This window comes from Callithrix jacchus, chromosome 21, assembly GCF_049354715.1.
Source record: "Callithrix jacchus isolate 240 chromosome 21, calJac240_pri, whole genome shotgun sequence".
NCBI lineage: Eukaryota > Metazoa > Chordata > Mammalia > Primates > Cebidae > Callithrix > Callithrix jacchus.
In genome coordinates, this window is record NC_133522.1 from 35,311,150 (window position 1) to 35,455,328 (window position 144,179).

Genomic DNA, 144,179 nt, shown 5'->3' on the forward strand with positions numbered 1-144,179 from the left:
GTATTACATTTTCTTTCTCCAGTAATCCCTTGATGGACATATAGGTTGATTTCATATCCCCCATATTGTGACTAGTGCTTCAATAAACATAAAAGTGCAAGTATCTTTTTGATATAATGATTTCAGGTTTTCTGATCATAACCATTTACTGGTTTCAGAACACCCTAGGTTCTCTTCTAAAGGAAAAATTTCTCCATCTGGCAGCTTTGCAAAATGTATTCAGGGAAATTAATTTGAGGTTGGCCACTCCCAAGGCTGTGCTTCTGCATAGAAAAGAAGTTGGATGTGCTTCTGGGAGACGTTTTTTCCCATCAAGAAATAACAGAGGCAATTATAGTAACACATTTTGCATTTAAAATTCATATTTTCCATTGATTATACGAGGTGAAGATGGGCAATGTTTCTTCACTTGTCTTAATAATGTCCACATGAAGATTTCTCATACTTTAAAATTTTTATGATAAAGGTGAGGAAAGGTAGCTAGTAAGCTTTGGTTTGACCTCTGGTAACAATGCATGTTTTACCATTTTCCAAACTGGGAAACTGGCTTATGTCGTACATTTCAATTTCTTATAACTCTACATTTCTTGAGTTAATTGAAAATAAAAATTGTCCAATGTTATTTCATGCAATATTCAATTACTATTTCCTAATGGCTGTATAATGATTTTTGTTTACATGTAGTAAATAGCAAAAAGTGGGATACATATTGTTGCATAATTTTTTTTCTAATACAACTTTTGTCTTTTGGTTACATGAACTTCTATTTTGAGTTTTCAGATAATTTAGTTTTATTTATCTTAATTTTAAATTTTTACCTATTATTTTAGTAACAGACATTAAGCTCTCAATTGAACGTCTCCTATTTTCAGTCTATTCACTATTAGGTACAGTGGCACTGAATCTTTATTCATAAGAGGAAGGGCTTATTTCCTCATTTTGATCATAGTTCCCAAAGTGCTTTTTTTGGATGATTGCATTTCTTCTTCCAAGAAAAATTGGCTAAACTTCCTTTAAAAGTTATATGATACGTCAAGTGTTCTGATGTTTCATTGAGTCATAAATGAGAAACAGAATTTATTTTAACATAGCTTTCCTTCTCTTTGGAGAGCTGTGTGGGTGGGAGTCAACATTATTTATTTATTTATATTTTAAAGCACAAATACTCCTTTGTCCTCCTGTTCCAGATTCTAGAAATCTGAAGTCCCATCTGAGCTCCTGAAATCATGTAATTTATATCCATTTCTGCTTTCCTGATAAGGCTATATGCAGAGATTTTTAGAATAAGAATTGTTCAGCTTGAGCTGAAACTAAAATTTTTATTTATTTTCACATTTTAGTAAACCTTTCCAACCTTCAAATTTTTTTTCCTATAATCTGATTCTTTGGTGAAGAATAAAAATAAGAAGCCAGAATTTTGTTTTTAAAAAGTATTAAGTATGAGTATGTACTTTTCAAAAAATATTCAGTAATGATTGATAAAATTAATTTTGCCATAGTGACATTGAAGAGGTTTTAATATCTTACTGTATTAGATATTCTAAACCTTCAAAATTCATTCAGAAACTATTATGTCTTCTTTATGATTAGGATTTTGTATAAGAATTCATTTGAAAGAGATTCCCACTTCTTTAAAAATTTGAAAACTGGCTGGGCCTGGTGGCTCACGCCTATAATCACAGCACTTTGGGAGGCCGAGGCAGGTGGATCACGAGGTCAAGAGATTGAGACCATTCTGGTCAACGTCTCTACTAAAAATACGAAAATTAGCTGGGCATGGTGGCGCATGCCTGTAGTCCCAGCTACTCGGGAGGCTGAGGCAGGAGAATTGCTTGAACCCAGGAGGCGGAGGTTGCGGTGAGCCAAGATCGCGCCATTGCACTCCAGCCTGGGTAACAAGAGCAAAACTCCGTCTCAAAAAAAAAAAAAAAAAAAAAAAATTTGAAAACTTTCTTTTTCCATTATAAAAGCATCACATTTTTATTAAATGTCACTTTGAAAACTTTCTTTTTCCATGATAAAAGTACCACGTTTATTAAAAATATTTAAAACATACAAAAGAGTTAAAACATTCCAATAATCCCAGCTGTACAAAACCACCGTTGATGTGTGGTATTTCTTTTTTTTTTTTTTTAAGTTTTCTCCCCTCTATATGTTTTTATTTATTGATTGGTTAAATTTTAACTTTTATTTTAGATACAGGAGGTACATGTGCAGGTTTGTTACATGGCTATATTTCATCCAGGTGATAAGTGCAGCACCTAATAGGTAGTTTTTCAATACACACTCCCTCCTCATGTCTAGTAGTCCACAGTGTCTTTTTTTCCCATGTTTATGTCCATGTGTGCTCAATATTTAGCTCCCACTTATAAGTGAAAGCATGTGGTATTTGGTTTTCTGTTCCTGCATTAGTTTGCTTAGGATTATGGTCTCCAGCTCCACGTTCCTGTGAAAAACATAACGTCATTCTTTTTTGTGGCTGCATAGTATTCCATGGTGTGTAGATATTGCATTTTCTTTATCTAATCCACCACTGATGGGCGTCTAGGTTGATTCCATGTCTTTGCTATTGCAAATAGTGTGGTGATGAACATATGTGTGCATGTGTCTTTTGAGTATAATGATTTTATTTTCCTTTAGGTATATACCCAGTAATAAGATTGCTGGGTTGAATGGTAGCTCTGTTTTAAGTTCCTTGAGAAATTTCTGAACTGCTTTCCGCAGTAGCTTAACTAATTTTCAGTCCCACCAACAGTGTATGTGTTCTTTTTTCTTTGCAGACTTCCAGAACTTGCTGCGTTTTTGACTTTTTAGCAATAGGCATTCTGACTAGTGTGTGATGATATTTCACGGTGGCTTTGATTTGCATTTATCTGATGATCTGTGATGATGAGTATTTTTTCATAGTTTGTTGGCTGCTTGTATATCTTCTTTTGAGAAATATCTGTTCATCTCCTTCGCCAGTTTTTTAATGGATTTTTTTTCTTGTTGATTTAAGTTCCTAATAGATTTTGGATATTAGACTTTTGTTGGATGCACAGTTTGCCAATATTTTCTCCCATTCCGTAGGGTGTCTGTTTGCTTTATTGGTAGTTTCTTTTGTTTCCTTGTATGTATTTTTAAAACCTTTGATAATTATACTATATATATTTTTTTCTATACCTTAATTTTATATGTATTTTCTGTAGAATTATAACATCAGTATTACTATAGCTCTGGGAAAGAGCTAGGTGCCCAGATGATTTTTTAAAGATGCCTAGCTAATTATTTGAAAGTATGATTTGGACATAATTTGATTTGGCAATGGCATGATAATTCATAAGGCTTGCCATCATTAATCTAGAATGCTATCTCTATTATATACTAGATTCTCAGAGGAGTTTGGGTCTCTTTCTATACTCTGTTATCTTCTATTGGTTTATTTCTCTAGTGGTGGTAAGCAGAGTTGTATGATGATCCCTGCTTCCTGGTACTTATACCTGTGTGTAATCCCCTCCCCTCGAATGTAGGCTGGATCCAGTGACTTGCTTCTAATGAACTGAAGACTGAAAAAGTGGTGGGATGTCACTTCTGCATGTAGATTACAAAAACTGGGACCTCTGTCTTACTGGTACTCTGCTACTTTCTCTCGCATCCTCTCATGTATTTGCTCTGCTAAAGCCACCTGCCATGTTATGAGTTGCCCTGTGGAGAAACCCATGTGGGAAGAGAATGAGCAAGATGGCTAGCCCATAGCTGAGGAGGAACCAAGGCCATCAGTTCAACAGCCTGCAAGGAACTGAATCCTTCCAACAACCAATGAGTGAGCTTGGAAGTAGGTCTTACCCTAGTTGAGCCTTGAGATGACTGTGGTCCTAGTAGATACGTTGATTGCAGCCTGTGAGACACCCACAGTCAGAGAACTCGGCTAAACCATGTCCTGATTCCTAACCCACAAAACTATGAGATAGTGAGTGTGTGTTGTTTTAAGCCAATATGTTTTGGGGAAATTTGTTATGTGACAATAATTAACAAATACGAATCCTCCGACAAAATGCTTTAGTTCCTGTAGTCTTATATGCTTTAATATTTGATAAAAACAGTTCTGCCCCATCTTATTTTTTCCAGATTTTTTCCTGTTTAATCTTTCAGGCAAAATTATTATAATTTTTTCAAATACCTCCCAAATTCCTGTTGCTTTTTAAATTAAATTTTTGAAGGTTGAATTGGTAATTTTAGAGTTTTGAGTTTTTCTGTATAGGGACATTTACTCACATCTCCTATGTCTCTTCAGTAAAGTTGTAATATTTTCTTTTTGTTTGTCCTGTATGTTAACGTCTAAGATGATTTCTAATTATTTGTTTTTGTCTTGTTATTATGAGGTTTTGTTTAATCCTTTTTTTCTTACCATGATTTGTATATAGGAAAACTACTCATTTTTGTAAATAACATTTTTAACCAGCCACATTATTTAATCCTTTTATGCAGTCCTGTAATCTCCAAATTATGACAATTATGCATCTTCTTTTATAGTACATATAGACTCCTTATTTATTTTTCTTATTTGCTTGCATTAAATTTACTTCCAGAACAATGGACAATAATTGTGATAGCACTATTGTTTTGTTTGTAAAATTTGAATGGCAAATTGAAAGTTTATTGCTAAATTTGTTGCTTGCTTTTGATGTGATTAAGTACAAGAATTGATCTATTTTGCTTTGTGTCAGAAATGGGTGTTATATTTCATGTCATTTCTGCATTTGCTGAGATATTTACCTGATTTTTTAATGTGAACTAATACTACAAATTATATAATAGATTCTCTAATGTTCATCAATGTAGCAACTATATAATATTTCATCAGGTGAAAGCATTGTGGTTTGTGTCTCTATGCAAGCCAGTTTTTGCTTTTTAAAATACCTATTCAGTAAACATATTTATGTAGATAACTTTCTCCTTTGTTAAAAATAATAATGGGTAACACATGGAAACATCTGTATCTTAGGTACCTTAAAATCTTTCTATTTACTAACTCATTTTTTAACAATTACAATAACCTTATGAAATAGGTATTATTATGATATCCATTTTACAGATGAGGTAACTGAGGCACACAGAGTGAAATAACTTGCCCAAATGTATTATTCCATTTTCACACTGCTGATAAAGACATACCTGAGACTGGGAAGAAAAAGAGACAGTTCCACATGGCTAAGGAGGCCTTAGAACCATGGCAGGAGGTGAAAGACACTTCTTACATGGTAGAGGCAAGAGAAAAATGAGGAAGATACAAAAGCAGAGACCCCTGATAAAACCATCAGATCTCGTAAGACTTTTCACAACCACGAGAACAGTATGGGGGAATCACCCACATGGTTCAGATTAAGTCCCACCAGGTCCCTCTCACAATATGTGAGAGTTATGGGAGTACAATTCAAGATGAGATTTGGGTGGGGACACAGAGCCAAACAATATCACCAAGTAAGTGTCAGAACCAAGATACAAACCAGGCAGACGGGGCCTAGTTACAAACTAGAGAATGGCCACTACCACAGTCAAAATACAGAAAATTTCCTTCACACTGAAAACTCTTTCAGCCTTGATGCATTCGGGTCCCTATCCTGCCTGGCTCCAGGCAATCATCGATGTTTGCTTATCTCTATAGATTGGTTTTCTTGGACTTTCGTATAAATACAATCATATTGTAAGTCTTCTTTTATATCTAACTTGTTTTGCTCAGTATAGTGTTTTTCAGATTCACTCATGTTGTTGCATATATCATTAGTTTGTTCCTTTTCCTTATTAAATAGCATGCCATTGTATGGATTTAACCACAATGTGTTTATCTATTCACCTATAAATGGACATATTTTGGTTTTTCATTTTTAGCTATTATAAATATAGCTGCTGCAAACATTTGTATACTCATTTTGTGGATGTGTTATTATTTCTCTTGGGTAGATAAGTCAGTGTACAACATGTCTTTGCTTATATCACTACTGCAATGTCTTGACTTCTAAATTCTCATAACCACTGTTCTATTAAATTTTGCTTGTAAAAATGCATAAAATACTATTAAAACTTTAAAGTAACTCTCTTCAGACTCTGTCCTCTCAGTGCTGTAATCTATTGATTGCATTTTTCATTCAGCTCAAGGCTTTCTTGTTTTTTTGTGTGACTAGTACTTTTTTATTATAGCCTGGATACTAAAAACACTTTCATCAAACAACAAACATTTCACGGCGGCCTATTTATAGTCCTTTCCCTCTCCTGCTCTTAGCCCCAGGTAACCACTGATCTGCTTTCTGTTTCTGTAACTTTGCCTGTACTAGAGATTCCATATAAATCTACGATACATACTCATTTGTGCCTAGCTTATTTTACTTAGCATGTTAGTTCTGAAGGTCATTCATGAGCTGTTGTGAATCAGTAGTCCATCCCTTTTATTGCTGAAAAGTATTTCATTGTATAAATGCACCAAATTTTGTTTACTCATTTACCATTTGGAGGACATTTAGGTTGTTTCCAATTTTGGACTATTCTTAGTAATTCTGCTATGAACATTCACATTCTTTTCTCTTGAGTAAATACTTAGAGTGAAATTGCTAGGCCTACTATACATATATGTTTAACTTTAAAAAAAAACTGCAAAATTGTTTTCTAAAGTGCCTGAACCATTTTACATTCTTACTGGCATGTGTGGGTTTCTGTTTTCCTTACATCCTCTAGAAGTTGTTCAAGCTATGTGTGTTGTATCCAATGAGCAATGATTCCTCCTCCTTCTCCTCTCCCCAACTCTTGTCCTCAACCTACTGTGTGCATATGCTGCATGGCATGTAGTCAAAATTGCCTACTTTATCCTGCATTGGGTTTGGTGTTTAGGGCGAGGTCACATCCACCTGCATATGGGTTGTAGATCTTCCCACCCACTTGGCTGAAATTGGTTTGGCCTATTAGCTCTTTGATTCAGAGTTTTTTCATGTTTCTCCTTTTTTGTGCTACACTCTTTTCTGCTACCACAGTGTTTCAAAATCTGACTATGCCATTTGTCATGTTTACTTTTCTGAAAGAAAGGTTGGCCACTTACTTCCTAGATAATATGCAACTATAAAAACTTGGCACAGTTTATGACACTGAAACTGGCTACCGTTTTCTAGTGTGTGACTGAACCATTTTACATTCTGACTGGCGTGTGAGTTTCCATTTTCCTTACACCCTCCAGAAGTCGTTTAAGCTATGTGTGCTTGGACTTGAAGTCCAAGAACTGTTGTCCTCCTTTAAATGTATATCTTATGCTGTCCTAAGTTGGCGGTAACATTTGTGATCTGCTGGTACTTGAATTAGCCATTGGGCTTATGTAAGAAAGTAGCCTACTACTCACCTGTGGCAGATAGAAAACAGGGGTGCTGCCACCAAAAAGCCCATCTGCTCCCATTGTCTGTGGACTATTTTCAAAGTAAGAGCTCATATGATTCACAGTCATTATCCCTCTAGGAAAAGAAAAAGTGCAGCAGATTGGAGCTACCAGCTGTAGGGAAGGACATCCAATCACTTAGTTTCCCTATCCATTCTAGTGACAAAGGATGATTTGAAATAATTTTTAACACGATATATTATTTTAGGAAGTTACCATTACCCCCAGGCAACATTTGCCTTAGGAGCCTTGGCCATATGCTAAAATAAGAGGCTTGCATAAGTTCATTTTGTGATTTTCAGTGAGATACATATTTTCCTAACTCTCCTTGTCAAAAATTTGTGAAATGTAGTAAATTATGCTAACATATCATGGCATATTTGTAGGATTAGGTACTAACAAGATTTGTAAAGAGATTAGGCAATAAAAATCCCATATATATATATGTCTTTTATTTAGAAAAGATACCAAATTCAAAATACTTCTACTTATTACATGTTCAAAAGAAATTAGAATCTTAAGCAAAGAGGCAAGCATGTGACCAACAGGTCATTTTTGAATGATATATATTTTTCTGTTTTGGCTTTCACGTAAGTGCAAAGACTCTGGCTTCTTCTTGCGTATGGTAAATTGTTGTAAATGGTTTATTGAGATTTCTCAACATGATATGGTATAAACAGAAAACTTTTCTTTCAATGACTTCTTTCTCCCCAACTGCACTATATTTACCATCTCCTTTCTTGCTGGATATATTCACGCTCACCAACATCTTGATCTGATTTTCTGATGTCCTATCGCTCTAGATAGTAGCTTGGACTTATTTAGGTACTTGCAAATTATCTGAGACTCTTACCATTGAGAGGTAGTTTAGGTTTTCTCTCCTTGAATCTGGGTGAATTTGGGCTTGCTCTGATCATCAGAGAACCACAGAAGTGATACTATGTGACTTCTAAGGCGAGCTCACAAAATACTAGGAGACATTTGTTCTTGGAGTCCTGGACTCTGTAATAAGTTTGACTAGCTGGAGGAGGCCATGCTGTAAGTAAGCTCCAGTGATACAGAAAGGCTATGTGTAAGCACTCTGGTTGAAAGTTGAGCCATTAAATCATCTCAGCCCAGGTAGCAGATATGTCAATGAGAAAAATCTCCAGATATTCCAGCCAGCCTCCTCTTCTCCAGCTTTTCCAACTGAGACCTTAGACATTGTAGAGTAGAGAATCATCCCTGCCGTGCTTTCTTAATTCTTGACGCACAGAGGCAAACATAACATATTATTTTATGCCATTACGTTTTGGAGTGTTATGTTACACAGCAACGGATATCAGAATACTATATAAAACTCAGTCCTACTAGTTTTAAAATTTCAGTTTTAATGCAAAGATTATCTCATCCCTTTTCCCTGGCTCTGGCTAAATCTTTGATTTCTGTATGGCATGAAGGAAGAAATGGGGACATGTTCATCTCTCCATAAATTTTTCCATTCCTGCTACCCTGTACTACTCTCTGGTATTGGCCAGCAAAGATTGAGGGGTCTCTTTACACCTCTCAGTGTTGGGGCAGCTGCAGATCTCCCCTTGTTTGATTATAGTTACTTGGCCAACACTGACCAGTTAGCAGTGCCTCCTGTGTGACAGATATCCACTTGCTGCCTCCCCGTGAGTTGCTCAGGCTGTTAGGAAGACTGGGGCAGAGACTTCACGCCTTCCCCTGACACCATGACTGGTGTTCCAGCCCAGAGATCCTTAACTTTGCAGAACAATTACATCAGAATTTCTGATGGAGAGGGGTGCCCCAGGCATCAGTATTTTTTAAAACCACTGAGCATGGCTACCACGTTTTAAACTTGGCTACTGTGATGGTTAATACTGAGTGTCAACTTGATTGGATTGAAGGATACGAAGTATTGATTCTGGGTGTATCTATGAGGGTATAGCCAAAAGAGATAACATTTGAGTCTGTGGGCTGGGGAAGACAGATCCACCCTTAATCTGGTGGGCACAATCTAATCAGTTGCCAGCAAATATAAAGCAGACAGAAAAATGTGAAAAGGTGTAATCCCAGCACTTTGGGAGGCCGAGGCGGGTGGATCACGAGGTCAAGAGATCGAGACCATCCTGGTCAACACGGTGAAACCCCGTCTCTACTAAAAAAAACACAAAAAATTAGCTGGGTATGGTGGTACGTGCCTGTAATCCCAGCTACTCAGGAGGCTGAGGCAGGAGAATTGCCTGAACCCAGGAGGTGGAGGTTGCGGTGAGCCGAGATCGCGCCATTGCACTCCAGCCTGGGTAACAAGAGCGAAACTCCGTCTCAAAAAAAAAACAAAAAACCAAAACCCAGTAATTTAACTTATGCCTATATTTTAGGAACACCTATAATGTCCTGGCTGCTATGGTAGACCTTTTATCTTTATTATTTAATCTTCATAACATTTATATAAAGCATGTTCTATTACCTGTCTCTTTCAGAGCAGGACACTGATAGTCTGGGAGGTTGCATACCTTGCCTGACTGGTGAAGTCAGGACCGCAGGATTTCCGTCTGACCATGGAACCCATTGTCATTTCTCTGGACCACGTGCCTTTTTGTTCAAGAATGTTAACATGTAATTCTCAAGACAAGCTTTTAAAAATACCTTGTTACTTAAATTGTAAAGTGGAAAAAAGTCAGAGTTGCTCGAATTTTCCAATGAAGTTACCATGATAAAATGTTTCCTATTCTGTCACTTTTCTTGGGGTCAATTTATTTTAATGCCTCTTTAATCCTTACAATGTCCTTATGAAGTATGAAGGAGGAAACATCATTCTTTTTTCCCAAGGATTTTAAAGAGCTTTAGAATATGGCACAGTAGATTGTCAAGCTCTAATCTTGACAGATGCTAAAAATCTGAGTACTTTCAGGAAACTTTCTAAGTAGTGCTCTTTGGCTGGTGCAGTGGCTCATGCCTTTGATCCCAACACTTTGGGAGGCCAAGGTAGGCAGATCACTTGAGATTAGGGGTTCAAAGTCAGCCTGGCCAACATGTTGAAACTTCCTTTTTACTAAAAAAACAAAAATTAGCCAGGCGTGGCAGCATGTGCCTGTAGTCCCAGCTACTTGGGAGGCGGAGGCAGGAGATTGGATTGAACTCCAGAGGCGGAGGTTGCAGTGAGCTGAGATTGTGCCATTGCACTCCAGCCTTGGCAACAGAGTGAGACTCTACCTCAAAGAAACCAAACCAAACCAAACAAAAAACAAAAAACAGTGCACTTAACTGTAAAATGAAAGTAATACTACCTCCTTTATGGGATATGAGACTTAAGACAATATGATAAAACATGATAAGCATCTGTCTTGGAGCCTAGTTCACAAGAGAAGTCCAGTAAATGTTAGCCCTTCTTCTTTGCCTATTGCAGCCACAATTATTTTACCAACCCTGAGACATTCAAGTGAGATTCAGTATGGATCACACAGGAAAAATGCTAAGAGCTAGTCCGGTTTTGAAGTAATGTGATCAGTTACACATAAAGTGATGCTGTGCAGCTGTACTTACAAATGTGGGACATCCCAAATCGATATGTTTACTGAGTGCTTAAAATACAATTTCAAAAGTCTAGGAGAGAAGGGGCAAGAAGTTACACAGATGATAGAGAATGGAACAAACCTAAGACTCATGATCGATTGCAGGAATTCTGATTTATTTCTTCTGGATGAGCCAAGGGAAGGGGGAAGAAACTTCATGGAACAGGAGACTGGAATTTGGGTGCAGCCTCCTGGCACGTGCTTATCCTGTTCTTCCCATTTCTGGAGGCTGTGCCTACGTGATTTTTGCCTGCTGCATACCTCGCATCAGTCATCTCTCCCATTTTTTTTTATTATAGAAAATTGTGCAATCCTCTCTGGTTTATTTTTGTTAGGATTTCCTTCCCTTTATCGCTGGCAGAAAAATGTTATCTCTTGAGATTTCCTCTGGGACATGATTATTTACAATAAACTACAATTTAATGAATTCTTGAGGATTTCTTTCTGATGTATCCTCTTTTTTTATTTTCCATTCTTAAATGCCTTTTGTCTTTGGCTGATTCTCTCTTGGGTGTTTTGTATAATTTTTGAAAAATACTTAATAGCAGCTTGTATATCTTCTTTCCAGAATCTCCCTGAAGTACTTTATTTAAGAAGATATATTCCATATATATCTTTCATATATGCAAATGTAGATAATTATTTACATATAATATATACTTCATCATACAGTATTTGGGCATCATTATTTTTGTGCATCACAGCTTTATATCCTAAGACAAGAATCTGCATCATCTCACTAGCCCCACTGCTCAGGAGATGGTCAGCTCAGTTCAGATCAGTGTAATCTCTTGCTCCAGTTACCAGATCGGCCTCCTGTCTAGTCCTCCTGGTCCTGGATTTGCTCAGCTTCCCATCTTCCACACACTGAAGACAGATAAGTCTTCTTCTGAAGAGAAAACTGATCATATCTGCTTAGTATCTTTCAATAGTATCATCAGATTCAGAGAAGTGTGATCTGGCCCGTACCTGTCTCTCCAACTTATCTCATGTGTTCCCACCCCACTCTATGCCTGGCCATAATGCTGACCTAACAGTTGCCTGAAGAATGTTTTCCTCTTTCTCCCCTCCTACTCTCTGCAATTGTTATTCTCTCTGCCTTGGGAAGCTCATCTTTACCCTGTAGCTGCTTTTGGCCTGTTTAATTCCCACTCATTGTTTAGGACTTGCCTTTGTTTCGTGCTGCTCTAACAGAATGCCACAGACGGGATAATGTTTAATGAACAGAAATTTATTTCTCACAGATCTGGAGGCTGGGAAGTCCAAGATCAAATGCTGGCATCTGATTGAAGGTCTTCTTGCTATGTCTTCACAATAGTGAGGCCAAGACATTGCGCGCGCATGTGCGCGTGAGAAAAAGAGAGAGAGAGAGAGCGAGAGAGAGAGAGAGAGAGACAGAAACAGAGAGTCAGAGGCCTGAACTCACACTCTTATAATGCTCACACTCCAGCAATAGTGGCACTCATTAATCCATTCATAAGGATAGAGCTCTCATGCCTAATCACCTCTTAATAGTCCCACCTCTTAATACTGCTAAAATGGCAATTAAATTTCAACACGAGTTATGGAGGGGGTAAATATTCCCACCATAGCAAGCCCCAACTTAGGCATGACTTCTTTCTGGGAGCCTTCTCTAATGTCCCTAGACTGATTTTGTGCTCTTTTGTTACTCCTATTTTCCATGCGTATCATGACACCATACTCTTTAAATTATTTGACTGCTGCATTAGGGCAGGGCCCCTGCCTGATGAGGTACGAACTCAATAAATATTTGTTAACTGAGTGAGTGAATGAATAAAGACACTGCCTTGAGGCAGTGCTGCTCAAAGGTTAAGGAAGCTGGAGTGAGGTGGTCTTGGTCTGGATCCTGGCTCTACGCCTAACTGTGTGACTTCTGGCAAGTTATTGCATCTCAGTTTCTTAACCAGTAACGTGGAGATTATAACGGGAAACATCTCATTGAATTATTTTGATTAAATGATAGTAGATATAAACAGAGTGGTGATTGCACAGAATACAGTTTTAGGTGTTAGCTATTATTATTGCCTAAATATTCATCGGGCAACTTAATAGCCAAAGAGGCCCAGCACCTGGCACGGTTTATGAGGAACTATCCACTCTTAGCATTTTGACTCACAAGAATTGATTTTTTAAAATGCTGGATTTCTACAACAATGTTGTAAATGATTTTAAAAAGGTATACTTTATTATAATTTACTATTATAGTTATGGAGAAGACAACTCATATCATTTCTTGAAGGCTTTTAGTATGTGGTGGATAAATATGTTTTAAGGAATTAAGATCTATTATAGGCTGATTTTTCAGTTAACTCAGTCTTGATGACAGACAGAAATCCATGTTAAACAATGTTCTCTAAAAACTATATTTAAGATATTGATCAGAAATTGGGTAGAGGAAGCTGTAGAATTTTTTGAATAGAAAATACTGATTAAGACTTAGAAGAAAACTGTCAGAAAGGTCATAAAGTAGAGAAAAATCATGTTTCGCTTGAGTCAACAGTGATGGTGTGATTAACACTTTTTTTTTTTACTGGGTTCAGAAATGAAGGAGGAGGGAAGGAGAGAGGGAGGGAGAGAGAGAGAGAAAGAGAGAGAAACTTGGAAGGAATATTTCCCATCACAAATTGTAGGGAGTAGCTATCAATCACACTTTTTAAGGAAATCAAAGTTGGGATAAAAGTGCTTGCAGATTCTTTGGATACAAAGATGCTGAGAAGCCAGGTAAGCTTTGGGAAGCCCAATCTTCAAATTACAAGATTCAGCATGAATTAGAGTTACTTGAACCAGGGGAAAAACCAAGATTAGGTTAAGCAGTGATTCAGAAATGTTCGCAGTTAATAACTGAGACAACGCTCTGTAGATACTAACAAAATGATACTGAATGTTTGAGTGTCATCTTCTTTAGAATTTACATTTTTGTTATTTTGGAAAAAGAGCATTAACTAAATGAAAATCCTACTATATTTTATTTTCTTTGTTTTAGTTATTTCTGCCCATAGGAAACAGCTTTTGGATTGAGAGGCAGTGTTCAATGTAACATCAGCTATGGGAATAAACAAGAAAGAGTCCTGCCCTTGCCTTGAGGCAGTGTAGGTTGAGTCAGATGGCCCAGGTCTGGGTGCTACTGCAAGTCAATACAGGCGTACCTCAAAGATACTGCGGGTTTGGTTCCGGACCACTGTAATAAAGCAAATATCGCAATCAAGCAAGTCACATGAATTTTCCCATTTCCCAGAGCATATAAAAGTGATGCTTACAATATATCACAGTCTATTAGGTGGCAGTAGCATTGTCTAAAAATGTACATAATTATTTTAAAAGCATTTCATTGCCTAACAATGCTGACAATCACCTGAGCCTTCAGCGAGTTATAATCTTTTTGCTGGTGGAATGTTGATGGCTGCTGACTGATCAGGGTGGTGGTTGCTGATTCTTAAAATAAGACAATGAAGTTTGCCAGTTGACTCTTCCATTGATAAGAGATTTCTCTGTAGAAAATGCTGTTTGATAGCATCTTACCCACAGTAGAACTTCTTTCAAAATTAAAGTCAATCCTCTCGAACTTTGCCACTGCTTTATCAACTACATTGATGTAATACTCTAAGTCATTTGTTGCCATTTCAATAATGTTCACAGCATTCTCACCAGGAGTAGATTCCCCCTGCAGAAACCCCTTGGCTCATCCATAAGAAGCTACTCCTTATCCATTAGGTTTTCTCATGAGATTGCAGCAATTCGGTCACATCTTTAGCCTCCACCTCTTAATTCTAGTTATCTTATTTTCCACCACATATGCAGTAAATTCTTCCTCTGAAGTCTTGAACCCCTCAAAGTCATCCATGAGGATTGGAATCAACTTCCAAACTCCTGTTAATGTTGATATGTTGACCTTCTCCCATGAATCATGAATGTTCTTAATGACACTTAAATATTTTTTTTCCAGAAGATAGTCAATTTACTTTGCCCAGATCTATCAGAGGAATCGCTACCTATGGCTGCCATACCTTTATGAAATGTATTTTTGAAATAATAAGACTTGAAGATTGCAATTATTCCTTGATCCAAGGGCTGCAGAATGGATGTGGTGTCAGCAGAGCCAGCATTTAAGCCGTATTGGTCCAATTTTGAAATACTTCCACTCCTCAGTGATTATTTCTGTACTGCCAGAGAAGACCAAGCAGAGATTAGTATGGTGGGGAGGGGAAGGGTGTGTGCATAGAAAGATATTCTCCAGTTACCAGGTTGTGGATTTAATAATGTAATTAATATACTGGAATTCATATTGTATATAGTTACCTATATAATACATATTACATATTTATATGTATACATCCTTTCCCAATGAAAGAAAAGCATTCATTTTACTTAAATTTTCACATATATTTTTCCTATAATCTCATTATAAATGTGTTCATTAAATATTCTTTGATCACAAGATTTGATACATCACATTTAAATAGTGTTGGAAATAGACACTCGGTGCCACAAAGAAAAACTCAGCACTGAGACAAAGGATCTTTTAGCAACACAAGTTTTACTTCCTGAACTGCAGGCAGGGTACCCTCATTAGCCATCATGCCACAAGAGTACAATGAACAAAGGAAAACAGACACATTTATTCCTTACACATTTGGGGTCATCCTTACAAGTCAGACCTCACAATCTATACTAAAACCCCATTGGCTAACAACTTAAAACGTTTCTAAACAAGTAAAAGCAATGGAGAGCTGGGGCATGCCTGTGAGCACATCCAGCACAGATATCCTGGTTAAATTACGAGGACATAGAATGTACTACATACCTGTAAGCATGGCATGTTTAACAGTGACATAGGATAGGGCCTAACAAAGTTATTAGCACACTTATTCTTTAACAAGAAAGGAAACTTTATAAATAAACTCCTCTACTTCCCACAAATAGCAATAAATCTGTAAACAAGAACAATTTCAGAGGTACATTTAGGCTGGGTGCAGTGGCTTGTGCCTGTAATCCCAATACTTTGGGAGGCCAAGGTGGTTAGATCACTTGAGGTCAGGAGTTCAAGACCAGCCTGGCCAACATGGTGAAACTCCATCTCTACTAAAAATATGAAAATTAGCCAGGCATCTTGGCAGGTGCCTGTAATCCCAGCTACTCAGGAGGTTGAGGCAGAAGAATCACTTAAACCCAGGAGGCAGAGGTTGCAGTGAGCCTAGACCCTGTCAGCCTGGGTGACAGAGACAGACTCTGCCTCAAACAAAACAAATAAACAAAAAGAAGTAAATTTAATACTTTTTGATTAACGTGATATGGTTTGGTTGTGTCCTCATCCAAATCTCTCCTTGAATTGTAATAATCCCCACGTACCAAGGCCTTGGGCCAGGTGAAGATAATTGAATCATGGCGGTGGTTCCCCCATGCTGTTCTTGTGGTAGGGAGTAAATCTCACTAGATCTGATGGTTTTATAAAGGGCAGTTCCCCTGGACATGCCCTCTTTTCTGCTGCCATGTAAGATGTGACTCTGCTACTCCTCCACCCTTCTGCCGTGATTGCGAGGCTTTCCCAGCAATATGGAACTGTGAGTCAGTTAAACCTCTTTCCTTTACAAATACCGTCTCAGGTATGTCTTTATCAGCAGCATGAGAACAGACTAATGCAACATATTAAAAGCTCACTGATGTAAATCCTAGACATTCTGATTTGAAATGAAACTTCCATTTTTAAACTAGACTGCATGTTAGATTTGCCTGGCAGCTCTGGGACTATGGGGACAACAACCGTCACCACCACCCCATGCCTGGGACTCAGCCCCAAAGATGGTGAAAGTTCTAACGGATGGGGGAGTTGATACGATTTGAAACCTTCCCAGGTGATTCCAATGGGTGTTCAGGGCTGGGAATCACTGGTCTATAAAAGTAGAAGCACCTAATTGAACGGGACAATAAACACTTGCTGAAATGAATTAAATACTCAGTACTTTAAAATCAATGCCATTACTGTAGCCTTGTAGTATAGTTTGAAGTCCGGTTGTGTAATGCCTCCCGCTGTGTTCTTTCTCCTTAGAATTGACTTGGCTATGCGGGCTCTCTTTTGGTTCAATATGAAGTTTAAGGTGTTTTTTTCTTAGTTCTGTGAAGAAGGTCATTGGTAGCTTAATGGGGATAGCGTTGAGTCTGTAAATTACTTTGGGCAGCATGGCCATTTTCACGATATTGATTCTTCATAACCATGAGCATGGAGTGTTTCTCCAATTGTTTGTTTCCTCTCTTATTTCATTGAGCAGTGGTTTGTAGTTCTCCTTGAAGAGGTTTTTACATCCTTCGTTAGTTGTATTCCTGGGTATTTTATTCTCCCTGTAGCAATTGTGAATGGCAGTTCGTTCTTGATTTGGCTCTCTTTAAGTCTGTTATTGGTGTACAGGAATGCTTTTGATTTCTGCACATTGATTTTTGATCCCAGACTTTGCTGAAGTTGCTTATCAGTTTCAGGAGATTTTGGGCAGCAGGGGGTGGGGAGTTGGGGAAGGATAACTTGGGGAGAAATGCCAGATATAGGTGATGCGGAGGAAGGGAGCAAACCACATTGCCATGTATGTACCTATGCAACAATCTTGCATGTTCTTCACATGTACGCCAAAACCTAAAATGCAATACAATATATGTGTTAAAAATAAAAATCAATGCCCTTAGTCGGGCATGGTGGCTCACATCTGTAATCCCAGCACTTTAGGAGGTGGAGGCAGGTGGATCACTTGAGATCAGGAGTTTGAGATCAGTATGGCCAACATGGTGGAACCTTGTCTCTACTAAAAATACAAAAATTAGCTGGGCGTAGTGGCGGATGCCTGTGGTCCCAGCTTCTCAGGAGGCTGAGGCAGGAGAGTCACTTTAACTCAGGAGGCAGAGGTTGCAGTGAGCTGAGATCATGCCACTGTGCCTCAGCTGGGGTGACGAGCCAGACTGCGATAAAAACAATATAAAAAACAAAAACCAATCCCCTCGTCTGCACACCATCTGTAAAAGAATTTTCCTTTGGTTTTTAACCTTCCTCAGATGCTATTCCCTTCTCCAGACCTACTTGTCTTTGAGGAGACAATGTTTCTATTTCCTCCACTTCTTAATCCATCTCAACCAAGGGTCATGATCTCCATCTTCCTGAAACTAACCTTACCAAGCCTCAATCAGTAATTCATTTAATATTTTAATATATAATTTATAACTAATACATAACATTAATGTATGTTGGAGACCTACCTGAAGGCTACAGTAGGTCATAAGAAGGGCTACTGAATGCCTGAGTCTCTAGGAATTGATAAGACTATAGAGTTGAACGAAGATTTTAAAATTACCTTGTCTTGTGCTTCTCAAGTTAGTTTCACTTAGAGTGACACATCCCTTTATTTGGGAAGCTTATTTGAAATGTCAGCAGGTAATAAATGAGGGAGCGAGGCTACTTTGTGCAATGTTGTTGGTGGAAACAGAGCCCTGATTGCTGGGTTCTGTCCACTGTCCCCTCAGAGATAGCCCTTAGAGATTTCCACAGACCCTTTGCATCTCTGCAAAGCACAGTTTGGAAACGACCCATCTAGCCTTGATCCCTTTCAGATATGGCACAGGATATGCCTGTTACCTTAAGAAGCTTCTAGGTTTCATAAATAAAACACCTGTCAGTGTTAAAAACATTATAACTTATGAGCTGACATTTACACTGTGTTTATTATGTGCCAGTCACCCTTCTATGCCACATGTAGTGAATTACTCCATCTCACAACAGTACTGTGAGTCCAATTATTATTATTCCCATTTTATGGATGAGAACACAGAAGCACGAGGCTTTAATTTGCCTGCCCGTCACAGCTGGGGAATGCATCTATGAGCCCATGCTCTTAACTGGTAGCACTTTCCCTATATTAATATATACAGGGATTCTATCTGGTAGCCTGCACCACACATACACCATGTCTTTGTGCATACACATTATTTAACCAATAGATCTTTAGTACTAGTGGCTCATTATTCATTAATGGCCTGGAGATACAGGAGTTAATGCCATGCTAGAAAGACAGACAACACACCTGTAAACAAATAAAGAAATCAGATGACGCAGATAGGGAAGTGCAATACGAAGGGGTGAAGCCACAGGAGTTACCAGGGGGATGGTGCATCTTGCTTCCTACAGGCTTACTAGAACTTTGCTGCTCAAAGGGTGGCCAGCAGCGGGGGAGGGTCAGTGTCATTTGAAAGTCTGTTAAAAACAAAGAATCTTGGGAACCACCTGAGACCTACCCCAGAATCAGAATCTGCATTTTAAGAAGCTTCCCAAGTGATTCACGTGTACATTAAATTGTGACGGGCATTGTACAACAGAGGGCAAGTTTCTGTTGCTAGCAGCCAAGATTCCTTCTTTCTCTCCCCTGCCCATGCAGACACACACACAAACACATACAAAATAGGTGTACATAAATAAAAAATACGGACTTTGCATTTTGAAATGCTATATTGTAATATAAGAACATTCCTAATTTTATTTGCAGTGTTTTCTCAGAAACTTCATCATTTAAAAACAGTATGTTGTCATCAGACTAATGATATAATTGAGGGTTATGTTGCTGATTCAACATGAAATAATTCATAGTGCTGACTAAGAAGATCACAAAAGAAAAGCTAAGTAAAATTTCTATATATCCTTTTAAAATACAAAATTTAATTCTTCAACTCCAGTGTAAGTAAAAAATACACTGTATATAAAAAACTTAAATTTGCTGTAAAAAGACATATAGTATATAAATGTGATGCCAGCGTCAATTTACTTTAAATTAGGATGTCAATTATAAGCATTATTTAAACATTTAATTAAATGACTGTATTTGCATTTTGATGAGAAAATTCATAATTTTCTAGGCTTTTATTTATTAATTTATTAATTTTTAATATTAGATGTTTATATTTATGGGGTACATGAGGTGTTTTCTTACAGGCATGCAATGTGAAATCACATCATGGAGAACGGGGGATCTAACCCCTCAAACATTTATCCTTTCAGTTACAAACAATGCACTTAAATTCTTTTAGTTATTTTAAAATGTACAACCAAGTTATTATTGACTATAGTCATCCTGTTGTGATATCGAATAGCAGGATTTATTCCTATGGCTTTTTTTGTACCCATTAACCATCTCCACCTTCCCCACCCGCCATTACCCTTCCCAGCCTCTGGTAACTATCCTTCTACTCTTTATGTCCATGAGTACAATTGTTCTTAGTTTCAGATTCCACAAGTAAGTGAGAACATGCAACATTTGTCTGTCTGTTGCCCAGGCCACATTTAAAAACCATCTAGTTTTATTAATCACATACAACCTTTTTCTCTGAGGACAAGTAACACTCGGAATCATCCTGATTATCTTAGAGTTTTCGGAAACTGCGACTCAGAGTACTGAAGTGTTATTTCAGCAAAGGTTGGTGGCCCTTTTCATACTAAAAACATTTAGAAAACTAGAAACCACCCAATATATCCCTGCTTCTTGGCATTTCCCAGCCTCTTCATTTTCCTCAGAGATTTTGTATTAGAAAAGGTCAAGCAAAAGCCACTGGCGGGGGGCGGTGTGGGGGTGGCTGCGGAAGAACTACCTAGGGACTCAAGTCCTTTGAAAGTCAGCTGAACAATCATCATCCTAAACAATAATCCCGGTTTGTCTAGTACTTTCCCAGTATTAGCACTGAAAGTCCCAATTCCCAACAACCCTCTTGGTTCCCAGAAAACTGGAATGGTTGGTTGCTCTAGGTCACTGGTATGGTTAGGCTTTCTATCCCAACCCAAATCTCATCTTGAATTTTATCCCCATCATGCCCATGTGTCAAGGGAGAGACCTGGTGGAAGTAATTGAATCACGGGGGTGGTCTCCTCCATGCTATTCTCGTGATAGTGAGTTCTCACAAGATCTGATGGTTTTATAAGGGGCTCTTTCCCCTTCACTCAGCGTGCCTTGCTTCCCCTTTGATTTCTGCCATAATTGTAAGTCTCCTGAGGCTTCCCCAGCCATCCTGAACTACGAGTCAATTAAACCTCTTTCCTTTATAAATTACCCAATATCAGGCAGTTCTTCACAGCAGTATGAAAACAGACTAATATAGTCACTAAAGATTAATTTTTAAAAATGAGTTTTGCAGAATTGTGACACAATCTTGGGTTTTATTTTGCTACTTTCGAAGAAAACCCTCCAAAAATAGTTAAAACTCAACAACATCAAAGAGTATCAAATGTTAATTTAATAGTATCAAATGAATAGAACATGTATTTGGTAAAAAGAAAAGCAGAAATTGCCATAGCATTTTTCTTCCCTTTCTTAATATTATGTTATAGCCTATTTGGGGGAAAGCAGAAATATAGACACTGCCTTTATGATTCACTAGACCACTGAGCTCCAAAATGAAGGTAAATGAAGCAAATATTAACAATTCTATTTCTATTGATGTAATTTTCCTAAAACTGAATAATAGAAATTGTGCTTTACTGATGTGTACTATACAGATTGATACTAATGTCTTCAGTGGACCAGTAAGTCAGAATGCATACTTATGGAGGGAGGATGGAGTGACAGCAGTTCCTGCTGCCGTTGGTTTATTTCTGAGAATCTTAGTATGTATTACCAGTGACATACTATAGGAGGATTTCTTTGTGTTCATTTATAAAAATGAGACCTTTGAATATGTAATACTTTTTGAGAGAAGTATATTAATCAGCTTTCACTGTTTAACAAGTCACTTGAAAAGTTAGTGGCTTGAAACAACAACTTTTATTCTTTCTTGTGATTCTGCATGAAGGCTGCACAAAAGCTGAGTGGTTCCTCTGGTGTTCTTCTTTGAGGTGGGTTAATCTAGGATGACTTTATTACTTTATTAGTAAGTATGGCAGACTGGGGGTGTGGGGACAGTCCATCCCTGAGCCACATGGTCTCTCATCCTCTACCAGACCAGTCTAGATTTCTCTCTCTCTCTCTCGCCCTCTCTCTTTTAAAAAATCTTTTTGAGACTGAGTCTTGCTCTGTCACCTGGGCTGGAGTACGGTGGTGCGATCTCAGCTCACTGCAACCTCCGCCTCCCAGGCTCAAGCAATTCTTCTGCCATAGCCTCCCAAGTAGCTGGAATCACAGGGGTGCACCACCACATCCAGCTAATTTTTGCATTGTTTTTTAGTAGAGACTGGGTTTCATCATGTCGGCCAGGCTGCTCTCGATTTCCTGACCTCAGGTGATCTGCCTTCCTTGGCCTCCCAAAGGGCTGGGATTACAGGCATGAGCCACCACTCCTGGCCTAATCTGGATTTCTTCACTTGGTGATTAATGAAGAGCAAACAGCGGAAAGAGAGGAAGCACAGGCACTTTTCAAGCCTCACTTTGGCTAATGTCCCATTGGCTAAGGCAAGTCATATGGCCAACCCTAGGTTTAAAGGTTAGAGAAAAATACTCTGCCTTTTTCTTGTAGGGTCTACAAAATCACAACCATTAAAATATTTTGTAACACAGAAGTTCCTGGGTCAATTTCTGGCAAAGCATTTAAAAGATGTAATAAAAGATAGCATGCATAGCATAAACAATCGAAATGTGTTGGCTTTTTCTGTAAAGATAAATGGCTGTTAGAATCATATTAGAGAGCAAATATTTTGACCAAATAAACACAATCTGTCCCTTCAAAATAAATATGACGTTTCAACAATGAGTAAGAAAGCACTAATTTTTCAAAAAGAAAACTGTGGTATAAAAAAAGCCTTTCAAAATAGTTTGAAAATATTTCCAATGTGAACTTATTTTGTTTTAAAAATGGTTGTTAATTACTCCTCTAATGCCAGCACTTTAGAAGGCTTAGGTAGGAGGATTCCTTAAGGCCAGAAGTTTCAGATTAGCCTAGGCAACATAGACAGGACCCCATCTCTAGTAAAAATTTCAAAAACTCACCAGGCATGTGGTACATGCCTATAGTCCCAGCAATTCACGAGGCTGAGGTGAAAGGATGGCTTGATCTTAGGAGTTTGAGGCTGCAGTGAGGCATGATTGAGCCACTGCACTACAACCTAGGCAACAAAGTGGGACCCTTTCTCTGTAATTTTGTTTAAAGGATATTGAGATAGGCAAGAAAATCCAAGACATTCCCACTACTTATAGTTGTACCTTTTAAGTTGATGTATACATTCTCGTGAGTATGCCAGGAACAGTAGTTTTGTTTTATTTTGTTTTTGAGACAGAGTCGTCCTCTGCTGCCCAGGCTGCAGTACAGTGGCACAATCTTAGCTCACTGAAATCTCCACTGACTAAGCGATTCTTGTGCCTCAGCTTCCTGAGTAGCTGGGACTACATGCACATGCCACCACACCTGACTGATTTTTGGATTTTTTAGTAGAGACAGTGTTTTGCCATGTTGGCCAGGCTGGTCTGAAACTCTTGACCTAGAGTGATCTGTACCTTGGCCTCCCAAAGTGCTGGGATTACAGGCATGAGCCACAGTGCCTGGAACAGTAGATTAACATGAGATAAACATGCCACATATGTTGAGGTTATGAATTATACTCAAAGATTCATAATAAAATACTTTATATTGACACAAAATAGTTACATATTAGAGTAACAGGCAAAAATGAAAAAAACATTTGCAATGAAATATGAAACTTCAGATGAATTTTGACATTTTTACAATAACTTCTGACTTGGTGAGGAGAGGAAGGAATAAGTGTAAGCTGAGACAAATTGCATGTTCGTGTTTCTCTATCACTAGGGATACCTTCCCAGAAATGTTTGTTTGAGATGCACTATCACCCTATATCCTTACATATGTAGTATCTTGGAATTGTCCGTTTGCCTATTTGTTTCAGATACAATTTTTCTTTTAATTTAGAGTATGTTCTGTAGAACAGGGTTATATTTCTTAGTTACTTTTTAGGATAACATAAGGTCATCATAGTTTTTAATTAAAAAAATTAAAAGTCTTGGAATCTGTTGAAGTTTTAGTGGGAAGGTTAACAGGTGCAGTAACTTTGGAAAACAGATGGGCATTTCTCCTAAAGCTGAATATTCATATACCAGGGGAGTTAGCAATTTTATTCTTAGGAATATATTAGAGAGAAACTCTTGCACATGTCTAAGGCTGTTCACACTGACACAGTTTGTAAAAGTGAAAACCTGGAAAGAACCTAAATGTGCATCAACAGGAGTGTGGATTCAAGAATTGTTGTGTAATCACACAATGAAATAGTACACGGCATTCTTAACTAATAAGATAAAACACCCACAATTGGATCAATCCTACAAATATTAGGTTGGTGCAAAGTAATTGTGTTTTTTTTTCTATTCATTATTTCTATTAAAATAATGACAAAAATTGTAATTACTTTTGTACCAACTTAATTTAATATCCATTGGAAAAAAGCTGTCAGGACATTATCCAGAGCACACTACCTTTAAAAAATAAACTTAAGAATAAATAAATACAAGTATATATGTTTATGATTATATACAGGTAAAAATTCAAGAGTAAAACAACTTTTTTGTTGAATTGAACTTAATATACTTTAAAAACTGATACTCTCCTGATGCAGACTTAAGCATTAGATTCCAGTTACGGTTCACAGTAGCCAGCCTCCAAGATGGTGCTGAGTGATCCTGAACTCCTCATGTTCATGCTCTTTTGCAGTCCCCTCCTACTTGGATTAAGATGGAGTTTTGTAACAATAGGATATTGTGGAAATAACCATGTCTGACTTCTGAAGCTAGATCTTGAAAAGACAATGCAGCTTCTGTCTTGCTCTGTCTTGGATCTTTCACTTTTAGTGGGGAGCCAGTCACTATATCATGAGGGTTCTTGTGGCGAGTGTCTCCTCACACTGGCTCTCCTCACACTGGTTCTCCTCACACTGGCTGTCCTCACTCGGGGCACCACCTGTGACCTCAGTCATGTGGGGGCCACCACCCACATCAATTACCACCTGCAGAGATCTGTCCTGCAGACCCTGACTCAATGACAGGTGAATAAATGCACTCTCACACCTGGTTCAGTGATTCAAGTGGCCTAGAGATGGTCGTCGAGTGCTTTTTGAGGGTGACCACAGCCAATTGACCTAGATTCCCTCTCCATCCTCTCATTTGTTCAGTAACAATTTCATAACAGAGGTTCTAAGTCAACATGCTTGTGGATAATTAACATGGTTAAAAGAGTGGTTTTACAAATGATAAAAGCTTTAGGTTGGGGGGGCAGACTAAACACCATTAACAGGTAATTCCCTTTTGACCTCCCTCTGAGAGGACCAACCAGCACAAAGTTTACATGAGTAAACAGAGTAGAGACAAAGGGATGTGGGCTAAACAGACTTAAACTGGTAAAGCCTTTTATCTTCCCTATCTTTTCTCTAGTAATGGACTGGCTGCCTTTGGCCTGTCCCAATAAACCCTTTCGGCCTTCCAAAAGGTTTGAGACTATAATCTATAACTTTCCCTAATATATCCCTAATATTTTGCCAGCCACCCTGAGTGAATTCCAACAGGTTCTCAAGCAGCCCCTGGGAGAGCCCAGAAGAGGAGGATTTGAAGCCTCCTGCCAGCAACAGTATCAGGTGAGTGAGCTTTCTTGAGAAGAAGCCTAAGCTTCATCCAACCCTTTAGGTGACTGTACTCCTGGACAGCATCTTGACTACAACCTCCCGAGAGACTCTGAGCCTGAACTGCTCAGCTAACTGTCCCCAAATTCCTGACCTACAGAAACTGGGAGTTAATACATATTTATTGCTACTTTGAGCCATAGACTAACTAATACAAAATTAGCTAGTTATTGTTCTTTTATACTCATGATTCCAGTGGCTATTTTTTTCATACCAGGCACCTTGCATTCAATATATTAATAATAAATTCAAAATAACTCCTTCTCTGTTATGTGTCCCTTTACATAAGATAAACATTGGTCCATATATCTCCATGTGTCAGTGAGTTTTGCAGTTTTGGTAGGCCACATAATAGAAATGAAAGGGTTAATTTCATTTAACTTGTAACACAAGCAGCTTTTATTAGGGATATTAAAATTTTACTGAAAAGAAGGAAACATTTAAACATGGTATTAGAATAGATATAGCAAATTATGGATTTTATATTTTTAGTGAGTTTTCATATGGATTTTTCTAGTTTTCCATTCCCCCCCATTGATTAATTACAACCTCTATATTATCCATGAATGCCTTCCCAGAGGTCCTGGTGCCTAGAAATTATTTATATAATAAATAATAGCTGCCATTTTTGAGTACTTATCAGGGGTAGCGATTGTGCTAAGGCCTTTATATTCATTTCCTCAGGTAATTGGAAGAATTAGAAGAGCTACACGCACAGAAAAGAAGGCAACCACCAAGAAGAAGTGTTATTCGGAAAGTAGGACTGAGAAAGGGAACAATAAAATGAAGTTATTTTTTTCCTTATGTTTTTGACTTTTTTTAAAGAGCAGTTTTATGTTCACTGCAAAATTGAGAGGAAGGTATAGAGATTCCCATCTATCCCCATCCCACACATGCGTAGCCTCCACCATTACTGACATTCCCCACCAGAGTGGAATATTTCTTGCAGTCAATAAGCCTAATTGACCCATCATTATTACCCAAAGTCTATAGTTTACATTCAGGTTCACTCTTGGTACTGTTTATTCTATGAGTTGGTCAGATGTATAATAACATGTTTTCCTTATTTTTGATGGTTCTTTGAAGAGCATTCACACTGCTCCATTAAAATATATTTTTTATATTGCATTTTTCTTAATCAAAATACTTATAAACATTTTGTCATTTAGCTGCAAGTCCATTTAATTTAAAATGCATTTCATCTTCATAAGAATTTATAGTTTAAATTTAAAATATCTTTTAAAAAGATAATAATATTTAATATACAGTGAAAGCTTAAGTTTTTAGCATAGTAGATAGTATAACTAGAGCTTGGTGATTAATGCTAAGCTAGTGAGTGAACTACTTTATTATGGAAATAAATAAGAAGTATATAATATTAACTTAGCTCTTAGAGTTCAAAGTACTAAGTTTTATTCCTCATAATTACTTGTATTTTTCTCAATTGAACACTTCTACATTTTAAAGACAGATATAGCTCTATGTTGAATAATTCACTGGCAGTCAAACTTTCTAAAGACTGAGCCTGTTAAGATTTTAATAAAAATCAAGAGAGTGAAAATTTAAACTAAAAATATATTCTAGCTTTCTCTCACATCTTTATCACTCTCCTTTTGGGCAGTGTTAAATTTTTCTTATTCTCTCTTCTAAATTTTTCTTATTCCTTATTGAGTTTGAAGTAATGACAAATAGCAAATCTTAAATGTGTCTTAAGTGTATATTAAGTGTTCCCTATTGACCGACTCCTATTCATTTATTACTTATGTTGGCTATTTTCAGAAGCACATAGCACAAACCTGTTAGGAAGGTTGGAGAAAGTTCCAATCAGGAGATGAATTTTGAGCTTGTGTTGAAAGCAAGTAATGAGTGAAAAAGAGGTGAGGTAGATGAATTTCGGTACAATTCCATTCTGGATGAGATGATAGCAGGTGAAAAAGTACAGAGCTAATTTTCTCTATAAAGCAACAGACAACTGATAAAATAAAATTTCAAAACAATACCAGTTATAATACCATCAACTGTCATACCATATTAAGAATAAATTTAGCAAAATGTGTGCTGGGCAGTTTTTGCATATCAGCTTTATATTCTCTGGCCTCATTAAATTCACATTAATTTTAGTAAGTTAAAAAATGTTTTCTTATGATTTTTATACATAAAAGAACATTTCAACTATTAATATAATGCGTTACCTCTGTCTACTTTTTATTTATTTACTTATTTCTGCCTTATTGAACTGGCTATTACCTCCAAAATAGCACAAATTACAAAAACATTGTAGAGAATAAGTAAAATACACCTAAATAAATAATGAAATATGCCATGTTCATACATTGGCAGATTCAAGACCGTTGGGACATTAGTTCTCTCAAAATTATAAACTGAACACTATTTCTAATAAAATCTCAGATGCTTTAAAAAAATAAAAGAAATCTAGAAGCCAGTTCTAAAATGTTTATGGATTGCTGAGGATCGAGGCTACCCAAAACATTCTGAAAAAAAAAAATTACTAGAGAATTCACATACCTGATTTCAAGGTATACTTTAAAGCTTCCATAATTGAGACAATATGGCATTAGTGTAAGGAAAGACAACTAGACCCAAGGAAAAAATAGCATCTAGGAGTTGTTCCATAGTTACATGGTAATAAAGTTTTGGCAAAGTGTCAATCAATGGGAAAAGAATAATTTCAACAAATGATGTCAAAAATCTGTATATTCACATGGGAAAATAAATTAACCCTGACCTCTGCCTCACACCATCATCAGAATTTTTTAAGATGGGAAGTAGACCTCAGTGTAAAAGCTAAAATGGTAAAACTTCCAGAAGCATAGGAATGTCTTTGTGCTCTTGCTACTGCCATCAATTTTTAGGCTAGGACACAAACACTACCTATAAAAAGAAAAACTGATAAGTGAGACTTCGGAACAATACATCATTAAAATAATTAAAAGGCAGAGTAAACAAGAATAAAATAGCTCTCTGGCTCTCTGTGTGTGTGCACACATGTATATGTGCAAGCAAGTGCACCTTGAATCCAGAATACATAAAGAGCTCTTAAAAATCAGTAATAAAAGTATGAATAAGCAGTATTACATAGGCAAAGACTTGAATAGATACTGCACAAAAGAAAATATAGAAATGTCCAATAAGTACATGAAAAGGTAACAAAGTGTTCAACATCATTGGTTGTCAGTGAAATGGAAATACATCTTCATGAGACAACATTTCTTTCTTTTTTGAGACAGGGTCTCATTCTGTCACACAGGCTGGAGTGCAATGGTATGATCATGGCTCAGTGCAACCTAGACCTCCAGGGCTCAGTGAATCCTTTTGCATCAGCCTCCTAAGTAGCTGAAACTATAGATGTGCACCACCATGCCCAGCTACTTTTTGTAATTTTTGTAGAGATAGGTTTTTGCCATGTTGCCCAGGATGGTCTTGAACTTCTGAGAATAAGCAATCCTCCTACCTTGGACTCCCAATATGCTGGAACTATAGGCGTGAGCCACCACACCTGGCTGAGAACATGTCATACCCACTAGACTGACCAGTGTTTAAAAGATGGACAATGTAAATGTTGTAGAGAATGTGGAGCACGCACATTGCTGAAGGGAGTGTAAAATGGTACAAAACTTTAGAAAACAGTTGGTTGTTTCTCATAAAGTTATAAATATACCTATTGGCCCAGGGTGGTGGCTCATGCCTTTAATCCCAGCACTTTTTCGAGGCAGGCCAATCACTTGAGGTCAAGAGTTCGAGACCAGCCTGGCCAGTTGGTGAAACCCCATCTCTACTAAAAATACAAAACTTAGCCAGGCGTGGTGGTGTGCGCCTGTATTTCAGCTACTTGGGAGGCTAAGGCGCAAGAATCACTTGAACCTGGGAGGCGGAGGTTGCAGTGAGCTGAGATCGTGCCACTTCACTCTAGCCTGGACAACAGTTAGACTCCATCTCAAAAAAAAAAAAAAAAGGGCGGGAGAAACACCTATCTTATGTCTAGCAATCCTAGTGCTAGAGAAATGAGGGAAATAAAAACAAATATCCTTAAAAAATATTGTATAAGAATATTTATAACAGTTTTATCCATAATAGTCTAAACCCAAAACAACCCACATGCCCTTCAACAGGTGAATGGATAAACAAATTATGGTACAGTCAAACGAATGAGTATTTCTCAGCAATAAAATGAATGAACTGTTGATATACACAATAATGTGGGTGATTCCATACTTTCCAATTCTTTTGCTTAAGGAATGAGAACAGCCAAAACTAAGCCAGGGTCAAAGAAACCAGATCAGGTGTTGCTTGGAGGAGGGAGGGGATAAATCATGGTACAGGGCGTGAGAGAATTTTCTGACATGATGGAAATGCTCTATATCATGATTGGGGTTGCACACACATTTACTTTTGTCAAAACTCACAGAACTATACACTTAAAATCTGTGCAGTTAATAAATTTCACACTGATTAATCCAATTAGGAGATTGAAAATGAAAGTCACAGAATGAGAACAAACCTAAAAGACATATAAGTTATACGTTTTCAAAATATTCCTATAACTCATTAAGAAAAATACAGACAGTCCAATACAAAAAGTCAAAAGACTTGAGGAGGACCTCACACATCAGGGTTTTCAAATGACCAATACATTTATGAAATGTGGTTTAACATTGTGAAAAGGCAAATTAAAACCACAATGAGTATCATTACACAACAACCAGAATGGGTAAAACTTAAAAATGGACAATGTCAGGTGTATTAGTGGATGTGAAATATTTGGAACTCTCATATACCACTCATTGGAATGTTGAATAAAGAACCATTTAGTAAAGTTGTTGGGCCGTATCTGTGAATGCTGATCCTCTACATACCCTTTGATTTAGTAATCCCATTCCTAGTTTTATATCCAATACAAATGTGAATATAAATTTACAGGAAACATTTGCAAGTACGTTTGTGGCAACATTATTCATAATGACCCCAAACATGTCTACCAACTGTACAGTGGATACATTCACTGTGGTACATTCATACACAGCAATGAAATGTGGACATCATTGTTACTCTTAATAACAGGGATAAATTTTGCAAAAAAAAATATACAGCCAAAGAAGCCAGACACAAGATTATATCCTATATAATTCTACTTTAAAATTAATTTAGACTTATATGAAGTTCAAAACATTAACAAAATTAATTTGTGGCGTTTGGTTGCAGAATAATGGTTATCTTTTGGGGACACAGATAATTAGTGGCAAGTGACACTAGGGAGTCATTTGGGTTAATGAAAAATTCTATATATTGATTAGGTGGTGGTTCCATAGGTGTATTCACTTTGTAAATTTTTTTAAGTTTTATACTTATGATTTATGCATCTTTCTATATGCATGCTTCATTTTAATAAAAAACATGTTAAATTAAAATGAAAGAAAGAAGGCCTGAAGTAATGTCACTAGAGAGAAAGGGAGAAAAATGACTGATTTTAAGGATATTTCAGAGGTAAATTCCACAAGATTTAGTGATTGATTGGTTTTGAGGAATCCAGTTGAATCATAGATGACAACGAGGTAGCCTGGTGGAAGGTGGCAGTATCATCAATGGAGACTGAAAATATAAGCAATGAAGGAGTTTGAGGTGAGGAACAAGATGGCGTGATGGAGGAAGTTGGATCATAAAATGGATATACAGAATTAAGAAACTTTGGGACTATGGTTATGCCTGGGGCAACTGAAAGTAAAGATCTGCTGGGCATGTGGCTCATGCCTATAATTCCAGTACTTTGGGAGGCTGAGGGAGTGCAGATCAGTTCAGCCCAGGAGTTTGAGACCAGCCTGGGCAATGTGGTAAAACCCTGTCTCTACAAAATACAAAATCAGCTGGGCATGGTGGTGCATGCCTGTAGTCCATCTACTTGGGAGGCTGAGGCAGGAGAATCACTTGAGTCAGAGAGGTCAAAGTTGCAGTAAGTGAGCTTTCGCCACTGCACTCCAGGGTGGGTGACATTAAAAGAAGAAAAAAAGTAAAGATCTGAAAGCTTAGAAATAGGTTAGGGAGGGGGATATTGTCTTCCCATCATTATTATATGAGGTAGTTTGTCATAACTATCATATGAGGTAGTTAGGTCATCCTTTCTAGCTGATTTCATCTTGGCTTTATTCTACACTTTGGTCTAGTATGTAAGTTAGCTTTTTTTTTTTTTAATCTCTTTGACCTCCTGATTACTTCTTCCTTATGTATAAATTCATCTGCTTTTAAAATAGATTGGATGAAGAGTTCCCACCTCACCTGTCTTCCTGCATTAAAACTCTTGATTGTTTGTTTGGAATATAATTTGAGGGTGTTATCTCCTTATCTAAACAATGTTTATGGTTGTGCAATCATTCCATTCTAAATTTGTTTGCATTGTACTGTAAGATGCCTTTTTCTCTGCTTGGGGTTTGTATTAGTCCATTCTCACACTGCTAACAAAGACATACCCAAGACTGGGTAATTTGAAAGAAAAGAGGTTTAATTAGCTTACAGTTCCTTATGGCTGGGAGGTCTCACAATCGTGGTGAAAAGTGAAGGAGGAGCAAAGGCACATCTTACATGGCACAGGCAGAAGGGCATGTGCAGGATCAGATCTCATAAGACTTATTCACTGACACAAAAACAGCAAGGAAAAGAACCCACCCCCATGATTAAATTACCTTCCACTGGGTCCCTCCCATGACACAGAGGGATTATTACAATTCAAGGTGAGATTTGGGTGGGGACTTTGCCAAACCATATCAAGGTTTCTTGAGTTTCTTGGCTATAGTTTATGGTTTTCATCACATTTGGAAAAATTCTTCAGCCACTATTGCTTTAAATTTTTTTTTATGTCATCTTCCATCCTTTGGGAACTCCAATTACATGTATATTAGGCTGCCCAAGATTGTCTCATAGTTAAGTCATGTTCTGTTCATTCTTTTTCCAGTTGTTTATTCAATTTAATTTTAGAGAGTTTCTATTGCTATGTCTTCACATTAGTCCTTTCTTTTGTGGCAGTCACACAAATGGATACTTCTCAGCAATAAAATGAATGAACTATTGATACACACAACAATGTAGGTGAATCCATACTTTCAAATCCATACTTTTGAATCCGTACATTGTCTAATGTGCTGTTAATCTCATAGAACAGATGGAATTTTTATTTAAGGCATTGTACTTTTTATTTCTAGAAGTTGGATTTGGGTCATTTTAATATATCTAAATCTCTACTAAAAATGTTTCTTCTTTCTTTTGCCTTGTACATATGGAATATAGTTATAATGGAAATAGAGTTACAACATAGTTTAATGTTCTTGTCTACTAATTCTATCAGTTGTAGATCCATCATTTCTAGATCAATTTCTATCGATTAACTTCTTTCATTATGTGTTGTCGTATTTTCTGCTTTTTTGTGTACTTGGTAATATTTGGATGTTGTTCATTATAAATTTTATCTTGTTGGGGTTACTGATATTTTTTTATTCCTGTAAATGTTTCTGAGTTTTATTGGGATGCAGTTATGAAAATAGTTTGCACCTTTCAAACTTTTAAGCTTTGTTATTTGGGACAAGAGTAGCCTTTAGTTTAGGGCTAATTTTGCCCCACTACTGAAACAGTACTTTTCTGAGTACTCTCTATCCAATGCTTCATGAATGAGGTTTTCCATTCTGGCTGGGAGATACCTGAACTATTTTCTATCTTGTGTGAGCTCCAGTATTTGCTTCCTCTGTTCCTTTTAGGTGGTTCTTTGCCTATCCATGAACATTTGCTTCACAGGCATGCAGTGAATATTATTAATCTGGAGACATTATGGGGACTCACTGAAGATCACTGGAGTTCTCTATGTAGCTCCCTTTCTTCAGCATTCTTCTCTACAAATTCCACCTGCCTTGGTTTTTCCAGATGACTAGCTCCAGCTTCTTAACTTTGGTTGACCACCAGCCTCCACTTGGGTTTCCTCTCTTCAGACAGTAATCTGGGGCACCCATAGGACTCATCCTGTTTATTTCCCCACTCTGAGGGAACACTGTTCTGTGTTGCCAGAATCCAATGTTGAAAAACCATTGTTTCATTTTGTTTTACTGATTTTTTAGTTGTTTCTGGTGGGAGGGTATATTAGTCTGTTCTTGCACTGCTATAAAGAAATATATTAAACTGTAATTTACAAAGAAGAGGTTTAATTAGCTCGTGGTTCCACAGGCTGTACAGGAAGCATGGCTGGGGAGGCCTCAGGAAACTTACAATCATGGCAGAAGGTAAGGTGAAGCAGACATGTCTTCATATGCTCACAGCAGGAAGAAGGGAAAAAGGGGGAGTTGCTAGGCATTCTAAACAACCAGATCTCTTAAGAACTCACTATTACAAAAAGAGCAAGGGAGAAATCCACCCTATGATCCAGTCACCTCCCATCAGGCCCCTCTTCCAGCATTGGGGATTACAATTTGACATGAGATTTGGACAGAGCTGCAGATCCAAACCATATCAGAGGGTGAACCTTGTTTCTGTTACTCTATCTTGGTCATAAGCAGAAATCCAGACGCCTTCTGTTTTCTCCCATTGGCACTTAGTCTCATAAATCTGACAGATTTCTATTTATGGAGAGGTAGTAAATGGGCCACACCTGTGTGACTTTCTTCCTCGGGGAATCAAAGGAAGTCATACCTTATGTTTCTGTTATCTCCTATCACTGAATTCTATCTGTGTGACTGAAACTAATTCTTGAAAAAATTGTTTAGTTCCAGTCCTCCTATTTCTTTTTAAATGCCTTTACAAGCTATTCCTAATACTATCTGATGGAAACACTGAGGTTATACTGATGGCTGTTCAGCATCAGTGGCCAAGAGCACAGATATTGGCATCAATCAGAGCTGCATCTGCATCTTGGCTCAACTAATGAATAATCATAACATTCCTTGAGTTCTTACTACCTGGCCAGGCAAGGTATGATGGGCTTTTACATGAACGATTTAAATGAGTGTTCACAACAATCCTATCTAGTAGCACAGTTGGTGTTATTATGATGAGTTACAACGTGGAGATCTGCAACAGGAATCAGTGTGTCTGAGTTGAATCCTTACTAACTTTGCATTATTGAGGAAGTTCTTTAACCTCTTCAGGCTTTGGATTCTTCATTTGTGAAGTGGGAATAATATCTCCCTCACTGTGCTGTGAGGACTCTAAAAGAAAAAGTATATAAAGTGCTTAGCACAGTGATTGCTGCAAATGAGTGCTCAATCAAAGGTGATTAGATGCATTATTTTTCTATGAAACACTGATGATAAAAGGGATGTTGCCTTGTAGCCTTCAAAGACTTTTTGGGAACTTAATAAAGAGGTCATGAGAATGCACCTTCCAGACCTTCTACCACAGGGCATAGTAGAAGGCCATTTGTAACTGGCCTATGGCACCAGCTACGAAGCTTTGAAATGCATAGGTACCTTTGCTTGAGGCTGTACCCACCATGGGCTGCTCCCTGCCGGTGATGCAATGTAGTGGCGGATGCAAAGGCAGACTCCTTCATAGAACCATGGAACTCCTACCAGTGTCCACTTAGGCTCAAGGACTTTCTGCTAACTTTGTTGAACCTTCCTTAGACTCACTGCATTTCTAAGATGTTTCCATGCAACCTTCTCTCCTCTCTTCTTTGCTTGAGGTTAGGCTTGCAATGGAGTCTTGTGGCTTTACCTGCTGTTTCCTTTCACACAGGTATTCCTTCTAATCAATTCCTTGCATGTTTAATTCTGTTCTGGTGTTGTTTTGTTAGAGGGCCTGGACTAACACCCTTGAGTTCCTGTTCAGTATATCCTGGCAATCATGCTAATTGCAACTTGCAAAGGGTTTTTCCTGGCCCCTACCCACAGGAAAATGATGTTCACCATTATTTTCCTTAGAAGTCTCCATTCCTCCAATGGTTCCTTGACTTCATTCATTTGATTTCTCACCATATTTTAACAGTGAGAGTCACCTCCTATCACCCTTCTTTGATTTTCCTTCCTGTCACCTATATTTAGTAATTCATTCTTCATCTGCTCCCTTTTTTCTCTCTCTTCCTTGCAATCTTGAATTGTAGGATGTTTAGTGAGACATCATATATCTCTCATATATCTTTGCATTTCCTCAATGTTTAATTGCAGTCAACTTTGCAAATTTGCCTAGAGATTTTATTTATATAATCAAGTTACAGATAATGGAATTTTAACCTTTTTTACGATTCTTTCTTATAATTCTGTATTCTATATAAGCTTCCCTGCAATTAAATACTTCTCTGATCCCCAAACTCCTCATTGTGAAACAGGGATGGGCATACATGCCGCTTCTGTAGTGAAGATTAGACAATCACATGTCAATGGAACCTAGTTCTGTGCCCAACGTTCGGCAAATGTTGGTTTGTTCTCCTACCTAGGTAACTTAAAATCTAAGACAATTCTTGGTTGTATTAAGAAGAAATAAAATACTACTTAAACTGAAAACATTCACAGATAAGAATCAGGCTCATAGGAGTTGGCACAACTAAGATTTGCATTCAGATTTCCTGATCCCAGAGTGTACTTTAATTACTAAGAGTTTATTATAAAATAAGACAAAGAGTATCTTCACTTCCATGTTGTCACTGTATTAGTCTGTTTGGTCTGCTATAACAAACTACCATAAAGCGGGAGGCTACAAAAACAGAATTTTATTTTTCATAGTTCTGGAGGCTAAGAAGTCAGAGATCCAGAAATGGACAGATTCCGTGTCTAGAGAGGGCCCACTTCCTGGTTCACAGATGGTGCCTTCTTGCCATGTTCTCTCATAGTAGGAGCTAGTTAGCTCTCTGGGGTCTCTTTTATAAGTATACTAACTAATAAAGTGCACTAATCACTTCCTAAAAGCTTCATCTTCTAAAACCATCACCTTGGGGATAGGATTTTCACATATGAATCTTGGGAGGACACAAACATTCAGATCATAGCAGCTGGGTTCCCCAGAAGCAGACTGAGACAAGGATTCATGTCCAAGTGATTTCTTATTTATTATTTTCCTTTCAAGGGAAATCAGTAAGGAAATGAAGGAAGAATAGGGAAGGAGAGGAAGCCAAACAAGGTGCAATATTGGACATAAATCCTGTGGAAGATAGGTGTGGCCTGATCCCATAGGGGACAATAAAGTGAGGTAGGGGAGCTTGGCTTCCTTACTCTTGTGCCCAGCAGCTAAGCAACATCCAGAGAGAGGTAAATTTGCAGGCATTTTTGAATCAACACATGCAGGGGACAGGGGTGGGAAGCAGTTTCATTAGCATGAGGCAAGTCTTCTAAAGAAGGGCTGGCCATCAAGAGCAAGAGCAGAGAGGTGCACAAAAATGGTAAAAGGGATCTGAAGGGTCTGGGTGGATCACCGACACTGTGCACTTCAACTCCAGCCTACTCCTTGGAAGGCTGTTTTCACTGTTTTGTTTTCACTTTCTCAAAGAAGATGCTTTCAAAGAAGATGCGCGCGTGTGTGTGTGCATGCGTGCATGCATACACACACACACACACACACAACCTTCCAAAGGCTTGACCCCCTAATACCATTACAATGGGGGTTAGGATTTCAACATACAAATTTCAATGAGACACAAACATTCAGTTTATTGCATATATATATATATATATATATTCCAAAGGCCATCATCAAACTAGTTTATAACTGGAATTTAAATTAGGGTAATATCTTTTGGATAGTTTCACAGTAAGGAATGATTAGTATTCCTCTTACATAACTTCAAAGCTAAAAAATCCTCAGTACCATCGTCTTTATATTTCTTGATGCTACCTAGTCCCTTCTCAGAGTTGGCAAATTAGGCTTTGGCAGGACCTGATTTCTGCTTCACCCTTGTTTTTTTCTAAAATATTCTTGGCTTCTATATAATAAGTCTAATACTTATAAGTATGTGCTATTCGAAATGCTCTTTTGTATGTTAACTCATTTAATATTTGCAACAACTCTGTTGTAATAAGTACCAGCATAATCCCTATTTATGGTTGAAGAAACAGGCACACATGGGTAAGCAGTAAAAGTGGGTTTCAGTCTGGCTCGAAAGTCCAAGTTTGTAATCACTATGCTGAAATGCCTATCCATGAGGACAAAAGTCCCTCCAAAAGCAGCCTACCTTGATTTCTGTTTCATCTACTTTCTCATCAATGACTTCCTGCTAGCCTGAATTGAACAATAGGTACTTACGACTAGTAAATACTTAGTTCCTGAACTTGGTGATTCAGATAGCAGGACGCCTAATGCAGCTTCCTTCCAGTTTCTATTCTAGGCCATCTTTGGCTTGCTTCATATTCCCTCCCAGCAGGATTCCACAGAGGCCAGAATTTTGCCACTTTGGAACATTATAAATAAAATTGATCAAAGTACCTCCTACAAATCATATGACATAATAGAGAATTAACAGACCTTTTATTAAAATGATTACAAATCATATTTAAAAAGAAAATAACTGCACACTCTAGAATATAAAGCTTTAAAACATGCATATAAATTGATATAAGAAGACACTACTGATATCCATAGAGTCAAGTTTATTTACCTGTATTTATTTACAGGATCTTCAGGGAATGTTTCAGGTGGAGGAAGGGGCTCCTGGTCAATGAGCCTGAAAACCTTTGCCAGCTTTTGGCCTGAAAAGTCAACTTCTTCATTTGAAATAATTCCTGTTTTATGTACTTTCATTTGAGATATTCCTGGCATATTAAATGAAACAAAATCTGTGAAATAGCAGACTCACAAAAATACATTTTGAAGATTGAATGTGGATAGATGTATTTAAATCTTTCCTGATTTTTGCACTTTCATAATATATGCCATTTATTTTTCTACTAATGAATCTACAATATCTCAGGGCCTTATTTTCGATATCTTAAAGATGGACTTTTTTTTTTTTTTTTGCCAATCAGTTTGAGCTTCTGAGGTTAGCCTTGAACTGATGACCTCGCCTTCGCGAGCGCCATGACCTCCGGCGGGAGCCACTTTGGACCCCAAAGATGGACTTTTTAATAAAAATCTTATTGAATAGGTAACACTTGTTTCCAAAAGCTATGCTCACCTGTCAAAATTCAGATTTGTCTCGTCATCCTCCTGCTACTTAGCATTCAGTGCCCTCTACTGCCCTCCCTGGCGCCACCAAACTTCTCTCAGGCTCTGAAGGTGGCATGCATTCTGCTCTCGATGCTTTCTTCCACTTTCCTGTTAAAATGCATTTAAATCCCATTCACCATGAGTATTTTTATGAGCTTCTTCTCACTAGAGTGATTATGACTTTCCTTGAATGTGGCTCAATGTTTGCCCTTTGAAAGAATTTGTATTTCAACAGACAATTTCTGAATATGCAAAACCTTCACCCCAAATAACCAATCTTTAAGGGATTTCAGGCATCAACTAGAAAAGTAATAAGGGGACAGAGGGATCTGTTTGTGTCTGCTAATAGAAACATGGATTTTCATCTATTAAAAAGTGATAAAAATGTCTATGATTAATGTTTTCTTTCCTATGCCACATCATGTGGTGTTTGCACATGGTTTTTCGCTTGACTTCCCATTGCTAAGGATGAAGAATCAAATTATATTAGAGCCTGTTTTTGGAAACCCAAGGGGTACATGTAGTTAATTCAAGATATGCCCTCTATTTATTTTCCCTGTTTTTCCTAAGGGATGTAAAAAACGTTTCCAATGGTATTCCTTCTGGACATCTTATTTAGCCAGTGGGCAATTTTCCAGTGTTCTAATCAATTTAAATTGATGCTTTTAGAACTCTAAGCTTAATATTCATTCTAGAGCCTCTTTTTACTTAGCTGAAATTCTCAAATTGCTAGTATAAAAAGATATTTCCTTTTATTAAATGGGGTTCAACATATCCTCACGCCATAGTTTCAGTTCAGAGATATGAATTGAAAATACATTTAGTTTATTTTGACCACATTAAGTGGATCTGCGTTTTAAGATTTACGTAATTATGACAGATGTTTTATTGGTTATTTCTTCATAAAATGCACATAAAAGAGGCTGAATATCAGAATAATTCCATATAACGTCTTATGTTTTCCCAGTGGTTTTGTAGAGCTTAAATCCATAAAATTGTTTTGAAGGATTTTAATTTCCTTTTTCGTCTTTTTGTTTGGCAGCTGTCCCATGTTTCAAAAGAGCCATTTCCTGGAACTTTGTCAGACTATTTTTACTAGCTTATCTGCATCTGTGTTTTCTTATGTGTCACCTGATTATATCCAAGAAGATGTAGCAATACTGAAGTCAATAATATTCTTCATAATTTCATAAAATACGTTTCTTTATTATGGTCAACACTGTTATACTGTCATTCAGTGCTACTAATTTGCTAGCTTCCAGGATCATAGGGGCAGGTTGGGTGTCTTGATCGATTTGTGCTGCTTTAACAGAGTAAGTGGCTTGTACAACAAGCACTTATTTCTTACAGTTCTAGAGGCTGGAAGTCCAAGATCATGATTCAGCTTGGTCAGATTCTGCTGAAGGCTCTCTTCTGGGTTGTAAATGGTTCCATCTTGCTGTGTTTTCACATGGTGGTATGAATGTGGGAGGGAGCTTTTTGGGGTTCCTTTTATAAGGGCACTAATTCTATTTATGAAGATTCCATCCTCCTGAACTAATCACCTTCCAGAGGACTGACCCCCAATACCATTACAATGGGGGTTAGGATTTAAATATATGAGTTTTGGTGAAACATTCAGTTTATTGCACTGAATATTTTCATAACAGTTCACTTCCATACAACAGAGGATGCATGACTTCCGGGTTCTTACCATGTATGTTTATGCAGAATGACATGAGGGACTTGGATTAAGAAAGGATATCAGTTAAGATTGCATTTGGCTTCTTGTCATAGAAACTCCTCTAGAAAGTTAACTGAATAGGGTTTTCTTTCCCTGCTTTTAAAAGAGGAGTAAACTCGGCCGGGCCCAGTGGCTCAAGCCTGTAATCCCAGCACTTTGGGAGGCCAAGGCGGGTGGATCACAAGGTCAACAGATCGAGACCATCCCGGTCAACATGGTGAAACCCCATCTCTACTAAAAATAAAAAAAATTAGCTGGGCGTGGTGGCGCGTGCCTGTAATCCCGGCTACTCGGGAGGCTGAGGCAGGAGAATTGCCTGAACCCAGGAGGCGGAGGTTGCAGTGAGCCGAGATCGCGACATTGCACTCCAGCCTGGGTAACAAGAGCGAAACTCCGTCTCAAAAAAAAAAAAGGAGTAAACTCAATAACCAGGGATAATCAGCTGCTCAAAAAAGTCATCAAGGACCTGAGCTTCTTCCTGACTTCCTGCTCTGCTATCCTTAGCCTGTAGTTTTCTTTCTCATGATTGAAAGAAAAGAGCTCCTCCTTCAATCATTTAAGGGAAGAAGGGCAGAGGTCAAAAGCTCATCTGATTTAGTTTTTTGTTATCAGGAAAATAAAAACTTTTCTGGAAATACTATCTAGTGTATATTTGCTTACATGTGGTTGAGAGACTAGGTCACATAGCTAAGGCAATCTGGGAAGGCATGTTTTAAGTTGGTACACTGCACATTTAATCAGGATTATGTTAGGAAGGGATACTGGGTAGGCAAAGCAGTGTCTGTCACAAAGGGATATAGGGCAAGGTAAATGTATGGAAAATAGAGCATCCCTGATCTAAAGGTCAGTCCTGAAGCTACTAATGATGAATATGGAAGGAGTTTCCATGAAGTAGGAACCACTTGAACCAGGTCACTGAAGGCTTTACCTTGTCATCTCACCATGATTTTGAACTTGCTGATGCAGAAACCTGAACTATAGACACAACAGTGATGATACCAGCTTTAGGATGCACATTCACTTGAAGCTGCAGAGGCAAGGGGAACACTAGAAAGATAATTTCTTAATTTACAGTAAGAATATAGCTAACAAGTGTTTCAAATTCTGATGCTTACTAACCAACCCATCTCTTCCAGTAGGTAAATGTACATGTGAAGCCAAATAATTATTAGAAAGAAATCAAAGAGGAATCAAAGTTGGAAGACCTTAATAGCTAATCTAGTAGAACCAAGCCATGGTAGCCTGTGCTTCCATCCTTCTCCTACCCTGCAGTAACAAGGCCCAGGAGTAAAATACTGAGTCCTAGGCTGGGAAGGGCATATGATGCTCCTATTTGTACCTCTGGCTTTTCATTTATTGGCTTTAGGAGTTGACAAACTTCTCATTACTACATTGACATTCTTTCCTTTGATGTGTGATATAGTCACTCTCACTCTCAATTATTAATCTGGTGAATCAATCAGGGAAATGACTGGAAACAAATGGAACCACTTACAAGGATGAGGGTAGGGAACCCACCAAAGGGTTGATGCCCCTTAGGGTTAACCAAAGTAGGGAGATATCACCACTCCCAGAGTGATGTTGCTTTGGCTTAGCCCTAGGTGAGGGTGGCCTGGCAGGAGCTGGGGACTTTGGTATAGGAATATAGCCACAGCCAACCCATGGCCTGGCAGGCAGACAGCTGAATTCCTGTAGACATCTGTCATTATCCCTATCAACTGGAAGTGAGGGAGCAGGGGGAATCCATGAATACCATCCCAAGAGGCCTGCTTCCTAGGGTACAGAGAAGTGTGGAGGAGCCTGGAGAGGGAATCTGGAGTGATCAAGGCTAAAAACCCAGCACCCCTAATCAATTGACTGTTCTGTCCCTTCATGCTAATATCCGTATCTCTTCTGACCCAGTAGTTCTTATTCAAAGATTAATCATTTTCCTCCCTTTCCAAAGTGTTTCCTGTGTATGGCACCTCAGTCCAGGGAATAGGCTGTTGTGATGACAACCTGTGCCCACAGTCTCTCATCTCGGAGTTCAGTACTTGTCCCAGTGGCCACTCAGCCCTCAGCTCATGATTACTCAACTGGTTTATCTTTTTACCTGGCTGCCAGGAAGCTACAGATGAATCTGTGGCTCATCCTTATCAAAGATACATGTTTTACAATATGTATTTTTTTTTTGAGATGAGTTTCACTCTTGTTACCCAGGCTGGAGTGCAATGGCGCGATCTCAGCTCACCGCAACCTCTGCCTCCTGAGTTCAGGCAATTCTCCTGCCTCAGCCTCCTGAGTAGCTGGGATTACAGGCACGAGCCACCATGACCAGCTAATTTTTTGTATTTTTAGTAGAGACGGGGTTTCACCATGTTGACCAGGATGGTCTCGATCTCTTGACCTCGTGATCCACCCGCCTTGGCCTCCCAAAGTGCTGGGATTACAGGCTTGAGCCACCGCACCCGGCTACAATATGTATTTTTTAGCTTCTTTCATGGCTCCATTTTCTCTTTCCACTTAGTTCCCTTATTCCTTTACACTTTCTTTTAATTTATACACACATTTCTCATATTAAAGCATGAATATCTCTAGGTCATGGTTTCTCAACCATGGCTCTGTGGAAATGTGGGCCAGATAATTCTTTGTTCTTAATGGTGAATGACATATCTTTATTCATAAAGTATTTTATCCATGGGCACTGTCCTGTGCATTGTAGAACATTTTGCAGCATCTCCAGACTCTACCTACTAGATGCTAGTACCACCCAGCCCCTAACAATATCTCCTGCAACAGCAAAATTGTCCTCTATTGAGAACCTGAATGAGAACCTGATGGTGCTCACTAAATGAAGTGGTATATGAAGAGGTGAAGTAAAAACGTGAGTCAAAATACGGCACCTCTCCTGGTTGTGCCACTTTTGCATTAAAAAATACAGAATGCCAAACATGGGTGAAGGGGAAAAGGAAAGCAAAGCACACTGCCATGTGTGTACCTACGCAACTGTCTTGCATGCTCCGCTCATGTACCCCAAAACCTAAAATCCAATAAAAACTTAAAAAAAAATTCAGAATACCTTTATTAAAACAAGTATGTTATAGAGTAACCTTTACTCCTCCTGTAACTTTTCAAAATAAAAGATCAAGAGCCAGGCTACAATCCTTGGTGTAAACACCAACAAATACATGGAACAAAGCTATCAGGCTGGATTTTTCTGTCTTTTGCAGATGTGTGACTATGGCTGAAGGCACTGGAGGTGCTGTCTCTGATTCAGTACCAAGCATAAGCATCACTGACTATGTAGGAAGGCATTGGCACCAAACATTTAGTAAATATTCCGCAGGCTTGAGGGACTGGTTACATGAAACTTTGGGCAGTCTCTGTTACCTTTCTGGCTGCAACTCTACTTTCTTCTACCTCACTCCTCCCCAGTTGCATACAGAGCAGTCAGGCTACATCCAAGATTCTGACGGTCCCACTTTCTATCCCCAAGCATTTATGTGTGTGTGTGTGTGTGTGTGTGTGTGTGTATGCATGAGTATATATATATATGGTGATAAATGTATAAATGTGTAAAACACTTAAACATTTAAATATATATAAAATATATTTATATATATGTTAACATATAAAATATATTTACATAATACATATATATATAAACACTTTGTGGCATTAGCTTATGAGAGAATAGCAATTTCTCTACTTCATTATATAAGTATATGTTAAGAGAATGAGAGAAAATTTGTAGCACAATGAATTTCTAATGGAGGAAAATGTCAAGTGTCATTTTAAGTGTGGGAGCTTGACACAGGTTTAAAAAGAAACAGCCTTTTCCACATATTTTATTTACCTGAAGTTTCCTCTAAGTCCTGATCACTGGGGTTGTGGTTCTTCTTACAAACTTAACTCCGTTTTCATGCTCCATTTTAGTCATCAGATATTTTATTTAATCTTGATTTTCTTTATCAATTGCTATATAAAAAAATACCACTGCAAAAGTTCATGACTTTAAACAGTAATCATTTTATTATTTCATAATTCTAGGAAGGTTCTTTTGTATAGACTTGACTAGTGACTATATCTTTGATGTTTGGATATAGTGCAGTAAGCTGTAATGGATATCACATAGCAGTAAGCTGTGATGTCCAGAGAATATCCAAGATGGCTCACTCACATGACTGGCACTTGATGCTCAGTACTGGGTGGCTGCTCTGCTGGGGTTCCCGAGTGAAGAGGCTACACATGTCCCATGCATAGTGGCTTGGTTCTGAGAGAGGGTGTCCCAAGAGAGCTCATTTGAAGAAAGAGGAAGTGGAGGCTGACAGTCTTCAAAAAGACTAGATCCAGAACTGGAAGAACATCACTTCTGCAGCGTCTTCTTGGATATGCAGTCACAGAACCAGATTCAAGATGATGAAAAACTTCCATTCTTGACAGGGAAAATGATAAGAATTTGTGGCCATCTTTAGTCCACTGAAACTTCCTACCGGTTTTCAGAAGCACAATATATGTTTTTCATATTTGGGCCACTTTGGTCGTCATTAAATCTGGTATCTGAGCAGCACCTCTTTCATGATTTGGCCCATCCTGCTGAGTTCTGCTTCAAAATTGGCTTTTTCCTTTTCGTTTTTCTGCCTGTATCTTGATCTTAGACTTTGTAACATTTCAAGCTAAAGGCTACACCTTATCTTTGATTTCAGTTATCAAGTAAACACAAGGGTGTGTTTACTCATCTGCTCTAGGAAGTTCTGTCTTCTAATAAAATATGTTCATTTTCCATAAAACCTTCCAACCTGGGGGCAGAGGTGCTATGATTTCAATCCATAATCACATCTTGGGATACAGGTGTCAAATAGCAGGTTTTCAAGTGGGGAGACTTGTGTTTGTTTTATCTTGGTAATCCCCCACAAGTTTAAAGCCTAGTTTTTTTTGACCCCCAATATTTTGTTGATTGACTTAGTGAATGAATACTTAAAGACAAAAGGAGCTACGGCAATGAAGATGGAGGGAATGAAGTTTTGGGGAGGCTGTAGAGGTTCTACAGATTTGTAGGAGTTATAGATGTCATGTTGCATTTGTGGAAATGAGGATTCAAAACTGAAAGTGGGTGGGGAATAAATGTGGATGTGTGGATCTTTCCTGAGGTTAGGGAGGAGGACAGAGGGGACAAGGGTTATACTGATTACACATCAAAGTTTTTCCAGGATATGTATTATGTCTCGTTGTCCAAATATTATGCTATTGTGTTCCTTATAGCCATGAATACATCACCTATCTGTATGATTTAGCTCCCTCATTTCTGAGAGCCAGGCAAGGCAACCTGCTATTAGAGGAGAAAATGATGGTGTATATATCTAGCTTTTACTAAAAATCATTCCTTAACTGTGGTTTATAGTTATTTAAATTGTTTTCAGTGTTAATTTAACGATAAGATTTTATTTTGGTAATAAAATCAGTATGATGGTCAGAAAGAGGATACGTATGTTTGGAAAAATTGGAAATATCATTTTTGAAAGAAATGTGACTATGCACATATATAATAACATCTTGTGAATAGTATTGTATATCGACAAACCTGCTCACAGCAGAAAAACTGGCCGTCACTTGTCACAGTCAATGAGAAGTACAAATCAAGGACACAGCAGTAAGCTGTGATGTCCAAGCTTCATGGATAAATTTTCCTAAAGAATAATGCACTAAAAACAAAACTACATGACAAAACAAGCACTGACTGCAAATCACTGTGAAACGGTAGCACAGCATCTTTATGTTGCGCTCCTAGTGATAGCATCAGGAGGCAGTCAAACGCCTACACAGTTAGGGGTGGGTCCCCGGTGAAACCCCACCTCCAAGCTGAAGACAGTTTAAAGCCTGCAAGTCAAGCTGCAAGTTAAATCCTCAGACCTGACTGAGAACTTGTCTTCCTGTTTGGCATGCTTTTTCCTGATTGATTCCCACCCTTCACCTATTTCACATATATCTACCCTTTCTAATTGGCTTTCAACACTGTTTTGTCCACCTTTGAGTGGTGTCTTTGCTTTAACCTGTTTTTGTGTGCTCACAAACCAATCATCATGCACTTCCCATTCTGAGTGCATAAAAGCCCCAGGTTCAGCCACATGAGAGGGGATTTTCCCACTTTTGGGTAGGGGAACCACTCCCCACATTTCCTCTTTGCTAAGAGCTTTCTTTGCACTTAATCAGTTCCATTCTACTCACTCTCTAGTGTATGTGACCCTTATTTTTCCCGGTTGTGAGACAAGAACTTGGACCCAGCTGAGGTAAGGAACAGAAAGACCACAACACTAGTCTACTCATCCCAGTTTCAAACTATTATCAATACCAATTGAAAGAAATCGGCTGGGCATGGTGGTTCATGTCTGCAATCCCAGCATTTTGGGAGGCCAAGGCAGGTGGATCATTTGAGGTTGGGAGTTGGAGATCATCCTGGCCAATGTGGTGAAACCCCGTTTCTACTAAAAATATGAAACCTAGCTGGGCCTGGTGGTGGGCACCTGTAATTCCAGCTATTCAAGAGGCTGAGGCAAGAGAATCACTTGAATCTGGGAGGCAGAGGTTCAGTGAACCAAAATCACTTGCCACTGCACTCCAGCCTGGGTGACAGAGTGAGAGACTGTTTCCAAAAAAGCAAAAGCAAAAAAAAAAAAAGCAATCACAATTTTTCTTAGTCCCCAAATCTAAATATTTTTTCTTCAATAGGAATTGAGCAGAATCACGTCTCATTATAACCCCAAGATAATTTTTAAAAATCTGTTATAGTAACATATTTTAATAAATGTATGAGTTAATGTAAAAGATCTTGAGGCTGATGTTCTTAAAAGTTGACCAGTGATGTAGCCTTTTTTCTTGAGTCTGTGTACAGTAGGATTACTCAAGGTTTGTTGGCCTGGTAGCTAATAATGTTAATGCTAACTCTGGAAGTCCAGAAGGCATAGGTCAGGACACACAGTTGTTTGTGAATATTTACACTGATATTCAGGTTTTAAAAGAAATATATTATAAGTGGTTTTGGTTCAAATCAAGAGAATACTGAAAACAAAAAGTGCCACATCTTTTACTGAGCATCATCATTCATTCATTCCTTCATTCAGCCTACAATCTGTTTCCACTCCCTTCACTCCCATTCCTTCTCAATACCAGAATTAGCTTTTTTTTTTCTTTTTCTTTCTCATTTTTCTTTTTTTTGAAATGGAGTTTCACTCTTGTTACCCAGGCTGGAGTGCAATGGCGCGATCTCGGCTCACCGCAACCTCCCCCTCCTGAGTTCAAGCAATTCTCCTGCCTCAGCCTCCCAAGTAGCTGGGACTACAGGCGTGCACCTCGACGCCCAGCTAATTTTTGTATTTTTAGTAGAGACGGGGTTTCACCTTGTTTACCAGGATGGTCTTGATCTCTTGACCTCGTGATCCACCCGCCTTGGCCTCCCAAAGTGCTGGGATTATAGGCGTGAGCCACCGCGCCCCGCCAGAATTAGCTTTTAAAAACAACCACATGACTTAAAAACCCCAACTCACTTCTTGCAGCCCATGGGATAAAGTCCAAACTCCAGGTGCAACACATGAGGCCCTTCTCATACAGACTCAGTTTCATTTCATTCTCCAATTTCATTTTTTGTCCTGTCCCTACTACGTGCCATAATCTCTAACTTAGTACTTAAGTGAAATGTGAAGACCATCTGCTTCAGTATTAAAAATGCAGATCTGTAGGCCTACTCGGATCTACAAAATTAGAATCTTTGGGGGGTGGGATCCAGGAATCTGCATTTTAACAAGGCCCCCAGATATTCTTACCCATACTGAAGCTTGAGAGTCACTCACCTGTGTTGATACTCTCAGCACATTGGTATACCTTTGTGATAACTTCTCAAATAATTAAACGTATCAGGGCATACATCATAATTTTCAGGCTAGAAAATATCACTGCTATTATCTAAAGCAAGAGTTCTTCCCAAAGTGGAGGGTTTGATCTTCCCCTAGAAGAAACTGCATAGGTGTAGGAAAAAAAAAGACTGTAATTCCACTGACTCAGGGTGGAAGCAGAATAAAGCCTCGGACACTCCCATGTGTCTGTAAGAACTCCAATCCTTCTTTCATGGTGTGTTTCCAAGTGTCCTTTCCTCGTGTTTCACTAAGTATCTGCACTTCCACCATGAACTCAGGCAGCCTGGGATGTGAAGTACCTCTTACCTCTGGACTGCTGGGTTCCTCTTCCCAATTAAGACCCAATGCAAATGTCACCTCCTCCAGGACCGCCCCCCCCCCCCCGTAATTCTAGGTCATAATGTATCACTTCACCCCTTGCACTCCCATCCAACTTCACGTATGTGATTTTTCTCATGTATTTTGGAGGTAACTCAAACGTCCCCAAGTCCCACAGCCTGTGGGTGCAAATGCGGTCGTGTTAGTGCTAATACCTGATTATTTATCTTGGTATCCTTTTTGCCCCAGGAACTCCAGGGCTGTCTTCTTGTTGCTGTCTCCAAAGCTAACAACAAAATCCCTTCACACAAATCGTCCTTTGGCTACAGGCCTCAAGGTCCGTGCCATCTCGCTGTAACCCTTGTGGGGTTGGCGTGCCCAGACCCCTCCACTGCGCGTGCACCCCTCTCTGCTGACGGCCCGTGCTTTGAACCCCAGAGGTGTTAAATGGCTTGGGAACATAATTTTAAAACTGACAGTTGGATAAACACCAGAAAAAGCACCAAAAGATGACAGTGGAACCCAGGCTCGAGATGGGCCGGCTGACACTACTGGGCGCTGAACCTGGCTGGAAGCTTCCTGGCAGCGACACTGAAAAGGGAACACCTGTCTTGGGCGCCCTTGTTTCACTGACAGTCAGAAGTAGAGCAACTGTTAGACGCTCTCCACAAAAACCTGGACGCACTTCACATGTGCCCACCAGCAAGCTCAAGTACCCTGTGAAGCTGGGCGTCCGCCACCCCCAGGGCAGGCAGCCGAGGGGCTTTCAAGGGGGTAAAGCGAGCCTTGTGGGGCCAGCGCCCGTTCTCCCTCCTGCTGTCCGCGGGCACCCTGGCAAGCTGCGCCTCTGCTGCATTAGGGCGTCCTGCAGTTCCTGGGACAAGGGGGCGCTCGGCTTTCCGTCCTGCCCTCAGAAGGGAGAGGAGAGTCGGTCCTCGAGTGGAAGTCAGCTCAGGCTGCGGGCTGTGCAGCGCGCGGAGGTCCAGGAACCTCACCGCCCCCTCCCCGAGGCCCGCCCCGTCCTGGCCCTTACAACCCCTCCCTGCAACCCCCCGCGTGGGCTTCCGGCCACTGCGACCCCGGCCGGCGCTACCGCGCTCGCTCGTTCGCTGACAGCCGCCTCGAGGGCAGCGGGGCGGGGCATCGGCCCCGGGGGCGGGGCCTCCAGCTGGCGGGCGGGGTTTTGGCGCCGCGAGGTGGCGGCGGCAGAGCGGCGCAGAAGGGTGGGGGCGGCTGGCCGCGCGGAAGGAGTGAGTCACCTGACCGCTGCCCTCGCCGCCCGCCGGGTTCGCTCGCTGCAGTCAGTCGGGCAGCGCCGCGCCTCAGCTCTGGTGAGTGGCTCGGCCGTCCTGCCGGCCTTCTCCGGGAGGGTTAGCGCGGTCGGGGACGCGGGCCTGTGAGGGGAGGCCCGCGGGCAGGTCCGGGGGAGGCGCGGGCGGGCCGGGGGCGGCTCTTTCTGGGCTGGGCGGGGCGCGGGGGGGGGGTGCCTGCCGTCCGAGTCCTGGAAGTGGCCGTGACGCCGGAAGGGGCGTCCCGTCGGCGCTCGAACCTCCTTCCGCGGCCGGAGCTGTTGTTTACCCGCGCGCGCCGTACTTTACTCGGGGCGGGCGGGGGCCGGTGGCCTTGGGGTCCCTGCCTCACCCCCTCTCCCCGCCCTCGGGCGCCAGCCCGGCCCCTCGCCCGCGGCCCGCTCGGGCAGTGACACATCAGCACCGCCCTCGAGGCTGGGGCCCCGTATTGTCCTCCGTCACCTCCCACCGCTTGCCCAGCCTCGCGTTTCCCCAGCCTGGTGCCTGTCGCGCGTGCAGTCGCGTGAGAAAGGCCGAGTTTGGGGCAGGGGAGAGAAGGCCACCGTGTTGAGCTAGATTTACCGAAGACTGGCTTTGGGGACCGGAGATCCCAGGACTCCCTTTGTTGGAGTTTTGCCCACGCTTTGTAATTAAGCCTCGCACAATATGGTGAGAGTGGGCGTTGATTCTGGAGACACCAGCTTTGTGCTCGGGTAATGTAACACGAGTGCCGTTGCTCTCTCATTCTACACGGCTGTTGCATGTCATTGAGTAGAATTGTGCGGAATGCTTTTATGGAGTGAGGCTTCTGCGTAAAATGTGTGCTGATTCCAGGTAAAGTGTAGTAGTAATTGTGAAAGAACGTGTATGGGAAGAACAAGCTACAATGTCATGCTTGGAGGAACAAAGACTGTTTTTGTTTTTGTAGGGTGCTGTGCTTTTTGAAGAATTATCTAGGTGTAGGGACTGTTGCCCATGGAGGATGCTATGGGAATTTGTTCATATATTTGAACCCTCTTTACATCCCAGAGGGTTTGCATTGAAGGCAATTCAGAAGGATAAAGGGTGGAAATCCCAGTGTGTTAGTGGCACAGCGCTTGAGCGCTTCACGTAGTCAAGCAGAGAAATGGGAAGAGGCCGGCTTCCTTCCTGGTCTTTGGGTAGTGGTGCAAGGGCTGGGCTGGGCTAGAAGGCACTTGCCACTTCTGCCTTTGGACATCTTAAAGTAGCCCAGGGAAAAAAAGGTTCCTGGTGAGTCAGCTTGGAGTAGAGTAGCTTTGGTGTACTGATTCTTGTATTGTTTTTTAACCCATGGTTCTGTCAAGTGGTTTACTATTGTTGAGTATGTTGGTTGGTTAACAAGGTAGGATGACTCTAAAAAAGTTGGGTTGCTGAGTCATTCGCCCCAGCTTGAGAGGTAATTGGAAACAGCTGGTGCAGATTCTCTAATCACATGCCTCCACTATAACAGGCCAAGAAGCGCTCTAGAGGGGTTGCTTCAGAAGGCTGAAGGGGACCCAGCTGGGTTGTTTTGATACAGGTATTCAGTGAAGTGGAAGAGCACTCTTAGGCAGTGGCCAGTAGCACTGAGGTGGTGTTTAAACACAGAGCCTTGTTAGCTGAAGTCTGAGAATAAATTTGCACTGGAGAGAGCCAAAACTTGGGAAGAAATTGGCAGCTAGGAGTAATCCAATAAACAGTATTGTAACAAAAATATTTACTACTCTTACTGGACTGAATTTCCTTTTTGTGGTTTTGTTATGTGGTCTATAAGTTTCAAGCAGTGAGCCTAATTTGTGCTTCACTACACAGAGCGGAGTTGCTCTGTTTTTCATGGCCCTTGGCTTTTTATGCATACACAAAAAATTTCAGGAGTCAGAGGAGGGTAAGCGCAATATGGGTGGAATTAACAGGTTGTATCGGGTCAAGTCTGGAAAGAGCTGTTTAATGAATGGCCAACCATATATACCTGTCTCATTGTCTTGATTGTATGACACTACTGTCTTTACACCTTGTGTCATTGCTTCTTGCTTTAAAAAGGAGCACACAACCCACACACAGTTTAGGAATGGGAAATGTAGAGCTGGGAATTTGGCCCTTACCTTTGGTGAAAAAAATGATTTCTACTAATGGTAGTTCATTTAAAACATTTTGTATTGGGAAAAACTATTTATTTTGTTACTTTAAGTCTGGGACTAGAGGAGATTAGAAATCATGAATTTTTTAAGTATTAGTGCCTCTAAGGTGGGGTGCAGGGGAGGTTCACTTGGAAATAATATATTAAAACTTTTAAAATGTCTTTTAAGAAAGACATTAAGCTTGAAGATACATTATGTGCATATTATATAATGTGTGTACATGAGCCCACTTCTTTTTTATTGGGGAGCATAGTCCATTCATCACCGTCAGTAACATTTTTTCAACAACTAGAATGCTTTTTCTTTTATGGTTTCCTCCTAAGAGTTCTTTCAAAATGTTCTTAATTATTCCATTTAAGTTTTATAGGTCTATTCTCTGTGCATTTTACTTTAAAGATTAGAAGCTTGAGTATAAACTTCTTGTTACATTGTGGATATTGGGGATGGAAATACAAAAAATACAAAATTTCATTTGATAACCTCTATATTGAATTTGGAGACAAGCTCACAGTTGGTTTGTTTAAATGTACTTGATCTGAAGTGCAGTGATATGTAAAAAGGTGCAATGGAACACTTGAAGATAATCTACACATTGGAGTGTAATATGTATATCGCAAATTTTGTGAAAATTACTTTGTACTGTTACTCCTTGAAGTCTTCTTTTTTTTTTCCCCCAAGCTTACACCCACTTCATGAAGATGGTAAGTGGCATTTATTCAGAATATCAATTTCCTACTAGTGGTGGTGGTGGGGGGATGAGGGTGGTTAGTATTTATCATTCAGTTGAATCTCATGTGCCATGTGCCTTCTACACACCTGTACTGTGAGAGATGATGTTCAGAATAATAATTGCAAAGCCCTTTAAAATTACCGCTTGTCAGAGCCTCTCTTTATAGTGCTGATCTCTCCATAACTTATGTTTTAGGAATCACCACTTCCCTCCTAATTTTCTGACTAATGTTCTGTTAATGAGAGAATTGTCTTACCCCTAAAACCTGCATTTCCTGAGCATTCTAAACAGAGGGTTTATTTTATGTGGTGGAGTGCTGATTTTTGAGATTGTTTTGATTTAAAGTATATGTCAAATGGGGTGATGTACTGATGTCCAAAGTATGGGCAATATGAACGCAATTCGCCAGAATCCAGGCCCGTTGGAGAGAGTAAAAATTTCAGGACTGCAGATAAAATATTGACTTACACTACCCCGAAGCCCGGGCATCTGGCTTGTGCAGTGCACTAACAACTGAAGTCGTGGGTTTGATCGCTGTTTAGTTGACAAAGAAGCAGTAAGCAGAATGGTTAAAAGTAGATTCGGAGCCAGACTGCTTAAGGTCAGGTTCTGGTTGTGTCACCCACTTTGAAGCCTTGGGCAAGCTCTTCTTCCTGGTAACTAGTGCCTCATTGTTTCCTCTGTAAAACAGGGATGGTGATAGTAATATCTGTATCAGAGAGATTGTTGTGAGGATTAAATGCGTTAATACAGGTTAAGTGGTTAGAACAGTGCCAGCTTTATAAGAAACATCAATAAATGTGAGATGTTATTATCTGTTGTTCAGAATCAGGGAAGTACTTAGTTACACAGCAATGTTTTATAGCTGCTGAGGGCTGAATTGCAGTCATTAATCACAAATGAGACTGAGGAGTGCAGCAGGTTGCTGCTACTGGAAAAACAACTTTGGGAACACTCTTATGTTAAGGCAGTAGCACCACATCTCAAACATACACCCAACTTCTGAGGACAAGGAACACAGGACATAGCTTTTTACTTAAAGAAATCTAGCAGTTTCAGCGGAATGCTTGAGATGGTCACTAACCAGTTAATTGAAACACTTGCCGTCCTTTGCCTAGTTTGTTCCACGTTGTAGTTGAAGACATTGTGGCCTGGCAGCTTTGGTAACCTGTCCACCCCTCCCTGCTTAATACCAGGACAGAACTAGTTTCTCAGTACATATTCCTGGGTACATATTCAATGTTTGTTGGAAACATTTGGAATGTAAATTTGTTTGCCAGTTAGTTGCTTCTAATTATTTTGTTTTCTTTAGATGATATGTCTATAATAATATAGAAAAATTATCCATGAAATGGATATGAATACAGTGGATATGTTTCTCATATAGCTTCTGGTACCTGTTAGTAATTCAGAACGGTCGTGTTATTTTGACCATTCTCTCAACCACAGTGTAAGTTTCCTGATGGTGAGAATCTGTGTCTTTCTGTTTGGCTGTGTTTCTTTAATAAACTGTTGGTTGCTGGACTAGGTGGTATGATATGGGTTCATTCTAGTTCTGTGGTTTTGAAACTTGGGAATGTTTAACAGATTAGAGGAGAGAACATTGTGTGTTGTACCTTGTAAGTCTGCACTGAGTTGAAATTCTTTTGATTATTTAGCTTTCTACTTTCTGTTTTTATCATTGGTATAAGTATTGAGGAAGCAGCTGGAATTAAGTCATTCTAGTTCATCTCCTAAGATAGACATAAAACTTGTGACTTATTTTTACTCATAATTGGCTTAGAATTGAGTTGAACAAAATATAATTTGGTTTTCTAGATAAAAATGTCTTATATGTCTAATACTTTGAATGTCATCACTCCTCTAGAACAGATTCTTTGTTTAGGATCAGGGACAGGTTAGAAAAGTGCCCCAAAGCAAACATGAGGAAGAAGAAATAGTGGTAGCCAGAACCTTGGTTGTTGATGACCATTGTATGAGCATATGCAGTGAAATTGTCTGGCAGCTGGTTCCTTTCTCAGTACCTACACAATTTAGAAAATGTTACGTTAATGTAGCTGAAATTGTTTGCAGGTCATGTTACTTGGAAGATAAATGTAAATGCTTTTCTAAATGCCTTAGGAAAGTCGTTAGTTCAAACTAACATTTTTGTAATAAACTATTCCCAGTTTCTTTCTTTTTTTTTGAGATGGAGTCTCACTGTGTTGCTCAGTGCAGGGGGCATGATCTCAAGTTCACTGCAGTGTCTGTCTCTTGGTTAAGCAAGTCTCTTGCCCCAGCTTCCCTAGTGGCTGGGATTACAGGCCCCCCCACCCCACGCCCAGCGAATTTTTGTATTTTAGTAGAGACAGGTTTCACCATGTTGGCCAGCCTGGTCTTGAACTCTTGACCTTAAGCAGCCTCCCAGAGTGCTGGGATTACAGGTGTGAGGTTCTGCACCTGGCCCCTAATTATTCCCAGTTTCTATCAGGTAAAGTTATTTTCACTTTTTAAATTTATGGTTTTTTAGATCAGATCAGTCATAGTGGATAGTTGCACTCCACTTCCCCATCCCTCATTAAAGTGGAATTAGACTAAAAAATTATTTCAATTCCTTTGTAGCCTGGACATTAGTAATAGCCTACCTCCAGGGCTATAGATTAATATAGTAAGGGTAATGTCCCTCCCTCCCCCTACACACCTTTTTTCCAGTTATCTCTTCTTATTATTGACTTGTCTGCCTCCAGGACCTTAGGGAGGTGTTTTTGTTTCAAGGAGGTGAACTTCTCAGGTTCCTATTGAAGAAATAGGGAGACCTATCCACCCAACTTCCTGTTTACTGATATCTTCATATGCTTAATGCCTTATGTTTTCTAAAGTGGACCAGTGTCTTTTGGAAGTCAGCTAAATTAGTGCAGTTGCTTGTCCAACAGACAGTTTGTTATAAAATGTGTGGCTATAAAAGATTGAATAAATTTATTAGGTTGTAATTTCATTAACATATATTTTATATTTAAACGTTATTTTAAAAAACGTACAGTGGTTATCTAATCTTGGCCCAGCCTGCTTTAATTTCCAATGTACCTTATGTCTCTCTCTCTTTTTTCCTCAACACTTTATTATGTAATTTATATATATATATATATATGTATGTGTGTGTGTGTGTGTGTATTTTTATTGCATTTTAGGTAATGGGGTACATGTAAAGAACATGCAGGATTGTTGCATAGGTACATACATGGCAATGTGGTTTGCTGCCTCCATCGCCATCACCTGTACCTGGCATTTCTCCTCATGTTATCCCTCCCCAACTCCCTACTGCCCACTGTCCCTACCGTAGTCCCCCCCAACAGACCTCAGTGTGTGATGCTCCCCTCCTTGTGACCATCTGTTCTCATTGTTCAACACATGCCCATGAGTGAGTTTGATTTTCCGTTCCCGTGCCAGTTTGCTGAGAATGATGGTTTCCAGGTTCATCCATGTCCCTACAAAGGACACAAACTCATTATTTTTTATGGCTGCATAGCGTTCCATGGTGTATATATGCCACATTTTCCCTGTACAGTCTATCATCGATGGGCATTTGGGTTGGTTTCAAGTCTTTGCTGTTGTAAACAGTGCTGCCAGAACATAGGTGTGCATGTGTCCTTATAATAGAATGATTTACAATCTTTTGGATATATACCCAGTAATGGGATTGCTGGGTCAATGGAATTTTGCCAAACTAAGCTTCAAAAGGGAAGGTGGCGATTCCTGATGTCTCTTTAACGACTGTTTTTCTTAGGTATATTCTCAGCATGGCTCTGGGTACTCCCCTAGATCGGAGTCATCATTCAGGTTAAAAGAGGTAAGAAAACAAAAGCTTTTGACTCTTGTAATCTTTCTTTTTTCTTCACATTAGCAAAAGACTGACGTAGAAAGCATTTTGCCCAGCTGACTCAGTTCTTTGTTGGCATGCATTCAGTTTCAGTTGTCATCCAGAGAAGTCGAAGGAAATGCTACTTGGGGATGAACGTGTAATTACGATTAAATTTACCTATTTGTTTTCTTTTTCTGGTAAAGGGCTATCACAAGTGCTAATCAAGCTGTAAGTGTATTTCTTTAGATTTCTAAAAAAAATGTATTTTATCTCCGAGGGCCTCCTATCTTTGGACTAGTTTGTCTGTTCTAGAACCCAGAAAGGCTGGGCCACCTTCTCTGACCAGGTTGGCAGCAGTGGTCACAAGCAGCAGAGGAACTCAGATTCTGGAGAGCTATCCTATCACTGCTTTTCAGATGCCAGTGTGGAAACAGCCTCTCCTTTTTTGTTGAATTAGCTTGGAATAGCTCTCTAATCTCTGAAGAGTGAGGAAAGAACTGTGCTTTTAAGTTTCAAGGCACTTTGTTCTCTTTTCTCCCTATCCCTGCTGCTGTTCTCCCTAGACTCACCCAAACACTTATTTAATTTTTGGTGTTTGCAGACAGTAGGGTTGCTAAATTCGTTTCAATATTTTTGACATTCCTGCATGTTAAGTATTTGGTTTACATTTAACTTATGAAACAATTATTTAGGGCTCTATAAGCCAGGAACTTTTCAAGATATTGGCAATAATGAACTTTTCAGAAGTTACAGTCTAGTAGACAGGTAAACCATTCCCATAGTATGTGTTGATTGCTATGGTAGTAACATGTAAAATGTGCCGTGGAACCATAGACTATTAGAAGCCTAAGTTTTGGGAAATCAGGAAAGCTTTAGGGATGTTTAATGATAAACATAGGTTAGTGGAGGAAACAACTTGTATCAACTCAATTTGAGAAGCTTAGCTGTAAGACTAGAGAGAAATAGATTTTAGTAGGGGAAAGTTGGGTCAGGAAGAGAGGGTGTGTGTGTGTGTGCGTGTGCATGTGTGTGTGTATTTAAAAATCTGGTCAATGGAAAAAGGTTGAAGATGCAGGCAACGATATCCTTGTTTTATCCTTAGCAAGTTCCTCTTAACAGTTACAAGATAGCTGCCACAAGTTCAAGTGTCACAAGAAAATATGACTTAGTTTCCTGGAAGAAGAGACACTTTTTTTTTCTAGGTTGTTTTTATCAGTGAGAAAAACTTTTCCCTAAAGCCTCATAATAGATGCTACCCTATCCCTCTCTCTTCTCTTCATAGGCCAGCATTGGGCACAAGCCCAGTCAGTCGAGGTCAAGGGGAACGGCACTGCTGTGATGGCATAAATGGATCGTGATTCGTCTTAGGTTGTGACTGGGTTCTGCTTCCTCGGAAATTGATGGCCTGAGGTTGAGAGTAGATACGTGATCACAATCAGGGTTTGATTAGAAAGTGAGGGAGCGAATGGTGTGAAGTTAACAATGACATCCTTGTCTAGTAGTTCTGCCACCACTACACGTAGATACAAACTTCTGAGGAGAAACAGAAAGTGTGCTTGTCTTTGGATTTGGAATTTTAGGTGCCTTTTTTTTTTTCCTTTTTTGTGCCGTTTTCTTCTATGATCAAGTAGCACTTTTACAATCGAATCAATGTTTTATTTAAAAATTACTTAAAAATTGAAAATGTCTAATTTGCCAATAAATTTATATATAGAAGAAATAAATTTCTCTCAGTACTCTAAACATTTCAAAAGTTTCCTGCCATTGTCTTATTCCTTTCAGGGAGAGGAGAACATATAATTATATCTTGTAGTTTCTGATTATGTGTATACCAAGAGGACCACTTTGTCTCTCAGTCCATAGTGCACAGCCACCTGTGATCTGTATGGCTTGTACTGAGTACTGAGGCCAGCCTGGCTCAGATAGAATGGTGATTTCATTGGCTAGTTGGGTTAGGATTCTTTAGAACCCAAATTCTTGAATCAGGAGTACAAACAGGAACATCTCCCCTTCTCTGTGCGCTCATTCCTTTTGTCGAAGGGAAAGCTGTTCTGTGGTTAGTTTATTCGTCATTCTTTTCAGACTTCAAAATTAATGCCACCTTAAGTTTATACAGTATTCTTGTCATAGTCCTAACTTTTCAAAGCACTTTAAAATTTATTTAATTGACAAATAATAATTGTATATATTTATGGGCTACAATGTGATGTTTTGGTGTACATGTACATTGTAGAAAGATTAAATCAAGCTAATTAACATGTCCATTACCTCACTTACCTTTTTGTCTGTGTGTATAGTGAGAACCTTTAAATCTACTCTTAGCAATTTTGAAATACAGTGGGCTTCCCACTCACTGTTTCACTTTCAGCCGTTTATTATCCATGGTCAAATGAAGTCCAAAAATATTAAATACAGTAGATATTTTGAGAAAGAGACAAATATCACATTCATGTAACTTTTCTTACTGTATATAGTTATAATTGTTCTATTTTGTTATTACTGTTAATCTCTGACTGTGCTTAATAAAAAAGCTGGTATATATAGGGTCGTTACTTTCTGTAGTTTTAGGTATCCACTGGGGTCTTGGATTGCATCCCCTGTAGATAAGGGGGATACCTGTGTGGTCACTGTGTAAAAGCACTCTTTATGTTTCATTCTTTCTTCTTCTCAATCCCAGGTTTTGGTGCTTCCTGTGCTGCGAAAGGCAGACAAATAATGTAAATCCATAAACACTTGAGTGTTGTACATTTACAAAATGAAAACTAATTGCTAATGGTTGTTTCTTTTTGAGAGTAACAAATAGACTGTGATAAATGGCCAGAGTGGGCTTCTGAACTGGTATTTTTTTGGATAGTATTTAGAAAGACTTACACTGCTAGTATAATTTTTGTCTCAGGTAAATGCAATAGTAGTTACCTACTCAGTAGTTCCTCAAATGCTATTTAAACTGAGATATATTTCAGCTTTATACCTTCCAAATTAGTACTTATTTGGCTGAATCTTGTGGTTATAATACAATAAAAAGTAGTTATTGGGACCACTGGTGGAAAATCTGTAGCTTAGAAATCCTCATTTTAGAAATGATTATTTTGACTCTCAAGTTAACATAATAAAAAATAGACTTACATTTTTAGTTTTAGCTATGTATATTGAGAAACTGTGGCCTTATGGTGGTTCTTAGGGATTAATGGATTAGGTTGTTTTTAAATAAGGCATTTCAGTGTAGTATATCTACTTGAATAAAACAGTTTCAAATCTGTAATTTATGTGATATACTGATTGCTGTATGGTAACTTCTGCTTTATTTAATTAAAATCGTTAACATTCTTTTTATACTCTTAAGCACCTCTCCCACCCCTACCCCCTTTTTGACTCAATTTTATTGTGGGTTGGTGTATAGTTAGGAATTTGAAGAGCACTTTTTCTTGTTTATTTTGTCTTTTCAGTTACTATGCATACTATGTGTGCCAACTCTTAAACCTACAGAGGGTCATTTTGGCCTTCAACTAGTTTTAGGGCTTTCGCCTCCTCTGTGCAGTTGGAAATAAAGAATACGAATCATGGGTATAATTTTTTTTTAAAGTTTAAAAACAAGATGACATATGAAGAATCTTTAATATTTCGTTATGGACGTAGGACATGGATACTTAATCCTCTATATTGAAAGTAACTTGTAGTGAAATACTTTCTAGCATTCTTCTAGTTTTCCATATGTAATATGTATAACTATAGACCTTGATGATTTAAGTTGAGCATAGTTTAGTGTCAGGTTCCTTTCAATGATGTACGAGATTGGTTATATAATCCAATGAGTGTCATTTAGAAATTAATTCACCAGAGCTGGGTGCAGTGGCTCATGCCTGTAATCCCAGCACTTTGGGAAGCCGAGGCAGGTGGATCACCTGCGGTCAGGAGTTTGAGACCAGCCTGGCCAATATGGTGAAATCCTGTCTCTAAAATATAAAAATTGTCTGGGTGTGGTGGTGCACGCCTATAATCCCAGCTACTTGGGAGCTTGAGGCATGAGAATTGCTTGAACCTAGGAGACAGGCGTTGCAGTGAGCCAAGATTGTGCCACTGCATTCCAGCCTGGGCAACACAGTGAGACTCCCTCAAAAAAAAAAAAAAAAAAAATGGAAGAAAGAAAAAAATTCACCAGATATTGATTAATAAGGAGAAATTTGTTGTTCCACAAATGCCCATTTAATCTGTTTGTCTTGTCTAATAGCGTTTATTCTCATAATACACAGGATACTTGAGGTATTTCTTGTACTTTTGTTCTTCCATACCTCCTCAGTTTGACCTGTTCCTCCCCACATACCACTTGAGTCATGTAACATGACTTGAAATGTAATACTTGGACTTCGCAGCAGAGACCTTTTCAATCTTTAAGTTATTGGCTTTCTCAAGACTGCAGTTTCCTTATCTGTGACAGAAGTGGGTCATTCTGAATGAATGTGTTCTTTTAATTGGAAATTCTTTCGGTCTGTGAAATTAGCAGTTATTTTGGGCATACTTGTGCAATTTTAACATTTTCATTTTATCTTGAGATCCTTAACAAGCTTAACTGAATGTTTATTATAGGAAGTGTTAAGCCAGGTAATTTACGGAAGATCACACAGTTGATGTTATCAGTAGAGTGTTAATCTACTGATTATCTAGGGCTGCTGGTAGCCTTAAAATAACCTAAAACTTGATTTCCTCTTGTTTTTAATAATCCTGTGTGTTTAACATTTCATGCTTTTCAAAGGGCTTTGTGAGACAAATAGGGTGGGAGCTACCTACTTAGGCTGTCTATTCAGTTTCACAAATGCACATTTGCCCTTGTTCACATGGTTAGACTTGACTTGATGGGTCTTTTTCCTTATTTTCCTATAGCAGGGTTGTCTTTATTTTTTTATTTTAGATTTCTATAAAATTTAATTTATTCTTTAGTAATTATTGTGAAGAAGCTGCTAAGTTTTAGGGCCCATTAACTTACCATGTAGTGATAAACCAATTATCTGCTGAAAACTCTAGGAAATACCTACTTTAAAGAGGGGAAACATAATTGGCGTTCTTTGGGAGATTCCACAACAACCAAAAATTTTTTTTTAAAAAAGTAAAGAGACCAGCGTTATCTGCTGCACCTCACCCCTAATTCTGCTTTAGAGATATGTTCAGTGTTTACTGATTTCTGCTGTTTAATTTTTTTGGTGGATACCTCTGTCTTTCTGTTTATACCTCAGTTTAGTTATCAACCTAAGACATTATCTATTTACTTACTGTTACTGCGGATGATGATTTTATTTATCTCTACTATTCTCTCACCTGTCTTTGTAATCATATTATTAATTTCACTTCTACTCTTGATCACCTCTGCAACTCCAACTCTAAACATTTTTTTTCTATTTCTTTTTCTTGGCTCATTAAGACAGTGTTTTTGACTCAGCACATTGTAAGTTGTGTGGAAATACTATTCCCATTCTTTCTGATTCTGTCTCTCAGCTTGTTTTATTTTGTCAGAGTTAATGTTATTTACATTATGTGCTATAGCCATAATTAAGCCTCCTGTTATTTGTCTATTCTAAAAGTTGAAAACCAGTTAACCAGTTTCGTTTATGTTATCATAGCCATGTCATTACTGGGCACTGAGCTGAGTAGTGTACTCTTGTATTTCTTTCTTTACAGTTTCAGTGTTGCCCCGTGCTACTCAAAAAACATTTCTAGCATCAAATTCAAATAATAGCTAATGATTATTGAGCAGTCATTATGTGCCAGACATTGTCCTAAGAAGATGAAATATATTATTTCATTTGAATCTGCACCAGAAGTACTATTCTTGTTCCTAGTTTGCCAAAAGAAAAAAAAAAAATTGTCACAGAAATGAAAAGTGACATGCTCAACTGACAGTGGGGCCCTCAAGTTATAAAGTGCTATTAATATTTTGTGCTGTCCACCTGTAGGTATCCCTGGAGCAGTTAGCTGCTGTTTGAGAGTTTCTGGAAAAGTCTTTATGGCCTTACTTGTGCTCGCTGATAAGAACTCTTTGTCCTTCTCATCTTCAGTCCATGATTGCGGGATTTTAGGGGTATCTGAGGTGTAAGTATTTAGAAAGTGGTGTAGACCATACTTTGGAGGAGGCTGAGTTGGGAAATTTTTTACGCTTTGGGGGAATTTTCATTTTTTGCTTTTTTCCCCCTCCCCTCTCAGTTTCTTGTGGGAGCCTTAAGTTAGTTGGGATAGTAACAGCTGCACCCGTCTCTCTGCCCATTAGTTGCTCATCTTAGAAAACCTACAGTTAACATCGTATTTAGTGGTAAAATATTGAACACTTTCCTTATATGGAAATGAGATGGGGATACCCACTGTCACCACTCTCACTGTTCAGTCATTGCAGTAAGGGAAGTAAAAGAAATAAGCATAAAGATGGGAAAGAAGTAAAACTGTTTACAGATGACGTGATTGTGTGTATAGGAAATCCTCTGGAATCTACAAAACAGCTATCTAAACTAGTAAGCAAATTAAGTAGGTAAGGTTGCAGAATTCATGGTTGATAGTTAAAAGGATAATTTTGTTTTTACACAAGAGCAGCCAAAAAAAACGGAAAACGAATTTAAAAAACCAACTTGATTTGCGGAAACTATAAACATTAAATGCTGAGAAATAAATTTAGCAAAAGTTTCACAAGACCTCTTTACTAAAAAGATAATTATGCTGACATAGAGAACACCTAAGTAAATGGAGAGAGATGTCGTACTGGAGGACCCAGTTTTTTAGATGTTGGTTCTCCCCAAATTGATCTATAGTTTTATTGCAATCCTAATCAGAATTCAGCTAGCCTCTTAGAGTAGAATTTAATAAGAATTAAAAAGCCCAAAAGAATCAGACATTTACAAAAGAATATATACAAATGGCTAATAAGCACATGTAAAGAGGCTCATTACTTACCGTTACTTATCAAGAAGTACAAAGTAAAACCACAGTGATTTACCACCATACATATTAGGATAGGCAGGATTAAAAAGACGACAGTACCAAGGGTTAATGAGAATGTAGAGCACAGGTCTCCAACCTTTTGGCTTCCTTGGGCCACTTTGGAAGAATTGTCTTGGGGCACAAATAAAATCCACTAACACTAATGATAGCTGATGAGCTAAAAAATAAAAAACAGAAAGGTCCATGCATGCTTTTCATGACATTACAATAATCTCCAACTGAGAACAATGCAAGGGTACATCTTTATTATAGTAGTCCATCAGAGTCAAATGGATAAACAAATTGTGGCATTTTCATGTAATGGAGTGTTATTCAGTAATATAAAGGAACATCTGATGCATGCAACAATGAAAACTACAGAATCATTAAGTTGAGTGGAAGAAACCTGAAATAAGAGTATGTAATGTGTGATTCCATTTGCGCGTTAATCCATAGTGACATAAAGCAAGTTGGTTACCTGGAATTGGGCACAGGGAAGGGCACATGTCATGCCCATGAAGGGGTACGTGAAATTTTGAGGACTGATGGAAATTTCTATATCTTGATTGCGGTGGTGGTGGTTTTATGCACACATACAGTGTTAAAGCTCATTGAATTGTGTGCTTTAAGTAGATACTGTTTACTCTATATAAAGCATACCTCAGAGTTGCTTAAAAAGTAGTGACTGACAAATGCATGACAAAAAATATGTGTTCAGTAAATAAGCTTTATGGATGTAGACCAGTTCTAGTTAGTAGTTCATATTTTCATAGCAGAGGTAAAAATTCTATTCAGAATCAAATAGCTGCCAAATATGTTAAGGAAATAAAAGATTTCATTGTTTCTTAAATTCTTTGTAGTAAGAAGATATAACAGTGGAATCTGTTAGTCTTGTTTTGGTTCCGGAGCTTGGATTTCCCGTGTTCTTTCTCATCTTTGTTCTGTATTTTCTTCCAAGCTCTTCTAAACTTATGAGATGGAATTATCAAAGTTGGATTTGTTGATTTGAGAAGTAAAACATCTTTTTTGTTTATTTGTTTGAGACAGAGTCTCACTTTGTCATCTAGTCTAGGGTACAGTGGTGTGATCTCAGCTCACTGCAACCTCCGCCTCCTGGGTTCAAGTGATTCTCCTGCCTCAGGCTCCTTAGTAGCTGGGATTACAGGTGTGCACCACTACACCCAGCTAATTTTTGTATTTTTAGTAGAGATGGGGTTTCATTATGTTAGCCAGGCTGGTCTTGAACTGCCGACCTCGTGATCCACCCACCTCAGCCTGCCAAAGTGCTGGGATTATATTCATGAGCCACCGTGCCCAGCTATACCTTTTATTTTTGACCTCCAAGTAGGTGAGTCTATAAATAACTTCTTTGAAGTTATCTAACATTTCAGACTCTTCTCGTCTAAGCTTAACCTTAGTTTCATAATTTCAAATGTGGATTTAGGTCCAGCAACTATAACAAAAGGTCCATGACTTAACTATATACTTTTTAATGTTAGGAAAAGTAAATGAAAAATTTTGCTTGTATGGGACCTCACGTGCTGTGATAATCATGAGCTGCAAAAATGGTGTTGATTACCCCTTCCCCAGTTTTAAAAAAGCAATAGCATCTTTAGTTATATAATAGTTCTAATGTAAATTACCAGGTTATTTACTCATCATTTTTGGTGTTGCTGTAAGCTCCTCTGCTACTTACCAAAAAAAAGTTCAAACTTTTTTTTGTTTGCCATTTTTGTTCAGCCTTTTCAAAATGTTTGTGTACCTTATCCAGTCATACTCAAGGCTTTTCTTAAGGCTGAGAGAAATAACTTTAGAAAATGTGATTATCAAATACAGATGTTCAAACAGTTATATTTAAGCCTGTAAAAGGTTAAAGAAAATAACTTGGTCACGGAGTTTCTCTTCCTGGTTACTGTACTGAATTAAGTTTCAACAGCCATTTTGATGTTAAGTTTCTTTTAGAAATACAGAATGATAGAAAAGCCATGGCTTTAGAAAAACTTTTTTTCCTAGGGAATCTCCACCTTAAATTTAAAATTATTTTTAAAATAAAGACCTTTAAAGGAAAGTCAAAGATGCAGACACATGATACTGTTGGATCTTTGCCATCCTCTTGAAAAATTGAATGTAAGGTTCACCTAATTTCAGAAGAACACTCAAACTCTGGGTATCTTAGGTATATTGTGACAGGAACTGATGGCTTAGGGGATTTTGAAGCTTGGTCTTAGGGAGCTTAGCTTTCTTAGCTTAGGGAATTAAGAAAGCTGTTATGGTAAGAGGAATTTGCCTGTCTTCTGAGCCATTGAAGACCCTGCCTTGAAATTGAGTGAGGTGAAAGTAATTGACAGGTCTGTGAAGGTGATGTTAGGCAGAAACAGTGAGGAGGCAAAGGTGGAAATTCCACATAGCCACTGAAAAAGGGAGAAGGCAGGTGTTGAGGAATGGACTGGGCTGCAGATCAGGGCACTGCTTTCATTAAAAGGCTGACAGTTGCCCATATGCACCATTCCTGGTGTCCACTGGCCACCACTTGTGGCCAACCACATACACACCCTTGACTAACAGAACTATTAGTGAAATAATTGTTCTGATGAATTAAATATTATGGTTAATTGACCAGGAAAGTAGTTTTTGTTTGAAGACTTACTTCAAATAAATACCTTTTTTTCTTTAAATCAGTTATCTTTAAAGTTACATAATTTGATAAAGCCACAGCATCTTGTTTTATTTTCGGTATGATTTTGAAAATAAAAATGTCAAGTAGTAACTGTATCAAAACTTAAATTATGTACATTCATCAGAGAGCAGAAGTTATTTCCAAATTGAGGTGTAGGAAGCTTTAAAATGCTTATTCTTTATCAGCACTAGTGAGTGAATTGGCAATTTCAAACTTTTATTTTGAATGATAACAATAGTATTTCTAAGAATATAGGAAAATTCAGGTGTAATACTAAATTCAGAAATCTAAATTTAGTATTAATAAATTAATAGATTTTAGATTCTGGAAGGCTGGAGTGTTTTACTTTTTAGGTTTGCGAAATGTTAGAACACATGGATGTTAGATGACACGTGTGCTGTTCTTGTCTGGTAAAGTTGTTACATAGTTAAGTTACCGGGTAAAAAGGGATTGCTGACCACTTAGATGGTTTCCAGGATTAGGAGAAATGATTTTCAAAACACTAGAACACTCTTCTGTAGTGCCTAATGAGAGCACAGGGCAAGGTCTTTTCATTACTGTAGGTCAGCTGTATTGGCCATGGTTATAGTTGCCATTCCTTGCTCTTTTTTGGCCTGTTGTCTTGCAGGTATGTTTTTGACTTCCAGAGGGATGAGTTGGCCTCTTTATTGCCCCTCAAGGCTCTGGAAAAGTTGTCCAAGAACTTTTCTCTAAATGCTTGGCTCAGTGACATTGTCCCACATATGTTGAAATAGGTAACTGGGCTGTGTTTGGAAGAAGATCTAGGTCTCTAGGTCAGGGTCCCCAACTCCTGGGTCACACAGCAGGAGGTAAGTGGCTGCGGAGTGAGCAATTACTGCCTGAGCTCTGCCTCCTGTCAGCTCAGCAGTAGCATTAGATTCTTTTTTTTTTTTTGAGACGGAGTTTCGCTTTTGTTACCCAGGCTGGAGTGCAATGACAGGATCTCAGCTCACCGCAACCTCCGCCTCCTGGGTTCAGGCAATTCTCCTGCCTCAGCCTCCTGAGTAGCTGGGATTACAGGCACGTGCCACCATGCCCAGCTAATTTTTTGTATTTTTAGTAGAGACGGGGTTTCACCATGTTGACCAGGATGGTCTCAATCTCTTGACCTCGTGATCCACCCACCTTGACCTCCCAAAGTGCCGGGATTACAGGCTTGAGCCACCGCGCCCGGCCTAGATTCCTGTAGGAGTGCGAACTCTATGGTGAACTACACATGCGAGGGAGGGGTCTAGGTTGTGCAGTCCTTATGAGACTCTTAATGCCTGATGGTTGAAACAGTTTCATCCTAAAACCATTGTGCCTGTGGAAAAAATTGTCTTCCATGAAACCCATCCCTGGTGCCAAAAAGGTTGCGGAGTGCTGATCTAGATGATCTCTGATGTGTTTTTGTATTAAAAATAAGAAATTGTTCATTCAGCAGCGTGTACTTGGACCAGCTACTCTGTTATATCCGGTCTAACAGGCATGCTTGGGTTATGGCAGAGAACAAATCAGGCAAAGTTGAGACATTTAAGCAGAGACCTAAAAGGTAAGGTGTTAGTCGGCTAAAGAGTAGAAGTCCAGATAGTGGGCACAGTGTATGTGGAGGCCCTGAAATCGGTAGGAGCTTGGTGTCTGTGGAGCACAAAAGAAGATGCAGTGAGGCTAGAGAATAGCAAGAGAGGGGCAGTGGCTTGAGATAAGTCTGGATTAATGGATGGAGAACCCAACTACGTAGGACTTGAGGACATATTAAGGATTTTGAAGTGATCATAAGTCATTTATTTGGAAGACAACATAGGGTTTTTCTTATGAAGAGACCACATTGGAAGGGATAAAGAGGGGCTTTAGGGGTTTAAGGCTTTTGTTAATATTATCACCATTAGTAACAGCTAACACTATTTCCTTACTGTAGACCCAGGAGTGTGCTGTAAACCCTTTTCCCTTATCATCTCATACACACTTCAGAACATCTCAGTGAGGTGGTGTTCTATTTTATAGATGAGGGAACTGAGACAGTGAGGTTAAGCAACTTGGCTAAGGTCGTATAGCTAAGTAAGTGGCAGAGCTGGGATTTGAACCCGGATAATGTAAGATTCTAAATTCTGAGACTCCAAATCCTGAGTTGTTTGCCATGGGACCTGTTTTTCTCAGTGTGTAGGTGATAGGCCATTAGGGGACTTGAAATTGAATGGATTACAATGGGGATTTAAAAAAAATTGAATAGAAAATATCAGACTACATGCATGTAATAAGCATAAATATTGACATATGAAACTTTGTTTTTCTTTTTATTTTGTATAACTATACTTGTACATTTGTGAGCTTGTGAGCTGTTACAGAAGGTTAAACAGGATTTGTCAGGCAGGTGCTGATGATGGCTTGGATTAGAATTGTGCTGGTGCAGATGGAGAGAGGTGGACCTCAGTGTTAAGAGGCAGAGGCAGCAGGACTCAGGAAGTAATTAGATAGAGGTGCCCAGCTGGAGAAGAAATGAGGAATGAGTCCCAGATTTCTTGGGTGAAGAGCATCAATCATGGTGCATGCTGCAGTCAGTCCACTTTAAGGGAGACTGATCCTTCTTAGAGGGGTCCTCTTGGATGGCTGTTTTGCTACCTGAATCTCTAGTTTCTCTCACCTGCAGCTGATAGGACTTGGGGTTGGCATCTCACCTAGGGGCAGCAAATCTGTAAGCTGGCCGTGAACCCATGAGATGATGTGTTACCGAAAACTGCCTAAATAGATGTTGAGCAGAGAGTAAATTCTCTCTCTGGAATTTGAGGTGAATAGTCAGCCGGTGGCGGGATGAGAAAGCTACAGGCCACAGATGTATGTAGTTGGACTACTAGCAGCTCTAGAGTAAAGATGTAGGAATTATTTGTGTGGAGTCACCTTGGGATCCAAAGAAGCTTTAGGTTTCAGTGTCTAAGGCCCAGAGTCATTCTCTTTCTGAAGCTCAGGTTCAGTTTTTTTTTTTCTTGCTTTCTGTGTGGGTCCATTTCCTTATTCTCAAGCATAACCTTTTAGTAATACCTGGTTCTCCGCATAACTGCAGTGAGTCTTCATACTGTGCCTTCAGCTAGTACTAACTGAAGACAGAATGATGGAATAGTTAAAAAATGTCTGGTGGCAATTCCCCTTCTTTGTCTTATTGGTCTTTTGATGTTGGCCAAGATCTTCTCACTGAGCTTGGTTTCCACATCTGTAAAATTGGGATGATAGAGGAGCATCATAGGGTTGTTGTGAGGCATTAATGAGAGAGACTGTCTAGCACTTAGCTCAGTGCCTGGTGAAGAAATAGAGCTTAATGATTTGCCATTAATAGTTGACATCTTTAGGACAGTCTCTGGAGAGACTTAAATGTGTTTGTTAAACTATGGGAAGGAGCCAGCATAGAGGGAGACATATATATGAGACAGGGTGTTAAGACAAGGTATTGGGTCCCAGAGGAGTAGGAATGGCATGGGATTAAGACAGTACATTACGGATTATTTTCAACAGAAGAGAGAACCTGGTGGAGGTGGTAGGAGGAGTATTTTTTTCTGATGTTGAGTCCCAGTTATGGTGATTTACCAGGAGAGTTGCTGATATCAGGCGGAGAAAGGTGGCAAGTTGGAAAGCTGTTACAGAGAACAGGAGACAGGGACATAGCAAAAAATTGGTAAACAGTACTGAGAGCCTGAGACTGCACATTGTGAATTTATACTGACACCAGTCTGTGTGTTTCTATAGTGTTTTCTGGCAGTGCTGTGTTCAAAAGAATGATGAGCTACAAAAGTAAGGTTAGTATAATTTAAAGGGTGGTGTGCATCCCAGATACCAGGAAAGAGTAAGGAGCCTGGGAGCTCGGGTACAGGGACATAGTCGGGCAGGAGGTCAGCCATGGAGTCTGGCTTGGTTGGGAGGGCATTGTGGTCTGGGCAGGGTGTATAGTCTTAAAAAAGAGGGCAGTTGTCTTTGTGTGGTGCCATCCCCCAAAAATACATAACTCTTTTGATTGATGGTTTTTCCTATTATTCTTAACACTAATTCCTTATGTTGATGACTGAGGTATTAAGAGTAACTGCTAAAAATAAATTTATATGCTTTTATGGGCCAAAACTGGAGTTAGAGCTAGTGTTTAATTTTGAGGTTACCAGAGATTTCATGTGGTATGCTGAATCAGTAAATAAGTTGTGATCCTTAACCTTAAGTTAATGATTAACTGCCTAATGGGGGTTTTAATTTTCATTGACTACTTCCGAGGAACTTAATATTTCAGATATACTGAGGACTTTAAAAAGAAACACTAGGTGGAAGAGAATTTTTAAATGCTTATTTATTTTTTATTTTTTTGTGACTAAAACAGCCTGTCTTTGAGGTGAAATTCACTTATAATGTGGGTCTGGTCCATCTGAGCTTCAGTAGTCCTTACTTCTTCTTTCATTTTTGCTTGGAGAGTGTGGCAAATCTGAAAGCAGTACCATTTACTCACTCACTGACCATTTGAGGGCTTCCCATATTTCAGGCAGAAAGGCGTCAGAAGACTAGAAGTGAATGATGCAGGGATGATACCGTGAGGCATTACACAGATAAAGGCCAATAAGCTCCTTACAGTATCATCTTTTCTGACCATAAGATACTGGAAGAAAATATTAGAACTTCTCTTTTAATCTCTTACTTTGAACGTCTCTGTTTCTCAGAACATGCATGTTAGGATAGTAGCACATGTCTGAAAAATATAGATAAGCATACATGTATTGGGGGTACTCTTCTTTTTGCCAATAGTGTGTATGTGATCAAAAATCATTTAGAAACTATTACATGTTAATATGTATTTAAAAATAAAATTATTATAACTTTTACTTGTTTTTAGCATCTTGAGAAAAGCAAGTTTCTGAATGTGTTAAACCATGTTATTAATGAGGTAGTTTACTTGGCTATATTTCTAGTGTGAAGTAAATCTTACCATATAAAAAGACTTATTACCAAGATCTGGCTTGACATGTTTCAGTCATTTTTTTCTTTGTATTGGAGGAACTTTACCTTTTGTAGAACAGTGTCACTTGTTATAAAGCACTGAATTCACTTGCCATCTGTCAGATGTTGAGGAATGGGACATGGAGAATGTGGAACAGCACATGCCTGTTTTACTATCAGTTTTATCTCAAAGCGTGACCTCTGGGGACCTCCCTTCTCACCTCTCTGGCTGTCTTTCCTTCCTTCTCTCTCTCACCTGTCTCAAAAACAATAGAATTGGAATGCCCCCAGAAATTCCCTGCTCCCATCTGTTTGCTCATAGTAGGTGGTTTCTCCATGTGAAATGTCTCACTTTCAGAGAGCCATGAAATTCTTGGTTCAAAAAGGTCGTCCTTTCCTCGCCTCAACATTTTCCCTAAAATTAGTTAGAAAAACTGCTATCAAGAGTCTATTTTAAATGAAGTATATTGAATAAATGCTTCTAGGTTGTTCCTCTGGAGGTTTTTATTTTCATTTTTGTTTCAGTGAGTATGTATCTTATTCTGTATTTGACAGTCATTTATTAACAAGATGTTTTTTAAGTGAAATCTTTCATGTGTGTTTGCAGGTTGATAACAATTAGAAGCATGCTTTCCACTGAACTTCCTGACGCCATCTGTTATACAGAATGTCTCTGAGTGAGAACTCGGTTTTTGCCTATGAATCTTCTGTGCATAGCACCAATGTTTTGCTCAGCCTTAATGACCAGCGGAAGAAAGATGTGCTGTGCGATGTCACCATCTTTGTGGAGGGTCAGCGGTTCCGTGCTCACCGGTCCGTGCTGGCAGCATGCAGCAGTTACTTCCACTCAAGAATCGTAGGCCAGGCTGATGCAGAGCTGAGCATTACTCTTCCAGAAGAGGTGAGAGATCCATGTTTCTGGTTATTTTAATCTACTTCTACTTAAGGTTTTTTATGGTTCATAATGTTAAAAATGAAGCACAGTCTCTTTGTCAGGTGGCTATACAACATTTCCCAGGTTCTGTAGCAACCCATTTTTTTAAATAGTTTTTTTCATGTAAAATCATTAATTTTGAATGTTGGTTAACAGTATTTATTGATCAGTTTGATATAACATAACACCCACTGTTATGTTATTTTTGATGAAATGACCAAATCAGGGCATACCCAGTGGATTATAGGTAATTGGAAAGGTCATGATTTTGAGAGTCCATGCTGTGTGACATTCTCTTCCTAGGTGCCCTTTCCTGTGATCAGCAGCCGTAGCTAGGTGTATTAGCCTGTTCTCACGGTGCTAATAAAGACATACCTGAGACTGGGTAATTTTTAAAGGAAAGAGGTTTAATTGACTGACAGTTCCACATAGCTGGGCGGCCTCACAGTCATGGTGGAAGACAAAGGAAAAGTAAAGGGACTTCTTGAGAGAACTTGTACAGAGAAGCTTCCTCTTGTAAAACCATCAGATCTCCTGAGACTTATTCATTATCATGAGACTAGCATGGGAAAGACGCGCCCCCATGCTTCAGTGACCTCCCACTGGGTCCCTCCCATGTGGGAATTGTGGGAGCTACAGTTCAAGATAAGATTTGGGTGAGGACACAGCCAAACCATATCACTAGGTATAGGGTTCTCTAAAAGGTCCATTTTCCCAAGACATCTCCCATGAAAAGTAGTCACTTCCTAAGTGTTCTCTCTGTCTCCCCTTCTTTCTTGACTTTGTCTTTACATATTGAATAGAAAAAATAAACAGTGTTGCGTCATTTTTATAGAGCCTTGTTTTTACATACATCTTTTTCCCTGGCCTGTTGTGGAGCTCAGGCTAATAAATATGTGGGTCCTTGTTAATGTACTGCCTTTCAAAGGAGCACTTGTTTGGGTGGGGATGTGCTGACTCTGTTGACTCTCAGCAGCGTCCCTTGCTTTATTTAGTTAGTAACTGCTACTAGCAGAGTGTCAAGGCTGTGGGACTGGGACACAAATAGAAGTTAGGAGGAACATGGAGAAAGAATGTAGAAATTCTTTGTGTAGATAAGTCTGTGTGGGATGTTTCAGTTGGATACAGTTGTATAAACTAAGTCTACAGTTTAACTCATTGCTGTCCATTCATACTTCTGTGAAACTATAGCTACAGTTTTGGGAACAGATAGGTTGTCTGTCAGATTTGTGGCAGAGGTCAGGGTCAATGGTACAATACCAAGAAAATGGTTTAAAAAAAAAGGCCATTGTTTTAAAAAAGGAAAAACACATTTTATAATGGAGATAAATTAATTATGGTTCATATTTTCAGAGACTTTCCAAGTAAAGCAGAGTTTGATTCATGGATTTAGGAGGAAAGGTATGTGCATACATTCAGGTGTGTATGCATCCATTCATTCTTTCTCACTTAATGTATAAATCAAAAGTTTTCAAATATTTCAAGTGTTCCATTATAGTGACAGAGTCAAAATACTGTATAACTCACTGTCCTAAAGACCTTTTTAGATTATTTTAACTTATTTAAAAATTTTAATTAAAATTTTTATTGAGTGTGTTAGGGTTCTTGAGAGGAACAGAACTTATAGGATATATGTGTATATGAAGGGGGTGTTTATTAAGGAGTATTGGCTTACTTGTTCACAAGGTGAAGTCCCACAATAGGCCACCTGCAAGCTGAGGAGGAAGAAAGCTAGTAGTGGCTCAATCCAAGGCCAAAAGCCTCAAAAGTAGGGAAGCCAACATTGTAGCCTTCATTCTGTGGCCAAAGGCCCGAGAGCCCCGGGCAAACCACTGTTGTAAGTCTAAGTGTCCAAAGGCCAAGAAACTGGCATCTGATGTTAAGGGCAGGAGGCATCCAGCAGGGAAGAAAGATGAAAGCCAGACGACTCAACAAGTCACCTGTCCCACCTTCTTCCTCCTTTTTTGTTCTAACCTCACTGGCAGCCGATTGGATGGTGCCCATCCATATTGAGGGTGGGTATCCCTCTCCCAGTCCACTGACTCAAATGTTAATCTTCTCTAGCAATGTGCTCACAGGCACACCTGGAAACAAGACTTTACAACCTTCAATCCCATCAAGTTGACACTTAATATTAACCGTCACATTGATGTTTTCATGTACAGATGTAAGAAATTATGCAGAGTTCCTTTTCACATTGTCTAGTGTCCCCCATTGATAACATTTTGGAAAATTATAGTATTGAAACCAGGATATTGATTCAATCTCCCATAGTGTTCAGATTGCCACAATTTTGCTTCTACTAATGTGTGTGTGTGTGTGTGTGTGTTTGTGTGTGTATGTGCGCGCACGTGCACGTGAGCATTAAGTTCTATATAATTTTATCTCCCGTAAAGGTTTGCGTGTCTACTGCCATAGTTAAGATACTCAGCCAGGTGTGGGGGCTCACTCTTATAATCCCAACACTTTGGGAGGCTGAGGCAGGTGGATCACTTGAGGTCAGGAGCTCAAGACCAGCCTGGCCAGCATGGCAAAACCCTGTCTCTGCTAAAAATACAAAAATTAGCCAGATGTGGTGGCAGGCACCTGTAATCCCAGTTACTTGGGAGATTGAGGCAGGAGGATCCTTTGAACCTGGGAGGCGGAGGTTGCAGTGAGCGGAGATCGCACCACTGCACTCCAGCCTGGGCGAGAGAGTGAGACTTTACCTCAAAAACAAAAACAAAAAACGGAACTTGCCAACACATGAAGATTCCTTGTGTTGTCCTTTTAAAACCACAGATATCTGCCTACACTTCATACCCTCATTGCCTTGCTCCCTTCCTCCATTCCTAATTTGTGGCAACCACCAATCTTTCTTCCTTTTCTAAAGTTTGGTCATTCCAAACATGTTATATAAATGGAATCATGCAAGATATTACCTCTCAGGATTGATGTTGTTTGACTTAGCTGAGATTATCCAGGTTGTGTGGTATCAGCAATTTATTCCTTTTTATTGCTGAGTAATATTACATAGTAAGGATGTACCCCGTGTGTGTGTGTGTGTGTGTGTGTGTGTGTGTGTGTGGCTTTTTATCTATTGAAGGAAATCAGGCTAATTCCAGTTTTTGGCTATCACAAATAAAGTTGTTGTAAACAGTTGTGAACTGTTTTTTGTGTCAACACAAGTTTTCATTTCTGTGGTATAAAAGACCAGGAGGGCAGTTGCTGGGTCATATGGTAGTTTCATGTTTAGTTTTATAAGAAACTACCAAAGTTGTTTTTCTTTTTTTTTTTTTTCAAAGTGCCCGTACCATTTTATATTCCCATTAGGTATGTGTGAGTGATTTAGTTTCTCTGCATTCTCATCAGCATTTGATGGCATCATTGCTTTTTATTTGAGCATTTAAAAAGCCTAAACATAATTTAGCATGTTTTTAACAAGATCACAAATATTAATAGTATTTTGACCACTCTTAGAAGAACTCAGTGGTTTCAAATTAATTTTGTACTTTTAACCCAGGATGAGGCTTTCTGTGTACTTCAGCTGGTTCCATTTGCTTCTTATTTTGCAGAGGCAGGTTTAATGTACATGTACAAGTTTTTACTTAAAAGTTTTGTTGGCCTGACGCAGTGGCTCATGCATGTAATTCCAGCACTTTGGGAGGCTGAGGCAGGTGAATCACCTGAGGTCAAAAGTTCAAGACCAGCCTGGCCAACATGGTGAAATCCCATCTCACCTAAAACAAAAAAATTGCGGGGTGTGGTGGCAGGCACCTACAATCCCAGGTACTTCAGGAGGCTGAGGCAGGAGAATTGCTTGAACCTGGGAGGTGGAGGTTGCAGTGAGCCAAGATTACAATTACCATTGTGCTCCAGCCTAGGTGACAAGAGCGAAAATCTGTCTCAAAAAAAAAAAAAAGTTTTGTTACCTCGAGTCCATGAATTTTTTCTGAAACAGTACTGAGACATGATTTTTATAACTTCTCTTGGATCACTTTAAAAAATCTGAATCTTTAAAACTTTTATTGTTAAGAATTTTTGACAGAAAGTTAATATTTACCAGTTACTATGCATTTGCCATGGGTCAGGACTTCTTTGTGACTGCTTTACAGATACTGTTATATATCCTTAAAAATTCTGCTTTTGTAGCATGTAGCAGTTGGAATACAGTGGCCACATGGAGCTGGGCTAGCAGTAGACTCACTATGTATGTGTAGCAGGTAGAATAGAATTTGAAGAATATTTTTTCCTCAAATTAAAGTACCTATTTTATAATTATCACAAACAAGTTATACATCTCTCTGTTCCTCTTCCACTTATCTTGTTTTTATGTACTAGACAGTTTTCAAATGATATGTTTTTATTTTGTGTATCAACAGGTGACAGTTAAAGGATTTGAACCTTTAATTCAGTTTGCCTACACCGCTAAACTGATTTTAAGTAAAGAGAATGTGGATGAAGTGTGCAAATGTGTGGAGTTTTTAAGTGTACACAATATTGAGGAATCCTGCTTTCAGTTTCTTAAATTTAAGTTTTTGGACTCCACTACAGACCAGAAAGAGGGCCCAAGAAACAAATGCTTTCCATCACACTGTCAGAAAACAGAGCTTAAATTTTCACTTTTGGACCAGAGGGATCTAGAAACTGATGAAGCAGAGGAATTTCTGGAAAATAAAAATGTTCAGACTCCTCAATGTAAACTTCGCAGGTATCAAGGAAATGCAAAAGTCTCACCTCCTCTACAAGACAGTGCCAGTCAGACTTATGAGTCCATGTGCTTAGAGAAGGATGCTCCTCTGGCCTTACCTTCTTTATGCCCCAAATACAGAAAATTCCAAAAAGCATTTGGAACTGACAGAGTCCGTACTGGGGAATCTGGTGTCAAAGACATTCATGCTTCTGTTCAGCCAAATGAAACGTCTGACAACGAATGCCTGGGAGGAGTCCCGGAGTGTGGAGATTTGCAGGTGATGTTAAAATGTGATGAAAGTAAATTAGCAGTGGAACCTGAAGAAACGAAGAAAGAGCCCGCTTCTCAGTGCCCAACTGAAAAATCAGAAGTGACTCCTTTCCCCCACAATTCTTCCATAGACCCTCATGGACTTTATTCTCTGTCTGTTTTACACACATATGACCAATATGGTGACTTGAGTATTGCTGGTATGCAGAACACAGCAGTGTTAACAGAAAAGCCTTTGTCAGGTACAGACGTTCAAGAAAAAACATTTGGCGAAAGTCAGGACTTACCTTTGAAATCTGACTCAGGCCCCAGGGAAGATAGTAGTCTTGCATCTAGTGACAGGAGTAGTGTGGAGCGAGAAGTGGCAGAACACCTAGCAAAAGGCTTCTGGAGTGACATATGCAGCACCGACTCTCCTTGCCAAATGCAGTTATCACCTGCTGTGGCCAAAGATGGCTCAGAACAGATCTCACAGAAACGGTCTGAATGTCCCTGGTTAGGTATCAGAATTAGCGATAGTCCAGAACCAGGTCAGAGGACTTTTACAACATTAAGTTCTGTCAACTGCCCTTTTATAAGTACACTGAGTACTGAAGGCTGTTCAAGCAATTTGGAAATTGGAAATGATGATTATGTTTCAGAACCCCAGCAAGAACCTTGCCCATATGCTTGTGTCATTAGCCTGGGAGACGACTCTGAGACAGACACGGAAGGAGACAGTGAATCCTGTTCAGCCAGAGAACAAGAATGTGAGGTGAGCAGGACTGTATGTTTTTAATTCATTATTTTAACAATGATTACTTGGGATTGACTCTGGATCAGCTCCCTTTGTGTCCTTAGGGTTATAATCAGGTTCAGGGAGTAGAGAGGAAACTCATACAAAGTTAATTATAAAACTGTGTGATAGGGCTGGGCGTGGTGGCTCATGACTGTAATCCCGGCACTTTGGGAGGCCGAGGCAGGTGGATCACTTGAAGTCAGGAGTTTGAGACCAGCCTGGCCAACATAGTGAAACCCCATCTCTACAAAAATTAGCTGCGTGTGGTGGCAGGTGCTTGTAATCCCACTACTAGGGAGGCTGAGGCAGGAGAATTGCTTGAATTCAAGAGGCAGAGTTCACGACACTGTACTCTAGTCTGGGAGAAAGAACAAGACTCCATCTCAAAAAAAAAAAAAAAAAAAAAAAAGACTGTGTGATGAATACCAATGAAGTCCAAAGGACTTCTGTGTTTTTCTAGTAGGTATATTTATATTAACCATAAAGTAGGTTCACACATTGGTCATTTAATTGTTTAAAGCAAATGCTGTGTCCCAAGAGGACAAAGAATAATGATTCTGTGGTCATTACATGATAAGTCTCGAAAAAATGCAGCATATATTTAGTCTTGCTCATTGGCGATAAGGACCTCTAAACCTGGGACATGTCACTGAGCAGTGGTTTAACAGTGACTAGTTGTAGGAATGTGTCTTCTAGTGGAGTAAAGTTTCCTTGGATCTAGTTTTTCATGGCCATTGATTTTTTGTTTTTTAATTTTCCTTTGGCCATTTCAACTATTGATAAATGTCTTAATTTAGTATGAGTTGCATGTAGCTAGTATGATATTTAAAGCAAGCTTGATTTGTGTATTCTGTACATAAAAGTTTGTATTTGATAGCTCCTTTCTGTAAAATATTACTTGTAAGTCCAGTAATGATATGGGCCTGTTCGTTCCTTCCAAAAATACATTATTTAAGTGATTTTTAGAATATTTTATATGATTTTGCTTGCCTTTCTCTTTATAATCACAATTTACATTCTTTTTAAAAATTATTTTTCTATTTTATCCATTGCATTTTTTCCATTTGTTGGGCTTTATTTGTTTTATTGTGGTAAGAATACTTAACATGGCATCTACCCTTACAACAAATTTTTAAGTGCATAATGCGGTATTGTTAAGTATAAGCACAATATTATACAGCAGATCTCTATAACTTATTCTTTTATAACTGCAACTTAACCCATCCAATTGCAGTTCCCCTTTTTTTCCTTCTCCCCAGCCTCTGCCAACCACCATTCTACTCTCTGTTTCTATGAGTTTGACTGTTTTATCTACTTTGGGTGAGATCATGTTGGATTTACTCACCTCTGTGTCTGGCATATTTCACTTAGCATACATACTGCCCTCCAAGTTCTATATATTGTAGCAAATGGCAGGATTTCCTTCTTTTTATCAGGCTGAGTAGTATTCCTTCGTATATGTACACCACATTTTCTTTATTCATTCATCCATCCATGGACATTTAGGTTGTTTTCATATTATGGCTGTTGTGAATAATGCTGTAACAAGTACAAGAGTGCAGGCTGGGCACAGTGGCTCATGCCTGTATTACAGCACCTTGGGAGGCTGAGGAGGGTGGATTGCCTGAGTCCAGGAGTTTGAGACCAGCTTGGGCAACATGGAGAAACCCCGTCTCTACAAAAAGTACAAAAATTAGGCCAGCATGGTGGCATATTCCTATAGTCCCAGCTACTTAGGAAGCTGAGGTGAGAGGATCACTTGAACTCAAGAGGTTGAGACTACAGTGAGCCATGATTGCACCAGTGTACTCCTGCATGACAGACTCTGTCACCAAAAAACAAGAATATGTGTAGATGAGTGCAGATATTTCTTTGAGATGCTGGTTACAGTTCATTTGGATAAATACCCAGGAGTGAGATTGCTGAGACCTATGGTGCTGTGATTTTTAATTGTTTGGGGAACCTTCATACTGTTTTCCATGACACCTGCACTATTTTCCCACAGGTGTACAAAGATTCCTATTTCTCCACATCCCATTCTTTGGCATTTTCTTTGGTTTTGTAGCTATTAGATGACATGGCTTTGAAAGAGGCTTTCTTTTTTAAAAATAGTCTTTGCTTTGGAAGGAGATGGATTGGTGATTAAGAAGTAGTATGTATGCATGGGTTTTATATAGATTTTTATGACATTATAGATGGAGTGTTTGGAATTACCATGAAAATAACATTAAAAATAAAACATTTTATGTAACTAATTATCTGTAAGCTTAAAAGGTAAACTAAGTAGGTTGCCAGACTAACTGACCAGTATTTCATTTTTGATAATTAATTAAACTCATACAACTTTGTTTTAAAAAAAAGTTTTCTTTTTCCAAAATTAAGTATGTTGAAATGACTTTAAAATATTCATAAGACTTTACCAACTTTGTTTATATTGATGATTGAAATGTGTATCTTAAGTGATTTTTGTGAGATTACCATTTTCTTGATAGAAAAATAAATCTTCTAAAATGCTGTAGAAATTACTAACATATAATATCAAAGCAATGCTACATAGTCATTTCATCCAAAAAATAAAATAGATTTTATTTTTGGGTTGAGTAAAAATGTCTGTGTATTAACATACAGTGGTAAAATAAATTCTGTCTTTACATTTTACATATATCAGTATTTGTGTTAATATGTTTGATTTGCCGAAAAAATCTGCTTAATGTATTTATCTCTTGAAATAGACTCTAAGTATAAATCAGATGATCAGTTTTTATTATAATGGATTATATAGGAATTGGGAATAGAGGTCTGTGTTTTCTTTAATGTAAAATAAGTTCTCTGAAAAACCTAGACGTATACCTTTATCTTCTTAGGTTTGAGTATAATTATAAAATACAGCAATAATTAGTAATATTTATTTCATATTCTAGGTAAAACTGCCATTCAATGCACAACGGATAATTTCACTCTCTCGAAATGATTTTCAGTCCTTGTTGAAAATGCACAAGCTTACTCCAGAACAACTGGATTGTATCCATGATATTCGAAGAAGAAGTAAAAACAGAATTGCTGCACAGCGCTGTCGCAAGAGAAAACTTGACTGTATACAGAATCTTGAATCAGAAATTGAGAAGCTGGTACGTGTACAAGTTTCTTGTTACTATTTAAGTTTCACGACTTTATTTTTTGTCGAGGAAATAGTTTTTAAATTTCTAGGTCAGATATAATTACATGTTAATTTTAATATGTATCAATGACCATTTTATCATTTTTACTGTGATAAGCTATGATATGTAAAGCGCTTTTTTAAAAAACAAGGTTTTCAAATTAAGAATGACTTTACCGTCTACCTAATCATTAGGGGTTGAATAAAGAAATTATAAAGCACTTTAATTTCTCTGTTCTGTTTTGTGTGTATAAAAGCTAAAATTCTAGGTGTTAATTTAAATGAACTGTGGACCCGAATAATTTGTTTTGGTTGATACCAAAACCAGACCAACTAGGATCTTTCATCTGAAGAAAAAAATTCTCAGAAGATCTGGTGATATGAAATGAAAATTTTCATCTCTAATGAGATCCTAAGTGAGAACAGTGCTTGGTTTTGAATCTTATTTTCTATTCCAGCATCAAGACACAAATTAACTGAAAAATTGATTAGTTTACTCCCTCTGTTTCTTTTTTCAGTTGGCGGTTGGTGGAAGGAAGTTGGCATTCTATGAAAGAGGACAACTGTGATAATGCAGGCCAGCTAAGGCTAAGATATGAGGAAAGATAGCAAGGAAACAGCTTAGAAGTAGGAAAAACATTCCTTGACTATTCAGTTTTCTGTCTTTGTTAAGTGGTGAAAGCTTGAGGTTGGGATTGTGGCAAGTTTTCAAGCATGAATATTCTAGCTATGAATGGCAATTAAACAGCAACAATTGTAGGGAAGAAACTTGTGCCTTCAAGAGAAGTTGAAAAATAAAAGTTTATTATTTCTATATTGTACATATACTTTAATTATATAAAAGGATAAAAAGTCATACCTTTTTACAACCAGATGAAGTATAACTAAATGAAAAAGGAGGAACCAGATGTTTTACAAATACAGGCATGAGAGATGTAAAAAAAAAAAAAAAAAAAAAAACACAAAAAACAAAACTCAGACACCTATATGAAATTCTGAATAGTTAAAATTGTTTAAACCAAAGAGGAAAAGTTTTGAATTCTGTAGTACTTGGTACTTTTGGAGTATATGTCAGTAATACCTTTAATAAACATTGGTGGTGTTTCTTCCTCAGTTTTGAATTAAACCCTTACCTGCCTTCAGACAGAGTACAGCATTTTGGGCTTCAATTATTGTTCTGTGGTATAATACAGAGATACTTTTTACACTGTTAGGTTATGTGATGCTCTCTGAATGAAATCTACATAAAATTGTACTACTGGAGTTCTTAGTTCTGCTTCTTATAGTTCTTGATCTTTCCCGTCTCCCAGTTACAATTTATAGCAGTTCATAGAGTTTTTCCAGTTTTCTTACTCCTCTAAAAATAAAAGTGAAACAAGAATGTTCTAGTTTATTTCATCAGTAACTTTATTTTACAAATGGATACTAAGCAAATATGTTCGAGAATAGCTATTATCCTTTAGAACTATTTCTTGGCTCAAAGGTTTTATTTTTTTGATACAAATCAGACATTGGTTTGCTAGTTACTGACATTTTTACTAAATTTCAGATATCTAGGATGAAGAAGCTTGCTGTCTGTGGCCTTTCTGCTCCCTCTGCCTTTCCTTCTTAGGAGAGAGGTAGCAGATACTGTGGTTAAAATTGTGGGCTCTGAATCAGCTGCTTAGTAGCTTTGGGCAGGTTATTTACTTTCTCTGAGACTTGGGTTTCTCATTGGAAAAAATAGGATAATACTAGTTTCTGCTTTATAGATCAGGTGCTTATTTTGGGGAATTAAGTGAGTTAATACATCTGAAGAACTTAGAACAATGCCTGGCACATAGTAACTACTCAATAAATATATATATTTATTATTATATTATTTATGGATTTTTAAATTTTCTCTTTCTTAATTGACCCTCTTCCTAATGTCTCTACCTAAACTGTAAACTCTGTGTGTGGTATATTGCTTCTGTCATCATAGTAAGTTTCCTTTCATATGGTCAGTGGAGTAAAAGTGGTCAGTATCCTGTTTACCTATTACGTTAACTTGAACTCTTTGGCTTCAAGGAATGGAGTCTTGAATGAAGAATGAATGAATGAATGAATGAATGAATGAATGAATTTGTTGTAAGGAGATAGGCACCTCTCGTTTAGAAGCTAGAGAATGGAGCCAAGCCTCATAAATAACAGGGAGCAAGAAAGGAACCCAGCAACTTCTCTCTGCACCCACTTAGCTTTCTACCCAGAGAGTGGCTTTGTGTGCTTCTAAGTGCACATGGGAAGGGTGGCTGTGATACAGCGCCTGAATAGTTTCCCTTTCCTCCAGGGACTAAGCCAGAGACTACTGTTTTAGTCAGTTCTGAATTCTCAAAGAGAGTATCTACTGTCCTAATTGACTCAGCTATCCTTTTCTGTGACTAGAGAGCAAGAACGAAATAGAGGAGCCAAGAGCCTCCTTTCTCGACAGGCACAGCAGACAGCTGATAGCGTCTGCTGCACCTAGGTAGGTGCCAGGCTGACTTCTGAAATAGCCCCAGAGAAGTCGTATTGGAGTTTCTGTATCAGAGTGACTCATTTGTGTTTCATCTTCCTTCAACTCCCTACTCAGTCCTTCATACTACTCCCAGTTCTAGATGTCTGTCTTGGATAAACAGAAAATGTGCTACTTATTATCTGGTAAGAATAACAAAGCTGGCCCTTCTAGAAGTAAAAGAATTTGACGTTTAAGATATTTATTATGGTAAGAAGTTTACTTGGACCCTGGTTGTTGGGTGATGTTATGGATCTTGTCTTTTGTAAACAGAGAAAACTAGGGGAGTTACAACCAGAGATTTATACTTAGTGGCATGGAGAGTTGGGAATACAGAGGAAGGAATGTGAACAGATATTTGTGTATATTTTAATCTCATTGAGATGTTACTTTTTGAAAGTGACTTGGCTAATAGCAGTGTTCTTAATCTTTATAGTCTAAAGATTATAGCAAACATACTTCACGGAAATGGCTTGTTTAATAATTAAACAGCCATTTGTACATAGTGAATGACTGTTTGACTTTAACATAAATAGATTCAGTGTATATTGCCCTGGTCTGAAAATATTCAGGCAGAGGGCCCTATATTTTAGTCAGTTTGGTCTTTGGTTATTGGCTGTTTTCCTAGAGAGAAATCTTGGAACTTTTTGCAGTTGGTCCTGTGGATAATAGCACAGTAGACTCCGGATGGATCAGCACATGCTAAAAAGGTTTGATTATAGTGGAATAATTTTTCTAAAATGTTTGCAAAGTGGGTTAGTGTTATAATCATATATAAAGGACACTTTATAGTCTCAGAGTGTTGGGGAAGTCAAAGGGAGATGTAAGTTTGCATTGAGTAAATATTTCTCAGCAAGAAGTTCCATCAGTCTGATAGAACATTTGAAGAAAAGGTACGTATTTATTTGGTGGAAAAATTAGTGGCATTGACTTTAACATTTATTTTGAATTTTATAGTATGCTAGAAGTTAAGCATTAATTTAGCATTTCTTTTACTATAAGGACTGAATGTGCAAAATGTATAAGCCAGTAACATGACTTTTAAAATATTAATTATGAAGTCTTTGGATTCAACTTCTGTTCATGTGTTTGGCTTATGAAGCTCTTGTCTATGTAGCTTTCTTTACAAGGTCAAAGTTCCTTTTTTTCTGGAAGATTAATTCAGTAGTTAGAAAGTATACATATCTCTGATAACCATTTTAACCTCAGAGTTAACCCTGAAATGAAGGGAACCTCGCTCTTTGTAGAAAAAAAATTTACCAAAATGTATTTCTCTTAGAAAGTTTCAAATATTGTTTTTGATATCAACTTGTAAGTGATCAGCAACCAGAATATTCACAGACACTTGCGCTCAGGGTTGAGGTGTTCAGACACCATTTTATTTCATTACTTTTGTCCATTATGATGGCACAAAAGTAAAACGACCTCATCTGTCCTTAGTGATTTGCATTTTGTGGTGAAGATTATATTTTTTTAAAAATAAACCTGTTCTGTTCACAACTAGTCACATTTTACTGGCTGCTCTACCAAAGCACACCCCAGTGGCCCTTCTGGAACCTGTTCTGTGTTCATTCTGTGTTGTCCTTGAGCAGCATTTCTTGAAATGTGGTGTGTGTCCCATTGGGATCATAGTTATCTTGGGCCCCTTAAAGGGGGACATTTCTTAGTCTATCCCAGACCTGTTGTCAAAGCCCTGGACCCTGCATTTTATACAAGTCCAAGATAAATGTTACATACATTTAAAATTCTTAGAACTCACTGCACACGATAGCACTGAGATCAGATGGAGGCTTTGGTGGCAAATGACTGGAAAGCCTGCCTGGCCACTGAGTAGCTTTGTGGCCTGGGGCAATTGCTTACCCCTCCAGTGCTCACATTCCCCCATTACTAATATGGGATAAGAGTAATAGCCACCACGGGGTTGATGCAAGGATCTAATGAGGACAGGGATGGAAAGCTATACGCCCAGTATGTGTTCATGGCTCAATATGTATTGTTGTACTTTAAATAAAAGTTTCTCTATTCTTTCTATAAGTATTTGCTGGTTACCCTACATGTTAAATGCTGTGCTTGGTACGAGGATGTCAGAAATGAGTAAGACATAGCCCTCGTTTATGGTCTCATAGGGAGCCAAGTTCAAGTATGTTCATTTTTTCTTGAGCTTCATGTCACCCCTCTCCACCTCATTCTAAAAATTTCAAGCCTTCAGAAAAGTTAAATGAATGGTACAATAAACAACCATCTACTCTCCATGTAGATTCACTGGTTTTTGACATTTTGCCACATTTACTTTATTTATCTTGATCTTTCTGCTTCTGTCTCTCAGGATATCTGTCTGTACCTGTTAGTTTGTCAGTCTTTGCATCTCTGTCACCATCTCTCAGTCTTGGTCTTTTTTTAATCCCACTTGGTTGGTCTTGGTCTCTCACTCCTTGGTGTCACTGTCATTACTGTCCTGCTGTCTTGCTGGCATTCTCACTCTAGCTCTCTTCCTCTGCTTTATTTTCTGAATTGTGTGAAAGCTACCATATTATGACACTTCATCCTTAAATGTTTAAACATGCATCTTCTAAAGAGAGACATTTTTAGATATGACTAATATCTTTATTATGCCTGAGAATATCAACATGTCCTAAATATTGTATCTAGTTCTTATTCAAATTACCCTGATTTTCCTGTTTTTCATAGATTCTTTTTTTTTCCAAATGAGGATACAGTCATCACGTATTTGATTCAACCTATTTAGTCTCAGTCTGGAACAAGTCCTCTTACTGTTTTAATGACAATAACTTTTGAAGCATCCAGGCTAGATCTCATAAATATCTTACTTGAAGTATTTGTCTGATTGCTTCCCCATGGCTTTATTTTAGCCATTTCTCCATCTCTTTATTTCCTGTAAACTGGAAATGTTTGAGTTGATATGACTGAGTTTAAACATTCGCTAGTGTTGGCCTTTATATTAGGTCACCTAGGGAGGAGGAAGTGCTGTGTCAAGATTGTCCCTCCTAGGTGGGTGGGAAGTGCCAGATTGCTCCATTTTCAGAGTACTTTTTTGCACCCTTGTGTTGCTTAGTTATCTGTGACATGTTACTTGGGCAGTTTATAATTATTTACCCTGTTCCCCAGTACTCCTAGATCCTTTAGAAAAGGTCGATGACCTTTACCATGATTACGAAATCATGATTTTTCTAATTCATTCTATTTACATTTTTTTTTTTAGTTGTTATTTCTCTTTAAAAAGGATTGTTCTTCCTTTCTCTCCCTCCCCTCCTTTTTTTTTTTTTTTGGAAACAGAATCTCACTCTGTTGCCCAGGCTGGAGTGTGGAGTGCAGTGGTGCCATCTCGGCTCACTGCACCCTCCTCCTCCTGGGTTCATGCAGTTCTCCTGCCTCATCCTCCCCAGTAGCTGGGATTGCAGGTGCCTGCACCACACATAGCTAATTTTTATATTTTTAGTAAAGATAAGTTTGACTGTGTTGGCCAGCCTGGTCTCAAACTCCTGACCTCAAGTGATCCTCCTGCCTCTGTCTCCCAAAATGCTGGGATTACAGATGTGAGCCACTGTGCCTGGCCTTTTCTTCTTTTCTCTTTTCCTTACCTCTCACTCTTTGGAATCACTGTGGACTCTTTGATTGATTTTTTCTGATTCAATTTGTTAGAATAAGTAATAGTCATTATTCTTTTTGATGTTGACATTTTTCAGATTTGGCCAGGGAGTTCAAACCAGCTGCTCTCCTGTTGACATCATCATCTAGCACCTGTCATAGTCTCACTTTTTAACCTCTCTTGTTTCAAGATTTAGAATCACCCATTTCTTTAAAACTCCTGGTTTCTTTTAGCAGGTATAGTGGACTTTGGAAAGCCTGCCTGTTACTGGAGTGTTACTCCTTCTGGGCCCTTTTCAGTGGACAGAGCTAGGAAATATATGCATCTGTGTATAAATTAAAGAGTTCATTATTATCGTGAGTTTATATATATCAGGCTTCAGTAAATGAAAGTAAAAAAGTATGTTGGAAATCCTGAGTTTTAGTATTTCCAGTCCAAATTTAGCAGTATAGAGCTTTTATCTTCACTTCTTTTATATGTTTATATGTTTAATCTCTCATCATTTACAGGGAAAATTTTGGCTCGAATTACATTAACGTATTATTTCCTTTATCTTATGTACAGTAAGTTTTCACTTAACATGAAATGATGGATAACAAAACCAGTTTTTTTCCTTATCAACTTTTTTTTTTTTTTTTTTGAGACAGAGTTTTGCTCTTGTTACCCAGGCTGGAGTGCAATGGCGCGATCTCGGCTCACTGCAACCTCCACCTCCTGGGTTCAGGCAATTCTCCTGCCTCAGCCTCCTGAGTAGCTGGGATTACAGGCACGCGCCACCATGCCCAGCTAATTTTTTGTATTTTTAGTAGAGACGGGGTTTCACCATGTTGACCAGGATGGTCTCGATCTCTTGACCTCGTGATCCTCCCGCCTCGGCCTCCCAAAGTTCCTTATCAACTATATAATGAAAGGATGTCGAACACAACGTTTTTTGAGGACCTGCTGTATGTTCTTTCTCTTTAAAGTCAGTTTCCAAGAACCTGTCGATGATTTTAAGTGAGGGCACACGGTAAAAAAAGTAAAAAAAATTACAATCAGTATTACTATTAACAATAAATATATTGAGCAAAATTTAAGATTTATTTGCTTTTTTGTGTGCTTAAATATATCCCAGAGTGTGAAGGTTTAAAGTTATTTGAAATATTGTGTTACCAATTTGATATACAATTAACTTTTTTTCTGTTTATATTACTGGGATTGACTGTACATTTTTTGAGACAGGGTTTCACTCTGTCACCCAGGCCAGAGTGCAGTGGCACAATCATGAGTCACTGCAGCCTTGACTTTCTGGGATCAAGTAATCCCCTCACATTAGCCTTCGGAGTAGCCAGGACTACAGGTGTGTACCAACATGCCCAGGTAATTTTTTTTTTTTGGTCAGGATGAGGTTTTGCTATGTTGCCCAGTCTCACCTCAAAAACTGCTGGGCTAGAGCAGTCCTCCTGCCTTGGCCTCCCAAAGTGCTGAGATTTTAGGTAAGAGCCACCATGCCTGTCTATCTTTTTTATTTGTTTTATTTTTGAATGTACAGCATTTATATGGTTCAAAAGTTAAAACTATGTTTTAAAAAATACATACTCCAAATCTTGATCTTACCTTCTCCTTATACTCAATTCATAGCTATTTTCTGTAGGTAACTATTTTCATTAGTTTCTGGATTTTTTTCCCCTATGTTTCTTTTCTAAAAATGTATTACCATTTTATGTCTACTCTTATTGTCCATCTTGCTGCATGGAAATATTTTATATACATTGTTCTGTGTTTTACTATTTAAACTTAAGAACTGATTTCTAGGAAGTATTTTTTCTTAGTTCAGAGAGGTTGTCATCTGTTTTACAGCTCCATAGTACTCAATTGTGGCTGTAATACAATTCAGACCAGTCTTGTGGGTGGACATTTGGAATGCTGCAGTGAATAACTATATAATATTGTTTCATGTTTAAGGAGCTATGTCTCTAGGACACATTCCTAGAAGCGAGATCGTTGGATCAAGGGTCAATACATACATAATTTTATTAGATATTAACAAATTTCCCTCCATAGTGGTTGTAATATTTGACTTTCCACCAGCAGTATATAAATGTGTCTGTCCACATCTTCAGTAAAGATTTGTTGTCAGCTTTTGGGTCTTTTTTTTCAGTTTGATAGTGAGATATACCATATCTCGTGGTAGCTTTTATTTTTATCTTATGAGAGAAAATGAGCATTTTTGTTTATATTTCTTGGTGCCATTTGTAGTTTTCTCAGAACTGTCTGTTCAGAGGTTTTACTTACTGAGGAACTATAATGACCATTTTGAGGCGGTGAGTACTCTTTACCCTATCATAAAATTGTCACTTACTCTTTTGGTGCCAGATTCTTCTATATCTTTATTGGTTGAGTTACATTTATAATCTTTACAAAAAACTTATGTTTGACATTAGCTATTCAAAATAAGGATTTATATGTAAAGGCGTTTTTTTTGGGGGGGTGGGGGGAGACAGAGTCTCGCTGTCGCCCAGGCAGGAATAATGCAGTGGTGCAATCTCTGCTCACTGCAACCTCTGTCTCCCAGGTTCAAGTGATTCTCCTGCCTCAGCCTCCCCTAGTAGCTGGAATTATGGGCGTGTGCCACCATACCCGGGTAATTTTTTTGTATTTTTGTTGGAGATGGGGTTTCACCACATTGGCCAGGCTGGTCTTGAACCCCTGACCTCAAATGATCAACCCACCTCAGCCTCCCAAAGTACTGGGATTACAGGCGTGAGCCACTGTGCCCAGCCTGTAAAGGTGTTTTTGTTGGTATTAAATGCAGAATGGTACCAGAATGCCAATATTACTCCTTTCAAAAAGTAGATCTGTAGTTGAAGGTACAGCACTTCAAACATGTCATTTATACAGTTGTTTATAGGAAAATGGAAATACATAGTAGAAATAGGTAGCAGGACACCAAAAGTGAGTCACATTCACAACTACAAGTAGTGATTTCGGAGGTATCTTAAATACTGATCAAGTATCTACTTGAAGTACTTGTATTTTGCTTTTAGTTATTAAGCTGTCTGCTATTATAGTAAATTTGTGTTTTAAAATTAGAGTGAAATGGAAACATTAGCTAACTGCCTAGAAGTGTAGCTGTGTAGGAGTTAAAGTGCAGGGGAACAGATGGGAACATTTAATTTATAGAAATAATTCTGGTGGAGTTCTAGAGTTGTATCTATTTGTTTTACTTGTTGTGAAGAAGCTAGCCCTCTTGTGTACTTAAAGAGTGATGTCATCCCTAATTTATTGGGGTGAGAGGAGTGAGAGTATTTAAAGATCATGTGGATATTAAGATACAGAGGTCATAAAATACTTGTAATCTTCATAGTATTTGTAGGGTAAGTAGTGGTTTTAATTTCTGGGCGGAAGTGCAAGTACTCCTTATTTTGTTTAACTATATTTAATTTAAAAGACCAACCAGCAGTTGAAATTTTTTGTTACTGTTTAGAACAGATTCATCTCAACTTTGATAGAGGAGTCCATGGCTAAATATTGGTGTGACTGAAGAAAGGTATTTCTCACTTTTTTCTGGAAGCTTTGTTTCCATCCTTTTTTTGGATTAGCTTCTGAGAGACCATAAAAAGAAATGGGTGTTGATGCATTTAATGGTTCCTTTGGTGAACAAGCAGTAGGTACTGTTCTTGCCCTTTTGGTATCTGCAGACTCATTTATCAGAAGAGTGCAACTGATAAACTTTGCCTAAGAGAAAATGTACTGGCCAAACACATTCATTTTTGACGTACATCTATTTGAAAAACAAAAAACTTGTATATAAAAATCTGAACAAATTGGAGAATACTTTGCCATATGAAAATTTAGTACTTTGTAGTTTATTTTCTCAAAATATTGTACAACTACGAATAATTGGATTCATACATAATTTTGTAGTAATACTTTTGTATAAAACCGTAACAGTATTTTTGTATAAAGCAAAATTCTTTTTACCCTTTGAGCGATTTTTGTGTCATGAAAGACTCTAAAGGGTGGCACTTCTTGATTAGCACTGTGAACTAACTTATCTCCAGGTTAACTGGCAGCCTCGACTCTCCAGAATCCTCCAATGAGCAGAAAGCAAACAGAACAAGATTGACTTGTTGAGAGTTGTCTTAAATTTCACAAGAAAAACCTTTGACTTTCTATTTCTAGCAAGTATTTCTTTACTCTTTTCTTATAAATACCTTGATTATTTGGTTTTCCGGCTCATAATAGATTAGAAGCAATAAAATGGCAGAACAAGAAGGATGGGATGGGACCATAATAGAAGACATGCTGTCAGCAGTGATAAGTGACATGGACGGGAAGGCAGGAACCAGGAGAACTTCTGAAAAATGCTATGGTAGACTTTCTTATAGGGGTAACATCTTAAAATTATAATACTAACAAAAGTAGTAATTAGGAAGCACGAAATTACCCCCCCCCAAATTCTTCACACTGTAGTAACTCACCCACCCACTTTCTCTAGGCATGTTAAACTCAGTCCCATCCACTCAGTGGGTTTGATGTTGCTGGAATCAGGAGAGGTGTTATGTAGATACATAGCTGAGATTGCGTGTTGGAACACATTTAGCACAGTATCTGGCACAGAGTATCTGCTCAGCAAATGCTGGTCATTAGTTGAATCTTGCAGTGCTTTGAGTCTCAGTAGTTAAGTTATGCTAACTATGCTTTTACTTTTTTCTTGTATCCTATCCAAAATGTAATCCATACCTGTTATGTAAGAGTCTGCAAATCCAAAAAGCTCCGAAAACTGTCACAAACTCTTTTAACCAAAGAAGTGACCTAAATTGACATCAGGCTACGTAGTCTTTATTCTACTTTCTTTATTATTTGCTATTTTAATGTTTTGCTTAGAAATATAAAGATAGTTGATAGTGAAGTGCTGCCTTAGAGGTGCTAGAGAAATTATGTGTGAACCCATACTATCTTTCTAAACCTGAAAAATGCTTTATGCCAAAATACATCTGCCCCAAAAGTTTTAGGTGGGAGATTCTGGACCTTTAGTATTTTATGTATAATTGAATGGAATTGAAAGGATAAACTCCATTTGTTCTTATTTGATGAGAAGACACTGTATATTGTTTGATCATCTTGGAAATATTGATTGCGCTAATAAACACAAGCCATTGTGTTCTCTTTCCCCACTTCACAGCAAAATGAAAAGGAGAGCTTGTTGAAGGAAAGAGATCACATTTTGTCAACTCTGGGCGAGACAAAGCAGAACCTAACTGGACTTTGCCAGAAAGTTTGTAAAGAAGCAGCTCTGAGTCAAGAACAAATACAGATACTTGCCAAGTACTCAGCTTCAGATTGCCCGCTTTCATTTTTAATTTCTGAAAAAGATAAAAGTACTCCTGATGGTGAACTGGCGTTACCATCGATTTTCAGTTTATCTGACGGGCCTCCAGCTGTGCTGCCTCCCGGTGCCAGAGGAAACAGTGAGTCTGGTTATGCGCGAGGGCAGGAGTCCCAGCATACGTCCACAGCTGCCTCTGAGCAAGCCAGGCCTGCGGAACAGTGTCATCAGAGTGCTGGGATCTCAGATTTCTGCAAGCAGATGACTGATAAATGTACTACTGATGAGTAAACTTGCATTCACTTCCTTCAAACCATCTAATTTTCTACTGACGTTTTGGCAGCGTCTTGAAAGCCTAATATGACCATCTGTTGCTTAACAATACTGTTTTTTCCTTTAGTAATTTGCCGTAAGGGAATTTCCCATAAGTCAACCATGATTTCTCCTTGATTTCCACAAGAGACAAAGAAATGATTTTGCCTCCTGGATATCAGAAAAATCCATATGAAAATGTAGTAAACCTTTAAAATTCATGTTTTGAAGAGTAATAACTCTAGTAATAACTCTTCCTGCTATTCAGAATAAGAGAATGAAAACTGCAGCAGATCAATCAGCAGTTTAACAGCTTGAAACATCCACAGATAGTTCCTACTAAAAAGTGGCCTGCAGAAGTTTAATAATTTGACATTTTTGTAATATTTTGGTTCGAAAGATTTCCTCCCAAGCAATGCTAATAGAGTTGTGTTCTATTCAGAAATAGGTTGTCAGCTACTGGGAATATTTGTATAGAGCTCCAATGTGAAAATAGATTGTCTTACCTGAATCCTAGGGCTTTGCTCTTCGGCTCCTCAAATCTGAGGTGTTAAGCTATGTTGGGTGGATTTGGTAAACGGGCAAGTGGTTGGCCTAAGACGGAGGCTTCTCCTCACTGTGGACTCTAGAAATTCTGGCTGTATAAACAGATTAAGTGTCACTTTTTCTCTTTTTTTTCCCCTCTTCAGTCTCTACCACATCTGGACCCATCACAGACTTCCTATTTCCTAACATTCTTTTCCCTTTGGAAGAAGAAATAGGACTCAGAATACAGTGGCGTGAGTGATTACACTGGCAGCATTATCTCAGGCTCACTAGAATCTGGAGAGCTTACCAACGTGTAGGGCTGTTCACTTGTCCACCATAGGTCACCAGTGCCAGAAAACCAGATATGGGGGAAAGAGTATTGCTATGTTTTATCAGGAGTGCAGTTCATTTTTCGTCCTGTTTTGGAAGTCATATGGTTTACTTGTGAAAAGCGTTATTACAGAGAAAAATGTATCTGCAGCAACTCTAGGTTTGTGAAATAGGATGAAACTCAATCTTTTTCTGTTGTGGGTTTGCATTTGAAAACCAGGTTTAATCCTTGCTTTCTTCCCCAAATTTGGTGTGGTAGAAAGACACACAAATCATTTTAACTTGGGCATTTAAAGATCAGTCTTAGTGTTTGTTCAGTCCTGTTACAAAACAGTTAATTGAGCACCTATTGCATAACATTTTGCAGTGACTTTTAGGCATGCTGGAGTTAGATTTGTTTGAGAGTCAAATGAAAGCTATGGACCTTCTCAGCAATTAAAAAAAAAAAAAGATTATATTCACATTCACAGAAACATTGGCAGAACCCAGTTTTAATGGGTACAAAGGAATAGTTTGTAGTGTCGATGTCACCAAAATCAGAGGGCTGAAAGCAACACTTCTGTAGACTGCATCATGAGCCTAGTGAAGGGCCTGTCTAGCTAATGTGGGCACCGACCACCCACTATGTACAAACAAGTGTGAAACAAGTGGCCTTGCCCTTGAGAGTATATGGGGACCAGTCTTCATGTGTTGGAGTAATTTGTCAAATGTTACCCTTTTTGATCAGGATGTGGGGGAGGATATTGCTAGTATATTTTCAGTGGTTTTTATGTTACCTCTGTTAATGACTTATTTGTAAGAGAAAATTAGTTGGACTTGTTATTTTCTAGTAGCTTTTGTAAGTACACTCAAGAATTTGTCAGGGAGAATAATTCTGATAATGCAACCCATACTGCAGGAGAGAGAGAGAGAGAGTGAGAGGAGAGTGAGTGTGTGTGTGTGTGTGTATGTATGTACGTGTACGTGTGTATATATATATATCTCCCCATATAGGTATTTCTTTGATACTTGTAATTTTAAATTTCAACTTCACAATATAAAATAATATAAGAACTTCTGGTTTACAACATGTGTAAAAATCTTAAGCCAATGGAACCCTTGATTTCCTACCTCAGAGTACACTCAACTATTGGTAGTATCAGTTTGTGTATGTGCAAATGTCAAATAATCTTTTGCTTTAATTGCTACTGTATTTGCTTTGAAAGATTACTATTTTATGATAAAACATAGTTGTCTGCAGATATTAAATATAATTTGTAAAGCACTTGGTTTAAATTTCTCTCTACCTATAAACAGTTTAGCATTAAGGGTTTCTGTTAATGACAGAATTACTGGCCAAGTGTAATTTCTTAAAATTTAGCATTACTTTAAATAGCCAGCATGTAATACAAGTAACTACACTACCTCATACCTACATGATTTTCAAGTTGTAATGCAGATGGACAGATAAAAAAGATTGTATCTTTGTCTTTTGGCCGTAAAGTGGGTAAGTTTTCTGTATATTGCATAGCATTACACATTTATGCCTATTTTAACATTAACTTCTAAAGAAGTTTTTTCTAAGAAAATGTTTCAAGGCAATATTTTTTTGAGGCTGCCGAAGACAAATGATAGGACAATGAGTATACAGTGTATACTTTTTCCTTCATGCAGAATTTTGAAATGTTTTCAGTTTGTATATTGCATATTCACATTATCATTGTTCATTATTTTATGTACTGGCCTTCTCAATGCTTGATGATTTTTTAAAAGCTGTTATGTTGAATTTGGTAAAATAACATTACCTTATTTTTTTTCTTATTCAAATTCTGGAACTATAGCAAATAATTTGTTAAATTGTCATATTCAAAACAAATTTGGATGCAGTCTTGGTTCTCCATCTGTAAAGTTTAACAGTTTACTATAGCTTACTGCTTAATGAATTTTAAATAAGGAATTAAGTACGTTAGATACAGTAGACGATACAGGTTGCACGTGGACACTCAGCCACAGTAACAACTTGGAAAAAAAATGGCAATGTTACAGTGAATTCTCAGGTGAACTTTTTTTTTTTCAGTTATAAAACATCTATTTTGAATTTGTAAATATTTTAAATGTTTTATTAAGGCATGCAATAAACTGTTCTTTGAAACTTGTTGGGTTGAATGAAAATTTAAAGCCGTAATGGTGAAAGATGGCATACTGATTGTAAAAGGAGCAGAAATAATAACATTGATTTTTTTTGTATCTTTCGTAATATTTTCTAACAATGCAATAAAACCACTAAACTTTTATGTCCATATTCTACTGAGACCATGTTTCATTAAAAGCATACTTTCGTAGTATTTAATTTACATTTTCTTCCTAATGTTCTTACCCAAATGTACCTAAACTATAAAGTGTTAGATGTTGGTGATAAATTGACAGTTAAATAAAATTCTGTAAAATTGCTTCTAATTGAATAGAGTTGTACTATATTCCCTTTTCATTTTCTCACTTCATGGATTTACTCAATTAGTGTTTTGACTGGTAATTAGTATGTCTGAATTTGTAGAAGATAATCTTTCTTTAGTTGATAATCATGCCTGAAGAAAAAATTTCCAGCATTCAGCTGTTTTAGGAAGCACAGATTTTAGCTTTGCTTCTGATTTTACTTAATTTTAGTATTGGATAGAGAAGTATAGGGGCCCTTCAGGGGTATCATCTCTATTAGTCACTAATTTTTAAAAACTTATCTGCTGAGTAGCTTTTGTATTCTATTCTATTTCCAACCAGGCCTTTCTGACCAAGCTTTGGGTAGCTGCTCAGTGGTATAGGACATGCAGGGCACAGTCTTCTGGTCTAGTCATAGTGATTCTCAACTGGGAATGGTTTTGCTGCCTAGGGGACACTTGGCAATTCCCAGAGACACAAACCATGGGGGCAGGATATAGGATATGGCTTCTAGGGGCAGAGGCCAGGACAGCCCTCACAGCAAAGATTTGCCTGCCCAGGGTATGGATCAGGCTGACACTGAGAAACCCTGACTAGACCAACAGTGGAATCAAGATGACTTGTAAGAAAGTGCTCAGTGTGTGAGGTAGTGTGGTGGCCACACGAATTCAAAGGAGACAGGGTGAGAAACGTGGGATTTCACCAAGCTTTGAATGGTTGTAGTCTGAACTGGGAGAAGGATAGTCTCAGGGGTGAGGAGGACACTTGGCACAAATAAGCGTGTGTTAAAGGAACAGAAGGAGGTTTTGTCACAGTGGGAGGAAGAAGGAAGCCCCACTTGCATGTTCTTCAGTGGGTGTCCTGGCATCTTGCATATTGCCCTACCCAGATTGATTTATCGAAGGTCTGAGGTCAGAATGTAATACAGGATTGAGGTTTTAGAGAAAGGCCAATAAATAGCACCTTTGCCCTGGCCAGAGTTTTTAACCATTTGAGAAATAAAAAGTAGGTGAAGTCCATATCACTGATGGAACCCAGCGTGGAACCATGGCTTTCTAGCTCTTTAGCCCAGTGAAACTGCTAGACGTGCATTCTGGAATTAGGCAGACTTCATCCATCCACCTGGTCACCTTGGCCCACCCCAAAAGGGGCAGAGCTCTTGAAGGAGCAGAAAAATGTATACAGGGAACAAATTCCGTGAGCAAGCGGTGGGCCACGCCAAACAGGCTTAATGACTCAAAATTTACTCACAATCAGCGATGACTTCACCAGGGCCAATGGGAGTGAAGGGATACAGAGGCTAGAGGGTGTTTCTTGCCCTGGAGATTTAAACTAGGGAAGTCTTAGGGAAGAGTGTTTCCCTTTCATGCTCCATAGCTTCAAGTTGCCTTCAAACATTAGCCACTGCTCAACCAGGGCTGTGACTGATGGTCTTGAGCAGGAGAGCAGCGGTTCCAGAAGGCAGACCTCTGGCCTTTATGAAGACACTTCCCAACACCAGTCGTTGCAGCTGTGACTCCCTGGGGATGTCAATGAATATTTGGTCTCAGAAAGCTCTGGATCCAGCAGTGTACTAGTAACTAAATGAATTCAAAGACTACTCTGTACCAAAGACTGAACATTTTTCCCATCCCTAATTCTCTTTACCTCATTGTCTCATATGGCATACCAGAGGTTGTGCATTGAGATTAAATCCCGACAGAAGATTACCATAAGTAAATGCATGAAAGTCCAGGAATAAAATGCTAGCAACCTAATGATATCCAAATCTGAATAGAAGTTCAACTTTTATTCAACTTTTAGAGAATAAAATGCAAAGATTAAGACCCTTTGAATTAAAAAGAGCTAAAGGCATTAAAGACTAAAGGAACTAAAGCAAATCAAATTATCTTGTCCACCTGAGTTCAAAGTACAAAACTTTAAGAAAAATAAATCCCAAGACTATCCTGCCAGATTTCTCATTCGGATCAGCCTTGGCCAGAGAAGTTCTTGATGCCCAGGTCCAGTCGAGATTGTTTCAAGAGGCTGTAGCTGGAATTGTCTTTAAGGGGGTGATTTTTCCTGCAGTGCTCCAGAGGAACTAAGTTCAAGGCTGAGTCTCAGACGTGCTAACTTTATCTCACTAATTTTTCTTTGTGGCACAAAGCATCTATTTCCAACAAGTCAGAAAAGTTATCACAAAATTATCATAGCCTTGGCCCCACAACCACGCTTGTTTTGAAGCAAGCCAATTCCCAGGTACTGAAGCAGTTATCCCATGCTACACTGCTCCAAAGCTCAGTAACTAGCGCTGCCAAAGACCACAGTCAAACCTCAGTAGTATCTGGAAAAAAAGCAAAACTTGGTTTCAGCTCCCCAAAGATGGCCCAGTGTTCTGTGACTCACAACTTTTGATCCTAATTTCTATTGGAAGGACGCTCAAATAGGGCTGAATTTTGGCCATATACCCTGATCATTCCTGGTGGAAAGACCACTTCATGACAACTTAATTTACATTTCCCTTTCCAACAAGGTGTTTCTGGTACCTGGGACTGTTGAGTGAGGGCTCCCTGTAGGGGCTCTGAGCCCACATCCCTGTGTACAGGAGTTTTCAGGCCTGAGCCACAGTGGATATTTAGGCCTAAGAAAGTTGCCCTCTAGGGATGGAGGATGCATCTTAAATCTATCTTTACATAGATTTAAGTAATCTGGAATCAACTATAGATGGACCACGTGGATCCAAGGTCCCTTCATGGTTCCCTCCTTGCACCTGAATGCAGAATGGAATTTGGGGTGGCTGATACACCAAGGGCCATGCTGGCCTGGTGTTAACGGTTAGAAGCTAAAACCTTGCTAGCACTCTGTAGTATGCTGGAACCCTGCTGCCTTGAAAATAGGTGAAAATCAGTACTGATTCTTTTTCCCAGCTATACCTAAGTCTCCCTTTCTCCTGGAAATTGCAGCAGTGGCGTCTTGAGGCCATCTGCTCTGCCAAGCACTTGTTGGCCCTGGGTCTGTCCCTGTGAAACTGCCATGTTGCTGTTGATGGATAGGGACCCACGGGCTGCTGTCCGCATTTACTCTTTGCCATGCTGCACCCACTTTCTAGGGCCTCTTGCAGTCCATGGGGAGTGTGGAGGGAACTTCTGCCAGTTGGGTTTAAGATCATGGGTAGTGGCCTGGCATGGTGGCTCACACCTGTAATCCCAGTACTTTGGGGGGCCAAGGTGGGGAGATCACGAGGTCAGGAGTTCGAGACCAGCTTGCTTAAGATGCTGAAACCCCGCCTCTACTAAAATACAAAAATTAGCTGGGTGTGGTGGCAGGCACCTGTAATCTCAGCTACTTGGGAGGGTGAGGCAGGAGAATTGCTTAAACCTGGGAGGTGGAGGTTGCAGTGAGCTAAGATCACGCCACTGCACTCCAGCCTGGGTGACAGAGCAAGACTCCCTCAAAAAAATAAAAAAATCATGGGTAGTGCATTCCAAAAAGGGTCAGCGTTGACTGACAGGCATTGGGGAAAGCTAATGTGAGGATTTTCTCCATCGATTTTCCTTGCCTCAGATACCACTGAGTATCTTCCACAGCCTTTGGGCACGCCAGGTACTGTGTTCTGAGAACATGACTTTTCTTGGACAACTGCTTGCATGGCTGGGGAATTGGCTTGATTTTGAAACAGGTGGTGCAAATGCTGTGATAATCTTGTGAGTGTCTTGTTATTAATGCTGAGCCACTTAGACTCTTGGCATTGAGCCAGTTAAACTCCTGAGTCCCTGAAGGAATTGCACCATCCTCTGAGAAGCACCACATGTCTCTTCTGAAGTCCTTGCGCCTTTCACTGAAGATGCCCATCAGCCTCTCCAAAGGCCTCAGGAGACCTGCTGGGACTCCACAGAAAGTCATTCTCTAAGGAGAGACACCATAAGCCACAGTGACCCTCTAGATTCAATATGCTCACAGCCTGCTTTATAACCTCTTACCCAGACCAATGTCACTACTATAAAAACCCACCTGGCCTAATACAAGCGTCCACACACAACCGAAGGTAAAATGTCCCAGCCTCTACCACACCCCATGGTTCATAAGTGTCTGTTACTCCCAATCACATGCATCTGTTACTACCCAAACTCTGCTCTTCTGGTTTTGAGTTTTCAGAGTCTCTATACAATGCTGCCCCACCAGTTGTTAGGTTTCCAAAGGAACACTGCATATTCCTTTCCTGAGCTATGAAGAATGTGAGAGCTAACATAAAGGAATGGTAGATGGGAAACCCAAACAAAACCTCAGTTGCTGATAAAGGAGTAGCTTAGCGTGAGATCCTAGTGCAAACCCCAGAATGAGGCAAGTTGGCCTTATCAGGTTGTTTATTCTCAGAGGGAAGTAACTTACTTTTCCACCTGTAGTTTCTGTGAAGGGAGATTTTCCTCTGGGCAGCACAGCAGCACTTATACTTCACTAATCAGCATGGTGGTGTGAGGCGCAGAGTGCAACTGGTGCGATTTGGAGACAGACACATCCCGAGAGGAAGAATGGCCATGCAGGGCAGGGGACAACCAGTTACTCTTTTCAGATTTATCGATCAGCCAGCACACTCCATCTCTGCAGGGAGGAAAGGAGCAAAGAGGTTGAGGGAAGATTGTGTTCCAGGGCTAGAGTGTAGAACGTGGAGGGAAGAATGTAGAAAGGAATTATGTGGAAGCAGAGTCTGGGGGCTTTGAAAAGCTTGCAGGAAAAGAGAAAGGTATCTCAGAAGAGGAGCAGACTCCCACGAAAGCCATGAACTTGCCCACTCATCTGCTGACTCCACTACATAGGTTCAGGATTAAAAGCCAAGGCTGATCTTGTGTTTAACTGCAAACACTTCTTTTTCCTCTTCTTCATCTCTGTGATCCACATTCTTAAAGTACAAATGCAAAGATCACAGAAAAGATTTTAAAAATTGAGGACAGCACATTACCTTTTCATTTTCAAACAGCCATCTTTTGAAGCAGACACTATTTTCCTTCTCTACTCTTTGTTTATTCCTAATCACTGTCCCCAAAGTCAGCTGTTTCCTAAACAGTTAATTTCCTTCTTTCAGGATACTGGACCTAAATAATTTTTCAGATACCATCTTGATATGCAGCTTTCCCATGTGACATTAATCTCTCGCCAGGAGATCCTGTTAGCAATACTCAGCACACTATATGAAAATATCCATTCTAACTTAAGCTTTCTAAGGTAATACCTCTTTGGTCCACCTCAGAAACTGACGGTATTTCTGCTTTGAACTGTTAATTTCATGTGAAATAATCATGCTTACATTTCCCTTGCTTTGATTTAAATGATAGCCTTAACCGCTGGGCACGAGACTACTGTTAAAGCCTTAGGAATAAGGTTTTCTGAAGAACTCTTTTTTTAAACACTGTGTTTTCATCTCATTTGAGCTTTTGCTCTGGTTTTAGAAGACCTCATCTACTATTCTCAGCATCTTATATTTGAGGGGTCTGTTTCAGGGTTCCATGGAAAATATGATGTGCCAAGAAGTGTTCCATTACCATCCTGAGAACCTCAGGTATCTACTCAGACAGCTCTGTTTCAGCTAAACTGTAACATCTGGGAGGGAAGCTTAATGTGGAATCAAGGATGGAGTTTGACACAGGAATGGGGAGTAGAGCATGTAGCTGCTAAGATAAGGTAGGAGAATTTTGCTAGTATAAGCACTTAATAGTCTGATCTTGTGTTCACTAGAGTCTGGGAGGGCAGACAGCTGCCAGCACACTTAAAATAGGGTGAGTGTGAAGTATGCACTTAAGGACCAAAGGAATTACACAAATTTAGGCAATGATCAGGCACAAATCCAAGCCCTTTCAGAAAGTACAGGGACTGCGGGGAGGAATGGAAAGCATAAACCTACAGTGAAGACAGACCTAGTTTGTTTTGTTTTTTTGACATGGAATCTCGCTTTGTTGTCCAGGCTGGAGTGCAGTGGCGTGATCACAGCTCACAGCAACCTTTGCCTCCTGGGCTCAAGCTATTCTCCTGCCTCAGCCTCCCAAGTAGCTAGGATTACAGGCGTGCACCACCACACCCAGCTAGTTTTTGTATTTTAGGTAGAAAGTGTTTCACCATGTTGGCTAGGCTGGTCTTGAACTGCTGATCTCAAGTGATCTACCCACTCTGCCTCCCAAAGTGCTGGGATTACAGGTGTGAACCACCGCTCCTGGCCCAGACCTAGTTTTCAAGCCAGGTTTTGATGCTTAGCCATAGTATAGCCAAAGGAATATTACTTACTGTCACTCAGACAGAAGTTCCTTATACGTATGTCTTCCATGTTGGGACTTCCGGTTCTTGAGATCAAAGTAAGACTGACTCAAACTTCTTTTTTTTTTTTTGAGGTGGAGTTTCCCTCTTGTTACCCAGGCTGGAGTGCAATGGGGCGATCTCGGCTCACCGCAACCTCTGCCTCCTGGGCTCAGGCAATTCTCCTGCCTCAGCCTCCTGAGTAGCTGGGATTACAGGCACGCGTCACCATGCCCAGCTAATTTTTTGTATTTTTAGTAGAGACGGGGTTTCACCATGTTGACCAGGCTGGTCTCGATCTCTTGACCTTGTGATCCACCCGCCTCGGCCTCCCAAAGTGCTGGGATTACAGGCATGAGCAATTGACTCAAACTTCTACTCATACCCCCTGGAAATTCACATCAATCACCACCGTTGTTTTTGAATCCCTCTTTAATTTGGGACAGTGGGTAACGGAAGATTCTTGGAGTGTAAATGTATTAGTGGCATGAGTGGCTTAGTCCTATGGTCACTCTGTTTTAGGTGCCTGCTTCCGTCAAATTTGTTCAGTTTCTCGATTGCCTTGTTCGGTTTTACACATGGGTGGTGGAAACCTTAAACTCAACCACTTCCTTTAGTTCCACAAAAATAAATAAATGAAAGAATAATTCATATACCTCTGGCACTAGATGTTTATGAGTAGAGTACGCTTTATTGAAAATTTGGGAAATATTGTATTTATATCACAGCAATACAGACGGCTTGAAAGTGAACATTGTTAGATAGACCTGTGAGAAGATCCTCCGCTCCCTTTGGGGGATTTTCACAGGCTCCCCAACCTCATGTTGTCTCCAAGCCTTATTCTGCCCCCGGCTTCCTTCCTCCATTCTACTCCTTCATTGGCCCCAGGGGTCCCACATTCCTCTCCCTGGAATATACGGAGCAGTTTGGCTCTTCCCAGTCTTAGCCTCTGAGGCTGGCTTTTGCTGTGTTTGTGGGAAAGTGAAACAGTGTCCAGATTCATGAAACATGGTAGAGGTGCCTGGCCTCAGGTAGAAAAACAGCTGCTAAAAAGGATAAAGGAATCACAGACGGTCCCTGGGTTCCTTTCCTAAACAACAGAGTGGAAGATGTTTCTCTTCAGTGAGATGGTGAACACCTGCTTTGGCAGATTTGTGGAACACGAGGTCAAAGCCATTGTTAAATTCAGTGATGAGTCTACTGCAGGTGAGGCATGCTATGTGGCTCTCATGTGGTGGTTGATATCTAAGACTTCTGCTCAAGAGGACGATTCGGGCCAAAGCTTTACATGTATGCCTTTGACATACAGTCTACTTTTGAAGCTGTGTGAGAAGAAAACGCTTGCCTGAATTATATATACAAATAAAATATGCATACACATGTGAACCCCTCAAATTTGAGACAGGTCTCAGTTAATTTAGCAAGTTTATTTTGCCAAGATTGAGGATGGGTAGGTGACACAGCCTCAGGAAGTCCTGATAACATGTGCCCAAGGTGGTTGGGGCACAGCTTAGTTTTGTACATTTTAGGGAGACATGAGACATCAGTCAATATATGTAAGAAGTACATTGGTTCGGTCTGGAAAGGCGGGACTTGAAGCAAAGGCAGGAAGATTCCAAGCAGGGAAGGGGCTTCCAGGTCACAGATAGGTGAAAGATGAGTGCTTGCACTCCTGTGAGTTTCTGATCGGCTTTTCCAAAAGAGGCAATCAGATATGTATCTATCTGAGTGAGCAGAGGGGTGACTGAATAAAACGGGAGGCAGGTTTGTCCCAAGCAGTTCCCAGCTTGACTTTCCCTTTAGCTTAGTGATTTAAGGGTCCCAAGATTTATTTTCCCTTCACACATAAAATTTAAGGTGTGTGTGGTGGTGGTGTCTGGAATGCCTGTGTGAGAGTGAGAGGTTGTAAATGCAGGGTTCAATGTGTGAGTCTGGATGTGTAATTTGCCCTTTAAACTGTCTAATCATATAGTATTTTCTCATGCAACTGTCTTGAGGACCCTCACCTCTCATGTAGATTGTAACAGGCTGACGAGACAGGAACCCGGGTGGCGTGCCTTTTAGTCTGTCCAAGCTGCTGTAACAAAATGCCATAGACTGGGTAGTTTATACACAACAGAAGCTTATTTCTCATAGCTCTGAATGCTGGGAAGTCCAAGATCAAGTTGTCTGCTGATTTAGCGTCTACTGAGGGCCTGCTTTCTGGTTCATAGACCGTGCATTCTTGCTGCATCCTTGCATTCTGGAAGGGACAAGAGGTCTCTCTCAAGCCTCTTCACCAGGACTCCACCCTCATGACCCAGTCACTCCCCAAAGACCCACTTCCAAATATCATCACTTTAAGCGTAAGGAATTTAATGTATGAATGCTGGGGAGACGTACATTCAGACCACAGGAGAACGTGAGACAAGTTTCCAGAGACCAATTCTGTTTCCTCCTACTGGATCTAGTGGAGTCAGTGTGATCTGCTTCTCCCACTCACCCAGTCCCCACATGCGGTGAGAGCTGGTACCTGTGGCCTGGCATCCACCCCTCACTTTTGCCCTTTCCTTACTGCTGGAGTGACTGGGAAGCAGGGATGCTCTTCCCCGGGGGCAGGGGAGAGGGAGGGCCACTGGGATTGTCACTTTCTCTGCCCTTTCCTTCATGGGTGGGGCAGGCAAGGCACTTTTGGTTGTTAGCAATTCAGGGTAAAAGTGAAAACCAATTTGGCTTCAAGATTTAAGAGTCATCCAAACAACAACTAGAGGGCTAAGACCTTTCATCTTTACACATTTGACCCTATCCAGTTAAAAGAACAGAAAGCTACAGCAAGACAAAGGAGCAACAGGCATGGGCCTGCAGAGTACATAAGAGAAAACAGGAGCACTGAGTAACCAGGAACTCAGGGACTTTGGAGCCAGCTTGTGTGGATTAAAAATGCTCTTGAAGATTTTTATCATTATTTCTCATTAGAAATGTAAAAAGTGGGCCATGCATGGTGGCTCACACCTGTAATCCCAGCACTTTGGGAGGCCAAAGCAGACAGATCACTTGAGGTCAAGAGTTTGAGAACAACCTGGCCAACATGGTGAAACCCCATCTCTATTAAAAATACAAAAATTAGCCGAGTGTGGTGGCCGGCACTTGTAATCCCAGCTACTTGGGAGCATGAGGCAGGACAATTGCTTGAACCCGGGAGTGAGCTGAGATCACACCACTGCATTCCAGCCTGGGCTACAGAGTGAGACTCTGTCTCGAAAAAAAAAAAAAAAAAAAAAGTAAAAGGTGCTAAATAGAAAGAAGTAAAAAATATATCAAAGTAGAAAACAAAAAAATGAGGGGGAATTAAATTGGCATTCTAACACAAGGAGGGTAGTATTTAAAATAGCTTTTATGCTTTGGAGAAGAAATTTGATATTTTATTTAAAACATTTTAAACTAGCCATAACCTTTGACCTACTAATTGTATGCAAGGAATCCATCCTGAAAAATAATAATCCTAATTTTTAGGATTATTTTTAATCCTAAATAATAATAAAATAAAATTTGTTCTTATAGCAAGATGTCCATCATAGCATTGCTGTTAGTAAACAATTTTGAATAAACTTTTAGAAATGGAAAAAAGCAAAACACTATATTGTATCTCTACTCAAACTAAGATTTGACACTGTACTCAGCTCTTTTTATAACTTTTTCACTTAATACTTACTCACAGTAACCTCAAAATTTGACACAATGATTGTCCCTTTATGAGTTTTTAGCTAACAAAATGTTTATGGTAAACATGGCATAAACATGAAATAAATAACATGAAAAATGCTCATGATAGATGATAAACATGAAAGCAAGTGACTTACATGTACAGTATGATTTTAACCAGGTATATCAAAATCTCTCTGAATAAAAAAATATTGAAAAGAAGTCCATCTGGGTGAACATGGTTATTTATTAAAATTTGCTTTTGTGAATACTTATGAATCTTGAGACAACAACCACCACCGCAACCATAAAGCTATCAAACATGATTTTAAACAAAGAAAAAAATGAGAAAAACTGTGAAAGGAAAAGTAAATCTCGACTTCAGAATCACTAAGCCAAAGAGAAAAGTCAAGCTGGGAACTGCATCAGACAAACCTGTCTCCCATTTTATTCCTAAATAAAAGAAAAGAAAAAGCTACACATCTCACTCACAATATGCCCACAAGGAAATTCCTTGTGAGCTTCAAGATCTTTACCTTAAAACAGTTCTGCTGAATTTCATCTAGGCCATATGAATTGATAGCGTATCTTCACAGGGGCAGGATGGAGGACAGACAACTCACAATCATCTCTCTGCTTACTGGAGACAAATGCATGCCTCATTGCTTCCTCTGCCCTGTTGTTTATGTAAAAATGCAGATTCACTGAGTCAGACTAAGGCATCAGTGAGTATTCCTCTACCCATCTCACCTCAGATGTATTTAGTGAAAGGCTAATCGAAGACCCCAAAGAATGAAACCTTTTGCATCTCATCTACTTCTGACCTGGAAGATTTTACTTCAAATTGTCCCACCTTTCTGGACCAAACCAATGTACATCTTATGCATGTTGATTGATGTCTTATCAATGTATGAAATCAAGCTAAAATGCATGAAACCAAGCTGTGCCCCAACCACTTGGGTACATGTACCCAAGACCTCCTGAGGCTGTCACAGCGACATTCCTAACCTTGGCAAGATAAACTTTCTAAATTAATGAAGACCTGTCTCAGATACTTTGAGTTCACAAAACCTAGGGGTCCATCAGGCAGGTATCTAAAAGGAAAAAGTGATATTTTACTCAGCTAAAAGCTGGTATCTTGTCAGCAGCCTCAGAGGCCTTCCACAATAAGCTTCCTCCTCAACCCTCTGGCCTCATTCCCAGGCCCCTATCCTCTCCTGGGAACTCCTGGAAATGTGACATTTGCCCCACTGTCATCCTCTCAGTGAGGCTCCCCCGACTGCCCTCATTAAGACTGCATCCAGCGGGCATAGTGGCTCAAGACTGTAATCCCAGCACTTTGGGAGGCCGAGGTGGGTGGATCACCTGAGGCCAGGAGTTCAAGACCAGCTTGGCCAATATGGCGAAACCCTGTCTCTATTAAAAATACAAAAATTACATGACTGGCACACACCTGTAATCCCAGCTACTTGGGAGGCTGAGACAGGAGAATTGCTCAAACCCAAGAGGCGGAGGTTGCGGTGAGCCGAGATCATGCCACTGCACTTCAGTAGTGGCGTGACAGAGCAAGACTCTGTTACAAAACAAAACAAAACCAAATCCACATCCTTCCTCCTTCCTACCATTGTACCTCCAATCCCTGTATCCTGCCCTCTTGTTTTCTCTCTCCATAATGCCTGCCACCTTTGCAATACAGAATGAGCTTCTTTACTTAGTCTAGTGTTCAACTGTCTCACTCCACCAGAACGTAAGCATCGCAAGTGCAGGAGATTCATTTGGTCTGTGCTGCTTCTTAAGTAGGACGATGCCTGGAAACATAAGAGGGCCTCCAAAAACGTTGGATGTTGCTGGTGGTGGCATCCTGGAGTAGGAAAAAGAAATCCTGACAAGAATTCTGGGCAAAGGCGAGCAGTAGCGGACCTGGAAAATGATTACAGTAGGTCTTGTGCCATTTGAGTTAACAGTATTGCAGATATTTTTGCACCTGCTCCACCAATAATAATTGGGTTAAGGTTTGCAGTTGGGATATTACACAGTTTGCTTTATCTAAGTTATTTTGCTTGCAAATCAATCAATACCTTACAATGATTTTAACATGGGAAAAGAGCCATAGTTGTGGGCCTTGGAATGTATTTCTTTTCTAACTTAAAAAAAACTGTGGCTATTTTGGCACTGTAAGTCTTCTTAGTAGTGTGGCTTTGCAGACCTTGCTGCACCTGCTATTTTTCTCATTCCAGCTATAGATGGCAGCACACCACTACCTACGGTCCGATCTGCTGACGGGGTTTTTAAGTCAGAGCTGTTGGTCAGGAGAGAGCAGCTAATAAGCAATCAGTCCAAACTGAATGGCAAATTAATGTCTTCATTAAGTGAACAAACCAGCTGCCTATATAAACAAGCTCAGAGTATTTATAACCCAGCGTATTTCATAAAAGCAAAAACGCATCTCTGTTTACATAACTTCCCTACAGAGCTCATGATTTATCTGCACGAAGCATATGCAAAATCTGGCTTGTATGCCATCTTTAATAAGGACCCATGCCATTCTGATGTAATTATTAGTGAAGTCGCGCGCTTGATACGGAGCCTTGTTTTTCTCACACAAGGTAAATGAAAAGGTGATTGCTTTAAACAAAAGCCACTCTTACGAGATGATATTGGGTTACCTGTTCCAAATTGAGTTCTTAGTAATAAAAACGAAGTGTGATTCTTATTGATCAAATATATCTGCCACTTAGGTTCTAAGAGAAATTGTTTAAAATTTAAACTTGGTTGCACAGGTGTAAAGTTTGATATTTACCACATACTATATGTCACTTCCATTCAATGAATTGAATGTTTAATTTTGCCATCCTTGTCAGAGAACAATGTGGACATTTCAGAAACTCTTCTCACAGAGTGACCAGACTCTTCTCACAGAATGTCAAAGACTCTGAATTTCTGTTTCTAGATCAGTGTCATCCAATAGAAATATAAAGTGAGCTAAATGCAAGTTGCGTGTGAGGTTTAAAATTTTCTAGCAACCACATTTTAAAAAGTAAAAGAGGTGAAATTAATTTGAATACTTTAATATATTTTATTTAACCAGATATATCCAAAATATTACTTTTAGCAGGTAATCTATATAAAAATTATTGCAATATTGCACATTCATTATTAAAAAAAATCTGGTGTGTATTTTACACTCACAGCTCACCTGGATTTGGATTAGCCAGATTTCAAATGCTGAATAGTTCTGCTCCGCTCTGAAGACTTAGTGACTGTTATGAAGTGAATTGTGTGCCCCCCAAATTCATGTGTTAGAATCCTAACCCCCACTACCTCAGAATGTGACCTTATTTGGAGATAGGGTTGTTACCAAGTAAAAACAAGGTCATTTCAGGGTGAACCTTTAGGGTGGATCCTAATGCAGTATGGCTGATGTCCTTCTAAAATGGGGAGGCTGGAGACAGGCTCACACACAGGGAGAACTCCACGTGGAGAGGAAGGCGGAGACTGGGAGATGCATCTCCAACCCAAGGATCACGGAAGATCGCCGCCATCCCCAGAAGCTAGGAGGGAGCCATGGAACACTCTCCCTCACAGCCTCAGACCAACCCTGCTGATGTCTTATTTTGGACGTCCAGCCTCCAGAACTGTGAGGGAATACCCTTCTGTTGTTTCAGGCACCCGGCCTGTGGTGCGTTGTTACGGCAGCCCTAGCGAACCACTTCGGACCCTTTGGTTGGTGGCTACCATTGTTCCAAAGCTTTCCACTCCTTGCCTTGAATCTCCTCTTCTCCCTCTGTGCTTTCTCCTCTGGCCTCTCTGTCACTCAACTTTCCTGACCACTCTCATCGTATTTCACAGGATTTCCCTCTCATAGCACACAGGTAAGCAGGGAGTTTCCGTGGCAGTAAGCGGGAGAGGGGCTCCACCTGAGCAGGGAGATGCCTTGACTTGCTTCACATCTCCAGCGGGGGTAATCTTATCTGCCAGCTGTCCCTGGAGCTGCTGCTGTGAAGGTGAAGGGCTGACTCAGAAAGCACTCAAACCCATAAATAATGACATGGATGAGAATGAGTATTTTGTGTGTTTTACTCACACATGTTAGGACTCAAAGGTGGAATGGAGCATTTTCCAAGTTATTTTAATTTGTTCTCTCTGTAATTATCTAGGGTTCCTATTTCATGGTAGGGAATGTGTGAAAGGGCATAGGGCCCTGCTACTTTCTTTCTTCCTTTTTTTTTTTTTGAGATGGAGTCTTGCTGTGTTTTTTTTTTGAGATGGAGTCTTGCTGTGTTACCCAGGCTGAAGTGCAGTGGCATGGACTCGGTTCACTGCAACCTCTGCCCCCTGGGTTTAAGCAATTCTCCTGTCTCAGCCTCCCGAGTAGCTGGGATTACAGGTGCCTGCCACTATGCCTGGTTAATTTTTTGTAGTTTTAGTAGAAACGGGGTTTCACCAAGTTGGCCAGGCTGATCTCGAACTCCTGACCTCAGATGATCCACCAGCCTCGGCCTCGAAAAGTGCTGGGATTTTAGGCATCAGCCACCGCACCCAACCTGGCCCTGCCACTTTCTTGCCATCTGGCAGTAGTGGGCTTCTACTGGCTGCCTCCCAAGCATGTTTTATAGCCTTCTTCACCCAGCTCAGAGTGGCCTCCCTAATTCACAAACCACGTGTTATAGGTGATATGGATCCCACCCCCATCTCTAGAAATGGGCCCCAAATAGAATCTCTGTGTCAGAGAATTCTAAGGGGTATCGTCTTGACATTGTTTGGCTTTGTGTCCCCACCCAAATCTCATCTTGAATTGTAATCCCATAATCCCAGGTGTCATGGGAGGGACCCAGTGGGAGATAATTGAATCATGGCTGTTTCTCCCATGCTGTTCTTGTGATAGCGAGTGAGTTATCAGGAGATCTGATGGTTTTATAAGCATCTGGCATTTCTCCTGCTGTCACTCATTCTCTCTCCTGCTGTCCTAAGAAGAAGTGCCTTCACAATGATTGTAAGTGTCCTGAGGCCTCCTTAGCCACTCAGAACTGTAAGTCAATCAAATGTCTTTTCATTATAAATTACCCAATCTGGAGTATTTCTTAATAGCAGTATGAGAGTGGATGACTACACATTAGCATTGTCATAAATGTGTATAGTGAACTTGAAGTTGTGCAGTGCACAACCTGCACAGTCATACACGATAGCCCCAGTCCTACACAATTAAATCATTCAGGCAATCCTACTCTCTGACCAGAGTCACAGGTACAGAGTGGGCACTAAAATCCCTTAAAGCTATGGTAAGAGATTTTCTGGGCTTACTGAGAAAAAAAAAGCTCTTGCCTTCTCCAGGGACCTACTGAGAGACAGCATTCTGAGTGTGATATAAATATATTAGGCTGGCAGCTGTGCTCATGAGAGAAGTGCTAGTACCTTTTGAGAAGTCACTAGGTGGAGCTTGAGGAATAAGAGAACAGAGATCTGAGGGAGCCAGGGCTTGTGCTTATGCCTCTTGATCAAGCCTTGCCTGAAACACCTCTGCAGTTCATTAACTGAGCCCATGTATTTGCTTTATAGAGATGGTTTGAGTTGGATTTTCTGTCCCTTGCTACCCAAAGAATTCTAAATGCTGCACTGGAGTTGGAAATAAAGAAACAGGGAGGTAGAGATGTGTTTCTGGTTGCTAGTGCAACAACTAACAAAAACAAAAGCTTCTTTGAGCATCTAAAACAATTGCCAGCGATTTGAATTCCATTTTCTAATGAAAACCAGGCCACATGATGGTTCGCATTCTCAGCTCGTTCACAGCAATGTGCTTAAGCCTATTTATGATTTTCCAATGCTAAAAGTGTATTCCAGTTGGCATGAAAAACCTAAACCATTTCTACCATTGTATGGCTTTTAACTACGTTTGTGGTCTAGCCTGAAAACTTAATCTACCATGTGTATCTTTATTTCTAAAGTAATATGTTCTTTTGAGTTCAACCTACCTAAAGACATACTTATGGTGTACTACCTATTTGTAAATTAGAATTTGTCATAGGTATAATACCATTGCCCATTGTTCTTGTGAATTCATAGCAAGGGGAACCACTCCTGTACAGATGTCATGACTGCTTATGCAAGGGAGACCATTTAGATCTTAACCCCATTTCCTACTGCAAATATCGAAAGTTGGATCAATGTATGCCTCTAATTATAAAGATGTAACATCATTTCTAAAGTCTTCAGCAGCAGAATCCTAGAGGGCCCCTAAATTTCAGTCTTTGCTTTGTTTCAGCCATATACCAGCGGTTTCTCCCAAGTTCGTCATCTACAGGCTGTTTTCAGTTCCTTCTGGTACCAAGGAGAGGCCACTGGGACAGTATATCAATAGAACAATCCTTGCCAAATAATGAAATTTGGAAACAGGCTGGGCACAGTGGCTCATACCTGTAACTGTAGCACTTTAGGAGGCTGAGGCAGGAGCATTGCTTGAGCTCAGGAGTTCAAGGCTCCAGTTAGCTATGATTACACCACTGCACTCCAGCTTGGGTGACAGAGCGAGACCCTGTCTCTTAAGTTTTTGGGAACTTCGTAACTGAAAGAAATCAATCCCTAGAATGTCCTTCCCAGGGAGGCTGGGCCACCTGCCCAGTCCCCTTCTGCCTGCCTTTCTTGGGTGCATAGGTTTTTCTGTTGTGCCCCTTACCAAGGCAGGAGCTGGCATCTCCTTCCCTGCTGCAACCTTCAGTCCTGTGGATCTTCTTGTTATTTTCTGCACTGATTTTGTGTAGGTTCCTCTGGAGCAAGCATCGGAAGCTGCTGTCGGAGATGCCAGGGCTCTCTGCCCTGTTGTGTTCTGTGGGGCTGGCTGAAGATTACCTCCTGGGTTTGTTTCAAGACCCTTGGAATCAGAATAGAGGTGACGCTCTCCTGTTTGTACTCTCTGGCTGTGATTTTTTGATCCCTGTTCTGAGCCTACTATGTTTTTTTTCTCCTTTGCCTCCCTTTTCTAGCTCGTTTCCTTCTGTATCTTCCACTGGCTCAGTTTGCCTAAGCCCTCTGCATTTGGCACTAAATCGTAGTTTATTCTAATCCTTTGCCTGGAAGCTGATGCTAGTAACCAGATGGCAATAAAAAGACACTGAATGCAACATTTATACCTGTGAATTGAGGGAAAATACTCTTTACTTCCTGGGAAAACAGTTGGTGTTTTTCTCTGTTGGGGTAAAATGATATTTCTGAAAATTCTATTGTTTTCTGACTTGGATAAATGTTAAAGTATGTTTATTAGAAAGTATGCTTTTAAATAGTTTTTAGTCTAAGGAACTATTGCTCCTTCTCAGAGTTTTGGCAAATATTGCTTTTCATTTGTTCTTCTTTTCCTGTCTCTTCTTCTTTTCACTCTCTTACCATATACAGATTTAAAATACATGTCATTTTATTACTATTTACTGTATTAACTAACCTCACTTTTTGTGTTCAAAAAGATGAATGAGTGGAGTATTTTAAATCTGGCTCTTAAAAAAAGCACTGTGTACTCCAGATTAGAAAGCTAGTATTTTCTCTGACAGCCAGCAAGCACCATTTCTGTGTTCGTAAGCCATCTGACAGGTTGGGGACAGATACCGGCCTTTGATACCAACTGGGCCAGAGTATTCTTTCTTGAGACTTTTCAAACTAGAGCTAGAAGAGAGGTGCCCCCTGTATTAATCAGCTACTGTTGCATAACAAAGAACCATAAAATTAGAATCACTTAAAACAGTGAGCATTTACTTCACACCTCTTCAGATCTGCTGAGTGGGCTCCACTGTCCTCAGTGGGCCTCCTCCTGTGTCTTTAGGCTGGCACTGGGTGGTGTGATTTAAGGATGTCTCTAGTCCACGCTGCATGTTTGCATATCTGTTGCATATGTCTTTGCTATGGTTTGGGTATCTGAGCCCCCCAAATATCATGTTGAGAATTTGATCATCAATATTGGAGGCAGGGCCTGGGGGAGGTGTTTGGGTCACGAAGAAGGGTCCCTCATAAATGGCTTGGTGCCATTCTTGTGAGAACGAGTGAGTTCTCCCGAGAGCTGGTTTTTGAAAAGAGCCTGGTACCTCCTCCTCTTTCTTTCTCCTGCTTCCTCTCACACCACGTGACTCCCCTTCACCTTCCACCACGAGTGGAAGCAGCCGGAAGCCCTCAGCAAAAGCAGATAGTTACCAGTGCCACGCTTGTCCAGCCTGCAGAACTGTGAGCCAAATAAACTTTTTTCCTTTACAAACTGCCCGGCTGCAGGCATGCTTTTTTTTTTTTTTTGGTAGCAAAGTAAAAACAGATTAAGTCAGTCTTTAACCTTTCGGCAGACTAGATGGGGAATGTTCTGCAAGAGAGAAAATGCGAACCTGCAAGGTCACATGGACCTAGGCTCTGAGGGTCATATTATGACTTCTACTCTTATGCCGTTGGCCGAAACAAGCCAAACGCGCAAGCACAAACTCAAGGCACAAGCATACACCACCCACTAGGAGGCCACGCCAGAGTGTGGGTACGTGGAAGGGTGAAGAATTGGACCAGTCCTTCAATACAACAGCCTTTTCTTCTCTGGGCATGGAGCTGCTAGGAGTGAGCTCCACATGCAGACACCTGTCTCTGGTAGGAGAAGAGAAAGCGAAGTCTAGAGAGAAGCAATGGAAGCGAGGATGGGAGAGGGGCCCGATCATTTTCTAGTTATTAATATCATCTTTGGCTGTGCTTCAATTGCTGCACTTGGGAGGTTTGGTTAATCACTTTTTTTTTTTTTTTTTTAGCCTACCTATGAGGTAGGCTACTCCACTATCCCCCCAAACTCTTCTTTCTTGCATTAATTAGTATAAACTGCATTTCTGGTACTTGCCACCAAAGAGTTATGACCCACGTATACTATTTTTCAAGATCAGAGGGTTTTTATATCAAAAGTTGCTGTCTCTATCCCAATGCAAAGCTTTTTAGGTTGATTTTTAGGGGGATAAAATCTTTCATATTGGAAATAAACATTATCGCCTATATATCACAGGTTATTAGTTTATTAAGTTAAACTGAACCACATGAGTTTCAAATAAATATGTTAATGTATTTGCAGTAAAAATTACACATAATTAGTGTAAATTGGGAAAGACATATAAAACAGTTGGCTCAAGGCAATAACGTCCCTACTTTTAACTCATGAATTTTTTCCCTAGGAATTCATTTCAATAAAATTATCTTACAGAAGCAAATGCTCATATGCATGAAACAATTTATGACAGCCGTCATAATAATAAATTAAAGGGACATGTCTAAATTAAAAAATGCTTTAACAAATGATGTTAGTTTATTAGGGTGGAATGTTATGTAGTCTTTGTGTTAATTAAGAAAATTATATAAAATATTAAAATCCATGTATGACATAGTAAGTGCAAAAGCAAAACAAACTGCAAAATTACCTGGACATTCCGACTGTATACATGACCACTCCCACTTTGTACATGCAGACATATACAACACACACAAACCCACCAACCATTTCCTTTTTGTGTGCAGTAGAAAAAAACCATTTCAAATATACCTGTAATTTTCTCTTGTTCAGATAGGAGACGTGCATCATCTGTGATTAAAATTATTCTTCACTGGGACCTTCATTTATGCAAATCCAAAATTCTATTCTAGACTCAAGAAGCTTGAGCCAGACATCTTAAACAGCTCTGAATAAAATTATCAAGGGCTGAATTTGTCATGTGCAGAATTGCATCTTTGTAGGATTATGACGATGTTGCCTGTGGGTGAGGATGTGGTGGAGAATGCCCTTCCTGCAGTGAGGATAAGTGGGGTTGGAGAATGTCCCCTAGAAACTGGTGGTTCATGGGAACTGGTGGACTGGGGGAGGCCAAGCAGAGAGAAAGCCAGTGGAGAGGCATGACTCATGGACTCAACTCCAGGAAAGTGATAGTTCATATCCAGTGCCGTATTTTTCTTTTATTCCACTATAATTCTCCTCTTTATTCTCAAGCCTCCAGGAAATCGTCTTAAATGTTCATCCAGATATTTGCTGTACTTTTGGGAATGAAAGGAGGCGCCTGCAACTCTCCTTGGATAAAATAAGAGCCTGACTTGCCCGAAAAAGTGATAAGAAGATGCTCAGCTGTGATCGGAGGGGAAGTCTCGGAGCAGAAGTCCAGAATAAGTTAAGTGTGGACTGCATAAGAATTCCGTCGGCATGGTAGACTGTATTTCTGTTTGCCAAATATTTTACTTTTCCTTCATCTTTTCCCATGGAAGGAGTTTACTCTTCAACTCTGCCAAACTCAAGAGAGGCCATTTGATTTTCTGTGGCCGATGAAATGGAGCAGGAGAAACGTGTCATTTCTGGGAACCAGTCCATTGTTCTCCATGTCTCCCTTCTCTCCCCCTGGGCCTGATAATATTCCAGCTGGATACTGCTCCTTCATCCAGGAACTTAGAGCGAAGTTTTGGGAGGGTGTCAAAGCAAGAGCCCACTTTCATTCAACGTGTTATGTGGGTGTGCCGGTTAATTCTATGTGTCAACTTGACTGGATCATGGAGTGGCCAGATATTTGGCAAAACTTTTCTGGGTGTCTGTGATGGTATTTCCAGATGAGATTTGTGTTTAAGTCAGTGGACTCCATAAGATAGATTGTCCTTCCCTGAATGGAAGGGTATTACCCAATCGTTGAGAGCCTGAACAGAACAAAAGGTGGAGGAAGAATTCACTTCTTCTGCCTGCCTGTTTGAGCTGAGTTATCAGTCTCCTTCTGCCCTCAAACTGAGACTTACACCACCAGCCCCATTAGTTCTCAGGCCTTGGATCTGAAACCAAACTACACCACCAGCTTTCCTGGGTCTGCCGCTTGCAGATGGCAGAGCATGGGACTCCTTAGCCTTCATGATCAAGTGAGCTAATTCCTCCTAATAAATCCATCTGTATTAGTCCATTCTCACATTGCTATGAAGAAATACCCGAGACTAGGTGATTTATAAAGAAAAGAGGTTTAACTGACTCACAGTTCTGCATTGCTGGGAGGCCTCAGGAAACTTACCATCATGACAGAAGGTAAAGGAGAAGCAGACACCTTCACAAGGGCAGCAGGATGGAGTGAGTGCAAGCAGGGGAAATGCCAGATGCTTCTAAACTCATCCGATATTGTGAGCACTCACTATCACAAGAACAGCATGGGGGAACTTCCCCCATGATCGAACTACCTCCACTTGGTCCAGCCCTTGACACGTGGGGATTACAGGTCCAGGTGAGATTTGGGTGGGGACGCAGAGCCGAACCATATCACCATCTCTGTCTCTGTAAAATCCCTTATTGGTTTTGTTTCTCTGGAAAACCCTAGTACAGTGGGAAAGAAGTAAACCTTTGCGGTTGTAAGCCACTGAGACTTTGGGGTCGTTTGTTACTGTAGCATTATCTGGCCTATTCTAATTTATACAATGGAATTCCCCCCACCCCAAACACTAAGGAAGGAGTATGTGGGAGGCTGGACCTCATGGTGCCATCAGTAGGGGGATTTCTGTAGTCTGAAGACTGTGAACCTCTTCGATTACTCTTGGACTTGACCTTGGGCTTTTATTTTGATGCCAAGCGGTATATTTATACTCCTCTAAAATTCATTTTTCTCTATACAAATGATGTTTTTGTTAACTCTTACCAGCTGCAATCTCAACTTTTGCCTCTAATTTTTCCCATAATATTCGGTAACTCTAGTGATAGCTGTCTATGCACATTGTACTGAGACTAATTCAGACAGTGTGTTGGATGAACTTTGATTTGTACTTAATTGTCAAAACCCATAATTGATACAGTTTTGGTATAACAATTGCACCTTGGCAAAACCCGGAGGTCTCTATCTTAACAACTCTTCCAATTTTTATTTTAGGAAGCCATTCTGCTTATTGTTTTTAAATAAAAGTATTTGACTTTAGGCTGACAATTTAGCATTTAACCATGTTTCCCCCCACCTGTGCACAATTCCACAAGAGCAGAGATCTAGATTAATTAGATAAACCTCATTAGTTTCTGATGGAGGGGGCATTCACAGAAACAACCCACTGACAGCTAAGGAGCTACTGCGATGGGATGGACAGCCTGCAGCTTGAGTCAGCGGGCAGCCTCCACAGGTGCTTTTAATTCCTCACTCTTCTGGTCAGGCGTCCCTTGGTAAAGGCAGATGGAGGCACCAAAGCAATTACCCAGATAATTAAGGAAAAACAAACCTGTATGTGGCAGGTAACTTAAGGAGCTGCCTCTTATTTTTTAGGCAACTAGTTTCATTCTTTGCTTCCTTGGCGTCAGCAGGAATCTGATCTAGCTCCCAAGAGCAATTTGAACAATTACAATGATCTCAGCTGGCAAACCCGGCTTCATCTGAACTCCCTCCTCATCGATCTAGAGTTTGAAATAGCTTTGTCAGATCTCAGGGGAGTGTTGCTACTGATTTGTGGCAAAATCCCAATAACGACTGTGAAAATGTTGGTCCATTTGTGAAACTTCAGAAATCAGGTCTAGCAAATCATTCTCGTCTAGTGATTCTGGGGCAAGGTGAGAACTGTACCCTCACGGGCCGGGTGAATAAGAGGCTAGTTGTGGTGGAGGCCAAGGAAGAAGACGTACTATGTGTCCATCTCTCTATGAGGCATTTGCTGAACCTTCCCCTCCAACAAATTCCTCCAAGGCAGGCCCACGACTTTCACTTTACAGATGAGAAGATGGATTCTCCACGAGGCACACAGCTGGTGAGCGACAAAACCAGAATTCAAACTCAGATCCATTTGACTGTGACATTTGTTTCCACCACCTTAGTGGCTCTGGGAGAAGCCAGGACACCTATATTTCTGGAAAGTCTCAGGTGTTTCTCATGTCATCGGGGTTGGAAACTGTGCATGAAGGCAGTGATTCTCAAGCTTTAGCATTAATTAGTATCACATTAGGCTTGTAAAAACACAGATTGCAGGCCCCACACTTAGGTTTTTGACTCCGTAGGTAGGTCTGAGTTGGGAGCCAGAAATGTGCATTTCTTCTAAGTTCTCAAGTGATGTTGTTGCGGGGACCTGGGGACCACACTGTGAGAACCACCACTGCATTAAGGTGAACTCAGACCTGAATCTGACATGAAAAGCTACATTAATGGGGATGACATCAGATATCTGCAAAGTCACTTAATAGAGAATGGCTTAGACTAAATCTTGACTAATATTAAAACTAACACATATGAAAAGACTATGCCCATCATAGGTGGATGGTCAGGATAGACACATAGAATGGGGAAGAAAATGTAGCTGATGCTTATTCATCTAGAGGGAAGAAGTGATGTAAGGGTCAGTTTCCACCTTTGCCGTGACTTCCCTGGACACCGAGAAATCATATGAGCATTAATTTGATTTATTCCATGTATTTTTTTCAGGTACATGTGATGGTCTCAAGCATGTTTCTCAGTATCACCATTTCGCCGTCCTGTTGGTGCCGCTGCTGTTGAAGTCTATGTGAATGGTGCCCCCTGGTGGAATGGAAAAGGTAGTGTATTACAGTACGCTGTAAATGAATGACCTAGGGTTGTTACCATGCTCCATTCCTAGAGACCACTCCACTCACCTTAAACTAGTGAGCCTGAAAACCAGTCCCTGGGACCCATGAGAACATGACAGCCCTGCCCTTGAGAAAGGTTTTCCTCTGCAATACTCCAACTGACCCCAGATCTAAAATTCTTAAAATGTGAAAATGGTGGAAGAGGGTGAACAAATCCATATGCTGTCATGATATGTATCTTTCTTCTTAGTTTTATGCGATGAAATGTCCCCAAGATCTGGCTTACAAAGTAGGGATTGTGACTGAAGCCTTTGGACAGGTATTTAGGCCCTTATTAGTGTTCTTTCTCGTCTAGAGAATGGGACACCAGGAATGTCAGATGCTTTTCAGTCTCTCCCCTGCTCTCATGCCTAGAAACAAGAGCCCCCACAAAAGTCTCTCATTCCTCAGGGCTGACGAAAAGCCCAGTAGCACAATGGACAGAAGCATGTCTTTGTGAGAAAGCAGGAAGGTTCTTCATTTGAACTCTTTGGTTTGGACAGATTCCTCTACCAGGGGTGAAAGAGATTCTGCATAACACCTATCAATGCTCTGTGTCTCATGATACCCTGTCCCCACCACCAGAAGGCCACACTTATCCTTTGTGTTCATGCTTCTCTATGATCTGCAAGTTTCCCAGGAACACCTGGGTTCGAAGCTCAAGTCCGCCACTTAATGTCCATGTGACCTTATGTATCAGATGGCTAGGAGGATTACAGATAAAGAGGTATAGAGCTGGTAGCAGTGACGGTGACTGACACATCTTCACATTACTTAATTCTGACATGCATTATTACTGTCGTTTTCTGTAATTCAGACATGTTTGTCAAGAAGGTGCCAGGGACAAATTGTACATGCTGGGTATGGTAGGGCTTGAAAAATATTTCATGAATGGAGTTAGCATTGAGGAGTCCAATCCATGTACAATGGGTAAAATCAGAAAGTCATTGAGGGTAGTGTATTAGTCTGTTTCACACTGCTGATAAAGACATACCTGAGACTGGGTAATTTATAAACAAAGAAGAAGTTTAATGGACTCCACGTGGCTGGGGAGGCTTCACTATCATGGTGGAAGGCGAAAGGCACGTCTTACATGGCAGCAGGCAGGACAGAATGAGAGCCAAGCGAAAGGGGAAACCGCTTGCAAAACCACCAGATCTTGTGAGACTTATTCACTACCATGAGAACAGTATGGGGAAAATGGCCTCTATGATTCAATGATCTCCCACTGGGTCCCTCCCACGACACATGGGAATTATGGGAGCTGTAATTCAAGATGAGATTTATGAGATTTGGATGGGGACACAGCCAAACCGTATGAAGTAGTTACTTAAGAGAACCAGTGGAGAGGTATGAACTCCAGAGGAGATAACTCACCTGGAAAGTAGGTAATCAGGCCGGTATGTTGAAAAAAAGGGGGCTGTGGATATGGGAGGCATATCTCAGAGGGAAGAAACACTGCTGTTCATGCCTGTTCAACCCAAGGTTTCCCCTTCCTCTTCCCTGTAATGAGAGTTGTTCACACTGCTGATTAGAGACTATTAAGGTCCAGAAATCAATTTGTGTAGGTCATGGCCAGCATTTAAAGAACAAAACAGAATTTGAAATATCAGTGTGCATTGCACATAGTGAGAAATATTACATTATGAAACTTTAATCAGTTATGCATGTACATGTTTATAGGGGTATGACGTAAAGTGTATTTTTCCTCTGGGTCTTGGTACAAGGAGTTTGATAGCTGTGGCTCTAGTGAGTCCACTGAGGTGGGGAGCAGGGTGGGGAGTCTTCTTATGGCTGCTCTTGCAACGTCCTCTTGACTACTTACTTGCTAGGTTGCTTTTTTCCCATCGACCTTTGAGTTGACCTTTGGGTCTGAGTCAGTTTGGGCTGCTACAGCAAGTACCATAGATTGGGTGTCTTAGAAATTACAGAAATTTATTTCTCACAGTTCCAAGATTAGGATGTCAGCATGGTCAGATGCTGATGAGGACCCTCTTATGGGTCCCAGCCTGCCATCTTCTTGTTGTGTCCTCAGAAAGAGAGAAGAGCCTGGCATGGTGGCTCACACCCATAATCCCAGCATTTATAATCCCAGCACTTTGGGAGGCTGAGAAGGGCAGGTCACTTGAGGTCAGGAGTTCAAGACCAGCCTGGCCAGCTTGGTGAAACCCTGTCTCTACTAAAAATACAAAAAATTAGCCGGGCATAGTGGTGTGTACCTGTAATCCCAATTACTTGGGAAGCTGAGGCAGGAGAATCGCTTGAACCTGGGAGGTGGAAGTTGTGGTGAGCTAAGATTGCACCAGTGCCTGCCTGGGCAACAGAGCGAGACTTGTTCTCAAAAAACAAAATAAAATAAAACAATCAAAAAAGAAAGGAAGAGAGAAGATAGCTCTCTGGGGACTCATTCATAAGCTCACTAATCCCATCGTAAGGGTTCCACCCTCATGACTCAATTACCTCTTAAGGCTCCTCCTCCAAATACAACTGCATTGGGGGTTAGGATTTCAGCATATGATTATTGGAGGGACATATCACTTAGTCCATAACACTGAGTCAAAGCAGGTACCTATTCACTCTCCTTCTAGTGGGGCCTGGGGCACAGGCCGCCTTCTGAAGCACTGTGGCCGTCTCTGGAAGGTCCTAGCAGTGAGGATGGGGTGGAGGGAGGCTGAATAGGGAAGCTTCCCTTTATCTCTTTTATTTTGTGACCCAGCCCGTTACTCATTTCAAACTTGATGTTAAAACTGAACTGAATTTTATTACAATGTTTGAGAAACTATCAGAGAAGTGTTTTTGAAAACTGAATCTCACTCTACCATCTAGGCTAGAGTGCAGTGGCATGATCTGGCTTGCTTCAGCCTCCACCTCCAGGGCTCAAGCAATTCTCCTGCCTCAGCCTCCTGAGCAGCTGTGATTACAGGTGTGTGCCACCATGCCCGGCTAATTTTTGTAATTTTAGTAGAGATGGGGTTTCACCATGTTGGCAAGGCTGGTCTCTAACTCCTGACCTCAAGTGGTCTGTCCATCCGGAAGTGCTGAGATTTCAGGTGTGAGCCACCGTGCCTGCCTAGAGAAAGAATTTAAACCTATCTGCTTCATTCTGCTTTTCCAGAAGTTCAAGGAAAGAGTGTCCTGGAATTTAAACCTCTGGCTGGGGTCACTTCCCAGATGCTCCTGGCTTATCATTGTGCTTCCCTGACCTCAGGGCCACATGCCTTGCTGCAGAAGGACACGTTTTCCAAATTAAGCCCTGCAAACATTTATTTATTTATTTATTTTGGGAAATTCTATGCTATACACACGAAGTTTCATAATACTTTTTTTTTGAGACGGAGTCTCGGTCAGTCTTCAGGCTGGAGTGCAGTGGTGCGATCTCGACTCACTGCAACCTTCACCTCTCAGGTTCAAGCCATCCTCCTGCCTCAGCCTCCTGAGGAACTGGGACTGCAAGTGTGCACCACCATGCCCAGCTAATTTTTGTATTTTTAGTAGAGATAAGGTTTCACTGTATTGGCCAGGATGGTCTCAATTTCCTGACTTCAGGATCTGTCTGCCGTGACTTCCCAAAGTGCTGGGATTACAGGTGTAAGCCACCGCGCCCAGTCAGTTTTATACATTTTTAAATCCACTTCCAAGTATTTATAAAAAGCCAGTGAAGATTCAAAAATCCATTTCAGATCCAGTAGATTCCCCTATATCTCCTCCCCCATCTGCAGAGCCCTGCTCATGCTTCTCCACAGGGACTTAGAGTGCGGAGAAGCCGGGCTGATTTTTCTCTCCTTACCCCCCTCTCTCAGGCACTCTTCTCTTTGAATGGGGAAGATGGATGGAAAGGGATGAAGCTCTCATTACCGGTGACAGCTTTCTCTTGCTTGTTGCTTCTTTCGCTGAGATAGATCCCATGGGAGTGCTCACTGATGGTGGGTGTCCCAGGCTGGTTTCTTCTTGGGGTACATATCCGGGTTCTGCAAGAAGAAACCAGCCTGGGACACCCACCATCAGGGATAGGGAAAGGCTCCTCCCTAGGTTTTGGCCCAGTTCTCTAACGTCAGCTCTAGCTCGGTCTTCTGAGTCCCACTCCAGCTTTTGCCAGCAGTCATGCACCCTGCCATTTCCTGTTTCTGGGACGGCCACCTTGTTGGTGGCCCTCTTGTTTTGGGTACGACAGGACAGCTCAAGCGCAGCTGCCTTCTGCAGTGTCCCCTTGGGGCATAGGAAACAGCCTTCCTTGTAACACTGAATAGCAGAAGTGCTTGCTTCCCATCGCTGGCCCCTTTCTGTCACCTAAGTTAAAAACTCCCCTGCTCATAAGTGGATTTCTTGATCTATGTCTGTAGATCAAGACATACTCTCTTATTTCTGACACCCCCACTATCTACGAGTACCTCCCTTCCATTTTTCTCTTCCCTCCTGGAAAACATCATGACTCTCTGCTTTGTACTGATGATTCAACAAAATGCATCTGCTTTTCTCCCCACTCTTCGCAATCTTCTGCTTGCATGGGGTAGGGGAATGAGGGGGCCTGGGGATAGTTGGGAGCAACAGAGCTGGTTATGTCCAACCTATTAAAAAGTCTTCAGGGAGTATATGGCCTCCAGCTGTTGGGAGCTCTCTTCAGAATGAGAGGTTCTTGATGTGTCTTTGCCCTCGACTCTGGGTCTTCATCACCAATTCTGCAATAACGAAAATAGTCCCATCAACACCCCTTGGATGCAGACTAGAGATCCATATTATCTACGTGTCCCCTTTGAAGACTTAAGCTGAAAGGCTCTGGAACTGAAGTTTTGAAATGGCCGTAAATGTGCCTGAGCACCTGCCAGGAGATGGTGTGTCAAGAGAAGCCTGTCCGATGGGACAAATGCCTGTGGCCTTGAGGGTGATCTGGCCCACAGTACAGCAGCATCATTGTTGCCAAGTAGATGTTTTCGAGTTAAGAGCAGAAATTAAAAATGCACAAAATTAGGAGAGGAGCATCCATTTTCCAGAACCAGGCAAGGCATTTTGGTGTATAATGCATTTTGATTAAATAAAAGAAACTTGAAAAAAATTCATGTTACATTTCCTGTCAGTAAGAGTTGAGTTGCAGAAATCCCAGAATTTATTGGATTTCTAATATTTTTTAAAAAAAAGTATTGTAAAACTGTGTCTATATTATTTGGTTATTTTAGTATTTTAGTAAATAACTCACCATACTTACATGTAAGTGCAAATTCTTGACTTTTTTTTTAATTGCATTTTAGGTTTTGGGGTACATGTGCAGAACGTGCAAGATAGTTGCATAGGTACACACGTGGCTTTTTTTAATAGAAGCTGTTAGTTTATCATAGAAATAGGATTACCTATTGTAAAATATTCAGCTGGTAAACACATGTACATTAAATGTGCATTCAGCTTTGTTGTTGTTTTTGTTTCTTGAACCTGAAGTCGAAGTTGCCCTGGAAGGCTGGGTGTGAGCAGATCATCTGAGGTCAGGAGTTTGAGACTGGCCTGGCCAACATGGCAAAATCCTGTCTCTACTAAAAATATAAAAAAATTAGCCGGGCGTGGTGGTGGATGCCTGTAATCCCAGCTACCCAGGATGCTGAGGCGGGAGAATTGCTTAAGCCCGGGAGGTGGAGGTTGCAGTGAGCAGAGATTGTGCCACTGCACTCCAGCCTGGGTGACAGAGTGAGGAGACTCTGTCTCAGAAAATAAAGTTACCGTGGAAGGGTGCAGGGCAGCGTTACTACATGAAGTGGTGAAGACGGTGCCTCTGCCCTGAATGCCATCCAGCAATATCCATCAGACCTCTGTCGCCATGACGCTTTGAACAGGGGTGGGGCTCAGTGCCCTCTTTTACCTTCTCCATCCTGTGATCTACGCGGCCTTCCTTCCTGATGCTCCCTGAGTATCCCTGATGCTCTGACCACTATGTTGACATATCTCTTTCATGGCTAAAGGCCCCAGTGATTCTCCCTCTGGTCCACTTAGGTGACTAACATGGAGGTGTGAGTCCGAGATTCCTAGCTCCCTTGCTGCTCTACCTTATCAAGGGAAGAGTAGCCTCTTCTCCTCAGGGCTACGTTTGCTTTGATTCCATCTTTCAGGTTCTTGTGACTTCCCAACTCAGATAAAGCTTGATACAAGTTACCTAGTGCCTACCTAGACAGGAAGCAAATGGCAGCATACTTGGAAAACTACATCCCGAATCACTTGTTCTTGGCAACCGCCAGTGGTGGGGTGACGGACGGGTAGCCCTGACTTTCACTTTGGACTGGGGTGACCTTCAAAATGCATATTTAATAAGCAGTTGTTTTGGGTGCTGATAAAATCAGTAACTGACCAATTAGTATGGCCAAACCATTGAGTACTGGCTGAATATCAGATTGGGCAGGAGCCCAAACAGACAGGCCTCTGGGCGATGTTTCCAGTACATTAGTTTTGTTTGGTATGCAGAGTGATTTTGAAATATGATATGTGTTGAGTGCCTTGAGGCTAAGCAGGCATTCTTCATTTCCCAGTCTCCCCTCTTGTTCCCTGCCCTAGAGTTGGCTGGCCTTACTCGTATATGTTACCCTGGATTCCTGAAAAGCATCTGCTTGTGCTAGGCTGCTCCCAAACCTTTCCTTGTGGCCTGGTCTCTATCCAGCAGCTGATAGCTCCAATTTGTTTCTTGCCATGTCCTCTCAGCTTGTCTCCATACAAGTGGAATTACGTGTAGCCCCCCTCTGTGGTACCACAGAGGTATGCTTTCTATTCTGGATCTGAATCATACCTGTATTTTGAAATGAGAGACTGCATGTACAAAGACAATGGCCAGACCCATATATAAAAATAGAACAGCTTACACCTACCTGCCCAGAAAACCAACCCCTTGTTTCCAACAGACAGTCCAGGAAGCCAGATTACTCTAAGTCAGACTTGGAGGAGGTCAGATACTATCTAGGGCAATAGTCTAGGAAGTTAACAATCACTTCTGGAACAATTGGTCTAAAACAACCAGGACCTGAAGAATGACTGACAGCTTTCTGAATTTCTGTCATCATTTCCAACTTAGGACCAACCAGAGAAAGGCAAATATGCAGTAGGATGCTGGTTTCTAGCTAGGTGACCCCCAGCTTCCCCATACCAGCTGCCTGCAATCAGAGCATGCAGGAAGCCTTCCCCTTTTCCACTGTAAGCCTTTTCCACTCTGCCTGCCTTAGAGTTCTTGGCCAAAATGCAACTGATTATGGCCGACTTCCTTGTCTTTTTTTTTTTTTAATTTCACTTGAAGTTCTCAGGTACATGTGCAGATCTTGCAGGATTGTTACATAGGTATACACATGCCATGGTGGTTTGCTGCCTCCATCCCCCCGTCACCTACATTAGGTATTTCTCCTAATGTTATCCCTCCCCAATCTCCCCAACCCCTGCTATTCTCACCTAGCCCCCCACTCCCCAACAGACCCCAGTGTGTGATGTTCCTCCCCCTGTGTCCATGTGTTCTCATTGTTCAATACCCACTTATGAATGAGAACATGCAGTGTTTGGTTTTCTGTTCTTGTGTCAGTTTGCTGAGAATGATGGTTTCCAGATTCATCCATGTCCCTACAAAGGACACAAACTAATCATTTTTTATGGCTGCATAGTAATCCATGGTATATATGTGCCACATTTTCTTTATTCAGTCTATTGTTGATGGACATTTGGGTTGGTTCCAAGTCTTTGTTATTGTAAACTGTGCTGCGATGAACATACATGTGCATATGTCTTTATAATAGAATGATTTATAATCCTTTGGGTCTATACCCAGTAATGGGATTGCTGGGTCAAATGGTATTTCTATTTCTAGATGCTTGAAGAATCGCCACACTGTCTTCCACAATGATTGCAGTAGTTTACACTCCCACCAACAGTGTAAAAGTGTTCCCATTTCTCCACATCCTCTCCAGCATCTATTGTCTCCAGATTTTTTAATGATCACCATTCTAACTGGCATGAGATGGAATCTAAATGTGGTTTTGATTTCATTTCTCTAATGACCAGTGATGATGAGCATTTTTTCATGTTTGTTGGCCACATGAATGTCTTCTTTTGAAAAGTGTGTGTTCATATCCTTTGCCAACTTTTTAATGGGTTTGTTTGTTTTTTTCTTGTATGTTTGTTTTAATTCTTTGTAGATTCTGGATATTAGCCCTTTGTTACATGGGTAGCTGGCAAAAATATTTTTCCCATTCTGTTGGTTGCTGGTTCACTCTAATGATTGTTTCTTTTGCTGTACAGAAACTCTTAAGTTTAATCAGATTGCAATTTTTTATTTTGGCGTTTGTTTCCATTGCTTTTGGTATTTTAGTCATGAAGTCCTTGCCTATGCCTATGTCCTGAATGGTATTGCCTAGGTTTTCTTCTAGGATTTTTATGGTGTTAGGTCTTATGTTCAAATCTTTAATCCATCTGGAGTTAATTTTTGTATAAGGTGTCAGGAAGGGGTCCAGTTTCAGCTTTCTGCACCTGGCTAGCCAGTTTTCCAAACACTATACCATATATTAAACAGGGAATCCTTTCTCCATTGCTTGTTTTTGTCAGGTTTGTCAAAGATCAGATGGTTGTAGGTGTAGCATTACTTCTGAGGCCTCTGTTCTTTTCCATTGGTCTATATCTCTGTTTTGGTACCAGTACCATGCTGTTTTGATTACTGTAGCCTTGTAGTATAGTTTGAGGTCAGATAGCTTGATGCCTCCAGCTTTGTTCTTTTTGCTTATGATTGTCTTGGCTATGTGAGCTCTGTTTTGGTTCCATATGAAGTTTAAGGTGTTTTTTTTCCAGTACTGTGAAGAAGGTCAATCGTAGCTTGATGGGGACAGCATTGAATCTATAAATTACTTTGGTCAGTATGGCCATTTCTACAATGTTGATTCTTCCTAATCATAAGCATGGAATGTTTTCCATCTGTTTGTGTCTTTTCTTATTTCCTTGAGCAGTGATTTGTAGTTCTCCTTGAAGAGGTCCTTCACGTACTTTGTTAGTTGTATTTCTAGGTATTTTTTTTTATTAGAAAGAAAGAAAGAGAAAGAGAAAGGGGGAGAGAGAACAGGAGTCTTGCTCTATTGCTCAGGCTGGAATGCAATCTATAAACAGGTATTAAAAACCTCTTTTATGCCAATAATTGTGCTTAACAGTGGAGACAGGAAGGAATAAGGGAAGAAAATAACAAACAGCCAACCAATATTTCATTTAAGTCTGTGAAATGCTATGCAAATGCTGAAGAGTGATTTACTTCCAATTATGTGGTCACTTTCAAAATAGGTGTAATGTGATACTGAGAAAAATGTATGTTCTGTGGACCTGGGGTGAAGAATTCTATAAATATTCACTGAGTTTACTTGTTACAGGTCTGAGTTCAAATCATAGATGTCCCTGTTAATTTTCTATCTCGTTTATCCATCGAATATTAACAATGTGGTGTCAAAGTCTCCCGCTATTATTGTGAGGGAGTCCAAGTCTCTTTATAAGTCATTAAGAACTTGTCTTATGTATCTGGGTGTTCCTATACTGGGTGCATATATATTTATGATCATTGACTCCTGTTGTTGTATTGATCCTTTTACCATTATGTAATGTCCTTCTTTGTTTCTTTTAGTCTTTGTTATTATTAAAGTCTATTTTGTCAGAGATGAAAGTTACAACTCTTTTTTTTTGTGCTCCCTATTTGATTGATAAGTCTCCTACCAACCTTTGTTTTGAGTCTTTGCATGTCCTTGCTTATGAGATGGATCTGGATACAGCATACTGATGGGTTTTGACTTTTGATTCAATTTGCCTGTCTGTGTCTTTGATTGAGGCATTTAATCCATTTAAGTTTAGGATTAATATTGATATTTGTGAGTTTAATATTGTCATTTAATGCTAGCTGGCTATTTTGCCCATTAGTTGATATAGATTTTCATTATGGAGATACCCTTTACCTTTTGGTAAGTTTTTGGGATGACTGATATTGGTTGCTCCTTTCTGTGTATAGTGCTTCTTTTAGAAGCTCTTGTAAAGCAGGCCTGGTGGTGATGAAATCTCTGAGTGCTTGCTAGTTCATGAAAAATTTTATTTTTCCTTCATTTATGAAACTTAGTTTGGCTGGATATGAGATTATGGGTTGAAAATTATTTTCTTTGAGGATATTGAATATTGACCCCCACTCTCTTCTAGTTTGTAGGGTTTCTGCTGAGAGATCTGCTGTCAGTCTAATAGGCTTCCCTTTATGGGTGACCTGACCTTTCTCTCTAGCTGCCCTTAGAATTTTCTCCTTTATTTCAACCGTGGTGAATCTAACAATTATGTGCCTTGGGGTTGCTCTTCTTGAGGAATATCTTTGTGGTGTTCTCTGTATTACCTGGAGTTGAGTATTGTCCTGCCTTACTAGGTTAGGAAAGTTTTCCTGAATAATATCCCAAAGAATATTTTCCAGCTTGGATTTATTCTCTTCATGACATTCAGGTACACCTATTAAACATAAATTAGGTCTTTTCACATAGTCCCATATTTCTTGGAGACTTTGCTCATTCCTTTTTACTCTTTTTCTCTAATCTTGTCTTCTCGTTTCATTTCATTAAGTTGGTCTTTGACCTCTGATATCCTTTCTTCTACTTGATCAATTCGACTGTTAAAACCTGTGCATACTTCATGGCGTTCTCGTATTGTATTCTTCAGTTCCATTAATTCACTTATATTCCTCTCTAAATTGTCTATTCTCATTAGGATTTCATCAAACCTTTTTTCAAGGTTCTTAGTTTCTTTACATTGGGCTAGAAGATGTTCTTTTAACTCACAGAAGTTTCTTATTATCCACCTTCTGAAGCCTAATTCTGTTAATAGAACACACTTGCTCTTCATCAGGCCTTGTTCCCTTGTTGATGAGGAACTGTGATCCCCTGTAGAGGGAGAGGCATTCTGATTTTGGGTATTCTTGGCCTTTTTACGCTGGTTTCTTCCCATCATTGTAAATTTATCCATCTTTGTAATTACTGACTTTCAAATTAGGTCTCTGAGTAGATGTCCAACTTGTTGATTCCCAGCACCAGAATCTGAGCAACCCACTGCGCCAGCTAAAACAGCGCTGTTAAGATTCATGGTGCTTTTTCTGCCCAGGAATCTCTGGTCTGGCTTCCTTCTTGAGTCCCTTTTTCAATCATCTGAATAGGTGACTCTGCCTTCCTGGAGCTCCAAACATCGACCAAAAGGGGACCCAGTCCTTTTTACTCTGCACCGAGAACTGCCATTGGGGTGCCAGCAAAACCACCGTGCCAGCACTAGAGTTGCACTGGTGACCTGTGGGGCTCCTCTGATGGGAATCTCCTGGTCTGTGAGCAACAAAAAATCGTCTGAAAGTGTGGCATCCTCTTGTTCTCTGCACTTTCACTGGGAGCTACAATCCTGAGCTGCTAGTAATCAGCCATCTTGGATCTCATTTCTAGGTATTTTATTCTCTTTGTAGCAATTTGAATGGGAGTTCACTCATGATTTGGCTCTCTGTTTTTCTGTTATTGGTGCACGGGAATTGCTCACTGATTTTGTATCCTTAGACTTTGCTTATCATCTTAAGGAGATTTGGAGCTAAGACAATGGGGTCTTCTAAATATACAATCATGTTGTCTGTAAATAGAGACAATTTGACTTCCTCTTTTCATAATTGAATACCCTTTATTTCTTTTTCTGCCTGATTGCTCTGGCTAGAACTTCCAATACTATGTTGAACTGGAATGGTGAGAGAGGGTACCCTTGTCTAGTGCCGGATTTCAAAGGGAACGCTTCCAGCTTTTGCCCATTCAATATGATATTGGCTGTGGGTTTGGCATAAATAGCTTTTATTGTTTTGAGATATGCTCCATTGATACCTAGTTTATGAAGAGTTTTTAGCATAAAAGGCTGTTGAATTTTGTCAAAGGCCTCTCTATATCTATTGAGATAACCATGTGTTTTTTTTGTCTTTGGTTCTGTTTATGTGATAGATTATATTTACAGATTTACATATGTTGAACCAACCTTGCATCCCTGAAATGAAGCCTACTTGATCGTAACGGATAAGCTTTTTGATGTGCTGTTACACTCAGTTTGCCAGTATTTCATTGAAGATTTTTGTATCGATGTTTATCATGGCATTGGCCTGAAATTTCTCTTTTTAGTTGTGTCTGTCCCAGGTTTTGGTATCAGGATGATGCTGGTTTCATGAGTTAGGGAGGATTCCCTCTTTTTGTATTGTTTGGAATAGTTTCAGAAGGAATGGCACCAGCTCCTCTTTGTACATCTGGTAGAACTGAGCTGTGAACCAGTCTGGACTTGGATTTTTTTTTTTTGGTTGGTTGGCTATTAATTGCTGCCTCAACTTCAGACCTTGCATTGGTCTATTCAGGGATTCAGTTCTTCTGGGTTTAGTCTTGGGAGGGTGTAAGTGTCCAGGAATTTATCCGTTTCTTCTAGATTTACTGTTTATGTGCATAGAGTTGTTTATAGTAATCTCTGATGGTGTTTTGTATTTCTGTGGTATCGGCGGTGATATCCCCTTTATTGTTTTTTATTGCATCTATTTGATTCTTCTCTCTTTTCTTTTTTATTAGTCTGGCTAGTGGTCTATCTGTTTTGTTGATCTTTTCCAAAAAACACCTCCTGAATTTATTGGTTTCTTGAAGATTTTTTTTTTGTGTCTCTATCTCCTTCAGTTCTGCTCTGATCTTAGCTATGTCTTGTCTTCTGCTAGCTTTTGAATTTGTTTGATCTTGCTCCTCTCACTCTTTATATTGTGATGATAGGGTGTTGATTTTAAATCTTTCCTCAATTCTCATGTGGGCATTTATTGCTATAAATTTTCCTCTAGACACTGCTTTAAATGTGTCCCAGAGATTCTGGTACATTGTGTCTTTGTTCTCATTGGTTTTGAAGAGCATCTTTATTTCTGCCTTCATTTAATTATTTATCCATAGTCATTCAGGAGCAGGTTGTTCAGTTTCCATGTAGCTGTGCAGTTTTGGGTGAGTTTCTTAATCCTGAGTTCTAATTTGGTTGCACTGTGGTCCGAGAGACTGGTTGTTATGATTTCTGTTCTTTTGCATGTGATTTACTTTCAATTATGTGGTCAATTTTAGAGTAGGTGTGATGTGGTGCTGAGAAGAATGTATATTCTGTGGATTTGGGGTGAAGAGTTCTGTAGATGTCTATTAGGTCCTCTTGGTCCAGATCTGAGTTCAAGTTCTGGATAGCCTTGTTAATTTTCTGTCTTGTTGCTCTGTCTAATATTGACAATGGGGTGTTAAAGTCTCCCACTATTATTATGTGAGAGTCTAAGTCTCTTTGTAGGTTGTTAAAAACTTGCTTTATGTATCTGGGTGCTCCTGTATTGGGTGCGCATATATATATATATATATTGATCCTTTTACCATTATGTAATGCCCTTCTTGGTCTCTTTTGATTTTTGTTGGTTTAAAGTTGGTTTTATTAGAGACTAGGATTGCAACCCCTGCTTTTTTTTGCTCTGCATTTGCTTGGTAAATCTTCCTCCATCCCTTTATTTTGAGTTTATGTGTGTCTTTGCACATAAGATGTGTCTCCTGAATACAGTACACTGATGGGTCTTGACTTTTTATCCAATTTTCCAGTCGGTGTCTTTTGATTGGAGCATTTAGCTCATTTACATTTAAGGTTAATATTGTTATGTGTGAATTTGATTCTGCCATTTTGATACTCACTGGTTGTTTTGGCCATTAGCTGATGCTGAACTCCCTTGTTATAGCAAGCTCTGAAGAAATAGACTCTTCTTTTCTCCTTTGATTTGTATTCGTTTAATTTCCACAAAAATCAATTATATTTAGATGATCAAAATAATAATAAAGGCTGTTAGCTAAGTGGCAAAATAGAAAGGAAAAAGTAAGAATGTTGTATGCTGTAAAAGTTTAAGAGGTGTTTGTTTTTCAGGATGCTTTAAATCTCCTCTGTGGGTCACTTCTCCAATTCTTCCTGTCACCACAGAAATTTACAGTATTAATAAAACAACTCGTGTTAAAATGTTGAACTTTGCTACTTTCAAACTGAAAACTTTTTGAAGCTTAAGGCAGTTATTTCTGCAAAAGATGGCATCAGGTTTATTAATTAAAAAGAATGCAGGGAATATTTGAAATATTATGATCTGGGTGACTTTTTTCTACATTTATAAATGCTCTACAATCTCATCACAATTAAAACAATATGAAGAGAGTTTGAAATATAGTTATAGCTTAAAATGTGAAAATAATTCTTTTTAACATGAATAATGATCCCACTAGTTTTACAATCTAATAAAAATCAAAGTAAAAGAAAAATGCTAGGCATTTTAATTATGAGAAATCATGTATTTTGGGAACTTAGAAATGTTATCCGCATATTTGTACTCCAGAATCTTCATTCTAGAAATTCTTTCCTCAAAGATTGTGCAAAGCAGTGGAGCCCATGGGTTTCTTTTACAACATGACCTAAAACATACAAAGCTCTGTATGAAGCACACCTGGTTTTGAATCCAAATTTAACAATAATTCACTTCCCATTTGCACTGGAATGCAGACTTATCAATCCACGGTCTTTGCATATGCTTTTCTTATTTATTTCTCTAAAATTAAAGGAATAAGACTTTCATTATTCTTAACTCTAGGCAGAGAGAGGTAGAGAAGGAAATACTGTAGAAACGGTGTTGTATTTTCTAACTTTTCAGGAATCACTTTAGAGTTGACCATTGTATCCTTTATACATATGCATATTACTCATATTATGATTTTTAAATTATAAATCCTTCAGAGAATTCTGCAAATACTCCCTTTCTGGGCATCTCCATTGGTTGAAGAAATGGACATCAAAGGTGTTCAATGAAACTTGTTGGCAAATTGATGAAATGCAAGCCCATTTTATATTAGACTCAATTTGGAAGATGAGTATGCTGAAACAATAAGTCACTTAACACTTAATTTGTATTATTTGACTTATTCCTCCCTACTCTTTTCTCCAGTTAATTCACCTTGACTTATATCTTTGGATTTATTAATTATTCCCCTGCCTCTTGTATAAAATGAGAATATCTTATATTCGTCTCATCTTAGGTTTTTATGGATTGAAAGGAGCTACAATGTTCCCCCAGATCTACCTGTCCTTTGTAGACATGAATCCCTTCTCTTTTTTCAAGCTTTGTTGTATATCAGAATTACCTGGAGGGAAGATTATAACCTGGAGTGCTAGGCTGTGCCCCTAGAATTTCTGATTCTGTGGGCCTGGGATAGGGCCTAAGAATGTATTGCATATATAGTAAGTCCCTAGGGGATGCTGGTACTGCTGGTCTCAGAACCACACTTTCAGATCTGCTGCTACTGTGCCATGTACAAGTAATTAGTTGGGAATTGTAACCCCATCATATCATTCACCTGCTTAAAGAATTAAGAGGGTGGGCACTTTAGTGAGTCTAGCAACCTGTTTCTTTCTCTACCAAATTCAGGAAGTTCTTCATGAGTTGCTGGATGGCTCCAATGATCATATTCTGGAACTTATCCTGAAAACAGGCAAATATCAGTCCAACAGACCCCTGGCAGACATTGATATATAAAATTGCAGGTGATGAAAGGCTCTGAAAGAACTCTATAGGTCTCTGGTCTTAACACTTCCTTAGATTTTGATGGTACATTATCTTTTTCATTTCAACTCTGTTTTAAATTTTTTATTAAGTAAATTTTTAGGCATACCCAGAATTAGAGAGTTAATAGCATAATAAAACTCGATGGGACCATTAATTCAATCCCAATAATTGTCAATATTTTGCCAATTGTGTTTAGTCAATCCCCACTCGTGGTTTCCTTGTGGCCTGGTCTCTATCTGGCAGCTATTAACTCCAGTTTGCTCCTTACCACATCCTCTCAGCTTGCCTCCATGTGCATAGGCCTTCATACAAGTGGAATTATGTGAAGCCTCCCCTGGCTGTGGGGCCTACATTTCCATAGAGGGAGACTCTCTATTCTAAATCTGAATCATACCAATATTTCAGTGGCATATTAAAGAATAATTGATTTGGAAATGAGAGACTGTGTATACAAGGCAATGGCCAGACCATATATAAAAATAGAACAGCTTACGCCTAACCACCCAAAAAACCAACCCCTTGTTTCCAGCAAACAGCCCAGTATACCAGACTGCTTTAAGTCAGAGTTGGAGGGGATCAGATACTCTCTCTGGCAACAGTCTAGGAAGTTAACAATCACTTCTGAAACCATTGGTCTAAAATGGCTAGAACTTCACTAATTTATTGGTAAATACTTCAGTATGAGTCTCTAGCAGATAAGGGGTTTAAAACAATATAATAATATCACCATACTTAACAAAATTATTTTTTTAAATATCATCAGTCCATGTTCAAATTGCCTTGTCTCAAAACAATTTTTAATAGTGCATCTGTTCTCATCAGGACCTTTATAAGTTCTTTTGTTAACATTGGTTGATACACCTTTGAATCCTCTATTATTATTTAACACTTTCTCTTCCTCTTCTTTTCAGGCCATTTATTTTTTGAAAATATGTCATTTTTTCCTGTTGAATTTCTCACATCCTGGTCTCATGGGATTGCATCCTGTGGTATTGTTACCTACTTTTCATATGCCCCATATTTCTTGTTAGCTGGTAGTTAAGTCTAGAAACACAATTAAATTTAGTTGTTTTTTTTTTTCAGGGGGCAAGAATATTTTAAGGGCAATATTCAAATCAACAGGATCCAATGTCCATTTCTCCTACTTTTCATGATGCTAAGGTTGATGGGTTTAGATGTCGTCATTCACCCATTATCAATTTTCCCATCAAATACCATTTATGATTATTGCCAAAATCCATTTTCTCCATAGGGGTTACAAAATGAGATTTTTCTAATTATTCTTCTAATAATCATTCTTTTTAAATTAGAATTTTTCTGCAGAGTGGAACTTTCCCTCACATCTATTTGGTGAGCCTGCAGCACAGTTCATAAATGAGAGGCAAGATAAATGTTGTATTCTGTACCTTTATTTATCCAATTTCAGAACAATGAGCCCAGCAATAGCCAAAAATGATTAGTGTGGTTTTTTTTTCAAAATATCATTATGAATTTACAGATTTAACATATATTCATATGTGTTAATATACTGAAATATTTTATATACTGTACATATCTAAAATAATAAATATATTTCAATCAATGAGTTGCAGTTGACAATCCATTGCAGTGGATGCTAAATTTGTCTCCATGTTATTTAACAGCATTGCTCTTAAACTCAGTGTATAACTGCTTTCCTACTATTTTGTTTAGTTTTGAAATACAACTGTACTTATAATTAAAATATTCTTATTGTAGAAAATTTAGAGAATAAAGCCCCAAATAAAGATGAAAATGAAAATCACCTGTATTCTTCCCACTCAAAAACATTTCCCTTTATAAATTTTGTCAAATTTCCCTCTCTTGTTTTGCTCTTATATATATCATTAAATACTCTTCAACCTGTCATTGTAATCACTTCCACAGAGTTGCTTTCAGCCACCTCTGCCCTGAGCCTCATTGCATGTGTCTAGCCAAACCTCAATCCTCATCGCCTCTGCGCCTGTGTCTGTTACTGGAGATGATGTAACTGAACCGTTTCCTTTATTTGATGATTTAAAGCCTCCACAGGCACCCATTTGTTCATATCAGGACCCAGAAACTTTCTTGTGTTTCCCAGAGCTATTCATATGTTCTCCTCAAACCCTTCCCCAACCCTTCCCTCTTTTGTCCTCACTCAGCCATTGACCTGGTTCCGTGCTTCAGTGAAGTAAAATCCTTCAGATGATAACTCTAGCATTCTTAATAAAAACTTGATATAAACTCATCTTCAGCTATTGCCACCTTCTTTCTTCCTGGTACAATGGAGGGCATTTTCTTTCTTTTAGCAAAGTCCAGTCCCTCCCCTTCTCTGCATCCAATGACCTTTGACCCTTAAAAACACTTTACTGGCCAACATGATGAAACCCTGTCACTACTAAAATACAAAAAATTAGCTGGGAGTGGTGGCGCATGCCTGTAGTCCCAGTTGCTTGGGAGGCTGAGGCAGGGGAATCTCTTGGACCCGGGAGGTGGAGTTTGCAGTGAACTGAGATCACTGCCACTGCACTCCAGCCTGGCAACAGAGCAAGACTCCATCTCAACAAACAAACCACTTCACTCTGTTTATCTTCTCTCCCTTCTTTTATCAACTTCCCCCCATCATCTACCAGATCATTTTTGTAACCATATTCTAATTTACTAATCCTGTCTTAAAAACAACACTACCAACAAAAACAGCCACTTCCTTGGTTCCATGTCTCCCTGAAGGTGCCATCCATTTCTGTATTATTCTGCATTGCCAGCCTTCTCAGGAGTTGTTAACCATGTCGTTTCCACTTCTTAAACTCATGTTTTTTTCATTCCAGTCTGGCTCCTCTCCATCCCCATCACTGTACTAAAATTTCTTGCCTCAGGATCACTGGAAATCCACATAGCCACATGCAATGTACACTTCTCTGTCTTCATCTTACCCTTTCAGCAGCATTGGGTGGAGTTGGCCGTTATTTCTTGAAATACTCTTCTCTTGGTTATCATCAGGCAGGCCATTGTTTCTCTGCTTTCCAAACTCACTGGCTTTTCCCAGCTAGCTTTCTCAGCCAGCTCCTATTCCTTCTTTTAAGTGTTGGCAGTATTGGGTCCTCTTCTCTTCTCCTGTTACCATTTTTCACTGGGTGATTCCATTAATTTGCAGCTTTAAAATATCTCACTATGTGCCATGTGTGTACCTATGCAACTGTCTTGCATGTTCTGCACATGTACCCCCAAACCTAAAATGCAATAAAAAAATATCTCACTATGACTCAAGACTCCAAAGTTTATACATTCAACCCAGTTTTTCTGAGCACCATATCCAGCTCGGCTCACTTGAGAGTTCAACCTGGATGTCTTACAAACATCTCAAATTAAACATGTCCAAGATAGAACTTCTTATTTCCCCTCCACGAATCAATTCCTCCTCCATCTGTCCTATGCCAATAAATGGCAGCATTATCCATCAGTCGGTCAATTCAGAAATCTGAGTCAGTCCCGATTTTCCCTTTCCAATAACCCCTGTCTATCAGGTGCAGCGACTCCATTTGATTGTTCCTCCTAAAATATCTTGACGGTCAACTTTTCTCTGTCTCTGTGGTGAACACCCTGGCCATGGCTCATCCTTCGCCTGCCCTATGTCAACACCTCTTTGATGGGTCTCTCAATTCATACGTATTCCTCTACAATCCATTTTCCACATTATGAGCAAAAACATAAATTAAACCTTACATTAAAACCTTCAGTGGCTTTCATTATATATATATATATATATAATAAATCCAAACTCTGTACAAGGGTGGATGGCTCTACAAATCCTGTCTCCTGGTATCTCTCCAGCCTCAGCCTGTGCTACTCGCTACACCAGTCACTCTTATTGAAACATGCTCAAACCTTCCTGCCTCAGGCTGTTTCTATCTGTTCTAACATCCGCTTAAAATGTTTTTCTCCCCACTATTGCCATGTGTAACTTCTGATCCATTGGAATTCAGCTTAAATATTGTCATGTTGAAATGTTTTCTTTCTTTCTTTTTTTTGAGATGGGGTCTCACTTTGTTACCCAGGCTGGAATGCAGTGGCACAATCTCGGCTCACTGCAACCTCTGCCTTCCAGGTTCAAGTGATTCTCCTGCCTCAGCCTCCCGAGTAGCTGGGACTACAGATGCGCACCACCATGCCCAGCTAACTTTTGTATTTTTAATAGAGACATGGTTTTGCCATGTTGGCCAGGCCAGTCTCAAACTCCTGATCTCAAGTGATCTGCCCGCCTTGGCCTCCCAAAGTTCTGGGATTACAGGTGTGAGCCCGGCCCATGTTGAAGCTTTTCCTGACTGGTGTAATTAAAATGAGTGTCCCTCAGTTATTTTCTATTTTGTCTTCTTGATGATTATGTTCATAGCCATTTTCACATTATATAAATATTTATGATAATTGTGTGTTGCTTAATAACAGGGATACATTCTAAGAAATGCATTTTTGTCATTGTTCTAACATCGCAAGTGTATTTACAGAAACTCAGATGGTATAGCCTACTACACCCCTAGCCTATGTGGTATTGCTTGTTCTCCTGGGCTACAAACCCATACAACATGTTACTGCCTTGAATACTTTAAGCAACTATAACACAATGGCATTTATGTACCTAAACATAGGAAAAGTCCAGTAAAAACATGATATTATAATCTTAGGGGACTGCCGTTGTATAAGTGGCCTGTCTGGAATGTCATTATGTGATGTGTGGCTGTCTTTGTTTTTTTTTGCTGTTTTCTGTAATGAATGTGTTACAGGAAAGGGGTTCGGATCCAGACCCCAAGAGAGGGTTCTTGGATCTCACACAAGAAATAAGTCAGAGAAAGTCTGCATTTCAAAGCAAAAGCAAGTTTATTAAGAAAGTGAAGGAATAAAAGAATGATTACTCCATAGACAGAGCAGTTCCAAGAGCGGATGGTTGCTATTTTTATGGTTATCTCTTGATGATATGCTGGACAAGGGGTGGATTATTCATGCCTCCTCTTTTTAGACCATAGAGGATACCTTCCTGATGTTGCCATGGCATTTGTAAACTGTCATGGCACTGGTGGGTGTGTAGCAATGAGGACGATCAGAGGTCACTCTCATCACCATTTTCGTTTTGGTAGGTTTTGGACAGCTCCTTTACTGCAACCTGTTTTACCATCATGGTCTTTATGACCTGCATTTTGTGCTCACCTCCTATCTCATCCTGTGACTTAGAATGCCTTAATTGTCTGGGAATGCAGCCCACTAGGTTTCAGCCTCATTTTACCCAGTTCCTATTTAAGATGGTGTTGCTCTGGTTCACATGCCTCTGACGCTTTCCCCTTTCTTTTATAAGAGAACTCTTAATCCTGAGGGTTACAGGGGGACAAAGATTCATTTTCTGTAGCTTCTTCATGCTGAATAGGGGTGATGATATGCCTGTCTAACAACAAGGGTCTCTTGCATTCAGAGAAGAGAGGAGCTCAGTCAGAAAGCATCAGTATGGTAAGGTCCATTCATAAGTAACTCTTGAGTTTCAGCAAAAGGTACTATCTGGAAGATTAATAAGTGTATAAGAAAATATTGAGTAAGCTTTTTCTGTATTACTACACAAAGAATATAACAGCAATATATTCCAAAAAGGTAAAGCAAAATAAGTAAAGTTATAACAAGTAAACCAAATTAGAAGGCTTTTCATGAACTGGGCAACAGTTGAAACTAAGCTGATATGGGCTTGTTAGCTGATTGTAATGTGCCCACAATTAGAATACTGATCCAGATTTTTACATTACCCATCGCTCTTGTTTCTTCTGAGAAAAAGTCAGAGATCACTGATTGGTTTACAAGAATAAGCAAGGTTAGCCTAAATTGCAGAAACAAATTTGAAAACAACTGATGAGATTAGAATCTAATAATAAGTATACCATAGTTTTTGAAACATAGTATTTCTCTCTCCAGTTTTCTCTTTTTACAAAAGACAAATTAATGGTAAGACTGATTTGCTTTATTTACTTGGCCTGATTATTTTTACAAAGCACACAAGAATAATTATTTTTCACATAAGCTCTTAAAAAATTTACTTTGATGGAACTCTGTTCCATAGAAGGAATCTCAGATAAGACTTTTTTAAAAGCTGAACCCTGCCATGGATCTGTAACCTCAAATACCTATGAGTTGGGTAAATTCCTCTCCTTTTGAGGTCCCAAGATAGCTTGGAGCTCCCGGACTTGTGAGAAAGTGACATGCTTTACTGTTCAGGGACTGTGTAGGCAAGATATGAAGCTAGTTCCCCAAAGAGGTTTTATTGGCTCTAAAGGTCAAGTTTGGTTCCTTTTTTTTTTTTTAATTGCATTTTAGGTTTGGAGGTACATGTGCAGAACATGCAAGACAGTTGCATAGGTACACACATGGCAGTGTGTTTTGCTTTCTTTCTCCCCTTCACCCACATTTGGCATTTCTCCCCAGGCTATCCCTCCCCACCTCCCCCTCCCACTGGCCCTCCCCATTTCCCCCCAATAGAACCCAGTGTTTAGTACTCTTCTCTCTGTGTCCATGCATTCTCATTTTTCATCACCCACCTATGAGTGAGAATATGCGGTGTTTCGTTCTCTGTTCTTGTGTCAGTTTGCTGAGGATGATGTTCTCCAGATTCATCCATGTCCCTACAAATGACACAAACTCATCATTTCTGATTGCTGCATAATATTCCATGGTGTATATGTGCCACATTTTTCCAATCCAGTCTATCATCAATGGGCATTTGGGTTGATTCCAAGTCTTTGCTATTGTAAACAGTGCTGCAATGAACATTCGTGTACATGTGTCCTTATAGTAGAAGGACTTATAGCCTTTTGGATATATACCCAGTAATGGGATTGCTGGGTCAAATGGAATTTCTATTTCTAAGGCCTTGAGGAATCGCCAAACTGACTTCCACAGTGGTTGAACTAATTTACACTCCCACCAACAGTGGAAAAGTGTTCCTTTTTCTCCACATCCTCTCCAGCATCTGTTGTCTCCAGATTTTTTAATGATCGCCATTCTAACTGGCGTGAGATGGTATCTCAATGTGGTTTTGATTTGCATCTCTCTGATGACCAGTGATGATGAGCATTTTTCATATGATTGTCGGCCTCATATATGTCTTCTTTCGTAAAGTGTCTGTTCATATCCTTTGCCCACTTTTGAATGGGCTTGTTTGTTTTTTTTCCTGTATATCTGTTTGAGTTGTTTGTAAATTCTGGATATCAGCCCTTTGTCAGATGGGTAAACTGCAAACATTTTTTCCCATTCTGTTGGTTGCTGATTCACTCTAGTGACTGTTTCTTTTGCTGTGCAGAAACTGTGGAGTTTCATTAGGTCCCATTTGTCTATTTTGGCTTTTGTTGCCAATGCTTTTGGTGTTTTGTTCATGAAGTCCTTGCCTACTCCTATGTCCTGGATAGTTTTGCCTAGATTTCCTTCTAGGGTTTTTATTGTGCCGGGTCTTATGTTTAAGTCTTTAATCCATCTGGAGTTAATTTTAGTGTAAGGTGTCAGGAAGGGGTCCAGTTTCTGCTTTCTGCACATGGCTAGCCAGTTTTCCCAACACCATTTGTTGAACAGGGAGTCCTTTCCCCATTGCTTGTTTTTGACAGGTTTATCAAAGATTGTGTGGTTGTAGATATGTTGTGTTGCCTCTGTTGCCTCTGTTCTGTTCCATTGGTCTATATCTTTGTTTTGGTACCAGTACCATGCTGTTTTGATTACTGTAGCCTTGTAGTATAGTTTGAAATCCGGTAGTGTGATGCCCCCCGCTGTGTTCTTTTTGCTTAGAATTGACTTGGCTATGCGGGCTCTCTTTTGGTTTCATATGAAGTTCATGGTGGTTTTCTCCAGTTCTGTGAAGAAAGTCGATGGTAGCTTGATGGGTATAGCATTGATTCTGTAAATTACTTTGGGCAGTATAGCCATTTTCACGATATTAATTCCTCCTAACCATGAACATGGAATGTTTCTCCATCTGTTTGTGTCCTCTCTGACTTCATTGAGTAGTGGTTTGTAGTTTTCCTTGAAGAGGTCCCTTACGTTCCTTGTGAGTTGTATTCCAAGGTATTTTATTCTTTTTGTAGCAATTGTGAATGGCAGTTCGTTCTTGGTTTGGCTTTCTTTAAGTCTGTTATTGGTGTAGAGGAAGGCTTGTGATTTTTGCACATTGATTTTATATCCTGAGACTTTGCTGAAGTTGCTTATCAGTTTCAGGAGTTTTTGGGCTGAGGCGATGGGGTCTTCTAGGTATACTATCATGTCGTCTGCAAATAGAGACAATTTGGCTTCCTCCTTTCCTATTTGAATACCCTTTATTTCTTTTTCTTGCCTGATTGCTCTGGCTAGAACTTCCAGTACTATATTGAATAGGAGTGGTGAAAGAGGGCATCCTTGTCTAGTGCCGGATTTCAAAGGGAATGCTTCCAGTTTTTGCCCATTCAGTATGATATTGGCTGTTGGTTTGTCATAAATAGCTTTTATTACTTTGAGATATGTTCCATCAATACCGAATTTATTGAGGGTTTTTAGCATAAAGGGCTGTTGAATTTTGTCAAATGCCTTCTCTGAGTCAATTGAGATAATCATGTGGTTTTTGTTTATGGTTCTGTTTATGTGGTGAATTACGCTTATAGACTTGCGTATGTTGAACCAGCCTTGCATCCCCGGGATGAATCCTACTTGATCATGATGGATAAGTTTCTTGATTTGCTGTTGCAATCGGCTTGCCAATATTTTATTGAAGATTTTTGCATCTATGTTCATCATGGATATTGGCCTGAAGTTTTCTTTTCTTGTTGGGTCTCTGCCGGGTTTTGGTATCAGGATGATATTGGTCTCATAGAATGATTTGGGAAGGATTCCTTCTTTTTGGATTATTTGGAATAGTTTCAGAAGGAATGGTACCAGCTCCTCTTTGTGTGTCTGGTAGAATTCGGCTGTGAACCCGTCTGGACCTGGGCTTTTTTTGTGTGGTAGGCTCTTAATTGCTGCCTCGACTTCTGTCCTTGTTATTGGTCTATT

The 144,179-nt window shown here is 39.5% G+C and overlaps 1 protein-coding gene across 14 annotated transcripts; it reads left to right on the plus strand.

The window, feature by feature from the left end:
* The first annotated feature begins 49,917 nt into the window (after window positions 1–49,917).
* BACH1 (BTB domain and CNC homolog 1) lies at window positions 49,918–96,086 on the plus strand. 14 transcript variants are annotated; one of them, XM_035283356.3, is made up of 7 exons: window positions 49,918–50,766; window positions 52,749–52,771; window positions 56,564–56,626; window positions 71,842–72,135; window positions 76,530–77,864; window positions 80,810–81,016; window positions 92,332–96,086. In XM_035283356.3, the coding sequence occupies exons 4-7, from the start codon at window positions 71,902–71,904 to the stop codon at window positions 92,764–92,766; spliced, it is 2,211 nt and encodes a 736-aa protein (XP_035139247.2). In that variant the 5' UTR covers window positions 49,918–50,766; window positions 52,749–52,771; window positions 56,564–56,626; window positions 71,842–71,901; the 3' UTR covers window positions 92,767–96,086. The 14 variants fall into 14 exon arrangements, 13 of the variants coding, with proteins under 13 accessions (XP_035139247.2, XP_078214560.1, XP_078214561.1 ...); XM_078358434.1 differs by having other exon boundaries at window positions 49,918–50,645; XM_078358435.1 differs by lacking the exon at window positions 52,749–52,771 and adding an exon at window positions 57,921–62,719 and having other exon boundaries at window positions 49,918–50,645.
* The last annotated feature ends 48,093 nt before the right edge of the window (window positions 96,087–144,179 follow it).

Bases quoted from the DNA above. Each gene is read 5' to 3' on its own strand.
- BACH1 (XM_035283356.3), top strand. From the start codon at position 71,902: ATGTCTCTGAGTGAGAACTCGGTTTTTGCCTATGAATCTTCTGTGCAT. The intron at 72,136-76,529 runs GTGAGAGATCCA...GTGTATCAACAG, and splicing joins GCATTACTCTTCCAGAAGAG to GTGACAGTTAAAGGATTTGA. The intron at 77,865-80,809 runs GTGAGCAGGACT...TTCATATTCTAG, and splicing joins CCAGAGAACAAGAATGTGAG to GTAAAACTGCCATTCAATGC.